The following is a 120,250-nucleotide window of genomic DNA, read 5'->3' on the forward strand; positions in this document are numbered from 1 at the left end:
CCTCACCTCACAGAGGTTCTCTGATCACTCAGTGCAAAAGAGCTCCCCCTTACCTTAAATGCTGCTTTGTTCTCTTTGTGGCACATTTCACTACCTAAAATTATTTGTCTATTTTTTTTACGATTGATCTCCTTCCAAGAGACCTGAGACCTTCTGCTTTTTTTCACTGGTGTGTCCCTACCAGAACCCAGAACACGGCAGATACTCCACAAGTATCTGCTGAATTTATGGATGATTTTGAACACTGTGAAATATATCTCATTTAGTAAAATTATGATGGGCACAAATTATGCAGGGCCCCGCATTGTCTAAACGTCATTGGTGTGTATGCCAATGAACACTGCCATTTTAATTAAACTTATCTCCTAGAAAGTCCTGGGTTATGGAATGAAAATGACATAAAGCTCAGTGAGACAACGTTCCTGCATTCTGGAGGGTATGACGGAGGAGAGAGGCTATCTCAAATATCTAAAGCACCAGGCAAAAGGGAGAAAACAACAGTGCTTTATAATGTCGGTGTAAACAAGGTGCTGTGCGAACACCGAGGTGGGGTGGGGAGAAATTGATTCTGAAGGGCAGATCAGCAAAGACTTCCCTGAGGAGTGAGCATTAGAGCTGAATCAGGACAATGGGAGGATGTGGGCAGGCTGAGATGAGGTGGAGGGTTACCACAGGCTGACGGAGCATCAGAAATGAGTGGAAGAGCATCAGGGAAGGAAGGCTGTGTTGGGCAACTAGCGTGGCGAGTCTGCTGCGGCTGGAGTGCCACCTGAAGCCCAAGGGAGTACCGGGGGATATAGGGGGGTAGGACAGCCTGGGGTCAGCTCGGAGACAGCTTCAAGTCCACTTTGGGGGAGTTTGCATTCTATTCTGTAGACAAGAGAAAGCGTTTGTAGGTTTACAGCAAGGACGCGCTCACTGTGGTCCTTGCTAAAGATCAAGCTTCCTGGAGGAGGGAGAGGCTGGAAACGGAAGAGTCTGGGTAAGGGGGATGGGGAGCTGAGCTGGAGGGCTATCAGGCAGGACGAGATGCCAGGGTGCTCAGCTGAAATTACGATGAGAGCTGGCACGTACTCAATGAGGTGACAGCGGACAGCATCCAGGTGAAGTCTGAGGAAGGTGATGTCATTAACCGAAAGAGCACACACGGGTTTCAGAAATATTCTGTCTGCTTAATAGAGTTTTGATTAATAGGATGCCAGATAACAAAATTTAAGATATTCTTATTATCTCCACAAGAATTCCACTGTAAGGGATTCAGAAAATGGACAAACCTTCAAAGAGTCCAATTAAGAAAACTCCAACAGAAATTCTTCTTCATCTCTAATATCCTTTGTTTCTAAAATTGCACATTCCAGTCCAGTCATGAGACCACAGGTCAATCATGGCTCATGTGCACATTAATCACGCCGGGAATGTACAAGTTCAAATTATTAATGCTTCAGGGTACCTGCCAGGCCTATTCATGCGACTCCTCATTACCTTCCAACAGACTCCAGAACGATCTGAGGTAAGAGCTTGCTTAACTGACCTGATTAGGAGGGTCAGACAAGAAAGGTGGCAATGAGTAAGGAAAAACTAATCATTTAGCGAGACAAACAGCACTGGTAAAACCTTCGTAGACTACCAGCCATTAATGGTATTACCCAGGAACCACTCCCTCCCTTCCTGGCTCCCGACATCAATAAGCGCAGAAAAATCACAGCAAACACATTTCCCGGAAAACCGCAAGAAATTTCCATGAACGCTAGGCCAGAGGGGAGAGAAAGAGGATACACGGTTTTCCTTCAACCAGCTCCCACATTTTTACAGACTTTACGGCTTCTGTTTTATTAATTAATTTCCATCTGATTCCTTCCAGGGCTGGGCACTCAGACCAGCGTTTATAATCGCAATAGCTTTAAGGCTTCCAAAACGTGGCTTTGTTCAGTAATTGCTTTCCTCTGGGGAGGGTTGGGGAGGGGGTAGTACCATCTCACCTGAGCAGTCGTTTTAGCAGACATAGGTTAAAGTTGAGTATATGATCAAGAAAAAGGAACCTTAATTACAAACAGGAAAAAATGAAATTTAAAATCTGCCTGACCTCTTGATAATACTAAGATAAAGTGAGGGCAATAAAGTTGACATCTCACAGGGAAGTTCTGAGAAGAAAGTCATAAAAATGAGGAGGAGTACTTTAGATTTACAAAGACCTAATTAAATGCTAAGGATCAATAATAAGAACCTTAGATTATGCACAGTTCCTTCATCCCACGAGTTCAAGATGACGATGCTACGACCTCCCTGGTATTATAATGTAATATACAAATCCAGGTGCCCCTAGAGTATGGAACAGAGAGGAGAATTGAAGACTGCTGTCATAAAAACAAAAATTTACTGTATGTACTTTAAGGAAAAGACAAATATCTCTAGGTAGTTTAACCTATGATAGCATTATTTTCTTATTTAAAGATTGGCTCTGAGCTAACATTGTTGCCAATCTTCTTTTTTGTTTTTTTTCCTTTTTTCTTCTTCTCTCCAAAGCCCCTCAGTACACAGTTGGATATTCTAGCTGTAGGTCCTTCTGGTTCTGCTATGTGGGACAGCTCGATGAATGGTATTAGGTCTGCACCCAGGACCCAAACTGGCAAAACCCTGGGCTGCTGAAGCAGAGCACACGAACTTAACTGCTTGGGCACGGGGCCGGCCCCTGACGGTGTGTTTTAAATCACTGCCCCAAGTACTGACTAGAGGCAAAAGGTAGCTGTGTTCTGACCGGATGGACATTGAGGCTAGAGGGCTGAGAAATGGTGTTGTTCAAATTCCACGCGTGATCTGAAAACTATTTGTGTTTAACAAAGAGCAGTCAAAGTAATAAAGATGAAGTGGTTAGAGATGATAAAGAGAGGAACTCTGATACAGGTAAAAGGGATGCAAGGTGTAAAGCCAAACACATTTCTGAAGAAAATTAACTATGGGCATAGCATCAAGTGGGAAGTTGACATACTCAAACATAGAGGCCTTTGCACACACTCTTCTGAATATAATCAAGGTGCCAGTGATACCGACCCTGATATCAGTTTCCCCACATTAAACCCAGCATATATGAGGTTAAAACCAAAACACTCATTCCCTGCTTACTCTCTGGCTTCCTAGCTCCAGAATCCACTATCCTCCATGGAGACAGACACCGCCAAGGGACAAGCACCTGGATTATCTTCTCCCCGCGAAGAGATATAGGCTGGTGGGAAAGCTGCTGACCAGCAAGGTCATAGGCTCCCTCCTCTCTGCAAGTGTCTCAAGGCCAAAGACAGGCTGGTGGGAAAGCTCCGACCAGCAGGGCCATACGCTCCCCTGCCCCCACCTAAAACCCCAAATAAAAACCCTTCCTTTTAGCTTTTCAAGGAGTTTGGGATTTGAGCATTAGCTGCCCTCTCTCCTTGCTCAGCGCTGTGCAAAAATAAAATTCCTACTTTCTTCCTCCACACCCGGTGTCAGAGACTGGCTTGCTGCACAACGAGTGAGCGAACTCACTTCAGGTTCGGTAAAGCCAGGGCAGCTAATGCTCATCAGCTCAGGTGTATCAAATCTGGTCCAGCTGTTCACTCAAACTCCTTCTACCCACATATTTGTTGCACAAAAGATCCTCACAATTCTTCATGATGCTTATGACAAAAGTAATTAAATAATTTTATAATTGCCTTTCCCATCTGCTTCCCAAACTACACTCCATATGAGCAGAGGCCGTTTCCCCAGGAGTATCTGCAGGGCCAAGGAGTATCTGGCAGATCGTGGACTCAATAAACATAAAGGGAATGAGCACTCTGCAACCTCTTCAAACGCCCCTTTCTGCCGTGTTGGCAAGGAGCACCACACTCGTGCTTCCTCTCCTCTCCAGGCCGGCGTGTCTGCCACTTCAACCCTGCAAAGCAGCATCAGCTGCCATTTATTAAGCACTTACTGTGTGCCAGGCATTGCGCTAGGCCCTTTCCATGAATTATTCTCCCTGATGCTCCTAACGACTCTCCGAGACGATACTTACTATTAGCACAGCTAGTGAATGGTAGAGCAGAGATGTGTACCCACTGGAACCCAGGTCTGTCTGACTCCCCAGCTTATGTCTCAACCACAACAGGCACCCGGGGCTGTGCAGAGTCCATCACCTGGAGCAGCAACCCTATGGTGACCTGAGTCCTATGGGGGCTTTCAGAGCTAACATATTCTGCAACCTCCTAGGGCCCCTCCAATTACTGGAGGGCCACGGAGGAGGTGCCCCCTCTCCTCCCACGAGGCAGGGGTAGCAAGGATGCAAGATTAAGCTTCCTAGGTTAGAAATAAGAAAATGTGGGTCCTGGACGTGCTACTCTCACCAATTCCTTGTGCCCTTCTGGGCAAGTCTCTGAACCTCTCTGATCCTGTTTCCTCCTCACTAATATGAAAATAACAACTATGGCTACATTTATGATTTAATATGGGCTAAGTGCTCTAAAGGCTTTAAAGGTTTACCACTGAAGCCTCAGGACGATCTTCTGGGGTAGTTATTATTAGCCTCAGCTTTTCAGATATGAGAAAAAAGGCTCAGAGATGAAGAAACTTGCCCATGTATATATCCAAAGTAAATAAAGTCACTGTCTCAAAAATATGTCTATCTGTGCCCCCACATTCATTGCAGCATTAGTCACAATAGCCAAGGCATGAAAACAACCTAAGTGTTCATTAACGGATTAATGGATAAAGAATATGTGGCATACAGTACCTATACAATGGAATATTCCTCAGCCATAAAAAAGGAAATCCTGCCATTTTTGACAAAATGAACAGAACTTGTGGGTATTATGCTAAGTGAAATAAGTCACACAGAGAAAGACAAATATTATATGATCTCACTTATATGTAGAATCTAAAAAAAGCTGAACTCATAGAAACAGAAGGGTGGTTACCAGGGGCTGGGAGGTGGGGGAAATGAGATGTTGGTCAAAGGACACAAATTTCCAGTTATAAGACAGAATCATTTCTGGGAATCTAATACACAGCACGGTGACTACAGTTAACAATAACCTTGACAGTTGCTAAAAGAAAAAATCTTTAAAGTTCTCATCACACACAAAAGTTCTAATTATGTGAGGTAGGGAGATGTTAACTAAACTTCCTGTGGGTATGTCACATATATACGGACATCACATCATCATCGTACACCTTAAAATTACATGTTATAATGCCAATTATATCTCAATAAAGCTGGAAGAAAAAAATTGAAAAGAAAAAAGAAAAAGAAGAAAGAGACTGGCTCCTGGCTCCTGCAGGTCGTGAGTGGCTGCTCAGCACCCAGGGCTCGAAGCCAGGTCTGCAGGACCCGCCAGCTGGGTTGGGACAATGCAGGTTGTTGACTTACCACTTTGACAATTTCCGTCACAACTGGAACTTCTGGTACCATTACTCACCCATTATGTTTTATTTAAATCTACCCACCATTTTACAAGAACCACGTTCATTTTAAGTGCCAACCTTACCTTGCCACCTTAAATGGGAAACCAGAATCATTTGTCACAGACAAGGTAACCTTCCCAAAAGGTGGGGTGGTGACAAGAGATATGGGTCAGTCTAACGAGTTACAGGTGCCTGTCGAAAGCTGTGAGCTTGGGGCCTGCTGTCTTTTAATAAAGAGAAAAAGGGAATCAGAGGCCAGGCAGCGTTTGAGGCTTTCGCGACATTCTGGGAAGCCACGCCGAGCCCGGCTCCTTGGAATCCGAAAGAAGTGAACAGGGGAGGATGTCCCCGCCACCCGCGCAGGGGACCACCGGCCGCTGGGCTCGTCCCACCGCGGCGGCCACCCCCGCAGCTGCACTGGGCTCGCCCTCGGCCGCCCCCGACGAGTGATCGCGGCAGCCAGCCAAGCCCGGGTCCCCGCAGGGGGTCTCCCCTCCTATCCCGGGCAAACTCACGGCGACGGCGACGGCGGCGGCCGGCTCAGACCTCAGCACCCCGCCCCGCCCCGCCCCGCCCCCGCTCGGCGCCCGAGTTCTCGGACCGGCCTCCCCAACATCTGGGCCTCCCCAGCATCTGGGCCTCTCTAGGAAGCCCGGAGGTCTAGGCATGTCTATGATGTGCAGGTTCCTCGTCCACCCTCACCTGTGCTGAGGCGGAAGGTTCATTCTCCCCCACGTGCTCGCCCCATGTGTTTCAGCTTCGCGAGTGACCTTTCGGGGTCTACTCCCACTGCTATTCCCAGATATTGGTCTATCTGCCATTAGACTTCCACCTCTGCCTTTGCGTACTCCCCGTGCTGGGCACAGACAGTGCCTCATAAATAGGAGGGGCTCAGCTCCATCAGTGTTGCCTGAATGGATGGATGGATGGATGGATGGATGGGTGGGTGGGTGGATGGATGGATAGATGGATGATGAATGGATGATGGATGGATAGATGGATGGATAATGGATGCATGGATAATGGATGAGGCTCCATCAGACTCCTGAATATTCACTCTCCATGTATTTTTTAAAGTCTCTATTTATCTCTGAGTTTCCACGTTTATGTGTGTCCATATGTCTTCCTGTGCCCCTGATTTTCCCTACTTTTTTTCAGTTCCACTCCTGGTCACTGAGCAGGCAAGAATGCCAAGACTAACCCTTTGTTGCTGAAGGAACCAAGGACTTAAAAGCCATATAGAAAAGAAGGTTGGCATCCTCATTCAAAGGTCTCCCTGAGAGGCCCATCTTTTGTCTCCTCATCAGGAGTCTGATTCTCTGGGAAGTCGCAGACTCTGTGTACACACACACACACACACGAATGGATCCCTGGCTGGGGAGGATTTCATTTTGGTGGCTCAAGGTTGGAGATTTTGACTTCATATGCTGCTCTTGCCGCATTCAGACTCAAAGAGGTTTGTATGGAGTGTGCCATTTACTGCTAAGTTTTCACTCAGAGCAGTCACCAGCACACCTCAAACCCTGGGATATACAAATTAATGAAGGCCAGGTGAAGAAAGCTAAGTCCTCAGCATTGGCCGCTCTGAACTTGTCTGCCTGTGACCTCAGCTGTGACCCACCCTTAAGTCTTAGGAAACTGAGATATGGTTGTATCAAGTGGTCTTAAGAAACAGCTTTGCTCTGGCTGCACAAAGATTAGAAAAGAGGAAAGAGGAAGGCTAGTGAGGGATCTGGGACACCAGCGACATGCTCTTGAGACCAGTAGCCAAGGAAGAAGAGAGCCCTCTGAAGATGTAGTACAGAGCACGCATTTCCTTTGGGGTATTTCAAGGTCCTCTGAGGGATGCCCAGATTTACTGCATGTTGATAGCACATAAGAAGAAGTGTGGCCAATTTAAATGTTACTATTCTTATGTCACCAAGGACTCTTTCAAAAATCTAAGCACTTATGTTTTAAAGGAAAATTACAAACTTTATAATTACTTCCTTATTTTTCACTGCAGTTTAGTGAGTGGCTGTTGTAAAGGTCTGAAGAAGAAATCTAAGATAAAATTGACCCAAGAAAGAAACTGACCTCAGTGTGAGTTTTGTATCAATGCTTGTTTAGTTCCTCCTGCCCCAATAATATATCCGGACAGCGGGTACATTTCAGAAAAGTCAATTTGCAGTAATAATTCCTCACAGGTGTGCAACACCTTATACTTTACAAAGCACTTGCACACCTGTTAGCTCATCAGATTCTCGCAGAAATTGTATCCGTTAAGGTTCTTTGGGTTTCAAGTAGTAGAGAGTAGCTCTAGCTAATTTAAGTGAAAAAAGAGCAATTTTTAGAAACTCGGAAAGAGTTGAACAATTTTTATCTATTCATGGTAAGCAGTGCTAGCTTCTATAATAGATAAACCCTGAAATCTCGGTGGTTTAGTGCAGTAAAAGCCTGTGTCTCACTCTCCTCACAGTCCGGTCCAGTCTCCAGGGAAGGGGAGAGTGGCTCTCCTCCTCATCACGCAGGCACCCCGCCTTCTTTCATTCATTGTGCCATCATCTTCAACCTTTGGCCTCCGAGGTTCCTGCAGAAAGGGAAGCAAGAGCTTGGTTTTCCCCAACACGCCTATTTAAACGAGGTCTCCTGCAACCCTTGAAATTCTCCAAGCCCTACCCAGTGCTTTGCCCATCTGAAATCTGAAAAAATCGCCCATCTTGTATATTACTACAGTGAAAGCTTCATGAGGGCAGAGACCTGCTTTATTGACTGGTGTGTCTCCACTGCCTGTACTAGGGTCTGGCATAGAGAGAATTGAAAAAGAATTGCTGAATGAATAAGTGAGGAAACATCACATCTCTGGTTGTCTCTGTTCAAAACCAGATTAGCAGGTGAGACTTTCTTCTGGCCCAGGTTGGATCAGAAGTCACCTCTACTATAGTCAGGGATGGCAAGTGGGTACAGGAACAACTATTAATGGCCCCCTGCTATAAACTGGGACAGTTTTCTAGAGACAGGAAATCATTGTGAGCCTGGAAGACGCTCTAAAGCCTTGTTACCCAGAAGGGTGGAGTGGCAACATCAACATCACCTGGGAGCTTATTAGAAATGCAAATCTCGGTCCCATGCCAAACCTAACAAGAATCTGCAAAACTCTTGCAAAATTTTAGCAAAATTTGGAATTCCCCAGGGGATTCCTATGCACAGCAAAGGCTGAGAGATACGGTCCTAGAAGGTGTTTACCACTACAACTCTCTGGAGTGGGGAAGACTCCTTGTAGTAGTCCCATGCTACACCTGGAAGGCAAGTGAGGTTAAGTGACTCAGCCAAGGTCACAGAACTATGAAACTGACAGAGTTGGGGCTAAAAGCCAAGGCTTCTGACTGGAGATCTCTCCTTACTCCATGCTTGTCCCACTGTGCTGCTTTATCTCCTGGATGACCCTATTGTCTTCCACAAATGAAAAAAAAAAATTAAAAGGGAGAAATCAATAGAAAAAAATAGTTACATTTAAATGGTGGTTAATGGTCTTAAGAGTTGATTTGTTTTAGAAAAGGAAACAAGCGTTATCACTTGCAGTGCATTTAATAAAATGTTCTTCCCCATTACATATTAAAGAACTCACCAAGTAACAAAATGAATGTTTATATTTCATTTATTCAGCAATTAAGCATCTTAATATTCTTTTATAAGCATTTATAGCACTGATTCAGAATCACCAAGCATCCTATTTGGGTCAATGGTTTTTCTTTTTCCTTTTAAAAATCTTTGAAATACCTCATTATTATTATCCATGCCTCTCTCAGTATGGATCAAACTAAGTGTTAAATAGTGCTGATTAAAACTACATGTTATTTTGAGTGTCTTGTCCAAGGGCTCTCTGTTTAGGGCTCCAGCATTTGGAGCTTTCTTAGAAGGACACGAAGGACCCCCTGAAATAGTAAAGCTTGCCTCTGCCACTTTTGTTCTTTACTGTTACTGCTGCCTTCTGTTCTTCACTGTTTTCAGAGATAGGAGAGTGTGAATACCAAGTATGTTAATCAGGCCTCTTTGGGCTGCAAATCATAGAAATCCATCCCAATAGAGGTAAACCAAAGGCAGGAATGATTGGCTTTTATAACCGGAAGCTCAAAAGGTAGATCTAGCTTCAAGACCTCAAACATCATCAGATGTTTGTCTCCCCATCTCTCAGCTCACCTTCCTTCTGTTTGGCTGGCTCTTCTCCTTTGGTGACTAGAATTCAATGGCAGCCGAAGCTGCCAATGGCTGCTGTAACAAATTACAAACTCGGAGGCTTAAAACCACACACAGTTTTTCTCTTAGAGTTCTGGAGGCTACAAATCTGAGATCAATTTCCTTGGGCTAAATTCAAGGTGTTGGCAGGTCTGGTTCCTTCTGGAGGCTTAGAGGAGAATTTGTTTCCTTGTCTTTTGCGGTTTATGGAGCCATATTCTCTGCATTCCTTGGCTCATGGCCTCTTCCTCCATCTTCAAAGTCAGTAACATAGCACCTTCCAGTCTCTCTTTGCGTCTTTTGTTGTCACGTGGCCTTCTCTCTCTTCTGTAGTTTAATCTTCCTTTGTGTCCCTCTTATAATGATACTTGTAATTACATTTAGAGCTCACCCAGATAATCCAGGATTATCTGTCTATTTCAAGATCCTTAACTTGTGATTACATCTGCAAAGTCTCTTTTGACAGGGAAGGTACAATTCACATGTCCCAGAGAGATGATATGGATACCTTTGGGGGCCATTATTCAGCCTCCCAAAGATGGGTTTCAGTCCCACTCAACCACCGAACAGAGAAAGATTATTACAGAACATGTCAGATGTGGTTTCCCAAAAAAGATGGGATTCTTGGCACATAACTAAAGAATATGCCACCCCAACCAAAGCTGCTTCTTTTGAACCCCCTTCAGGAAGTGAAGAACAAACTCCATCAATACTTCCTTTTTGTATGTGGGGCGTCCTCTTAGATGGGGGTGATGTAACTCAGAGTAGGATTTGCAAGGAATTCCGGTGGTTGGATTCTGCGAGATAACCACCATGTCCCAGTGTGAGTTTCCCCAGAAGCAGACCTGAGGCAAGGATTCAAGTGCAAGTGGTTTATTTGGGAAGTGACCCAGGATATGCCAGTAGGGGAGTGAGGAATTGACACAGGAGAGGGAAGGAAGCCAGCTATCATCAGGATAGCTGGAGCTTAATCCTTCTGGGAAATTCTAGACCCCAGTGTAAAAACCTTTCTCAGAGTTATCCCACCTTGTGGGGAGGCAGCTCACTGTTTACTTACTAACAGCCATCGGTTACTGGTTGAGGGTATGTTATGGTATTGGTGTGTGGTTGTGTTTATTCCCCATCACTTCCAGTCTTCTCATGACAGAGCACAAAGTCATTCAGGTGCCAGCATTTGGAAGTTGGGTGGGCAGGCACCGATGTGGTAGGGGTGGGAGGATGGCAGTGGGACATTAGTAGTATCTGATACACACCAGAATCCTGTAAAGTTGTACCTTTTAGGGTGCTGTATATTGGCATTGTCATCCAGTGTGTCTCTTACCCCAGTGGTTTCCTTGGGCACAGCTCCTGAAGTGTCTATTGAGGAAGTGGCATGTGCCATGAGTCCTAAAGAATGAGTAGAGGGGCTGGCCCGGTGGAACAGAAGTTAAGTTTGCACATTCTGCTTCGGTGGCCCAGTGTTCGCTGGTTTGGATCCCGGGTGCGGACATGGCACCACTTGTGAAGCCATGCTATGGTAGGCATCCCACATATAAAGTAGAGGAAGATGGGCACAGATGTTAGCTCAGGGCCAGTCTTCCTTGGCAAAGAAGAGGAGGATTGGCAAGAGATGTTAGCTCAGGGCTAATCTTCCTCAAAAAACCAAAAATGAACGAACAAACGAAAAAAGAATGAGTATGAGTTTGCCCAAGGAGAAGAGAAGAAAGGGACATTTTGGTAGAAGAAGTAATGGGCAAAAGCGTAGAGTCGGGTTTGAGTGTCTTGGGTTTGGGGAGTGAAGAGGTGCTAGCTGTGTCTGTGCTGGGAGGAGAAAGGAGATCCTGTTCTGTATGCTGCTCAGATCAGTTAACCTGAAGGGGAAGACCTTGACCATGTGTTGGCACTGCAGGCTGTAGCAAGAGGGAAGAAGTCATGGACTTTACAGTCAGAGCAAGGGAAATTTGAACCCTGGCTCTGCAAAGAGGCATTCAGAAATGATGAAATAGAATGATGCCTGCGTCCCCCACAGATGCCCACTGGGCGGTGTTAGTTGCTCTTGTTATAGATCGGGTTCAATATTACACGTGTGAAACTTGTACAGGAATGTTCACAGCAGCATTATTCCTAATAGCTCCAAAGAAGAAACAGCCCGAATGTCCATTAATGGATGAATGGATAAATAAAATGTGATACCTCCGTACAAATGGAATACTACTCAGCCATAAAAAGCAGCAAAGTACTGATACGCGCTACAACATGGATGAACCTAGAAAACATTATGTTCATGTTTTTATTACCCAGTTTCAGAAGCCACTCACAAGACAACTCATATTACATGATTTCATTTATATGAAATGTCCAGAGTAGGCAAACCCATAGAGACAGAAAGCAGATTGATGGTTGTCAGCAGCTGAGGGGTTTGGGGTGAAACGGAGATAATAGGTTCAGGGTTTCTTTTTGGGGTGATGAAATGTGGGGATGGTTGTACAACTCTGTGAATACGAAACACCATTGGTTTGCATACTTTAAATGGGTGAGTTGCATGATATGTAAATTGTAGCTCAATAAAACTGTTATGACAAGAGATTACAGCTACAATAATGTCACTCTCATTGCAATTTCAACATTGCTTGAGTGGGAAAGGATAGGATGGCCTGTCACCCTGAGCATGCCCATGGCTGTGTGTCACAGATGGCAAAATCGATATGGGTAAAAGTTTAGGGGCCGGTGCCTTAGAAAAACAAGCTTAATTCTCTTGCTCCATCATCTCAATATGACGGTTTTGCCCCTGGGACTCTCCTCTCACCTTCTTCTTTCTCACGGCAAGGAGAAAAAGGTACAAATGAGGAGGGAGAGTGAGATTGGAATAATAAGTGTGTTTTCAATTATCTGCAGTGAAAATTGGGAGTCGACTTGTATTAATTTTTGTGACCAAATTACTTCATTTTGCCTCTCCTCTAGCTGCAAGGGTAATTTTATGCTGGGATTACTTTAGTCGTTCTAATTATGCATGCATCAATATTTAGTGGGTGTTTACCTAATCCACAGCAGACCCAGATGTTTTCCTCCCTCAGAGGCCATGGCGCCACAGTATAACACGACTAGGTGTGCACGGTGCGGAGATGAAGCTCCTTTTATGTCTCCGTCCTTGTTTGAAAGGAATTTTCAGGTGGCGTTTCTTGAAAAGCAATGTGCGTGCTATTCAGATGCTTCTACGAAACTAAAGGCGGTACTGGGCGTGCTATGAGCTCATTATATGATACTAAATTCAATTCTTGCACAGATGTTTCATTAGGGATTCAGTTATGTAAGATGAATTTAAATTTGCTTAGATTGTCCTTTTTGCAAAGACCCTTTCCTTTCTAGGTTTCAACTCTGAACCCTGAGCTGATGACTCCAAATGTATATGAATTTGCCACTGGGCTGTATTTATGGGGATGGTCTAAGTATCTTAACCTAATGTTCAGAAGTGGGTTCCTTATCTCCAGCAATACCTGGCATTGGCCATACCATTTTGACACCCCCCTTCTTTTCCTTCATTCTCATATTAGTTTAATTTTGCCTTGCAAATTCTCTTGGACTCATTCTCTCTTTTTTCATTCCTTCTGCTTCCATTCTGTTTTCCTGATGGCTTCCTAACTAGAAGAACACCCCAGAGTGTCAGCAAGTGAGTTTTGGCAGTCTGCAAGGTTTGATCCCCTCTTAGACAGTCCTTCTTGAGGCTAGACCCCAGTACTGACTTCTTCCATTCCCAGGGTCCAAAGACACCTCCCCCTAGTACCCCTCCCCCAGGTCCTGTGGGATGAGATGAAGCTGAGAGAGAGCGTTGGGTAAGAGAGTAGGACATGAAATGGCACAATGCAGGGGAGAGTGTGGGAGACCAAAGGCACAACATGGACCACAGGGTCTTAGGAATGTGGAAGGAGAGAGAAACAAAATACCAGGAGAAAGGTTTCCTTCCTATCGGTGGCATGGCCCTGTGGAATGGCTGTTCCTCTTTCACTCGGAGGCATCTTGTTTAACTAGTTGTACTCAGAATTGAGTAAATCAAAATAGTGTTAATTTCAGTACAAATACAGTATTGTGAATGCAATATTTCTGCTAAAATACTTTAATCTTATCATGTGTCTTACATATACTTTAAAACAACTTTGTAACTGAAGATTTACTTCATTCAATGTATGGAAAATATTCATCATGTAATTGGCCAAACCATTCCACATTATCAAATCAATCAGCCAGATCAGAGTTTTTGAATTCTTTCTGAGTCATACGCCCCAAGTGATGTTTAATGATCAGCAGTTAGGAAAAATATGACTTCATAGTTCAGTTTAAACAAATACAACAGTATCTTCATGACAACGATTTCATTTCTGGTAGACAGGTAGATCAATCGATTGTGGTGTTTGTTGTTGTTGCCACGAGTTTGTTACTTAGATTATTTTCACAGGAAAATTTAAAGCATGCGAAGGGGAAGAAAGTGGGGGTAGGTGCATCGAGCAGGAGACCTTTCAGCAAGGAATTATAGGAGGCCAGGGAATTAGACAAGAGGACGAGAGTGTACCAGGCAGAGGGAAAAGCCAGAGCAAGGCTCCAAGCCAGGAGTGTGCCCTGAGTGTGTGAGGAACAGCAAGGCAGCCCTTGTGACTAGCATGGGGTAAATGTGGGGCTAGCATTCAGAGATGTGTTCCAAGAGCTACGGATGCCAGATTTCTAGCCTTGGAGCCATTTAAGGATTTTGGCTTTTGCTCTGGGTAAGATGGGGAGACTTTGCCAGCAAGGTTTTTGGCAGATGAGTGATGTGATAGGGTTTAGGTTACAAGAATATTTCTCCAGTGCTAGGTTAAGAATGGACCATAGGGACACAAGGTGGACTCAGAGGGACCCGTTAGGAGGCTGTTGCTGCAATTCAGGCAGGAGGTTAACAGCAGTGAAGTGGTCAGGTAGTGGATATATCCTGAAGGTACGGCCAAAAAGATTTCTTGTTGGATTGGATGTGAGTTGAGTCAAAAAGTAGAGTCAAGGGGAGTCCAATGCTTGTACGCTGTGCTACTAGAAGAATGAAGTTGCCTTTGCTAAGATGCAGAAGGCTTTGAAGTAAGTTTAGAATATATACTTTGGGGAGTAGAAGTTAGAATGACCTGTGAACTGGCAGGATGGAGGGAGAAGTGGGAGTCAATGGGACAATAAGGGGAGAAGGAAGAGGAAGGGGCTAAAAAGATAGTGAGAGAAGCTCAAGGAAACATCTGTGAGGTTGGGGACACTACAGTGGTGGTGGTGGAAGATGAAGGACCTTGTTATCAGCTAGAGTTCCCTTTACCGTCATAAGCACTTTGGTGATTGTGTCAGTTTTCCAGGGCTGCAGAGCAAAGCATTACTAACTTAGTGGCTTAAACAACAAAAATGTATTCTCTCTCAGTTCTGGAGGCCAGAAGTCTGAAATTAGGGTGTCTGCAGGGCCAGGCTCTTTCTAAAGTCTCCAGGGGAGGATCTTTCTTTGCTTATTCCACTTCTGGTGACTCTAGGACTTCCGCGGCCATGACACCATAACCACAATGTCTGCCTCCGTCTTCACATGGACTTCATCCCTGTCTCCCACTGTCTTCTTCTCCTCTGTCTCTTATAAGGATTCCTGTCATTGGATTTAGGGTCCATCCTAATCCAGGATGATCTCCTCTAGAGACCCTTAAGTTAATTATATCTGCAAAGACCCTTTTTTGCTCCAAATAGTATCACATTCACAGGTTCAAGGTGTAAGGACATGAACACATCTTAGTGGGGCCACTATTCACCCTACTACAGTGATGTAAATACTTCATCCAGCTCTCCCACTCCAACTCTCAACCCCTTAAGGTACGGGGAACTTCAATAAAGTTGACTTTACTGCTATCAATTTTGTTTGGCAAACAGAAAAGAGAGGTTGAGTTACACATTGAATCCAGAATGGGAGAGAGAAGTGGTGACCGACAAGAGGCAGATGGAACTGTGAGAAAGAATGCCCCGATGATCTTGAAGAAATCTTGGCCAGACTTTGAGGTCCCCATTCCACCGGCTTCAGAATTTGAACCAATCTTATCTGGATTTCAAAGTTTAGGAAGTTCCAGCTGATATCTGGGTTATAAGGACATAAAATATGATCACACTATATATTCTACTTTGTAACCTGCTCTCTTTGCTCAAAAAATATTGCAAACACTTTCACAAGTCATTAAATATTCTTCAACAACATGATTTTTAATGGCTGTATAGCAGTCCATCAAATGAAAGTACTGTAATTTATATAACAAATCCTTTATGGTAGGCCATTTAGGATGTTTCTGCATTTTATGTGTGATAAATAACACTGAAATGAACAACTTTTTCTATAAATCATTGTGCACATCTTTGATTATTTCCAAATGGGCTCATTTTAAATAACCACGAACAATTTTGTGATAGCAATTTCTGCTCATTGTTTTCTTTATGAACTAAAACTTTTCCTTCAGGCACAAAAAAATGGAAAAGAAGTTCCTGGAACATCTGGCTTATGGCGTAATTTACTTTTGATATTCATCTGTGCTCCCAAATTTTGAAATGTCTTCTTTGTAATAGACTCGGCCTAGACTTTATATCCCTTCTGGAGATACAGATGCTCACGTGTTTCCTTCTGTGAGCCTTCAGCCTGGGAGTCATGACTGCAGGAGGGAAGCCATGCCAAATTGTGCGTTGGTTGCCTGCAGCTCTTCGTTGTCAATGTGTAAGTTCCGAGAAGAAGGGACAGAAATGGAAAGAATTGCATTGCAGGAGTTTTTGTTGAACCCCGAAAGATTCTTATGAAAATGGCTGCCCTTGAAAACTCTGCTATGCCAGGACATTTACATAGCTTATCTTTATAATCAGCATGAGTTACGAATTATTGTCCCACTATTAGTGAGCAGACTGTGGCTCAGAGCAGAGAGGGCAGTTCGCACAGTCAAGTAAGCAGCTGAGTTGGATCTCTACCCAAGGTTTGTCTAACTCAAATCCACCACGTTGTGTGTTAGTCAGGGTCCCATGTTTTTGAATTTTGAACACTGGTAAGATTTCAGACCAAAATTTGGGGAGACATGTAGTCTTGCTAACTTAATTTTTCTAAGTAAGGGCATCAAAACAGAAACAAAACTGTGATAACCTATCACCATCATTTCATACATGAACAGATATTTTAAGGCCAAAAAGAGAGGAAGGCTATACTATCCAAAGACAATCTTTTAAGTTAAACAGATTCAATCTTAAGAAAATTCAGTATCTTTTCCTTATTGGTGACCATCATCTCACCATGGACTGGTGATAAATGTGGCACTCATTCTAGACCACATTTGAGAATTTCTTCAGAGGTCTTGTTGTCATTATTGCCTTGATGGGATGGCTGCTTTGGCCTGGAGGACTGACATGGAAGGAGATGCACAGCCTTCTTTCTGCTGCAGGGAAGAGGTGGCAAGCATTCAGCCCATGAGAATAGGGCAGCAGGCCGTCACTCCCCTCTGTTCAGGGCAGAATTCTCACACTCTGGTCCTTCCCAAGAGTGTGGAAAGTAAGTGGAGACAGGGGATGTAGACTAATTTCAAGAAATTTCAGAGGCAGAATAAGAAGAGAGGGAGAAATATTTGGAAGCATGGGCAGAGAGATTTTTATACGTGCTGATTCCTCTATGTATTCATGAGAGGTAGAGCTATGTAGATGGTGAACCCTTGCCAGTATCCAAGTGGATAAATCAATACAACTCAGGGATCTTTCTAACTGGCCCTTCACTAGTATTACTGTTCTGATACACAGTGTGTGGGAGGCAAGGACAATGGATTCATGAATACTCTTTACTCCCTCACTCACACTTGAGCCCCTCGAGGAGGGGCCTGTATCTCCAATTATTGACATTGAATGGACATTTAGTAAATAATTGATGAACCATGAAGCGGACTAAAAGCCAATTATTAGGTCAATCTGTTACTGTTTAATTCCAGTAGATTACCCTCATCCCACCCTTATTGCTTCATTCTTGGATTTATGGTCATAAGTGGCGCATGAAGGCAAAGTTGGCTTGAGTATGATGTCCACAAATAGAAATGTCATAGCAAAGGTAAAGAAAACACAGGTCAGGATGGCCTTCTGACTCGCGAGTACGGTTGAGGCTCCTGAGGTCAATCATTATTGAACGAGAACTCTGGACCTGACATTGCACTAAACACTTGACCAGCATTGAGCTCACATGATCCTCCTAAGAATACAATGAAGGAAATATTTTAAACATTATCTGCAGTTTACAGACTACAGAACTCAAGGAGCTGCTTAGTGGCTGGCATTGAAAGCTGTAATGGAGCAGGGATGGAACATGTCAGCCTTCCACATACACAATGCACACACATATGTACATCCACACACATACACAGAGACACCCCATCCCCACCCCCACCTTGTACACATATACCCACACACTTATACAATGCACATACACATAATCACACACCTACACACTTATACATAACATGCATGCACACACTTACTCACACATGTACACATAGTCTTACAGACACACCTACATAGGCATACACACGTGTACATGCACACATATACACATACCCCCATACACACATACACAGACACACACACACAGCGAGAGCCCTGGTTATACACCAAATTCTGATGCTCAGTGTCTGTATGACTCTAGTCAAGTGTTGTCCCCTCCCTCTTCCTCAGGTTCCTCACTGTAAGTTTAGACTAAATCAATGATCATCTGGTCACATATCCTGGAGCCCTAGGGTCCTGTGGCACTGCCTTGGGATTGTCTCGGGCATGGTGGAAAAGCCCAGCATAAGGGCTTCCCACAGCTCACCTCAGCTTCAACCAGGACAGCTAAACTTTCCTTTGTTTCACCAGTTGCTATTCGACTTAATTATTTCATTTGTGCAAAATGGTCCATGGCTTAAAAAGTTTGGAAACAAGCAGACTGCAGAGTCCCAGGAGAGAGGGTCAGCCAGAGAAAGCTCTCTAGGGGCAGGCAGGGCCAAGGGGTCTCAGTGAGCAGCCATGGTGAGCAATCAGTGCTCTTGTATTCCTTGTACAGCTCCCTTGCTCCCCGCCCCCACCTCCCAGCCTTTGGTAAAATGTCTGTTATAAACAAGAGCCTTGTTGTACTGGTGCTGTGGGAGATTGTGGGACAGGGTAGTTAAGGGAAGTGCAGCCTGTCCCAACTCACCCCTCTGATAGGGTCAACACAGTGCTGGCTCTGTTGTGTGAAGAAAAGGCTCTGAGCTCAGAGTCCGACATAGGAGACTGGGGGACTTGCTGGGGTCCAAAGGAACTGAATTGCTGGTAGGAGCCAGACCTCCCTGGGCCTCCTGGGAGCAGGAAATGCTTCATGAAAAAGGTAAGTCCCCCTAAACCCTCAGAGATTCTTCGTGATGCATTAGGACTCCAGCCTTATGAGAGAGAAGGAAGGTCCCAGAAAGCCAAGGACTTTGGAATATTCAGGTTATATATCTGTGTGTATATAAAGCCAAACATAACATCAGGGTTGCAAAGGAATATTTAAATCTTTTTTATTGAGATTAAAAACCTCCTTGGCAGGAAGAAAACTACCTTTCTTAAGTTAAACATACTTATTGAACTTAAAGAAAGGTGTGTGTCTGTGTGTGATTTTGTGTGTGCATGTGTGTGACTTTTCCATTATTGAGGCTATTATTGCCCCTTGTTGTGGTCAGTGCTGAGAGACAGGCCCGAGAACAAGAGCAGAGGTAAAAATATCTGGATTTAGCATGCCACTTCTTGTCCACAGAATCCATAACTTGCTCCCTACATTTTGTGAGCATGAAATTCTATTGTCTTAAGAGCAGGGACCCTCACATTCTCATGCCTCACATTTTGGTTCCCAAATGGCAATGCATTGCCTGCTGCTAGTTGGTGACAAAGTTTTTACTGCTCTGGGGTGATACCTGAAAAATGGGGACAACATAGAGAATTTCCAGATAAAATATAAAATGTATCTCCCCAAAGACATCAAAATGCTGAAAGTAAACAACTGCCAACTAGAAATTCTATACCCAGTGAAAATATCCTTCAAAAATGGAGAAATGAAGACATTTTAAGAAAAACAAAAACTGAGAGATTTCATCACCAGCACCCACACTGAAGGAAATACTAAAGAAAAATTATCAGGGGCGAGTGTGGAGCTATAGGAAAGAATAAGAACCCACAAAAGGGTAACTAATTTGTGGAAAAGTCTAACTGAACGTTGACTGTATAAAAAATATAATAACGTTCTTGTGGGATTGGACATAGCCAGATAATAAAAATTTATGACAACAACAGCATATAAGTCAGGAAGGGGGAAATGGTGTTAAAGTGTTCAAAGCTTCTGCATTATGTAGGAAGGGAGCAAAAATACCAAGTCCTGGTGGGCTTTGATAAGCCTCATAACTATTAAAAGAATTATAAAGAGGGTATAACTGTCAAGGTAATGAGGGAGGAGGGTGGAAGACAGAATAACAAAAAATAGTTAATTAAAAAAAGTCAAGAAAGTAGAAGAAAAGTAACATAGAATAAAAAGGACTAGTACAAGGTAAACAGTAAAGTGATGGACTTAAACTAAATGCTACTATAAATATTAATTTATATTGTATCAATGCGTCAATACTTACATTAAATGTAAATGTACTAAATTGTTTGATTAAAAGACAAAGACTATTATACTGGATAAAAAACGTACCCTAATATGTGATACTCTGAAGAGATATATCTGAAATGTAAGAATACGGCAAAATTGAAACTAAAGGGATGGAAGAGGCCTAATTGATTTGCATAGAATAGTGGAACCAACACAGAACATATATTGTTTTTAAGCACATGTGAACATTTATAGAAATCGGCTTCATGATGGACCGCAGAGTAAGACTCAAAGGACTGACATCTCACATTATATATTTTTCAAGGAGAGTATAATTAAACTAGAAAGTGCAATAAAAATATCACTAAAATTTCCCGTATGTTTGGAAATTACAAAATACACTTCTAAATAACCTGTGGAAAGAAGAAGAATGGAAATTATAAAATATTTTTCATGGAACAATAAGGAAAATAGTAATATCAAACATAGGAGGTGTAGCTCAGACATACTTAGAAAATATTCTGTAGCCTTAAAATGCATATAGTTTAAAAAGAAAAAAGGCCTAAAGAATCATACATCTAAAGAAGTTAGCAAAACGGAGAAGAAACTTGATAAGGCACTTCACAAAGAGGATACCACATGGCCAATAAATATATGAAAAGGTGCTTAAAATTAGTAGTCATCAGAGAAATGAAATTTAAAACTCAATTAGATCCTACTACAAATCTATCAGAATACCTAAAATTGAGAAGCCTGACCAAACCAAACTTGGGGTAGGATGTGGAACAACCGGAACTCTCATACTCTGCTTTGAATTGGTGCAATCATTTTGAAAAAAATTGGTGCTAAATTTGAATTTATGCATAAGCTTTGGATCCCAGGATTCCACTCCATTGAATGTACCCAAGCGCAATGGATACACAGATCCATCAAGCAACGTTTATAAGAATGTTTCTAGTGGCACCATTCATGACAGCTAGCAAAGTGAAAACCCCAATTTTCCATTAATATAATGGAGAAATAAATAGTGGCATGTTTATGCAATGGAGTGTTCTACAGCAGAGCTTGGCAAACTGTTTACATAAAGAACAAGATAGTAAATATTTTAGGCTTTGTAGGTCTTATGATCTCTTTCGCAGCTACTCAGCTTTGCCATTGTAGCAGGAAAGCAGTCACAGAAAAAAGTAAATGAGCATGGCTGGGTTCCAGTAAAACTTTACTTACAAAAAAACATGTAATAGGTCAGATTTGTTCTAAAGGGTTTAATTTGCCAACCTCTGCTTTCTAGAATGAAAATTAATCACCCACACAATATGCGTGAATCTATAGTGCCGTGACAAAGCTGAATGTTAATTATTGTATGATTCCATTTATATAAAGTTCAAAGAAAACCTGGGTTTTTTTTTTTATACCTGGGGTACAACACTAAATTATAGTGTTAAAAGTCAGGATAGTGGTTACTTTTGTGGAAGATAGAAAGGACAATGATTGAGAAGGGGCATGAGAGAGGTTTTGGGGGGTTACTAGCGATGTTCTTCTTGACTAAGGGGTGTTATAATTTGTTTTCATTTGTTGGGATATATATATATATATATAATTATATGCTATACACTACATATTATATTTTTATATAATTCTATATTATATAACAAAGTATACTTATATATATTATGGTATATGTATCTATCTGCTATACTATATATGTATATGTATAAATAAAACCATACTATGTTCATAATTTTCTGTAAATCTATTCTAAAGTAAAAAGATTATTTAAGTAGATATATTGATAGATATAGCTACATTATCATTCATTATATGTAAAGAAATAAATATGATATTTGTATATAAATATAAAATATATAACATTTATTATAAAGTTCTTACTACGTATTATATTTATATGTTATGTATTTAAATAAACTTTTTATTTTAGAATAGTTTCAGATTTACAGAAAAGTTGTGAGGATAATATGGGGTTCCTGTACTCACACCCACTTTGCCCTACTGTCAACATCTTCCATTACTGTGGGCCATTTGTCACAACTAATGAGCCAATATCGATACATTGTTATTAACTAAAGTCCATACTTAATTCAAATTCCTTAGTTTTTGCCTGATGTCCTCATTCTGTTTCTGTTCCAGGATCCCATGCAAAATTCCACATTATGCTTACTCCTCGTGTCTCCTTAGGTTCCTCTTGGCTGTGACCGTTTCTCAGAAGTCCCTTGTTTTTGATGACCTTAACAGTTTTGAGGAACACTGGTCAGGTGTTTTGTAGAATGTTCTGCATCAATAAAGGTACCATTTTTATCACATGACTTATCACTGTTGACGTTGACCTTGATCACCTGGTTGAGGTCAAGTTTGTTGGGTTTCTCCACTGTGGAGTTACTCTGTTTCCCTGTTTCCATGCTGTGTTCTCTGGAAGGAGGTCCCTATGTGCAGCCCATACTCCTTAAGTATGATTTATGTTTTCTTTCTTTGAGCAGGTATATCTACATTAATTATTTGGAATTTTTCTGCATGGGAGATTTGTCTCTTCTCCATTTATTTATTTATTCAATCATTTATTTATATCAGTATGGACTCGTGGATATTTACTTACATTTATATTTTGGACAATTTCTCCACATGTATTATATTTTACAGCAAAAAAAATTTTAATGACAAGGAAACTCCTAAAAAGTTAGAATTTTATTCGTGGCAAACACAATGGGAGTCAATCACAGGGCACTACTGTCAAAAGAGCACATGAGTCTTTGGATATATGAGTAAAAATATAGCTCCAGGGATAGGGGAGGTGATAATCTTGCTCTAATCTGTGCTGTTTGCGTTGTACTGAAAATATTGTGCCTTGCTCTGGGTCAACCTTTGAGAGGGGAAGTAAGTAATTGTCTCTCATTCTAAGAAAGGCCAGGCTGCCAGGGGTCTTTGAAATCCCATACAACAAATGAGATCTGACCTGTTTGGAATTAATGATAACTGTGGAGTTTAGACATCTTCACCCCACAACGTTTCAATGACAGAAAAAAGACTTGACCCAACTGCAACTTCTGGTTGTTTTCTCCTGGTCTTTTTCCCTCCTACTGTATGAAATAGAGAATCATAATTACAATTGCAATTCAACACTTAAAACACTAGTTATTTCCCAAACACTTGAAAATTATAACAAAACTTGCGTTACCAGCAAGACTACCCTGATGTTTGTGAGATGATCTGTTATGACCTGTACCACCCTGTTCACATCGTGAAGTTTGGGTCACCATGACATCAATACAATGTCATTCTCTGCTTGGTGAATCACACCATTACCAAGCTACGTTCACCAAAACAACGTGTTCTTCAGTGATTGCAACAACGTCATCTGTGAAGTGTTTGAACTCTTAAAAACGGGGCTGCTTTGGGCACTTAGCGCCGGACAAACCATATCCTACTGTATATGAGGGGCAACTGAGAAAACTGAGGACCACCAGCCTTGAGAAGGTGAGCAATGATAGCAGTCTTCAAATACCTGAAACAAACAGGAATTAAGTCGGTCTGTGTGACTCTGGGAAAGGAAAGACAAATGCCACGATCACGCTCTGTCTCGAGGAGAAATTTCTAGTGCCTCAAGATGTCTTAAACTGGGAAGTCAGCTTCAAAGGCTTTGCAATGCCTTTTATCAGAGGTGTTCTGGCAGTAGACAAGATGACCACGTGGTGGGGATGTTACAGAGAGAATCTCTGTTTTAGATGGGAAGTTACTTCTTCAAATTCCCTTCTGCATTCAAGAGCCACTGATTCTAAGAAAACATACAGACTAGGATTTTCAGCATTTTTTTTTTTTTTTGCCCAGGTTAGGAAATCTTCCCTTTTGGGTAAGGTATCTTGTCTTCAGAAGGTGACTTCAAAAAGGCACCCCCACTAGGGCTGGCCCGGTCATGTAGTGGTTACATTCCCATGATCTGCTTCGGTAGCCCCAGGGTTCACAGGTTCGGATCCCCAGTGCAGACGTGTGCACTGCTCAAGCTGTGCTGTGGCAGCATCCCACATACAAAATAGAGGAGGATAGGCACTGATGTTAGCTCAGCGACAATCTTCCTCAAGCAAAAAGAGGAAGATTAGCAACAGATGTTAGCTCAGGGCCAATCTGCCTCAAAACAAACAAACAAACAAACAAAAGACACCTCCGCTATTCGAAGGAAGCAGTGCATCGACCCACTGGCGTCATTAGCAGGCATGAGCTAATCCAATTGGCTTCTTCCCCTTGGAAAGCTAGAGCAAGCTTCCCAGAAATGGGACTCTAGCCAAACAAGGATGGTCTCAAGCATTGCTCTAGGACAAGATAATGGGGACAAAAAGGTGACAGAGTTTAGCTCAGTCAGATGGAGGAAGTCCTCTTTCAGAGGCAGAGCAGCCCTCAGATGGCTTGGGATCCTGAAGTCCTCAGTTGGAAGGAGGACATTTAGGGCTCATAGGGGTTTGAGCTGGTTCTCACTAATTCTGCAACTCCATCTCTGTGTTCCAAATTGGTAGAAAGCCTTCCTCTCCACCATCATCCACCCCGACTAGTCATTGCTCCCATGGCAGCTACTCCGGAGAGCTCCCCAAGGTCAAGGACTGGGTCCCTATTATCCACTGCTGAATTGCCCCGTGGCTAGTGCAGCGCTTACCACATGGCTGGCTCTCAATAAATACTTGCTCCTTCCTGTATTCATTCAACAGGTATTAGTTAAGTACACGCAACATGCCAACACTCGGTGGGGCATTTGGTGCACAGCAAATTTAAAAAAAAGGAAAAAACAACCACCAAAAAACCAAAAAGCAGATGAGGTTTTTGCCCTTGTGAAGTTCATGGTCTGGCAGGGGAGACAGAAAAATCTTAAACATGAACAAATTGAGTACAGAATTATGGATTGGGCAAAGTGCAGTGAAGGGAGTGAAGAGAGTGTGAAGATAGAAGGTATTCTGGGTGGGGGGTGAGGAGGTGACATTTAAGCAGACGGCTGAAGGACAGTGAAGGGAAGAGCCGTGTGACGAGCTGAACGAAGAAATAACTAAGAGACGGGGAGGCTGGCAATATCCTCTCCTCTGCTGAGGAGAGGAGGGCCAAGAGGCAGTGAGTGCTCCCAACGACGAGAAAACTGGCTGTCATCCTGTCAGTGCCAGGCACAGAGTGAGAATTTTATCATTCACTTAAAACACACACACACACACAATGGGGAGCTGGGCTCCATTTCCTCAGAGGAGGAAACCGAGTTCCAGGAAGGGTAGGTAACTTGCTCAGTGTCTCACAGCTATTAAGCGGCAGAGCCAGGATTTGAACTCAGTTCCATGAGGCTTAAAAGCTCACGTTCTTAATATTATGCATCCTCTTCTCTGCCAGAGGACAAGGAGCGTCCTTACCTAGACTTCCACGTCATGGCACTTTTTGCCCCCTCCGTGGGAGCCCCAGGACTGAGCAGCTGGGAAGCACCCGGGCTGCCACCCGGAGATCTGCTTCATCTCTGGCGGGCATGCACCAGTCAGGGAACCCATGTGGATGTTTGGCTCCAGCCCCACTGTGGGAGCCGCTGACCAAGTGCCAAGGCCCCCACTGAAGAGCTGTAACCAGTCCTGCACCCTCACCTAGAAAGCCCTCTGACACTCCTCCCAAGCTAGCTTGACTGACTCCTCCCGGCTGGTGAGGCCACAAGGCCCGTGAGGGGTACCCGCAGCCGGGACGGGTGTGAGCAGGGCTGACAGGAAGGAATGGCGTTTGTAGAGGGAGGGAGATCTCAGATCTAGCCAAATCACATTCCAGATTCTTACCTCTCAGCTTCCTGGCCTGGAGACGAAAATACCACCCCACCTTAGGGGTCCGCGCAGCCGGGAGGGCAGGCAAGAGGTGCCACTGCCCTACTGAGACCCCCCCACGATGGCTTTACTGTCACCTCTTTCAGTCCCCCAGCACACTATGGTCCACAAGTCACTGCTTCCGCCCAGTCTCTCTTGGGTCTTGAGACAGCCGTGTACCCAAGTGGGCTCCCTTTACAGTTGGACTGGCTGGGGGCGATTCACCGAAGGCTCATGGGTGGCCAGAACCAGTTTCCCAGACTCCCTTTCCCAAACCCTACCTTCTTATGGGACAGGCTGCTGCGACGTCCCTCCGAAGTCCTGCCTTCCCCATACATATTGTCTGATCGGAGCCCTCTCCCCTTCTCCTCCCTGCCCCTCAGCATGTGCCAACTTCAACCATCTTTTGGGACAAGTGTATATGCCACGGGGCACTGTACGTTACTTCTCTAGTTCTTATGCTCTTGCTTAAAAAACATGACTTGCCAGCATTTATGAGGCTGCTTCTGGTGTGCCAGGCAGGAGGTGCTAAGTGCTTCACGTCGATATTTTTCCCATTTTTACAGCTGAGGAGAAGTGGTCTGGGGGATAGAATGACACCCCCCCAAGACTGCCTAGCTAGTGAGTAACAGAGCTCAGATGAGTCTGGAGTGCAGGTAATCTGATCTCAGAGGCAGATCTTTTCTTGCCTCTCCAGATAGGCCAACGCCCAGCCTTTATCAGAATTCTGTGTCCCTCCCAGCCACGTGCCTGGTACATGCAAGGCACACCATCCGCCCAGGTGGGACAGAGCCCTCTTGGGGATCTCATCATTGTTGCCGGTGGTCAGTAAGGTGTTGAGGATCCAGAGTGCTGGCTTTTGAGCCAAGAAGTTGTGGAGGTGGGTCGGGATTCACTACTCTCATGTACGCAACTTAGCCTCTCCCAGCCTCAGTTGTCCTTTCTGTAAACTGAGTGTAATAATACCCACCTTGAAATGCTTTGTAGGGTTCAAATGGGGCTTGAGTAGGGCAGGGCTAATATATAATGTACCGATTGTCTTTTATTTTTTGCCTACAGCAGGCAGTAGAGTAGAGCAGCTAAGAGCACAAAACTCTGAAACAAGGCGGCTTGACTCCATTTCTGTGTGGTCTTGGGTAAGTCTCTTAACCTCTCTGTGCCTCAGTGTCCTCACCTGTAAAATCGTGACACTAACAACACCTACTTTGTAAGGACATTGTATGCAAAGAGACTGAGCATATTGACTGTGGAGTGCCAGTGTCTGGAGCAGAGCTTGGCAGAGAATGGGGTCTCAATAAAGAGAATGAACAAACAAATAGTTGAACACGATCTCTGGCACAAATAGGTCCCAACAGATATGGGCCATTATTGGTTGCATTATCATTGTTATCTCTCCCTGGCATATCTCCCCTCCCTCTGGCAAGACCCAAGCACTTTGCATCTGCCAAGGATCTCTTCCTCTTGTCCTATATTCTCTCTCCATCCAACCCTTCGCCTGCCTCCGCTGGGAGATGGCGGGAGTCCTGCGGACAGGAACAAAAACCAGTCATGCCTTCTCCTTCCAGAATTGATCTTCCAAACCTCACTGATTGCCTGGATTTACACACACACACACATCTCTGAGTCAGAAGGACTCAGACAGACACACCACAGGCTCCTAAATGGGACCAGTGTTTTCCTATGGGTTTAAGGGTTTGTTATTTGCTGTTCAGATTGAGTTCTGTCAATTATTACCCAACTGGTTGTCCCTCCAGAGTCATTAAAAAAATAATGGGTTCGTGTTTGCTGCGGGTGAGTATGCATATGTGTTGTACGTGCAGGGGGCGTGGGGGGAGCAATGGACTAGGAAGTGTGCTGGGACTTACATTAACCTGCACACGGGTCTGAACTACCCCCCAGGAAATGTGTGCCTGCATAAGTATGCTTAATCCACGCTCATTCAAAGTGTGCCGGGGCTGTTATCTCCGCCTCCCTTCTTGCCTGTCCCTTCATATAACCCCGGCTGCCTCCAGCCGGTCTTTGCCCATTTGACTTGCTGGCCCTGAGCACACAAAGGTGCAGCGACTCTCTGAGAATGAGTCTTTTCTGCTCTGAGACAGTGGGGCTCTGCCTGGCTGTCACCGTAGTGCTGGGAGGAGCAGTTCTTTGCAAACTGAAGAGCCCAGGGCAGGAGGGGAGAAAGGTGGTCTGCTTGGTGGGCCTGTGGGGAGGGGCTTGCCTGCTCAGCCTGTCCCTCTTCTGGGGCTTGCTTCTCTTCTCCCTGTCATGTTGCCTCATGTATGCTTACTTATCCGGCCAAGAGCTGTTACCTGTGGATCAAAAGGCGGTGCTGATCACAGGTAAGTGGACAGACTGCGACCCTCACTCAGGGCAGCACCTGGCACTTGCTCTGCCTTAGCAGGACTTTTTCAAATTAGGCTTAAAAATGAAATCCTTGGCAGAGAGCAAATGCAAGCAGACCTGCAAGTGTCTTTCACTGCACCGTTTTGGTTTGCTTTCTTCAGGAGGTGCACCTGACGGGACTGGTGGCGGGAGAGACCGGGAAGGTAAAGAGCATCTAAGCCACAGTTTTGTTAATTTCCCAGGATAAATAGGAATCGGCAAAGCTGTGCCATTTTGTGCGTTTCGTTTTACCCAGGAAAGTCCCATAGATTTCTTTAGGCTTAAACGGAATTTTGTTCTGAGATTAATGTTTGACGGCGTTCTAGACTTGGGCTCTTACTCCCTAGATGTGCAAGAAACCTTACAAAGCCAGGTTCTCCTTGTATTTTGCTGTGTTTTTTAAATATTGAAGGTGGAAATTGTGTAATTTGCCCGGGGTTCTGTCAAGAATCTTTGGTCTTCAAATCTGTCATTAGCCTGCCGATGTTTCTTAATTGGATCAAGAAACAGTTGCTTGTTAGCTCAGCTGCCTGCTTTTTTCCTCTTTTGTGTTTTTTTTTCCACTGCAGGTGTGAGGCCAAATTAAATTCCTGCGTGTTGTAAAACTGGTTGGTTTGGCTGCAAAGTTTGAACTTGGATAGGGCTCTAATTAGGATTATCCAGCCTTATCCCAACCCAGAAAATTCTGCCAAGATAAGAACATTAGTTCCAGAATCATTTGCAGGGAGGTCATCACGCCCCACCCCAGCCTGAGGCCACCATCCACTGGGGTGAAAGCAAACAGGGGGCGCGGATGGAAGTGAATCAGAGGTTCTCTCAATTCCCTGAGAAGTGGTCTCTAAAGCGACTTGTCTACTTTTCCTTTTCCTTTATCCTGATAAAGAAATTCTCTAAGACAAAATGCAAGTAGGCACTTGTTGGAATTTTGAAGTGCCGCGGGAAACAAGCTTCTTCAGCGAAAGCAAAACAAAACAAAACAAAGGTAGAAAACTCAGTTGATCGGTGGGATGTTTATCCACGTGAATGTCTGGTATGACCTGGAATCGTGCATCTAAAAGATTGGCTGGGTTTTCCACTTTTTTGCTAGAATTCTCTGGGTGGGCTGGGTGAGCATCTGTAAGAATAGTCTAAATCCTTCTGTTCTGTGTGCAGTAGCAAGTACTCACGGTCTTAAGAGCAAGGCCGGGTCGAATCTATTTTTTTGTACTTTTTCTCTTGTGTGCAAGAAGACAGAACAATTAAGCATGTTAAAATAATAATCGGGATGTCGTGGTTGACTCTAATGAAACGTGATCTCCCGGAGGGTCTGAAAGTTCCTGGGAGCACTTCAACTTCAGGGAGCAGCACTCCTAAGGCTAATAAATAAGAATACTAAACCCTAGGATAGACTCAGGCAAACTTCAAGGTAATTGGGAAAACAGGAATCCTTTCTTGCTTGTTTATCTTGTCAGTTTTCTTTATCCTCTGTGTTTGAAGATGTAGGCATGCAGAAAGGCACAAAATACACACTTCAGTCAGTTAGCCCACACCAGCCATTGAAATGTCCTGACTTGTGTGCAGTGGCATGGAAGATGACTGATTCAATTAGGCAACTCATGCCGCGACTGATCCCTCAGTAAAATGCTTACCAATCAGCCAGCTTAGAATTAAGAAAGGAAGCACATACATTTAAGGGTGACTGAAATGTTCCTTTGAGGTTCTTTGTCATCTTCAGGAGGAACGCCCCAGGTGTAATACAATTCTGCACAAAGTTTCAAGACCTTTATACTCAATGGAGAAATTTAAAATGAATCCATTTAGTTAGATGAGAACTCACAAAAAAATAAGTCACTGTGACTTGGAATAACTTTGTTTTAGGTTGGCATGTGTCATAAATTGGGACACATTTTAATGTGGGGGAGGGGCAGGGAGAAATGTGGTGGTATACATTAAAAGCCATAAATATTATTCCTTTATCGGATGATTCAAGATTTGGAAACGTCTCTTAAGCAAATAATCTGAAATATGGAAAAAAGGTAGACAGAACAAAATGGCGTATTCACAGAGCTGTTCAGGATAATCTTATTTAAAATTGTGAAATATCAAAAGCAATTAAAATGGTGACAAATTATAGTGTAACAATGGGGAACCATTAAAAATGACAACCACAGGCCTGTGTGACAACATGGATAACTGGGCTAGAGGAGAATATGCAGGAGACCTGAGTGTTTGAATAAGGCTCCAACCACACCACAGGAATAGGAGAAACACTGGAAGGAAACAGTTTTCGAATGGTTGAGTTAGAGTGATGGGTTTGTTTTTCCCCTAGAATTCCTCTAGTGTGGTTATATTACTTATATAGTAAAAACATTTTATTTTTATTTATTTATTTTGAGGAAGATTAGCCCTGAGCTAACTGCTGCCAATCCTCCTCTTTTTGCTGAGGAAGACTGGCTCTGAGCTAACATCTGTGCCCATCCTCTACTTTATATGTGGGACGCCTGCCACAGCATGGCCTGCAAGGTGCCAAGTCTGCACCTGGGATCCAAACCAGTGAACCCTGGGCCTCCGAAGCGGAATGTGCACACCCAACTGCTGCACCACCGGGCCAGCTCCATAGAAACATTTTAAAAAGAGATCACATTAATAGGATAAAGCCCATTTTGGTGCCTAGTTGATTATAGGCCCGGGTGTAGGACAATTACTAGGACAAGTTAAAAAAACACCTTTTTCTCTTTGAGTCCCTTATTTCATTTTGCCAAGATAGTCAAGGGTCTTTTGTCTCAGAGATATATAATTGTAGTAAGAAGAAGGAATAAGCAAGCCTAGAGTGTTTGAGATACAGCGGCCATCCAGTTTTTAAAATGACTATAAAATTAGTGAAGAGCAGGCCCATGTGATTGCAACAGCGTCTCAAGCACAATATCGTGGAAAAAATGTTGAAGTGTGAGATGCTTGGGTTTGCATTCTGCGTTTGCATTGCCTTGGGCTGGGTTCTCTGGAGGCTGAGCTTGAGACGAGGATCTGTGCCAAAGGGATTTCTTAGGAAGGTTTCCAGGGAACACTGTTCTGGAGTAGGGAAGATGGGCAGGGAAGGGGAGGAGGCCAAGCAGGTGTGCAGCATCAGGGAAGTCTGCTGAGAGTCACGTTGGCTTACTCACCCGGGGAAAGATCTGGAGGCAGTGGGGGTCACACGTGAGAGCTGTCTCCATTGCGGGCCAGCGATCTGTAGCCCTTATACCTGTACACCTGTCAATCATTAGTGAAGGGCTGTTCCCCCCCTGCAGTGGTGGGGAGGAGAGGAAGCTTAAACTCCAGGCCCTTTTGGCTCTCTGTGCCACTGGTAAAGTGATCACTGGCATCCTGGGGAAGCCCTCGGACAAAGTCACAGGTGCTGGCTGCTGGAAGTGAAGCGCACTTTGGATTAGCGTGCACGAAAATGGCCGATGGATCCGGGAGGTACCTTATCTGCTACATACCTCTTACTAGCTGTGTGGTCTTTGGTACCCAGTTTTGTGCTTTTGAACTTCTGTTTCCTCCTGTGTAAACTGGAAATGATAATACACACACACACACACACACACACACACACACACTCCTATAGATGGAATTAGTGGAGGAGAGAAAGAGAGAGGGAGATGTAGAGTGAGTGGGAGTTGGGGGGGTGATTTTGTGTATTGGGGTGATACGGGGAAAAGTTGAGGAGTGAAGTTAGGGAGAACAAAAGGAGAATAAAAAGAAAAGAGGAAAAGACTGACAAAAAAGTGGAGAGAAGAAACATTCACTTATTCATTCAACAACTACTGATTGAGGACCCGGTATGTGCCATGTACGGTCCAGAAACAATGGGAGAAGAAAATTAAAGACCGTGCAATTGTTATGCTGTCAAGGGATGGGATCAAAGTTCCTAGTTTTCCTTGATCTTGGACCCACATTCACTGGGGTTCCTTCTTCCTCATCCCAGTTTGTGCATTGTCCTTCTCAGCCTACCCTTTGAACTTGGTAAAAGATGCAAAGGTAACTATGATTTTCTATCCTCAGGCCTTTCCTCCTGGCTCCTCCAGTCTTTCTTACCCACCTAGAGGGTTAACTACTGATTTGGCATCTGCTGTGTGCAGGACACACACTTGGAGCGCTTCACTGTCCAACAGGAGAGATGTGGCCATACGTAACCATAGGCATGGGACGAGGTAAAGAGGGTACCTCCAGGAGGATTCCCAAAGAGCCGTGGAGCCCATGAGTGGGCACAGCTCCTATGTGGGGGGCTAGGGAAAGCTTGACAAAGGAGGGACCTTGTTAGGAATTTAAAAGTAGCTTGCTAGAGGGAAAATAAGGTCTTCCAGGCTAATTGGTTAAGCAGCTACTACACACAAAGCTGGCAGTCATTAAAACTTGTGGAATTGGATAATTTTCAATTGGAATTTTCAAAACTAGGTACAATGGAGGATGGATCAGGGAAGGCAAGAGGGATCTGTTTTATGTGGAGGTCTTCATTTTATGCTTCAAATGATGGGTCCAATGTGATGGGTGACCCCTTCTGGGACTTATTAAATAGTTCAATTAAAGTTCTAAAATTGAATACTGTTGGCATCACCTTGGGATTTGGGCTCCTTTTGATTTGATGTTAGATTATGGAAACGGACAAACATTGACAGTGGACTATGAGACTAAGAGAAATAACATCTTCATGCTCAGAGCTTTACATACCTTTTATATTTTATTCTTACAACTCTAATAACTTACATCTTGTAAACGAGGAACGATGTGTCCAAAGTCACTGAGCTACTAAGTAGCAGAGATGAGACTAAACCCAGATCAGATCCATCTGTCACCTGAAGCCATGCTCCCAACCACTGTCATTATCAGTGCTATAGCCACAGTTACTAGTAGCCTGTAAAGATTCCCAGCATATAAAACATGTCCACTCAATCGGCAAGTAAATATTTGACATCTATTATGTGCACAAGGCTCTGCTTGATACAGAACTTGGCAACTGATTGGGTACAAGAGATGCAGATCAGAGAAGATAAAATCGAGGTACCATGGACAGGGATAGGGACGTTTGAAAAGGGTGATGAAGCCATAGGGTAAGTTTGACTTCAGGTTTGAGTTGAGGGCAGTGAGAGGACAGTGCAGGTGGAAAGTCATTGGCATTTGGAAATATAGAACTGGACCTTGGTTAGGTTTGAAGAAGGAGACTGGAGAAACACAACAGAGTGATGGTTAATGGAGCAACGGAAGAGGTCTTTCAAGTATATAGTCGTGTGTCGCTTAACGACAGGGATACGTTCTGAGAAACGCTACTACACACCTAGGCTATATGGTACTCATCTTGTGGGACCACCATCGTATATGTGGCCCATCATTGACCGAAACATCCTTATGTGGCATGGGACTGTGTAGTAAGGAATTGATATAATCCTCAGTGAACCTATAATCCAGTTACTCCATCAGATTTTTTTTTTTGTATAAGCATGTATCCTCATTCCTCATTCAGTTTAAGCTTTACCTTAGCCTTCTACAGAGAAGCATAAAAAGATGTTGTTAACCCAGGTGATTCTGTAAAAGTTTGAATGGTGGTTTTATTAGGCATTCTAGATGGGGTGCTCTGGTTGGGGGAAATTCTCATGGAATGAAAGTCTCCCCAAATATCTTGCAAGCTGTTTGAAGGCAGGGACTAGGTCTCTTTTGTGACCATGTAACCCCTTCTCAATCTCTGAGCATATTAGACCCAATACAATGTCACTGAGTGAATGGACCAAGTCAGTGAAATGTCCTCCCCCTTTTGTGGTCATTGGCTGGGCACAATGGAATTGTCCCAATCTGCCCACTTGCTTAGGTACTTATCTCTGCTGGTTCTTTTTGCTGGGGTCACCTGTATAGAAAGGGCAGAGTGACATGGCTGAGTTGTGGAGGCCCCAAACACATCATTGTGATGACTTGGTTTTAAGGGTGCTCCTACTTACCCAAGATGTGGCACAAACGGACATCCTCTGGCTCCCACCACGCTGCTGAAACTGCTCTCCCAAGGGTCACTGGTGCCCTCCTAGTCACCAGAGCTTGACTTCTCCTCGAGCACTGCTGACCATATTTTTCTTCTTGACATGGCCCCCTTTGCCTTTCAGGATACTTCACTTCTGCGCTCCTCCCTGAATTCTCTGTCCCTGACCCTCCAGGTTCTTCTTCCTACCCGCGCCCCTAGGGAGCCCTCTTGCCTCTGTCCTTAGTTCTCTTATCTTGCCACATCCTCTGCTGTGTAAGTCTCACCTGCTCCTGTGCTGTTAATGGTCTCTGTGTGAGGACTGGCAAACCAGTAGTTTAGTACACCCAAAACTCTTTTCACCTCCTGACTCATATTTCCAGGATTTTAGACTGAAACTTTCAACTCAGCGTGTTCTTAAATAAACGTATCACCTTCTCTCTTATCCTTTTCCTTTTCTTAACTTCTCTGGTTCCCACCTTTTCCCCAATTCTATCTATTCCACCTATTTCCCATCTCTGTTTCCACTGCTTTACGTCAGCCACTTTCTACAGATTCTTTTCTCTCCCTTTTTGATGATTTCTTCATAGATTCATCTTCCTCTGTCTACCTTCCTAAATGTCACCATTCTCTACACCTCACCCTCAAATTCCCGTGTTTTCCTTTAGGGTCTCTTTACACTCTCACATTCTCCTGTAGTACTCTTGTTTCCATGTGTATCTTCCCTTGCCACCATATTCTGGTGATGATTAATCTCTATGTCTTGCCCAGACTTGTGTCCTGTACTCTGGGCCACATATCCACTGCTTCCTGAATGTCCCAGGATCCACATGTCCCTGACTGCACTCATTAACGCTCCCCTAAATCCTGCCATTGCTCCAATAGTCTCTACTCTGTTGATGGCACTATCATCATCCACCCATCAGCCTGTCAGGGAATTCACAGTACATCTTTGATTCCTCCTATCAATCTGCCCAAATCAGAAACTTCAGAGTTCTCCTTAATTCTTTCTTCTCATTCTTAGCCAAACAGGGCAGCACGAGGTTGGTGATCAGGTAGTCAAAGGATGAGGATGCTAAAAGACCCCTAATTCTGGAAAGAGAAGAATGAGAGTGAGCATGATTGCAACAGAATCATGAGAATGGAGGAAATATGAGATGGAGGGAATCACTTCCTCAGAACCCTCCCACCCAACACCCACACCTTTCCCACTTAAAGTTTGAGAGAAGCTTCTAGAATAAGCCACAGGAAGTATGTGTTCAAACACAGATAGTAAACCAATAAGTCATCTTAGGGGAACATTGTCGTAGGAACAATGGTGTAGGGTTTGGGGTCCTGTTCCCCAGGCAGGGTCTGCCTTCAGTCTCTGCTGGCCTGCTCCACTCGTTATGAGTCAGTTGTGATGCTGGGGGGAAATAGTGGTGAAGGAGAAAGAACACCCCAGTCAGCTACTTTGGGCTTTACCCAAGTCAGAGATAAACTTCATTTCAACCAACTATCTCCCAATCTTGAACGCCCTTTTCAGAATCATCCATTGACTGGCGTTATTTGAATAAACCCAGTGATGGAAAGCTCACCACCTCTTCAAGGAAATACTTCCATTTTTATACAATGCTAATAGTTGTAAATATCTTCTAATAATGAGCCAAAATATGCCTCCCTGGAATATTCATCAAAGCACTTAGTTCTGCCCTTAGAAGTCACATAATCTAATTAAAGCACTCTTTTGCATGATAACCCTTGAAAAATGCGAAGAATGCATCATATCATAGCCAAATCTGCTTTGAACTACATCGTCTCATTCCTTTACCATTCTTCCCATGTCTTGGTTTCCAGAACTTTCACCATTATCCTCAGTCTCTTTTGGACCATTTCCAGTTTCTTGACATTCCTTTGAGACATTGACTCAGATTTAACATCATGTGCCACCTTGGTATGAGCACTACAGACCAGACTGGAACTAACGAGGTGAAATTAAATCAGAATAAATGCAAGTTCTTTCATTGGATGTTGTTGCTTTGTTTGGTGAGGTCAATCCATAATCCCCCTTTTTCCCCAGCTGAGTTCAGAACCAGTTGAGACAGACAGGGAAACAAGGCAGGTGGAGATCAGGACGTCAGCTTTATTCCTGATAGAAGCATTGGATTAAGTGTCTTCAAAGTGTAGTAATAACAGTGCACCCATTCAAGGCAGGGTTGAAAGTCTCAAGCCTTGCCCACAAGGTAGGTCTTGGATGGGGTAGCTGGGCTATCACAGCCCAATAGCACAGGCATTTTGCGGGCTAGGAGATTCCCAAGGAAGAGAGGAGAGCCTCCATGTGATGCTCTGAGCTCTTGAGTTGTCTCCTCCACTTCTCAGTCCTGATCATTTGCTCTGAATTGTCCTTTGGGTTCTTCTGTTAGAAAGAGAAGAGACCTTATGTTGGGTGAGACGTTCTTGTCCAGTTCCTTCCGTCCAACTCACCAGATACTTTGCTCCACCTTCCCAGGAGAGGAGAAAGCAGGAGAGAGAGGGGCCAGGAGTGTCACACTGATAATTATTCTTCCATATTAAAGGAAGCACAGGAAGTGAGGAAGAAGCGATCCCCCTAATCTTAGGTTCAGAAAACCAGCTCTCTGGATGGAAGATGCTGTCTCTAAACTGCAGCTTGTGTGCCAGAGGTCTAGGCAGATTTGACTGCAAACTTAAATGGGGTCAGTGGTGAGCTGTTTGCCCACAACTCTCTTCACACACACACACGCACACACACACGGCTTCACTCTTAAGATGCAAAATGTCTAAATGAAAGTGTTAGACCACTCACTAACTCTGGGCTCTTGAGCAAGCAGCTTCACCTCTCTGAGGCTAATTTTCCTCCTATGTAAAATGAAAATCATGATCGATACTTTTTCTCAGGATTAAACAAGATTATGAATATATATGTGCTGCATGGCATGTAGTAGGTGATTCATGAGATATAATGATTTTTACCTTTTCCTCATCTTGTCCAGTCTATTCATCCCCTTTGCAAAGAAGACAAAAGCAAAATTAGAGTTTGGTATTTCTGTCTCCATGCCATTCATGAATGCTGCGTCATCAGCCTCATTCAATGGTGCCTTTGTTCTTTCTCATTGATACCATCACTTGACTGGCAAGCTCTCTTTCTGTAGTTAACTTGTTTCTGCAGACCTCAGTCTAATCTAGCTTTTCACTTACAGATGCTTTTCTTACAGATGGGTAGGGCTTCTCCCATGTCAAGACCCTTGGTTCTATGCTGTGTCTACCCTTGTTTCTTGCCTCTTTAAGCCCTGACCTTATCTGAGGGTTTCTCATGCAACCACTCTAGTCTCTTGAGTTTTCTCCCATGATTCTTCTCAGTCTTGATCCTTTATGCTGAGTTGTCTTTTCAGTTCTTCTATTAGAGAGAGAGTCTTTTGAGGGCATTGGAACATGGAGACCTTTGCTCTGGGCAAAATGTTCAGCTGTTGTCTTTCCTCGTGAGTCTCCATCTCTGTATGAGACTCTCAGGCTGTGGAGGATAAGGGGTCCTGAGAGGGACGAGGATTTGTAATTGATTTGAGCTGTGCTGGAGCCATAGCTGCATGTTTTCACATTTCATGCTTTCAACAACCACTTGTCGATTGCCTACTGTGCACACTTGAGATACAGTGGGGAGCGAAGACAGACAAGGCCCTTGCCCTCAAGAAGCTTAATTCTAGTGAAGGAAGACATGAAACAAGCAAACCAATACATAGGTAAGATAATTTCAGTGCCGCGAGACTCTGATGGCATGGATGGTGGTTTCACGGTGTTCCTGAGAAGTACGTCAGAAACTGTCAGGCACTGTGATTAGCACTTTCCATGCCTAATTTTATTTAATCTTCACAAAGGCCTTATAAGATAATTTGTAAAAAATTATGAAAAGCTTTAAATATATGAAAAGTAGAGTGAAGAGGCCCACATGCCCAATATCCACATTCTAGAATAATAATGGTCATGATATCAATGAGATAATTTCTATTATTAATCCCATTCAAAGATGAAGAAATGGAGGCTTTCAAGAGTTTACATAACTAAGGTCACATAATGTGAAGTAAGTAAGTGTGGTACTAGAATTCAAATGCAGGCTATTCTATCTTTCTTTTAGGTCAAGGAGATGATATAAGCAGTGCAGACAGGAGATTGACATGTGTGCCTTCTCTGAGGGAAAGGGGCAATGACTGCCAAGTGTTTCAGATCTGCTAAGTGGCCCCCAAGCATCTTTGGCTTCCACATTCAGACCCAGGGTCCTACGGTAAAGTTGGCTTCCAGCAGTGGAAGGAGAGCTCTATCACCCATCAAGGCTCACCTTGGCATTTCAGAGAACCTCGGGGACTGAACAACTAGGGACTTCCCTGGGGTTTCTCTCCAATAGCAGAGCTGTTATGTCTCCAGTGAGAAGCCATCAGTGCCTTGTGCAAGATGCCTTCTCATTGTTCATGAAGCCCATCACTGTTTTCCAAATATTTCCAGCTGTGCTCTTGGCCACCTCTAGGTTATCACTTCAAAGCCTGCCCTGTGTACTGTTGAGTTTGGTGAAGTTTTGGGAGGAGCCAGAGAAGATACCATTTTCAAAGGAGGATTTTCAAAAGGAGCGCTATAGTTGATAGTGTGGAAAGGGGATTGCAATCCATTCATTCATTATTGCATGAATAATTCTTGAGCACCTCTGTGCCAGGTACTTGGAATACAGTGGCAAACAGCATGCGTGCATTCATTACATTTAATAAACTTATAGTGTAGTGAGGGAGATAGACAAGAAACCAGGACATTAAAAGGCAATGCAACATGTGAGAGTTCAGAGATGTGGGAAGTAGAGGGAGGAGGTAAGATCACCCAGAAGGCTGGGGCGGGGGCCGTGAGTTTGGAAAGCAAGCAGCTAACTGGGGGGACTTCATGATGGAAGAATGGGAGAACTTGCTGGCTCACTGGATCTTCGCAGAGAAGAAGAGGAGAGACCCACTAAATGCTGGACTTTCCCTACCGTAACCCTCATCAAAGCCCTTTGTAATCCCTCTTGACTGTCTGTTTTGCCAGATGGATTGTCAGCTCCATGAGGGTAGGCAACGTGTAAAGCATGGTGCCCACAACAGGCTCAAGGAATGAATGCATGAAGAAATGAATGTAGACAATTATTCTGAGGGTCTGAGAATGACTTTTACTGCTAAGAGAAACAACAGGTTTTGAGAGACTGAGGGGAAAGAACTGACTTTGAGAAGAAGATAATGCTTTTTGTCTGAGATGTCTTAAATTTGAGATGCCAAGTTTGTATCCAGGTGGAGGTCTCCAGATGAATTTGGAGAAGTGAGGCTAAATCCAAGAAAGAGCCCAAGATTGGAGATAAAATTAGGTTAGTCTTCCACATCGATAAGACAAATGAAGTTCTGGAAGCTAAAACAACATCTGAGCCAAGAATGTAGACAGAGATTAGGACAAGGAACTGGGCAGTGGAGTCCACTCAAATCTACAGGCAGGTAGATCTGGATGCTGTAGGATTCCAAGGAAGAGGAAAGTTCCAAGGAAGAGAGTTATAAATAACATCCAACACGGAGGACAGATTGAATGGGATGACAAGATGCCTCTGGATTCAGTGCCTTGGGGGTACTGATTAGAGAGAACTGTTTCAGTAAATGGAACAAGAAGGAGCCCCAATGCAGACAGTGTGGAGATGATGTTAGTGCAACTCTGAAGTTTTGAGAACCCTGGTGGAACAAAAAACGATCAAGATGAGAGATTAGCACTAGGAAATAGTGAGATTAAAAGAAGTTTTGGGGAGGGAGAAATTTTGGGGAGTGATTTTGGAGGCCCTAAAGAAAGGCCTCACTGAAGATGTTGACAGTGCCAAAAGAATTGTGGCAATTGATTAAGTAGGAGGTTATTATCCAAGAGATAAAGAAAAGGTAGAAGCCACTGAGTGTCTCAGCTGTCGTTCTAGTTGGTTTACAAGACTAATATGCCAAGCTATTGGTGAAAAAGGCAATTTACTTACATAGTGCATCTTCAATTGTTTGTGGTGCCGCTTATGGTTACAGTATAGTTAGGAGAATAAAATGAAATAAGGCATGCAAATGTTTAATACTGTGCCTGGCTGCATAGTACACAATCGATGAATACTACTGCAGGAAATTGGAGAAGACGAAAGACAATAAAGCAATCAGAGAAAACATCATGACAGAAATCATACTAGCCATTTTCTGGACAGAAACAGTCTCCACGTTGGCCTCTGAGCGCTCTGTCACTGCCAAGTTAAATTAGATCTCTCTTGTATATGACATTCTCATCACATTTCTCAACCTTTATGAGTATTTGTTCAATGTCTTCTTCCTACCATAGCACTGCTTCTTAATGGAGGCAGTCTTGCTTCCCAGGGGACGTTTTAGCAATGTCTGGGGATATTTTTGGTTGTCACAACTGAGGGGCATGAGAACGTACTACTGCCATCTGGGGGGTAGAAGCCAGGGATGCTGCTGAACATTCTACAATGCACAGGGCGGCCCCCACAACAAAGAATTACCTGATGTCACATGGCAATAGTGCTGAGGTTGAGACACCCTCTCCTACAGTGCGAGCTCCCCGGATCAGGGGCCATGTCGTTTTCGTTGGTCACGATATCCCCAAGTGCCAGGTACAAAGCAAGTCACATCATGGATGCCCAATGATAATAAAAGGAAATGGGGATTGAACTGGATTTTAAAGAATAGGCCAGGCCTGAATGTATTTTCATCTGCTTTGAGCACACAGTGGCAGAGGGTGCTGGGAGTTTGTTTTGAAAGAAAGTTCACAAAGGAGATTGCAAATACTCTATCCCCAAAAGGATGGAAGACGTGAAGCAGCCGTGGAGCTTCACCAGGAGACTGACATTGCTACAAACACGAGAGTCCCAGGACAAAAGGCCTGGAACTGCTGGCAACACAAGAACACCCAAGACTATGAACAATTGGTTGTTTTGACGGATAGAATTCAGCCACCCGCTGAAGCAGCAGAGAGAGAATTTTAAATAGACACAATCTAGAGAGTTCCTTTGATAAGGCAGAAAGATGAGGCTTCTGAGCCTGCTGTGGCTGCCATGCACACAGATAAGGTCTCCACCTTTGGGCAGTTCCTCGAGTCTGGCGGATATCAACCATCACTGTGCATTAGGATCTCCTGTGAGCCTTTTAAAGCACACTGATACTTGGGCGCCTGCTTCCAGAGCTCAGGTTTACCTGATCTAAGGCATGTGACCTGGGTGTTGACATTTCCTCAGAGCACCTCCATCCCAGGTGAAGCTAAAGCATAGCCCTTCGTTGAGCATGAACCACAGCTCAAAGCCGCATGTAAGCAATTCCTCTCTCCAGCACCCATACACCCAATTCCACTGGATGTCTCAGACTTTATGCATCTGAAACTGAGCTCTTGATTGAGCTCCTGGGCTCAGTCTTCTCCATCTTGGTGAACCACACTACCTGGCACCCTGTGGAGACCAGAATTCTGAGTCACCCTTAAGCTCTGTTCTCCTCCTTCTTCCCCCAGATCCAGTTCATTCCCAGTGCCATACTGCTGCTTTCAGGGTGTGTCCTGATACACCCACCGCTCTCCTGCGCCACCTCTGCTCTAGGCAAAGCTGTCGTCATTTCCTCCTGGGCTGCTCCCAGCCTCTGGGATTTCACTCTTGCCCCTCCAACTCATTCTTTGTAGAGTAGCCGGAGCGTCCCTCTCTGCTTTTCCTCGCAGCACAGGCTTTGGCTGTGAATCAGGTGCAGAAGTCAGCAGAAGGAGCCCACGGATCAGTGAGTTAGTGACTTGGATCACAGAGAAAAGAAGCAAAGTCAAATAGAATTAAGAGTCGGGGAGATGTGGAAGAGGCACACAGTCCAAACAGGCTAAGATGGACACAGTCCTTGAGCAGAGTCTATGGAGGAGGTAAGAGGTCATTGACATCACCACCATTTTTCATTCTCCTGAGTTAAAATACAATGACAGAGATTGCAAACTAAGACAACAAATACCGCATGACCAATGATAAATTTAGCAGACTGGGAAAAGTTCATAAGGCCAGCTGTGGACTCTGAGTTCCCCACTAGCCTGGAGGCCCCTTGAGGGCAGGGAGTGGGTCCATCTCAGTCACCATTTTAGCACGAGCACCCAGCCCAGTGTGGGGCAGAGAGAAGCTGAGTTAATGAATGGGGGGACACTTTGGTTGGGGCTGTCTTCTAAAGATGTTCTGTATCAATTCTGAAACTGTGCACTTGACCTGTGTGCTTGTCCCTGGAGAAGAAGCTTCGTCTCGGGTTGCTGCTGGGGAACTAGCACAGGGCTAGACAGAGGGAGGGCCCGAGGGGCAGGGTATTCCCTTTGCCTTATGCAAGGAAGTTTTAACCTAGAACACATAATCGTAGGTAGAAGTGCACGGTTATGCTTAATTGAGCAGATGTTCCTGATGATCAAAGTGACTGAGATATCACGGAGTCACCGTGCCCCATTGAGTCAAGATATCATCTGCTTGAGTCCATGTTCTACACACTGTCAGAGGTCCATCCATGCTCTCCACAAGAGGTTCACAAATTCCCAAGCTTGTCTTTCTCCACGTCTTCTCTGGCTCTGATTTCTGATGAAGGTGACCTCTTGTTCTTCTCCCTGTTTTCAGCCAAAACATATAAGAGTTCCTTTTCCTTAATTACTCACCCTCAACCCACCCACACACATGCACACACAAAGAAAGTCACACACACAGATCAGCTGACAGAAGTAAGCTTTCCGGAAAATTCAGGGGTCTTCTGTTATAGCAGACACTGTAGATATTAGATTGCCTTATTCTTTTTTATATCTTTCTTTTTATTGAGCTACAATTCACATACCATGAAATTCACCCTTTAAAGTATACAATTCAGTGGTTTTTAGTATATTCGTAAGATTATACAACTGTCACTACTATCTAATTCCAAATTATCATCACCCCGAAAAGAAACCCGTAACCACGAGCAGACTGCTCTATTCTTAAAATATGACTTAGTCATTTCTACCAACTTGACTTCCAAACCTCCTGACATGTTGCTTCCCATCCCCACTCCTGTCTCATCTCTTTGGAGCGTCACTCTTTCTCTTTCCTCGTTAGTGTCTTTAGTGGGAAAGGAATAGTACACGGCAGTGTTGCCCAATAGAAGCATAATGTGAGCTGTGTAATTAATTAAAAGTTTTCTAGTAGTCACATTTAAAAAAAGTATAAAAGAAACAGGTAAAATTAATTTTAGTACTATATTTTATTTAAAGCAGTATATCCAAAATATTATCCTTTCAACATGTAATCAGTGTCAAAGTTATTAACGAGGTATTTTTCATTGTACTAAATTTTAGATGATTTGTTTGTGTTACTTCCTGAGAGAAGTCTTCTTTGACCTGCCTCCTCAAGGCAGGTCCCTCCCTTTCACCTGAATTACTCATCACAGCATTCATTTTAGTTCCTTTGTAGCACTTACCACAATTCATAACTTTCTTTTCTTTTTTCTTTTCTTTATTTTTTGCTGAGGAAGATTCACCCTGGGCTCACATCTGCTGCCAATCTTCCTCTTTTTTTTTTTGGTATGTGAGCCTCCACCACAGCATGGCCACTGACAGACGAGTGGTGTAGGTCCATGCCTGGGAACCAAACCTGGGCTGCTGAGGCAGAGTGTGCAGAACTTAACCACTAGGCCACTGGGGCTGGACCATAATTTTCTTTTTTATATCATGCACGTACTGTCCGTATCCCACACTGGACTGTAAACTTTGTGAGAACAGTTCTACGGACTGAATTGTGTTTCCCCCAAAATTCATATGTTGAAGCTGTAACCCCCAATATGATGGTATGTGGAGATGGGGCCTCTGGGGAGGGATTAGGTTTAGATGAGTCATGAGGGTCGAGCACCCATGATGGGATCAACGTCCTTATAGGAAGAGACACCAGAGCTCTCTCTCTCTCTCCCTCTCTCTGCCATGTGAGGATACAGTGAGAAGGCCTGCAGTGAGCTCTCCTCCTGCAGGCCAGGAAGATGGCTCTCACCAGAACTCAACCTTACCAGCGTCCTGATCTCTGATTGGACTCCAGAACTTTGGGAGAATGGATTTCTGTGGCTTAAGCCATCCAGTCTGTGGCATTTTGTTATGGCAGCCTGAACTGACTGATACAGATGGGGATCACATCTATCTTCCTCACCAGTGTGTCCCAAGTGCCTAGCACAGTGCCTGGCACATAGTATCAACTCGAGAAAAACTTGGCAAATGAAGGAATTCATAAATAGATATGGATGTCAAAAATTAGCAAGGTGTAGCAATCAGTACTTGGACGGCTCACCTAGAATATTATCCACTGGGAGCATTTCTTTCTGAGGATTGTCACCAGACTTGGAGATTGTCCTCCAAGGAATGGACTACAAAACATGGATTTGCTTGTAGCCATGGTTCAGGCAACTAATGCTGAAACTCACTTCTTTTGTCTGTGAAATGAAAGTAAACAAATTGACCCTAGGCACAGTTTACTCCTTCAACACATATAGAGTGTCTATTCCAGCACTGTCCTAGGTGCTGCAGATTCAACAGGGAGCAAAGCAAGGTTGTTGCCCTCACGGAGTTTGCATTCTATTGGGGGAGACAATTATTTAGAAATTAATGGACCAATATGTAATGTAATGTCAGATAGCGGTAGGAAGAACGAAGAAAATTATGGAGATATTTTAGGTAAGGTGTTTAGCACAGAGTCTCAGATATAATAAGTGCTCAATAAATGGTAGCCTTTTATTTCACTTTTATTATTCAAATTATGATTTACGGCACAGTATCTAAAGTGATCCTTTTAAAATCCAAGTCAGTTCATGTCACTCCTTTGTTCAAAACTTTCTAATGACATCTCATCATGCGTAGAATAAAAACCATAGTCTTCACCATGGTTTAAAGCAGGGTTTCTCAACCTTGGCGCTGTTGACACTGGGCTGGATACCTCCTTGTTGTGGGGCTGCCCTGTGCATTGTAGGATATGAAGCATCTTCATTTGAGTCTATGCGCTAGATGCCGGTGGCACCACCCAACTGTGACAACCAAAAATATCCCCAGATATTGTTAGATGTCCCCTGGGGGGCAAAATCACCCCAGTTGAGAACCATTGGCTTAAAGGCCCCACAAGAAGCAGCCCAGAACTACTGTCTTGATCTACCGCCTATCATTCTCTTCCTCACTTACTCTATTCTCATCAAAATGACCTGGTTCTTCCTCAAACAATCATGTCCTTGACTGAGAGCCTTTGCACCTGCTCTTCCCTGTGCCTGGTGCAGCCTTCCCTGGGAGACCTGTTCAGCTGGTCCCTGCTCAGAGATGCCTTCCTTGATCTCCATACAGAGCATGGCATCCTCCTCCCCAGTCACTGCTCTGCTTCATAGCACTCATCACCACTTGACACCATATGCATTTGTTTGTTTCTTTATTGAATGTATCCTATCTCCCTCTACAATGTAAGCTCCACAGGACAAGGACATGGGTGGTCTCATGTACTGCTGTACCCCCATGATCTAGAAGAGTGCATAGCACATAGCCGGTGCTTAAGAAATATCTGTTGAAAGAATGAACTAATGAATAAATGTATGAGTATTAGAAGACAGGCAGGAACACACAGGATGGAAAAAGCAGGACACGTGAGAGATGATGAAGAAACCAGCCTGACAGTAATAAAAGATAGGTCCTGAGGTTGTGCTTGGTTGGGTGTGAATAAATTATGGAAATCCAGGCAGGGCACTTCACCCATTACCTATCAGACAAGTGGGAGCCGGAATAGATTCATGAGTAGGGGAGAAATGTGATAAGGATTAAGCAGAAATTAAAAACCTGAATCCAACTAGAAAACAATGCAATGAAAGCCTGGACCCAGCTAGAGAGTAACACAACGTTTTGTGTGTAAGCAGGGATGGCAAATAGCTTTCCTCTCCTGTGATATCTCTGGTTGGTTAAGAGTGTTTGGGCAAGTGGCTTCTAAGGAAGAGATGGAACAATGATTTGATTGTTTGATCGAGCCATGTTCATGGTGGCATTAGAAGGGTGTGATGGCAGGGGTGTCAAGGGTTTGCCATCCCTTTTGGAGGAACTAGGTCAATGGCAGTGATTGTTAATGAAACAGAAAATAGAGAATTTCTGTAAATCAGAGATCTCTTGGATTTCTGGGTGGTATTTTGGTCAAATTTGGCAGGTAGAATCTCACACCAGTATGTATTAGAAGCAGCCGAGTGAGTTTTTGGCTTTGTGTTGGCAAGAATAACACCCTGTCAGTCAGGAAACACTGTTCCTATGAAAAAGACCCCCAGAGACATTATTACAGCAGCTCTTTGTCGATAAAACTATAGATAATGATGGTGAGGAGGAACTAAGCCACCTTGGGATAATGGGACAATTGCGCTTCCTCTCTGGATATTTTCCATTCTTTGTGTTACGTTAATCTTAAGCAAATTTACTTTTTATGGAGTAGTGTGCTATTTTTTTATGTAATTGCTTAACATGTTTTTACAGGTACTACTTCACTTGTAAACTTTCTTGTGAAATATATGGTTGAAACCTTTTAAAAAAAATTCCACTAACCAAACCACATGAAAACATAGCAGAACGAATGAAAGAATCCAGCCTTAAAAAGGACTAATGTACGATTTCATTTATTCAAATTAAAGATCAGGCACAACTGATCTATGCAGTTAGAATTCAGGAAAGTGGTAACCTGTGGGGTGGGGCTGACTGGAAGAAGGCACGAAGGAGATTTCCGGTGAGCTGGTAATGTTCTGTTTCTTGATGTGGGTGCTCATTGCATGAGTGGGTTTACTCTGTAAAAATTCATCCAGATGTACACTATAAAAAGTAGATAAACACCTAAGGAAGTTTCTCTATAATGTACGTAGCAGATTGATAGCCTCAAAACTGTTATTGCCTTAAATAACTCCATCAGGTGAAATATACACTAGTCATTGATTTACAAAGATTGGCTATATTCAGATGGACCATGGTGAACAGGAAAAATAAAGCCCCAAAACCTGTGCTTTAGAATCTTATGATTCTAATCACATGTCTGCTCTTGTTAGTAAAGTGATGATGGCAACTTTGCGTTCTTTGAAGCTTCGATTCCTTATCCATAAAATGGGAATAAAAAGATATACTTTCACAGGAGCCAAATGAAAGAGCTCCAAATGACCAAAGCTGGAAGAATTTGAGCAATAAAATAAAGTAGTTTTGGATTATAACCCAAAATATAAAATTAATATCCATGAGTCCATAATGATATAAATAAATGATTGAATAAGTCAATAAATGAGGGAAAAGACACAAATCTCCCATGCAGAAGAACTCCAAATGATTTATGTAGATACTCCATTCTAAAGGAGGGGAAGATAACTCTTCACTCCTTAAGTGTGAGCTACGTGTAGAGACTTCCCTCCAAAGAGTACAGTATGCAAGCGGGAAAAAAAGTAACTTTATAACAGAGAAACCTGGCAACATTACTTCCTCCAAATGACCAAGGGTGACATCAACAGCTATAAATCATGTTGACAGTATGTACTCTTAATATGATGTGATAAAAATGGCCCTTTACCTCTGTCATCTCCTCCTCCAAACCATAACCCTGGTCTAATCATCAGAAAAGCCTCAAATTCCAATGGAGGGGCCTCCTACAATATACCTGAAAAATACTCTTTACAACCATCAGAGATGTCAAAAACAAGGAAAGGTCTGAGAAACTGTCACAGCCAAGAGGAGCCAAAGAAGACATGACAACTAAATGAAATGTGGGATTTTGGAACAAAGAGAGCACACTAAGCAAAAGTAAGAAAACCCGAATAAAGCTTGGAATTTAGTTAATAATGATGCAGCAATATCGGCTCATTAATTGTAGACAATGTAGCATACTAATGTAAGGTGTTACCAATAGGGGAAACTGTATGCGGGTTAGATGGGAGCTTTCTATACTGTCTTCCCAATGTTTTTGTAAATCTAAAATTGTCCTAAAAAATTAAAATCTATTTGTTAAAAAAGATCCACTATACTTTGAGATCTTGGGCACGAAATGAGGTAACATATATAAACACAAGGCTCTCAAACTTTTGGAACCTAGCTCCTTCAGATGGGCAAAATTCATTAGGGCCCACCTAGTCTTCCCTTTCCCACACCAGCTTCGTGGTAGGTCCCATGCCCTAGCGGCAGTGTATATTTTCATGGCCACTAGAGCTCAGTAGATTGCTGAATTAGAGTCATCTGTGTACTCTAGTTTCATCTGTGAATAGAAAATTTGAGAAATTTAGTAAGGTGCATGTAAAAAAATGAATGGATGAATGTGGTCAGTAAAAAAGGATCTGAATTTTGGGGCATCTCTTTGTGGCCCATCAGTGCACCATTGGTTATACATTTAGAATTTAATTTGTTTAAAAAGTGTTATTGAGGGATAAGCCCCGTGGCTGAGTGGTTAAGTTCGCTCACTCTGCTTCGGCGGCCCAGGGTTTCGTGCGCTCGGATCCTGGGCACGGACATGGCACTGCTCATCAGGCCATGCTGAGATGGCATTCCACATAGCACAACCAGAGGCACTCACAACTAGAATATACAACTATGTACTGAGGGGCTTTGGGGAGAAGAAGAAGGAAAAAAAAAAGAAGGTTGGCAACAGATGTTAGCTCAGGTGCCAATCTTTAAAAAAAGAAAATTATTGAACACTTATTATATGTCAAGCACTGTGACAGCATAAGGATACAGGAGCAAATACAGCCTCTGTGCATAAATAATCACTTTATATTCTCCTAGGGGAATAAGAAGAAAGAAATTCAATCAGCAAGTATAATAATTTTTGAATTGAAGACAACAACCAAAAAGCTGAGATAAAGAATAGTGGGATGTGAGATTGGGGATGGGGAATGGTGCAATTTGGAGCCTCTGGGAAGGAGACTCTGAGGCAGAGCTGAGCATGCAAGGGGTGCCCTGGGATGCACACCTATGAAAGGGAGAGAAGGAAGCAGGACGGCCAAGCCCACAGGGAGCCGTAGAACTGAATGGCCCCTCTGATTTCTCCCTAGTTGGGCTGAAATGGCCAGGATTTGTGCTCCTGCGTCGATCAATCCTTGGATGTGGATCACATTTGGGAGGGTGGCTCTCTGTAGCTGAGACAATCCTTGGACGAGCTGACTTCTGAAGGATGTCTGCTGCCAGCACTCCTGGCATCTAGGGTGAGTCCTTCTTTGAAGGCAGTCTGGGCGGTACACCACAGGGCGTCCACCCTGGGAGGTAGAGGACATCTACCTTAAACACAATGGTCACGAAGGTCTCTCTCAGGTGGTGACATTTCAGCCAAGGCGGGGAGTATGGGAATGAGCTAGCACATCAAAGAAAAGATGAGAAAGTATTATACGTGCAGAAGTCCTGAGGAGGGAAAAAATTTAGTACTGATCCCTCTGATATGAGCTACTTGGCACATTCTCGGAACCAAGTTAACATTCCTTTTGCTTCCTGAGGTGCATCTTTTCCAGCTTCCGTGTAACTGACTCCATGTTTCCTCAAGCTGCTGTGCATTTCCAGTGGTGTGCCGGAGTCGGCTTGTTAGAGGCTCCAGAGAGTCAACTGTTAGGTATTCAGGAGTCTTGGAAGCTGGTTGTTAAACCCCTGGCAGCTTAAAAGTTGTCTGATTCAGCTCAGGTTGCTATAACGAAACACCATAAACCGGTCACCTTATAAACCACAGAAACGTATTTCTCACAGTTCTGATGCCAGCATGGACCGGCTCTGGTGGGAACATTCTTCCAGTCTGCCGTCTGCCGACTTCTCCTGTATCCTCGCACGGCAGGAAGAGAGGAAGCTAGCTTTATGGCCCCTTATGAGAGCACGAATCCCATTCACGAGGCTCCACTCTCATGACCTAATCACCTTGCCTACTGCTATCCCTTTGGGACTAGGGTTTCAACACATGAATTTAGAGGGTTGACGTTGCTTCTAGGTCTTTTCAGGGGACAGAACTAGGAAATACGTGATGTTTAGAAAGAGGAAAATAAATCGTGAATTCATATTGACACTTTTAATTCAAATTTAAGATGACAGAACTTTTACTTAAATTTTAGACTTGTAATCTTGGCTCCTAGTGACATTGACATAATACTTCATTTGCTTTGTTCTCTCTATATGACAGCTCAAAATAATAATAATTACAATAACAATAATATTACCACTAATAATAAGGCTAATGAATGTAGTTTAAAATTTTTGTCAGTCTTCACGGTTTTGGCTAATAAATGCAGAAGAAATGACAGAAGTAGAAAAATCATTATTTTTAAATCTTGAATGAAGAATGAATGGGAGCAACAATCATTAATGTCATTAATGTAGGCTAAAGTTCAGGTGCAAGGTTGATGGGGAACTTCATATTGACAGTTGGGTTGACAGCCCCTGAAAACACCATCAAGCAGCGTCACTAAAAGTGGGACAACAATCATCTTTGCATCTCCTGCCGTAGTGCAACGTGGGCACCCAGCACCACCTACGAGCCGTCTTGAAAAAGAAAAAAAGAGACAACCTAAATCTAATTAAGCTTCTAGACCTAACTTTACCAGAAGTATACAGGACAGAGGAGCAAGCTGAACGGCAGCACAAGAAAGCAATTCACCAAATTCAGGATGGGGGATATTGTAAGAGACAAATGCCTCAGTTTCTTCAACAAACAAATGGCATGGAAAATGGGGAGAATAGAGGTTTACAGAACCCATGAGGCTTAAGAGACTTGGAAACCCAATGTGCTGTGTGAATCTTGTTTGTATCCTGAGTCAAACCAACTGTAAGAAGACATTTTTGAAAAAAGCAGGGAAAGTTCAATACGTCCTGGGTATGAGAGGACACTAAAGAAGAATGGCTAATTTGATCAGGTTTATAATGACAATATAGTTATGGTTAAAAAGCCCTTGTCTGTTAGTGGTGTACACTGACATATTTACAGATTTACGGACAACATGATATTAAGTGTGCAATTTGCTGTAAAATACAAGAACAAGAGAAAAAGTGCGTGGGGACGAAATAGATGAAACAAAATGTTGCTACTTCTAGTGGGAAGATGGGCATATGGTCCATTATACAATTCTCTGTTCTTTTGTAGGAAATGGTCTCTAAAAAATTAAAATGGTAAGGAATGGTGAAAGGGATGTGAACGAGTGCTCCAGGCAGGGCGTCCGATGTGGTCAAAGATGTGGGCAAGGAGGCATCAAGGAAATTCCAAGTATGGTTGTGTGTGGCATTTAGGATGCAAGTGGAAGACAGTGGGAGATAAAGCTGGAAATGCAGATTAGAATCAGATCATACAGTCTTTGATGCCAAACTTAGAACTTGAATTTGAGTCTACAGTCAGTGGAAGCCACTGAGGCTGTGAGGAGAGGAAAGGTAAGCTCAGAGACACGCTTGGGATGCAGAATTGTGCCCTGTGGGCTACAGAGAGGGCAGGGCAGGGGCAGGCAGACCACAGGAGAGGGAACCGTGAGTCCAGCAAAACAGTATAGTGTAAGAGGACAAGAGAGGTGACGAAATGGGGCCTGGGCTATGATACTTGGCATCTAATAGGCTGGTCTTTAGTCTTTCGGCGAATATTTACTGAGCAGCTACAACACGCCCCGCACTGTTTCAGGCATGGGCGACAGGACAACGAACTAGATAACCCAGGAGTCACTGTCCTGGTAAAGATGACCTGGTTGCTTCTCTTTCCTGCCCGTGGAGTGTTTTTTTTTGTTTTCCAATGGAGTGTTCACTCAAGGAGGGACCTTGAGTTCTCTGTAAACATGAACTGTAGTTCCTCAAACTTTGCTGTTTATAACATTGATCATTCTCCCTTGTAATGATTTACCTAACTTCTGTCTGTTCCGCAGACTAGGTTTTCTCAACCTCAGCACTATTGCTATTTGGGGCCAGAAAATTCTCTGTGGTGGCGGCTGCCCTTTGCGTGTAGGGCGTTGAGCAGCATCCCTGGCCTCTGCCCACTGGATGCCAATAGCACTCTCAGAGTTGTGACAACAAAAATTTCTTCAGGGGCCGGCCCCATGGCCGAGAGGTTAAGTTCGTGCGCTCCACTTCGCCAACCCGGGGTTTTGCTGGTTCAGATCCTGGGCGCCGACATGCCACCACTCATCAGGCCATGCTCAGGCAGCATCCCATATGCCACAACCAGAGGCACTCGCAACTGGAATATACAACTAAGTACCGGGGGGCTTTGGGGAGAAGAAGAAGGGAAAAAAAAAAAAAAAAGATTGGCAACATTTGTTAGCTCAGGTGCCAATCTTTAAAAAAAAATAATTTCTCCAAACATTGCCAAATGTCCCCGGGCATGGGGGTGGCAAAGTCACCCCTGGTTGAGATCCCTGCCTTCGATCAGTGTTTCTCCATCCTGGCTGCACATTGGAATCACTTGCAGAGCTTTAGAAACTGTTGCCAATACTGGACCCCAACACAGACCAACTAAATAAGACTCTCAGGGGCTGGGGCCTGGACATTAACATTTTTTAGAGCATCCCAGGGATTCTAGTGGGATTCAGGATCGAGAACCTCTGTCCTAGATGGTAAGCTCTGTGAAGACAAGGAGAAGACTGTCTCTTTTTTATGGTGGTATTGCTAGGACCTAACACAATGATCCCTGAATGAATAAGTAGTGAATGAATGAATGAAGGCGTGAAGGCGCAGAGAGACAGGAAGAGTGTCAGAAGTTAAAAGTAGCTTTAGGGAGAGCCAGAATCATCTTTTTTTTTTTTTTTTATGGTCATGGATACCAGCTGTTGGCTAGATTCTTCCCGTTTTCTTTCTTTTTGTGGAGGTGGGCATTTAATAGATTTAAAAAAGAGGAGGGGCTGGCCCCTTGGCATAGTGGTTATGTTTGGCACATTCCACTTCACTGGCCTGGGTTTGCAGGTTTAGATCATGGGTGTGGACCTACACCACTCCTCAGTCATGCTGTGACAGTGACCCACATACAAGATAGAGGAAGATTGGTACAGATGTTAGCTCAGGGCTAATCTCCTCAAGCAAAAGAAAAAAGAGGAAGATTGGCGGCAGATGTTAGCTCAGGGTGAATCTTCCTCAGCAAAAAAAAAAAAGAAAAAAAGAACAAAAGGATTCCCTGGGTCTCTGCAAAGACACCCTTGGAGGAAATGGGGCTGGGAGGTCTTGGCTGAGGCCCCTAAGTACCACTCCTGAGAGGGAGTTTTTCCATCCTTGTCTGGCTACTTAACTTGCCTCTTTATAATGGCTTCTGTTCTTGGCTGGGGATTTCTGAAATTCTGGTCCTCTCAGATGACCACACATCATCCCCATCAGCATCAATTTCAAGGATGTCAGTATCAAGAGTCATGTCCAGTGTTTCTAAACTGGTACTCCCTCAACAGATGTAACATGAAATTTTGAACAAATATAGTGTCAATTTCTGCGGCACCTGAGAATGTATATCATCAACTTGGTGGCAATCTGACGGCAGGCTGAGCTGAGTTGAACTGTCTTTTTTTTATCACAAGATACAGAAAAGCAGATATGGAGATAGATGTCAAAATCTTAGGATGGAAAGCATGGGTACTGCATGGACGTGGGGGACTGGGAGAGAAGACTTTGGTTCTGGGTGACTGGAAGGCTGTTGACACCATTTAGGAGAATAAGGAATTTCAGAAGGTGAAGCAACTGGGGGTCATTGGTGAAGAATTCTGTTTGACTTTGGGATGGCAGCAGGTGAAGGTCAGGAGAAGCATCAGGACTGGACTGGGGTCTGGGAATCCAGCCGCTTACTCAAACCCAGCGCCACTTTGATGGGTTGCTTATTTTGCAGCAAGGCTAGGAGCTGTTTCCTTGTGCACCACTGAGAACAGATCCATCGCATTTTCCCTTCTGGAAGAGCAGCTGTAACCAGTTTGCACTGTTGCAAGCATGATGAGAGTCCGTCCTCTTTGAAGGGAGCTGGCACCCGTGATGGGGACCCCTCTCTGGAACAGAGCTCCCATCGTTGGTCCCCACTTTGCGTGTTACGCCCCCACCCAGGTGCTCGAGGAGACGAGGAATCATAGCAGTAGAAGAACACGCTGTAGAAAGAACAAATCTGGGTTGGAGAGCCGACTCTAGCACATTCCAGTTGTATAGCCTTGAATGAGTATTTAGTCCTCAGCATTTCAGTTGCCCATCTTAACACGGGAATAACAATAATATGGGAGAATTAGTCATAAAGGTTATATCCCAGGAAAAATATGTTTATTTCCACTAAAAAAATTGACCTGACAGATCTAGCTGTTTCCCATGGCCTCACCACCCGACAGTTATTATCCTTAAGAGTCCACTGGCAAGGGAGGTGGGGTGTTGGTGGTACAATTGTCAAGTCTTTGCTCTTCCTGGATTAGGAGCTGAGCCTGTAGGGCCCTTGGGGAAGTCTTAAGTGCACTAGAGTTTTATTTTATTTATCGACCATTTTGTTATACCTTCATCTATTTTATAGAGAACAGGCAGTGTCAACGTGAGGGTGGCGATGACGGATTGCTTAAGTCTTAAACAAGAGAGGGAAAGTCCTTTCCTACTTAGTTTTTCACAGGTTTCCAGATAGACAGCTCTTGACTCCATGACTTTTGTAAGTGGGACAAAGTATATCAGGGGTCTCTGGTTCTAAAGGGGTGGGGGAGGTCACGTTAGTGAGGAATGCTGGCCGTAGAAATGCGCATGCATACTATGGAGCAGGGAGCCTTGTTCTAACCAAGAATCTGGCCCATGAAGGGGGCAGACATTGGGATCCTCAGCTTCAGCTCTTGGGTTCCTTGTAGGAATGCAGGCCTGGAGTTAGCCCCTCTCCTGGTTAAGGAAGAGAAGCTGTTGACCTGGATTTTAAGGTGAAATTGCCGGATTCTAAGTGTTGGTTTAAACGATTACAAAACACACTGTGTGGGCCAAGCAAAATGCATATTTAGACCATGTTCCTGTATTGATCCATAGTAGGTCCTCAATTTGTGTTTGTATCTTCCGCTACTAGAAATGAAGTTCCAGGAGCCGGCCCCATGGCTGAGTGGTGAAGCTCGTGTGCTCTGCTTCTGTGGCCCAGGGTTTTGTGGGTTTGGATCCTGGGCACGGACATGGCACCGCCCATCAGGCTATGCTGAGGCAACGTCCCACATGCCATAACCAGAAGGACCTACAGCTACAATATACAACTATGTACTGGGGGGCTTTGGGGAGAAGAATTAAAAAAACAAAAGAAGAAGATTGGCAACAGATGTTAGCTCAGGTGCCGATCTTTAGGAAAAAAAAGAAAGAAATGAAATTCCACTGAGAAAGGGCCACCCCTGAGAAGCTCTGCTCTAGGCTGCTCTTGGTGGAAGGCATCGTTGGCAGAGGGGGAGTGGGAGAGATGAGACCACTGGCAGAAAGCAGAGCGTGGTCCTTGGCTGATTCAGCACTATGCTTAGAAAAGCTGTGATGACCTTCTACGACAGGAACTGAACTGAAAATCCTTTTGGTTCCAGGAACTAGAAGAAGCCAATGAAAGGGGTAGCATGGATTAAAAAAAAAAGTTTCCTTTTACATAACAAACACCTAGATAACAACTGCCCTTTGCCCGGCCCTGTTCTAATTACTTTAATATATTAAATTATTTAATCCTTCTAACAACCCTATGAGGCAAGTCCTGGTATCACCACCCCCACCATAGATGAGGAAATTGAAGCACAGAGAGGTCAAGTGACTGTCGAAAGTCACACAGCTGGTAAGTGGCAGAGTCAGAATTTGAGCCCAGGTATCCTGGCTCCAGAATCTAGGCTCTCACCATTTCTCTCTCCTGCATTTTAATAGGGAGAATTTTATCTAGTAATGAAAGATGATGGTTTATGGGTTTGAAGACTATGTAGAAATATGTAAAACTGGTTTATATAACATTAATTTAAAAATTAGTTCTCAAATTATATGTGTGCTATATAACTGTAATTGCTAAAGAACAGTCTATAGAAAAAAAAAGACTAGAAGAAAAAAACACCAAAATTATAAAAGTTGTGCTAGATTGGTGAGATTACACATAATTTCTTCTTTTATTAATCTCATTGTTGATTTTAAAGTTTCATTACTTATATGAGGTTTTAATAATGACTAGAAATCATTTATAGGCTTGCAACCTCTTCCCCCTTCATCCCTCTTTCTGAATGTAGCTCCCAAGGGACCCAGCTTGTGTCCAAGAGCACATGCAGTCTCCTCTTCACAGTGTGGGTGTGTTCCATTCAAGGGACCCAGCCCTAAAGAACTCCTGAACTGGAATTATTCACAATTGGCCTAATTTAGGACTTGACCCAGTATGCAATGGGCTTTCTGTTCACCAGCTAACACGGTGCCCCCATGTGGCAATAGCATAAATCCACTTACAACTAGCCCGCCAGCTTTGAAAGGACTACACAATTTTTAATTAACTCTTTGAATAAAGTGATTCACATTGTTTCCATTTTGCACATAAATTGATACTTTATTAATGTTTTTAGAATGAATCACGATTTCAAAGTTTCTCTAATCTTGCACAAATGGGACTCTGCTTCTCATTGCTTGCTCCAAGTAGATGGATTTCCAGGCCATTGGAAAGAATGATCTCAAGGGTATGCTCCAAGGCTGAAAACCAGCTCTGGCATCTCCCTCACCCTCTATTGGGGTAGGGATCCAACTCAACGAACGTTTGTTGAGCACTTACTTTGAGTCAGGTACCCTCAACATGAGCGGCATAGGACTCTGTCTCTGTTCTTAAGGCATTCACATTCCAGTCTCCTCTTAACTGCCCTCTGAATGTTTTTTATTGACCACCTACTATATGCTAAGCCCTGTGCTCTGGAAGAATTAACTATTTTATACCCCAGATGTTTATACCCCGAGCCCTGCCTGGGTTCCAGCCTGCCTCTGCCATGTCCCAGCTGAACGACTTAACCCTTCTGTGTCTCAGTTTCTTCCTCTGTAAAGCGATGATAGTAAAATGACTTGCCTCCCAGGGTGGTTGAGGGGGTTCAATGAATTAATATGCATGAGGTTGGCTGAACTTGGTAAGCATTCAATTTGTATGACTAGGTATGTTTATTTTCAGCGGTTACAATTGGGTTACTCTTATGAAGCACTTTGCCTTTTCACAAAGGCCCCAGCCTTGTCTTTGGGTTTCTGGAGTGCACAAGGGTTGTCTTATCTCTACAGGGAGTGGCTCCCCAGCCACATACCTTCCCAAGGCCCTGTGAACTCTGTACACGCTCACAGCTTTAAAAAACCAGGGCTAGCACAGCCGGATCTCTAACACTCTACATCAGAAATGATTTCTGAGTTAGAGCCATAATACTGATGACAGCCACATACAACGCGCGGGGCCTTGCGCAAAACATTCTCTGTCTCGTTGACATCCAAGGTCAGCCTAGGAGGGAGGTCCTGTTATAACCCCACTTACCAAATGAGGAAGTGGAGGCACCACAGGGCCCATTTTACAGTTGAAGAAGCTGAGGCACACAGAGGTTAAATAATCTGACCAGGGTTGCACAGGTAGGGAGGGTGGGGCCAGGTTTACGCCCAGGCCCCTATGCTACCGTTCCTTGTAGGTAAGGACAAACAGAGGGCCTCCCATGAACTATGGCTTTGCTAATCCACTTGCAAATAAAAAACAAATCCAGATTTAGTAAGGAGATACTTTGTTCAAAAACATTATTGCAAGAGCCAGGAGGACTATTGCAGTAAGGGGAACACTGACCACAGGTGTGCAGATAGCTCAAGAGTTAGGCAAAAGAGAATTTTACTTTTACAGCAGGGAGTAAGCAAGTCTAGGAAGAATCAGATGAGAGGAACTGGGCTGGGCCAGAAGTGGTGTAATCGGACTGGAGAGGAGAGAATGCCTCTCCCTGAGGCCAGCCTGTTTTCAGGAGGGGCTGTCTGCTGGCTCGGGCTGAGGATGGGCAGGACTGGGGGAAGAGACTAACTATACTCAAGTCTGGTTAACAAGCGTCTTGTTCCAATGACTCATCGGGATAAGCAGTTCAGCTAATCATTTGTGAAGCAAAGAATGGGAATTTGGAGGGCCTGGGTCTGGCTTTGTCCTAGGTAAACAAGGGGCGCATCCGTGAGTTCTATCAATGTCATACGGGGAAGGCAACTTGCTTGCAGTAAGCTGTTTACCAAAACAGGCAGAGTAGGGGTATTTCTTAACGTTTGCTATTTTCCAGTATCACAGGCTCACCAAACTTCAATATCACTGCTCAATTTGTGGCTAGCATCTACTATATGCCAGGCTCTTCCTAGGAACTTTCTGAAGAAAGTCAGATTCTGTATTCACGAAGCTGGTCAAAGCCATGACCTTTGAAAATGTCTGCAAGATCATTGTCTACTCAGAGAAAATGGGATTGGGATCTAAGCGCCTCCTCCTTCTTTCATTTAGCATGTTTTCCACCTTCATTCGTGTTGTAACGTGTATTGGAACTTCACGCCTTCTATTGCTAAATCCTATTTCATTGTGTGGATAGACCACATTTTGCTTATCCATTCACCAATTGATGGACCTTTAGGTGGGAACCTTTTCTCACCTTCCTTCCTAGATGTGGCTGAGCGCTTATTTGCTGCATGGAGCCGAGGGCCATAGCCTTCATCTCTGCACCATAGAACGATTGTCTCCATGCAGGGGGAACATCCTGGTTGCCATCCTGGTATGACACAAACCTATCAGGGGAACTGGGAGCCTTAAAATCCATGGCCCCAGTATGTCCAGCTGTGACAGCCAAGGAGCCTAGGGTGTGGTGCCTCATGTGGGAGGGGCCCTCCATGAGCACCTGGCCTGACCCAACTGAGTATGTATAACCTGGCTCCAATCTGGTTCTAAGTTAGTTATTTTCAGGTTAATTAATAACCTTCCTTGCTCATCCATAAGAGGATCATTCTGGGTTTGGCTTCCCCGTACCTCCTTTTTCTGCCTACACCAAGGAGAAGGTGGATGGTCCAGGATGACGAAGAGTGATGGACTTGGATTTAGGCTCTGGCAAAAGGTCCAGGTCCATCCCTACTATCCCTATGATCTTGGCCTCTCTTGTTTTCAGTTTCCTCATCTGTAAAATGGGAATGGTAATCTCAACTGTAGACATTTGGAAAATAATTTTACAGAACAGATTTGGCCACCGGTGACATTTGGGGGGTTCCAGGGAGAGGTCGCACACATTGTACCCACTATTTGGTGAACTTGCTACTGTCCAGGATCTGGCCTTACCACTGTAGACCCAGAAGTTGGATTTGTCCAGTGGCAGGTCCATTTCTACAGGGAAAATCCACATTTGCTGGGCTCACAGAACTGTTATTATTATAGATTATTATATGTTAGGACCAGAATTCTAATGTGTTAATTTACACCAAGGCAGAGATCTGTCACATGGCCCAGATACTTGTGTCTGCCTCAGTGGGTATCTTTTCCTCCTCTGGCCAGGCCTGGTCAGGAAACCAGGCATATGCCAGGGGCTGTTTCCTGGGCACAGATGCACATGGACATATAGGAAAGAAGGAGATGGAGCAAGAGTTGAATGCAATCAATGATGGTATCAGACGCCTTCACTTCATAACAGGGATGTCAGAGGGACGCCAGAGCCCACATCTTTTGCTAAGGCCGCTGCTCTCTCTCAGGCAGCGTTTGCAGACACCAGCCACGTTGGCCTTTCTTTGCATCTTTCTCTACACTTACAGGGCTGGTGAATCTCCATTCTAATTGGCATGACCTTTCAAAGAAGAGAAATTACACAAGAAAAATAAGTCCTTTCTTGTAGCAAAAGTGGAAAACATTAGAAGATAAGGTCCCCTCCATTCTGCCTCTCCTGAAAGTAACTGCTATGCCTGTTTTGGGGTCTCTTCTTTCAAATCTTTCTTTCACATTTCCAAGCACGGGTAGGTGTAGATTCAGATCCCTCCCCTTTTTTTGGAGTGTAAATTGGATTCTATGTAATAAGTGCTATACTGTAACTTATTTTATTTCACTTAAAGTCTCTTGGAGCAATATCCATGTCAATTGATATAGCTCTCCCCGTCTTTTAAAATTGCTTGTCATATTCCATCATATGTACCATAATTTATGTAACCATTCTCGGATTCATGGACATTTAGGTTAATTCCTTCTTTTACTCTTATATACAGTGCTGTAAAGAACATCATTTATGTATTTCTGAAAACGGTCATGTGCCACATAATGACGTTTTGGTCAATGACAGACTGCATATCTGATGGTGGTCCCATAGAATTGGGACCATATAGCCTAGGTGTGTAGCAGGCTATACCATCTAGGTTGGTGGAAGTACGCTCTATGATGTTCGCATGATGGTGAAATCACCTAATGACCCATTTCTCAGAGTGTATCCCCATCGTTGAGTGATGCATGACTGCATATGTGAGTTTTTTCTCTAGGACAGATACTGAGAATTTTGGGTCAAAGGATATGCACATTTAAAATGGATGTAGGTTTTAGTGCTTCACATTTATCAGCAGTGTATGTGAATGCCTGTTTCTCTGTCCTTTTCCCTTCTGATGGTGATCATCCTCTCTTTGGGGTATTAAAAAAACAAAATTCAACTGAGTAAATTTGAAGATCTAACTGACTTTATTTAATGATTCCTGAATCAGGCAGCACCCTGTCTTAGAAGATAGAAAGGAGCTCCAAAGACCTGCAGAAAAGAAAGGGCTGTTATAGGCAGAAAGGGTGCGGAAAAAGGAAGTTTATTAGCAAAGAGTGGATTGTTTCAGGAAAGGTCACCCTCCTATGGGGGTGGAAAGGATCTACAGGCGGATTACCTCCTAGCGCTGACGGGGTAATTGCAGATCAACTCGTTAAATGCTGCATTCCTGGGAGACACTGAAACTGCAATTAGGGTTGATATTAGGTCTTGGTTTGCTGATGTGGGGCTTAGCACAAGCGACTCCATTTTGGGCCTGTCATTTCTTTTTTTTTTAATAGGAGACAGTAACACTTCTGGTCAGATTCTTGGCAAATCTGGTTAGCTTGGAAGTCAGACATCTTTTCTGATTGCTTACATATTGATCCTTGAGCTGATTAACACTGTGCTCTCTGATTTCCTGTATTTTCTGATTTTTAGGGGGATGCCTGACTATAGCCCCCAACTGCTGCCAAGAGAGATCCCTTAAGATTTACAGGAGAGACCACATGACATAGCCAATGTGAAAATGATTTCTCATCTTTAGAGCTGTAGAGATGTGTTAACTGCTACACACTTATTCTGGTATGGCTCAGAGGGCGATTTTATGTTCATGTTGTCCTCATCAGAATTTCAGATATTATCTTTTGTACTTGTGGGGGTAAAACAATTTTTCCAGGGTCCATAATATTCTCAAGAATGGGTTGTGTAAACTCCCATCTCAAATTCTGAGAGGGCTGACACATTTTACATATTATATTATCCTCTATTTTCACAAAGCATTACACTTAGGGCTTTCTATTTGGTTTTGTTGCAGGTTTCTTTCTAGGGTTGATGTCTATTCAATGGCTTGGGAGACGGCCATGGCTAGGGAAAAAGTTTTGAGGAGGTGAGAAGTGCAGGTGGCTATGAGCCTTCATCTTTCATGGTCCAGAAGGATCTGGCTCCTGGGGGCAGCCTCTGTTATCACCCTGTGTCTGCTTTGAAGTGGGACATTTTGTTACATCTCTAAAAAGCAAAAGCAACTCCAAAGTATTAGTTTGTAATGAATATTTTATGGAGTGAAGAAGGTTACAGCAAATACAGCAGAGATTAATAAAAAAGTTTCCATTAGATGTCTTAGTTTGCCCTCCTAAGTTCTTTGGCCTCCAGCCACTCCGGGACCATCCCCCCATCACAGTTTCTCCTTCCACTTATGCCCCCATCCCAAATTCTACCTCACTTCCCTTTCTTTTTTTTAATGCAGAGAAAGTTATCTGTTTTGGTTTCTCTGCCCATTTTCCCACTTAGCAAATAAAGAAAATTCTCCTGCCACTTTGGTCTGAGTCCACTTTGTATTATCTTGACCCCTTGCAGGTAGCGATTCTGGGATTGGCCATGCTTTGTCTAAGCATCTGGATGAGCTGGGCTTCACAGTATTTGCCGGAGTTCTGGATGCAAAGGGATCAGGAGCGGAGGAATTACGAAGAAGCTGCTCCAAGCGCCTGTCTGTGCTCCAGTTGGACATCACTGACCCGCAGCAGATCAAAGACGCCTACAGCAAAGTCCTGGAGAAGGTGCAGAACAAAGGTACCGCCTTCAGTTACCCTTGCCCTCGATTGCTGTCCACCCCCCTTGCAAATGCCCCACTCCGGTTCCACCCTCCACCCACTGCCCTCTAACCCATTCTGGCTGCCAGCTGCACGTCAAGACTCGTGTACTGAGTACCTGAGACATGCTGGGCCTCTCGTAGACAGGAAGACTTTAGCAATGAGTCATCTGTCTTCACAGAACTTACAGAATTCATCTCATTCCCTCCGACATCTGCTCAGTCACTCTCCCATTAATTACCGCCCCCATCCCCTCCTCACATCTTTCCCCCTACCAACATGAACATGTGTTAGACTTTAAAAATATAACTTTGTAATCACTGCCCTCCCTCAGCCGCTGCCCTTTCTCTTCTGTTTGCTTCATGGCCGAGCTCTTTGGAACTCTATCACCCTCTGTTTTTAATTCTCATCAGGCCTCCCTAACAGGTCTGGCCATGCTAATTGGTATTATCCTAAACACCAAGCTCTTAACTTCTCTGCAGTGTTTAAACATGTCGATCACCTCCTCTGCCTCGGCGTTGGGGTCTTCAGCCCCCTCTTGACTTCCTAGTTCTCCAATCAATCTTTTTGCTTCTCCTGTATGAGCCTCTTCCTCTGTCCTCTGCATAAATGTGAATGTTACTGAGGGCTCCATCCCCCAAATGTCCACTCCAACTTTCCTGGGCTATACTCTTCTCTCCCTACACCAGGAATTTTCACCAGGACGGCTACATAATGCGGGGGGCCCAATGCAAAATGAAAATTACATGGGGTCGCTTATTTTAACAATGATTAAGACTTTGCAATGGTGCCAGCAGAGAATTAAACCAAGCATGAGACCCTTCAGAAGCACCGGGTCCCGTGTGACTGCACAGGTTGCACACCCATGATACCCACTCATCCTGGGCACCACTCCCCCAACCAATTAAATCAGTATCTACATACAGTAACTCAGCTAATCCTTCAACAAGGAGGCTGATGCTGTTGCTCTCTTTTTACTGGGAGTGTCATCTGTAAGGAAGATCCTTTTTGAGGGTCCCAGATAGCAGTATATTTTAAAGCTCCCCAGGGGATGCCAGTGCTATGCCAGAGTTGAGAAACACTGAGATTTAAGCCAGTAACTTCCAAATCTGTATCACCAACCTAGCCCTCTTCTCAACATCCAGACCTGTATGTATATAGAATTGTCTGCCAGACATCCCACCTCAATGTCAAAAACTGACCTCATTATCATTTCCCCTGCTGCCAGGCTGCAAATCAGTTTTCCCTCCTGCATCCATGGCTCAGACACTGGCACTGCTTCCTAACCAGTTATTCAAGTCAGCAACCTGGGGGTCACTTAGACCCCTACCTTGCCCTTGATCCCTGCACCCTATTGGTCCTGAGTCCTGTCACTTCTACCTTAGACAGTTATCATCCCAGCCCCTTCCTACCATCTCCAGGCAGCGGTGGCCACATCTCTTACCTGGGCTACCACAATGGCCTCCTTGCAACCTGGGTTTCCTTCCCCATTGCTTTCCAAGGGGAGAGTAATGTTTTCAATGTGCACGTCTCACAATGTCATCTGACTCCTAAAAACTCTTTGATATACAGAGCCCCCACGTCTTGGCTTCCTCCCATGAGCCGGGCTTATGGTAGGTATTTTGCTTTGTTTCATTGAATGGCTCAGTGGCTCTCTACCTGCCACCAAATAAAATCCAAATGCCTTAACAAGGATTAGAAGGCCTTTCAAGATAATGGCCCCTGCTACGCCCTTGGTCTGCAATACCTGCAGGTCCACTCAGTAAAATCCGAATGGTTTCCATAATAGAAGGTGCTGGTTCACATCTTTGCACATCCAGCTTCCTCTTACCAAAATTTCCCTCTTGGCTCCACTCCTTTTCTCTAAGACTCTTGCCTTTGTCCACCTGTGGACTCTACTCCCATAGGAGACCTGGCTCAAATATAGCATCTCTTGTATGATCAACCTGATAATCCAGGTGGCATTATTCACTTCCTCTTCCGGAACTCCCTCATTACACCTTGCACACGCCCATATTACTGCATTATTTTAAGTATCTGTCCATCTCCCACTCCTCACCACTAAGTTCCTTGAGAACAAAAACCATGTTTCCATCATGATTCTTTCAGGTGCAAGTGACACAACCCAATTCAAAATTGCTAAAGCATAAAAGAAATGTATTTACTTATATAATTGAAAAGACTGGTTAGCTTTAGGCATGTCTAAATCCAGGCACTCAAGCAATGTCGTTAGGACCCAGTCTTTATTTACGTATTTTTTTTTGGTGAGGAAGATTGGCCCTGAGCTAACATCTGTTGCCCATCTTCCTTTATTTTGTATGTGGGATGTCACCACAGCATGGCTTGATGAATGGGGTATAGGTCCACGCCCAGGAGCCAAACCCACATACCCTGGGGGGCTGAAGTGGAGCATGCGAACTTAACCACCACACCACCTGCTGGCCCTTGGAGGCCTCAGGCACTTCCTGCTTACATCCTCTTTAAAGCTGACACTCCCAGCAAAAACAGAGTAATGCTACCTGCTCCATTTGGTAGTTAAAGAGTAGTTATACAGAGAACACCTCGAAGAACCCCTGGCATGAGGCAAGCGTTCAGTACAGACTCCTATTTTCCATTCATTCAACGTTAAGCACAGTCCCCGGCATATAGTAAATCCTTAATAAACATCTGATAAATAGGATGAGGGAAACATAGATGGTTGGTTATTGGGAATTAATTTTTAGCAAGTTTAGCAATGTGTGGTCATTTTCGAGAAAGACAGTTTTCGTGGGCTGATCTTTTGCTATCTGATAGGGTTGAGCTTGTCCCTCTTATAAGCTTGACTTTACCATGTCTTATTCAAGGAGATATTCAATACAGACCCCTGTAGTGAGGCCTGGAGGGGCACTATCGACTATATTGAAGGGTAAAGCAGTGGGTTCTAGATATGGAAATACCACACTAATGTCTAGGGAGAAAGGAGGGTGTCAAGGGCAGTTTCCAGGGTGTCAGTCCCTGCTGTTTTGGGGCCCTGCCTTCTGGAGAGAAGTCCTCTTCTGGGACAGGATTTCTAATACCGCTTCTGCCTGCTCTCCTCACGGTCTCTTTCAACTTCAGCCTCTCAAGTCAGAGAGAATGTGGAGCTGTGGGACAGGGCAGTTTGAAGTCACCAGGAAGGATATTTGCTAAAGAATCGTCTAGGGCCAGTAGAGAAACCAGAAAACCTCAGCTGCTGTCAGAAGGCCAGCAACTGTGCTGTGTTCCCACACAGCATATTATTAAATTAGTATTAATGTATTAATTAATGTTAATTATTTAAAAACTATTAAGGCCTATAGGTATAACGTGCTATTGGTCAGCTTGGAATTCTGTGACAGGAGTTGGCAAATTCTGGCTTTCCCTGTTTTTTTTTTTTAACATTTTATTTTGAAATAATTGTAGATTCACAGGAAGTTGCAAAAGAATGTAGAGAGATCCTGTGCACTCTTCGCCAAGCTTTCCTCAATGGCAGCATCTTGCATAACTGTGGTACAAGATCGAAACCAGGAAAGTGGCATTAGTATAATCCACAGGCTTTATTTAGGTTCCGTTAGCTATACTTGCATACGTGTGTGTGTGTGTGTTGCTCTGCAATTTTCTAACAAGTGTAGCTTTGTGCAAAAATCACCACAATCAAGATACAGAACTGTTCCATCACCACCAGGCTCTCTCATGCTGTCTTTTTAGAGCCATAGTCTCAGCCCATGACAATCACTATTCGGTTCTCTCTCTCTTTAACTTTGTCATTTAAAGAATATTAGGTAGATCTGCCACCTATTTTTGTACAGCCTGTGAGCTAAGGATGGTTTTTACAGTTTTAAATGGTTAAAAGAAATCAGAAGACTATTTTTTGACATATGAAAATTATGTGAAATTCAAATGTCGGTGTCCATAAATCAAGTTTTATTGGAGCACAGCCACTCCCACTGATTTACAGATAGTCTGTGGCTGTTCTCACACTATAATGACAGAGTTGAGACAGTACGACCTGCAATGCTAGGAAATTTACTCTCTGGCCTTTTATAGAAAACGTGTGCCGGCCCCTGTTCTAGGGCATTCTCAAGCTGCCATCTCCATGTTCACTGGTCAAGGTGTGCATCAGGCTGAGTGAATTATAACCATCATTGGAAGGTGCTAGTGGAGGCATCTTCTCCAGCCATCACCATCCTCATAATAGCTGTTGAGTTCTTACTGCATGCCAGGCATCATCTCATTTAAGGCTCGCAATCATTATTGTGTGTAAATGTCGGACCACCAACTCAGGTATGCAAGAAATGTAGCTTTATTTTCTGTAACTCAACTCAATTTCTATTTTGAGCCATCTTTCTGTCCTATGGCAAAAACCATGTCAGTCATTTTGAGCTTCACTTCATTTCCCCGGGGTAGCATCTAAATTCCTGGGGATGGGACGTTTTTGCCTTCGATCATCAATGCTTCGTGCTGCCCCTGCTGAGATGTCCGATGCTCTGTGGGGTCCTTGTGCAGGTTAGCTGCTGCCTACCTCCTTGATGCCATCAGAAAGACGTTGTTAGGGCTGATGCCTCCTGCCATTTCCCTGCCTCTGCTAGCACTGAGACTCATTCTGTTCCTGGACATACTACAGGTTCTCACACCTGAGGGTGCCTCAGGATCTCCCGGAGGGCACGTTCTATCACAGATGCTGAGCTTCACTAACAATTTCTGATCACAGTTTCTGGCTCCGCAGGTCTGAGGTGGGGTTCCAGAATTTGCATTTCTAACAAGTTCCCAGTTGACGCTGATGCTGCTGTTTCTGGACCACACCTTGAGAATCACTGTCCTAAATCATGCTGAGGCTTGGGGAACTCAGAGAATCTGTTTCCGGTCTGTCTAGCTAAACACACTTTAGATCCTGTCACCTCTGTTTCTCCCAGGTAAAGAGGACCCAGGTTACTAACCTCTGTTCCAGATCCTCCTCCCCCAAAACATCTGGAGTTTTGTAGTACCTCTTTCCTCCCATTTAGGGTACTGGTTCCCAAGCTTGGTTGTACATTCAATCACCCGGGGAATGTTAAAAACCACTAATGCCAAGGTCCCCTCTCTCCCCTACCCTCAGTTTCTGGTTTAATTGGCTGGAATGTGGCCTGGGCATTGGGGCTTTTAAAGAGCCCCCCAGGTGATCGTAATGTGCAGTCCAGGTTGAATACCACCACGTGTGGACTGTGGTTCTCCAAGAGTGATCCAGACCTGCAGCCTCAGCATCTCCTGGGAACTTGTTAGAAATGCAGATTCTCAGGTCCCCCCCCCGGCCCCCCCCCCCCCCCTCCGCAAACAGATTCTCTGCAGGTAGGGCCCACCCACCTGTGTTAGAACAAGCCCTCCTGGTGATTCAGTCAAGAGGGTCAGGCTAAGTGGGGAAGAAAATAGGGCTCAGGGACTCTGCAGTTTCCTTAGCTCTTGGCACTGCTGCCCTTGTCTTCCTGTTTCCCTGGACTAGGGAAACTTTTCTAGTCTAGGGAAAAGGGAAGACAGGCTCCTATATCATCCTGCGTTGTCCTAAAGATGTTATACTGTCTCTACAGAAACATGAGGTAGATTCTTATTACCTCCCCTTGCTGTCATACCTCCCCAGATAGAGCAAATACCTAGCTTCTTGGATATAGGAGACGGCTTTGAGGCAAAAGAAAACACCTCCAAAAAACCATTGCTTAACATTTCACACATTTACTCTCCACACAACTCCCCAAGGTGGTTGGTTTTAGGTTATTCAAGGAGACTGAGGCCCGAGAGTTTACGTGATCAGTCTAGATCTTAAATCTCCAAGGAGCCCTTCTGACTCCAGAGCTTGCAGTGTTAAAAATCCTCCTGCTCTCCACTCTCGCCTATCCTCAAGGCTGTTCCTTTCTGTTCTCAGGACTGTGGGCTGTGGTCAACAATGCTGGGATCATTTGCTTCCCAGCCGAGGGGGAGCTCATCCCCATGACCCACTACAAACGATGCATGGCTGTGAACTTCTTTGGGGCAGTGGAAGTCACGAAGGCATTTTTGCCTCTTCTTAGGAGATCCAAAGGGAGGCTCGTGAGCATCAGCAGCATGGCAGGTGAGTTAACTTTTCTCCAAGAGGCCGTGCAGTGCCCATCGTGCAAGACATGGCTCGCTGCGTTCTTTGTGGGATGAACAAGAAAGCAGGACACGCTCATGCAGCGCTGGGTCAGGATTAGTCACATTGTATGTTTACTTTTGATCTTAACACAATCAAACCTTTCTCTCCTTTCAAATCCTTTCAGGTACAAACTCTTATCTACTTTCTAAAGCATGTGTTCATTACTGGGGATTTGGGGATTCATACCTTCACAATGTGACTGCCAACGCACAAGCTTCCCAGATTTGGACGGGAAATCCCACATACAGTTAATGTCAACATTGCAAGTAACCTGTTTTCAGTTTTCCCTAAGTTCAGCACACTGTGTTTTTCTCTGCAAGATGAGTAGGCACATATCTTCATTCTGTTGGAACTGTCAGAGTCTCATGTCTCGGTTGGCTGCCTACCAGTGTTTTCCACACAATCCTTCGCATCGTTTTACAATCTCAAGGATATTGGGTCAGGGTGTGACATTTGATGACTCATCTCTCTCCATTTCAAAGAAGAGAGAGTCTTCATTCAATTGAGTCAAGGGTTTAACAATCTCCCTTCCTGTAAACAATGCCCACCTATGTGATATCACATCCTTTCTTCTAGGACAGACATTTTCAAATTGGGGCTCCTCAGAGCTTTACTCAGCTTTGGGTAGCGTCCATTGGGTTGTCTTTTGGGACACTGCATGGGTGAGAGGGAAGCCAAAGTGGTGGGCTCTGGCCTCCAAGATCCTGCCTTTAAATAGAGGAATATAACTCTTCACTGTTTGACAATTGGTTCCAGGTAACACTTTTTTTTTTTTAAATAAAGGGTCCAACTACTTATTTTTGTTGTTGTTGTTGTTTGTTTCTTTGTTTTTTGGGGAGAGGTTCTTTGTATTTCCTAGACAATTATTTTCGTCCATCATATTCCCTTTCCCGGCCTTGACTCAGTGACTTCCTTGAATTTAACTGCTATGTGAGTGTGTCATTAGAGTCGTTGATTGGCTGAGGAAGAAGAAAGAAGGCGGGGAAAAAAGGGAGGGAGGAGGAGGAGATGGGAAGAGAGAAGTCTAAGGTGATTAAGAGCAATGAGTATTATATTTTAACTTATATGGTATCCTGAAGTATTTCCAATTTCTTGCTACCTTGCTGAAGCAAACAAATTCTGAGAAAACGCATTTGCAATATTTCACCCTTATCTTTCTTCTGAGAGTAGCCTTTCCATATTTTCCCTCTGTGGAAGCCTCACCTTTCTCAGTTCCCTGGCAGAGTCTGGTACTTCTGGAAAAGCCTCACATGCTCCTTGCCTCACTCATTCAACAAATATTTACTGAAATGACTGACTGCTGTCTTCTCCTTGACACGCTGACAAGGAGTTTTTTCTCTTTTCTTTCTTTGTTCTCAACTTTGAGTAGCTCATTCATTTATACGGTTTTACTTTCCTTATCACTAATATGCCTACTGTCCGCTGTAGGCCCAGTGTCTGGCATGTATTAGAAGCTCAATTAATAAATGAAGAAATGCAAATGTGCAAATGGCTGAAAAATGGATGAATGAATGGGTAAGCGAAGAATTGACAATACAGAGGATGCCCATTCATACTTCTTCATCTTGGCCTCTACAGCTTTTTCCAAGCCAAGATTTTGTACTCTCTTGTCATGTATTTCCACTGGGGGGAAACCGTGAGTGTTAAAATAAATCACACATCTCACTCCTATTCCCACCCCTGGATGTGCAAATTCTTCACATCCAGCCTTACTATTTCCATTTCATTATCTTACCATCATCAGTAAGTCAACACATCTGAAACCAAACTTATTATCAGCAACTCAAAGCTTGCTCTCCTGACTTCTTTCTCTTCTTGTCCTGGTCCTTTGAGTTTCAGAGCTTTGAGCTTTCTTAGGTTTGTTTCTCTCTGTGCCTGGCTCTCCTTTCTCCCACCTGGTCAGTCACCTAGACATGGGGAGTCTTCCTTCATCACATGCAGCTTGGAATCCTTATGTCCCAGAGAAACTCTAGAAACAAGTTCATTTATAGGATTCAGAAACACCCAAGGTATTTTATGAAGTTGTTAAAGCAGTAGCCAGAAATCAGAACAGATGGGAAGCACATGCACTTGACAGGGCAAGTGTTTGTAAGAAGACAGGAACAAAACTCTTATATGATGCTTATAGTTTCCCTCATTGATGAGGAGTAGAGGAATTCAGCAGAAAACAAAATGAGGAAATCTCTAACACTTGCTGATGAGAGTTTGGCAAAACATTGGAAAAGATTTTGAGCAGAGGATAAGAAGCTAGACTGTAATACAAGGATCAGAAAACTCAACGCATGTGTAAAAGACAATACATAATCAATCAATCCACAGAAATTAACATCCAACATGATGCCAACTTGATGATGTGTCTCTTGGCAAAGTTAACATAATAACAGTTTTGGAAAACGTGCTTATCTGGGAGTTCATCTCTGGTATTTTTTTCATTTTGAAGCAGGGGGCATGGAGAGAGAGACAAGGCAGTTAGTCACTAAGAAGTGTTCTCCAAAAGGAGCTCGTGGTTGCCTTGACCCATCAAGTTGTCTTGAGCCAGACACCTCTGCCACCCTCTGCATGACAAGAATTTCAGTGGTGTTGATTTATCATGAAAGTTTGCATCAGCCAGCAGAAGCTGAGCTGGAATCAATAACTCTGTTTCAGTTCTCCATTGCTGCATAGCAAATATCCCCAGAGAAAGTGTCTCAGCGTGCTGTGAGTAGGCAGCTGGTCTGGCAGACAGAATAGTGGTCCCCCAAATACATGCATGTTCTAACCCCTGGACCCTGAAATATGTGACCTTACCTGACAAAAGGGACTCTGCAGATGTGATCGAGTCAAGGATCTTGAGATGCAGAGATTATCCTGGACTATCTAGGTGGTCTGAGGCGATTACACACGTCTTTACAAGAGGGAGGCAGGAGGGTCAGAGTCAAAGAAAGATTGGACGATAGAGGAAGGGGCCATGAACCAAGGAATGCAGGTGTCTTCTAGAAGCTGGAAAAGTCAGGGAAACTGATTCTGCCTTAGAGATTCCAGAAGGAATACAGCCCTGCTGATACCATGATTTTAGCCCAGCTAGAGCTCTGACCTTCAAAACTATAAGATAATAAATTTATATTGTTTAAGCCACACGGTGGTGGTAAATTGTCATAGCAGCAATAGAAAAGTAATACACCTGGGTTGACCTGAATATTGGGTCAAATGCCTCTGGGCCCATCTCAGTTTCTTTAAAGGTCAATGGATGATGTATCTACCCTTCTTTCCTGCCTCCTTCCCCCCCCCCCCCCCCCCCCCCCCCAAAAAAAACCAACTTTGGGGGCTGGCCTCCCCTTCTAATACCCAATCTTAGCTCTCTATATCAAGGCTCACTCTGCCCCAGGCCTTGGTCCAAGCACTCCTGGAGGACATCTTTTGGTAGTTTTAGCTACCAGACAGATATTCTTCTTAGTGAGACATCAATTCTGTTTTATTTTTTTTTAATTTCAACTATATTTGGCCAATGTGTTCAATTCCAGTATTATGGTAGAAATGCCTGAGAAACTGTCGACATTTGATTCAGCTCGAGCAACACGGCACCAATTCCTGCTGCAGTGACGAGTGCATGTTTTTCAGTCCCAATTGGGCTCTTTCTATGGGTCAAACATAATTATCTCTGATTAACAACTTATCACATGTGCCTAATTTCCTAGTTCAAACATTTTCCTTTTCTGCAAACTCTAACACCCATTCCTTCCACCCTTACGCTTTTATGCTTCCCTTATGCTTCCACCCTATGTGCACAGCCTTTTCTCCTCATCCTTCACACCATGTTGAATCAACACTTAGCACTTGACTACACGCCCGAAAAGCAAAGCCGACTTCAGAAAGCACAGATTTTATTAAGGACTTTGTGCAAAGATAGAAGAGAGGGTTATATCCCCAAAGACCCAATTTAATGAAAATCCCTTTTAGATGCTTCTTTTCTCCTTCCAAAAGTCTTCAGTTGCCAGCTACCTCTCCTCTGGGCAGCTGCCACTCCTTCTCCCCCTCCTAACTGGCTCCAAAATCTTTCCTCATTCATCTTTTTAAGGTTCATCCATGTTGTGGCATGTATCAGAACTCCATTCCTTTTTAAAGCTGAATCAAATTCCACTGTATGGATATACCACGTTGTTTATCCATTCATCAGTGGATGGACATTGGGTTGTTTCCACTTTTTGGCTATTATGAATAATACTGCTATGAACATTCATGTACAAGTTTTTGTGTGCACACTGTAAATTCTATGTAAGAGTTAGCTATAACTATCACTTCCTGTGTCCTTGGGTAAGTCATGTAAGCTCTCTGCACTTTGGTTTTTTCATCTTCTAAAATAGAGTTGATGAAGATAATAATAGAACCTACATCCCAGGACAGTTGTGACCACTAAGTACATTTAGAGCTGATGTTCAAATACTCAGAGCAGTGCTTGGAATATCGTAGACATCTAATAAGTATTAGCAATTATTATGAAGCATCCCTTATGCTTCAGGCATTTGTTGGATGCTATCAGATATATGATCCCGATAATCCTGCAGAGTAAGTATTAGTATTCTCATTTTGTAGTCATGAAAACCAAGGTTCAGAAGAGTTATATGACTGGTCCTTCAGTTAGAACTGGAATTTAAACTTTTGTTCCATGTTCTGACTAACCAAGCTACTGCCTCCACCACTGATTGAGCTGGACGGTGTGTTACCTCCATGTCAACCACAAGCCAAGAGCCTCAGGGGCTCTTCCCAAAGGTATCACCTCCACCATTTTCCTCTTCCTACTAGCCCCACTGCCAGCTGCTTGCTTCGGCCTCACCTCTGTTCCCAGGGAATAGGGTCAATATAATCCACATCTAAATCCACTGCTATGGATGGGAAGTTCCAGGATTGGGGCACAGGAGAAACACCACTTCCTTAAATTCTTCTCTAGGAGATGCACGAAGAGTCAACCACATTGTAAATATACCCTTCCCTTCCACCTCTCCCATCCCTAAAGAAAGGAACAAGAAACAAAAAAGAGTGAGAGAGACGTCATATAACTATACAGATAGAATCAGGTTTCAAAAAGGAGAGGAAGCCAGACAAGTGGAGTGGAAGTAAACTGCCTGGGTTTTGATCCTATCTTTACTACTGACAATTGAATGATTTAGGATAAAGCCCTGAACCTGTGAGTTGCAGCTTCCTCATTTAAAATGGGGATAATAATAATTGCTTCTTCTTAGGGCCGTGATAAGATGAGATGAAATGGCACAGGTTTAAGCAGTAGCCTCACACCTGGAAGGAATAGGCCAAATAGAGACCCAAAAGCTTGCTTCACCACCCCTGATTGTGACACTGAGTTACCTCCTATCCTGCTGTTCCCTGTGTTCACAGTCTAGCCTCTGGGCAGATTACCCCAACAGATCGTTACTTCCAGATTTGACCACACCTTCTCTGGGAGAATTTTATCCTCTGTAATCATGTCTATCATCCTTCCCACAAAAATAGAATAGCTCTTTAATCCAAATCCTGGCAAGGAAGTTGGATAAATATTTAATCAAGGATTTGCAGAATGGGGTGGCACCTCTTTGACTGTACAAAGGCCAGTTGAAAAATCTTTACGTTTGAGAGGTCTAAAAGCCTTTTCTGACCAGTTTTCCTTTTAAGTGATTACAGAATAAACCCCTGTGTACAGTTGCCAGCTGTGCTTGAATAAGAACAGTTGAAAACAAACCTTATGAAGCAACTCAGGCCTCAGGCATTTGGAGCAAATTGGGGTTTGAATCCTGCTCTTCTATTAGCAGCTGGGCCATCTGGGGCCGCCCACCTCACTTGTCTGTGTGTCCATTTTACTGTTTGCCAATGATAGGGTGACACAACACCTGAGTCTAGGGCAGCATTTCCTGACCTCAGCACTACTGACATTTCAGGGGAGGCTAATTCTTTCCGTGAGAGACTGTCCAACGCATTGTAGGATGTTTATCAGTATCTGTGTTCTCAACCCACTGATGTGAGTAGAGCCCACGCCCCCGTGCTGACAAATCTTCAGACATTGCCACATGTCCACTGGGGCAGGGGTGGGGTGGGGGGCACAAATCATCCCCAGTTGAGAACCTCTGGTCTGGGCTGTGGATTTAAATGCATTGTGGATTCTGAGTGTTTAGCACAGTTATTGGTACATGGAAAGCATCCTAGGCAAAAGGACCTCTCTACTGAGATAAAATAGTTGCCCACCACATTGAGCTGTTTAAAAGGCATTAAAATTACTTTACACCAAAGTAAGTGGCATCAGAGATTCGTACAAGTCTACAAATTACAGTATCCAGCGGAGTTCATGGTTCCACCCTTGAGCCTGGCTGACTTAGTCCAGAGAAGCTCACGGTGGGATCATTCCTGAACATTTTCTTGCCAAGCTGGCTGCCTTAAGGAAATCGTCTGGCAAATCATTCAGCCAGTCCTTGCACCACTCCGTGCTGTGCGAGGAAGCCAAAGCTGAGATTTGCTTCCCTAAAACTCTCACACAGTAGCCAGAACTAGTGCAGGCAAGGGGAAGAGGGTAGAGCAAGACTGAGTGAATGTCTCTGTGCTGAGTTTTGTATCAGATGCTTATGCGCCTAGCGTCATTTAATTCTAATGTCTGCAGGATGCAGATATTAATCCCTTTTCTAGATTGAGCACACTCTAGCCCAGGATCACACAGCTGGTAAGCGATGGAGTCAGGGCTGGTTCTGAGTTCCTCTCACTTTACTAGACTATTAAATAAGAACATACCAGGCAAACTGGAACAAAAAAACACAGACCCTAACTCTAGCATGTTTAACTGGTGATTAGGAAGTGTTAGCAATTTACGGCTGTCCCCTAAACAGCGCTTCTCAAACACTAACGTGTGTAGTGATTACCTGGGGATCTGGTTAAAATGCAGAATTAGACTGAGTTGGTCTGAGGGGAGCCTGGGATTCTGCATTCCTATAACCAGTTCCTAAGTGGATGCTACCAGTCCCTGGACAGCTTTTTCATGCTCCAGATGCATTAGAATCACCAGAAAGGCTGCTTACAAACCACTGCAGGAAATCAAATCTACAATGAGATAACATTTCATACCCGCTACGATGGCTATCATCAAAAAAACAGAAAATAACACTTGGTGGGAAGGGTGTGGAGAAATTGGAACTCTCCGGAATTGCTGATGGGAACGTCAAATGGTGGGGCCTCTGTGGAAAACATTTGACGGTTCCTCAATAAGGTAAACACAGAGTTACCATGTGACCCAGCAACTCCATTCCCAAGTGTGTACTCAAGGGAGCAGAAAACAGTGTTCAAACAAAAGCTTGTACCTGGATGTTTATTGCATTATTCTTCATAATCGCCAGAGGTGGAAACAGCCCGAACGTTCATCAACTGATGAACTGACAAACAAAATATGGGCTATCCGTACAATGGAATATTATTAATCCATAAGAAGGAGGGAAGCACTGATACTTGCTACAGGGTGGAGGAAGCTTGGAAACATTGTGGTAAGTGACAGAAGCCAGACACAAAAGGCCACATACTGCATCCCTCACCAGTTCTTCAATGCCCCGATAGATAAGCCTTCTATTTTGGAAGTCAGGTTTTCCCTGATGAAATGGAAATAAACTTACCAAGTTCCTGGCAACCTTTTGCCTTGCTGCCTTTAGGCAACAGGATTTTAACCTGAATGGAACAAACATAAAAATTCGAGAATCTAACTGGACAGGCTGTGAAGGGGTGCGTAAGGTCAGAAGACCTGAGACCCTGTGGCTCTTGGTCAGCCAGCCTGGGACACCTCCACTTTTTTCATCTCATCAGGGATCTTAGATACTAATATAAAACATTAATAGTAAGGTTGGATCTATGATGTTGAACCCTGCAGAACTGCTATTTTGTAGGTCAAAAATTGTCTAATACTGGCAATTTCACAGGGTTCAATATAATACAAAAGGCAAATGTGTCTTAAATGGTTGGTCCAAAGCATGTTTTCTATTTAGATTGGTAATGTGGGAAACGATAAATTCTCACCACCTGTCATATCATCCATAAGGCAGTACATCACCACGAAAGCACAGATGCAGAAATATGTGACCAAAACCTAATGTAACAGTTTAGGATTTAGTATTCAAAAGAAACACTTGGATTTTTTTCAAATACAGATTCTGATTCAGTAGGTCTAGGGTCGGTCCTATAATCCACGTAATAAACAAGTATCCTGAAGCAATTGTACTTACTATTCTAAGAAACACTGAACATAGGGAGCCTTTTGGGCTATTGAGATATTATTGCAAAAACTTTGAGTAGCACTAAAGGAGCTAATAGGGAGCACTCATATGGAGCTTTCTTTGTGCCAGGCACTATTTTAATATACTAATTCATTTAAATTTCACAACAACTCTGTGATGCACGTACTATCATTATTCTTAATCTACAGATTAAAAGACAGAGGCGTATAACAAAAAATGACTTTCCTACTTTTAATTGATTTTCCTAATCAACGGCAGAGCTGAGATTTGAGCAGAGGCTGTGTTGGCTCCAAAATCCAGCTCTTCACTGCTACTGTCTGCTAACCTGCCTTCGAGCTGGCCAAGCTTACCCCATCTACAGAACCCACTGGGATGTGAGAACAGGCCCAGCCCACAAACTGGGTTGTGACTTTGAACAAGTTGCTTTAACTTCTTTGTCTTTCTCACCAGTAAAGGAAATGTGTTGGATTTCATGAAACTCAAAGTCACTTAAATAAGAATCAGCTGGTCATCTGTGGCAAGACAGGAACCAGAGTTGGCTATTTGATGCCAGGTGCTGTATTTAAATTTCGTCAGTTGAGCCTTGGAAGCCTTCCTTTTAAGTGACAGGGCTGAACCTCAAACTAGTTTAAACAAAAAGGGGAAAAAGAATTTGTTAACTCACCAACTGACTGGAACCAAGTTTTAAGATGGGATCATCTTCACTCTCCCCCGCCGCCACTCCAACTTCCCTCCTTAACACCCATCTCCAACACCACTCTCCCCTTTTCGCTCCTCTGCTTTCCTTTGCTTACCTTCTTCTATGTGGTAGCAAAATGGCCCCTGGGAGTTCCCATATTTCACCGTTATCACACTTAAGTAGCCAGGAATAAATAATAAAGCTGTCTCCCTTCCACCATCTGTATCAGGACTCTGGCTCAGCATAGGCCACACGCCCAACCCCAACCCAATCTCCACCTCTGGGGGTGGGGTGGGTATTATGACTGGCCAGTCTACCTCTCTTAATGAGAAGGACAAAACCATTGACTGACGGCCTTCCTACCAAGACAGGTGGTAAGGGTGAATATTTCCCATAATGGGAATTATGTGAGCCAGACAAAAGCTTGAATAATGATGTAAGAATAATGATGATAACTGCCATTAACTAGTCTAGGTATCTCTATGCTCTTTCCCCCTATCCCGTTTTACTGAGATATAATTAACATATAACATTGTATTAGTTTAAGGTATACAACATAATGATTTGATATGTGACTATATTGTGAAATGATACTACAATAGGTTAGTCAACATCTATCATCTCTACAGTTACAATTTTTTGTGTGTGATAAGAACTTATAAGATTTACTCTCTTAGCAATTTTCAAATTTTCAAATATGCAATACAATGTTGTTAACTATAGTCACTATGCTATATATTACATCCCCCGAACTTATTTACGTTATAGCTGGAAATTTGTCCCTTTTGACCACCACCCATTTTGCCAGCCCCCCAACTCCCTCCTCTGGTAACGACCAATCTGTTCTTTGTATCTATGAGTTTGGTTATTTTAGATTCGAAATATAAGTGAGGTCATACAGTATTTGTCTTTCTCTGTCCGACTTATTTCACTTAGCCTAATGTCCTCAAGGCCCTCAAGGGCCATCTGTGTTGTCACAAGTAGCAAGCAGGACTTCCTTCTTTTTTATGAATGAATAATATTCCATTGTATAAAAAATATACCACATTTCTTTATCCATTCATTGGTCAATTGTCACTTAGGTTGTTTCTGGGTCTTGGTGCCTATAAATCGTGCTGCAATGAACATGGACGGTGCAGATACTATGCTCTTTTTTTAATTGAAATTTTTACTGAGATCATTGTTGATTTACCTAAAGATGTAAGGAAGAATAAGAGAGATCTTGTGTACCTTTTACCCAGTTTCCTCCAATGATAAGATTTTGTGAAACCAGAGTACAATATTATAACTAGCCTACAGCTAATGTTATAATCTACCAGTTTTGTTCAAATTTCCAGTTTTACTTGTACTTGTGTATGTATTTGGTTCCATACATTTTATCATCTCATTTTCTTTTTAACTGCATTGTATGGCTTTCAGATTGTGGTTAGATAGTTGAATTCAAAGCATGGTTTCATTATGTGGCTGGAAATGGCCAATGTCTCTACTCAGACTGCCCTTTAAGAAATCAGATCTTGTCATTGCAGTCATATTTTCCCTGTGTGGGAAATGAGCTCAATGTTTTACGGGGGGTTCAGGAAGAGGTTGCTGAAAGCTTGTTTAGAAACAAGGGTTTGTCTGACCCACTACGGACTGTAAAGTTTTGGCATAAGCATCCCTTAATAAATAAAGTCCTTAATGAGTGTTAGATGTGGGAATGAGGCATATTTTGTGGTCTCAAATGCTTATGCTGAAAACTTTAACCTTTGGATAGAGGTAAGACACAGGCAAGAGAACTTAGGGGTAGAAAGATGTCCTTCCATGGATGAAGCATGCCCAACTAGAAGAATAAAAGAGATTTTGGCAGGCAAAAGAAATCATTTGGAAAAATATGAAGTCAAGAGAACAAAGACAAGCACGTGTGCAAAACTAGACCCATGTTTGGTTTGGTGAGAATCACTGAAGGCTGGGAAAGCTGGTGGAACCGGGATGCATGGAAAGGTAAGACCAAGGCGCACTGGAGGTCCTCTTCCCAGCCCTAGATAGTTGTGAAAATGTTTTGGGGGTTTTAGACAAAGCAAAATACCCATGAAATCTTCTCTGGCATTTGCTGAAATGTCTGTGGTCTCTTGAAGCCAGGTGGTAAGCTTCTTATTTTTTTTTAATTAAAAAAATTGATATATAATTGACATACAAAAGACTGCTTATATTTAAAGTACACAATTCAATAAATTTGGACATATGTATGTACCCAGGAAACCAGCACGACAATCAAGATAGTGAACATGGCTATTATCCCCCAAAACTTCCTATTCCCCTTTCTATTCCCTCCCCTGCCCCCACAGCATGTAACTGCGGATCTGTTTCTTTCACTATAGATTTGTTTGTTTTCTAGAATTTTAAATAAATGCCATCATACAGCACATACTCTTTTTTGTCTGGCTCTTTCATTCACCCTAGTTATTTTGATACTCTTTCATGCCATTGCACGCATCAAGTTCATTCCTGTGAATGGTTGAGTTGCATTTCATCGTATGGCTGTATCACCGTTCGTTTATCCATTCACCTAGTGGATGCTTCTTTGACCAGGGAAATCTTTGCCAAAGCTGGGAGCCCTAATGTCATGGGTCCAGTCATCCTGGGTTCCCCATGAGGTCCCCTGGGTGCTGTGCACCCTCACTATCTTCACCCCTTCACAATCTCAGTGTCTTCCAGTTAAAGAACACCAGGAACACATCCGTCTTCATTTCCTAGGGTCATTGTAACAAATTACGAGGGCTTAAAACAACAAGAATTTATTCTGTCACAGTTCTGTAGGCCAGAAGTCTGAAACCAAGGTGTTGGCAGGGCCACCTCCCTCTGAAGGCTCTAAGGGAGAGTTCCTCCTTGACTCTTCCAGGTTCTGGTGGCTCCAGGTGTTCCTTGGCTTGTGGGAGCATCGCTTCAATCTCTGCCTCCATCTTCACATGGTCTACTCTCCTGTTTCTGTGTGTGTCTTCTCCTTTTCTGTTTCTTACAAGGACACTCATGATTGGATTCAGGGCCCATCCTAATCTAGGATGGTCTCATCTTGAGGTCTGTACCTTAATTACAACTGTAAAGGTTGTATTCCAAATAAGGTCATTCTACTTTTCTGGCTTCTATTGCTTCTGACTTCCATAGCTCCTCCTTCCCTGCTGGGCCAACGATGGACCCAGTGTATGGCTCAATTTCTCCAAGGTTCTAAGATGAGTGTGATGTAGGTGGAATAAAGAGCATCTGCCCCAGCCCTACCCAGCCCTCCTAGAATAAGTCCTTTCTTACACCCTCTTCCAGAGATGCCTCACAGTTCCCCATGGTGTGTGTTACTCCTTGTTGCAACAAGTATTAAACCCAATTTGTTTAACTACATGTACTGTAACGGGTTGAACAGCGACCCCTACACAAAAAGATATGTCTACCCAGAACCTTAGAATGCAGTTCAGCCTAAACAGGGGCAGATGCTCTTTATCCTGCCTCACTCACATTTAGCTTGGATGCTGGGAGAGATTGAGCCTTACACTCGGCTTGTCATTGGACTAACTGTGATGGAGCAGCCATGGAAGGCAGAAGCAAAGGAAGCCAGACCATGCTTGTGACGAAGAAAACATGCTCACCTGGGCACAGAGGTCCCTTCTCTGCCTTAGTCACCACTGCTACCAGTTCCTGGCATGCAGTCAGCGCTGTTTAAATACTCAGGAGATGAACAGATGAAAACATCTGACTTGATATTTTTTTTCTCCCATTATTCCTATAGCAGGGGTCCCACTGGAAAAGCTGGCAGCTTATGGGTCATCCAAGGCGGCTCTGACCATGTTTTCGGCAGTCATGAGACGAGAACTTTCCAAATGGGGAATTAAAGTCTCTGTCATCCAGCCCGGAGGCTTCCAAACAAGTAGGTATTTGAACCCAAGAGCCTGCAATGTTCGTCCTTGAAGGGATGCTGAAGCTCCTTTGTTCTGACAGAGCTCAAACTGAACCCCCCCGTCGTCAACCAAAGAGGTGTTGGGATGAGTGGCCTCTTTTAAGAATAGAGGGGCAAGGGCGAGGTTCTTCACTGTATGGTTGTTGCCCTGCATCATTCCACAAAGGAGTTAGGGTTTTTTTCATCAAAGGTTAATTTTTTTCTATTTGCTATACACACACACACACACACACACACATATATTTTTTTTTCCACATTTCTTACCTGGAGATTATCTGCCTTTTGCCTTTATCTCCTGGTGTTTGTTCAACTTGCAGGTCTTACCTGGTCAAAATGGGGGAAAAATTCATAAATGAAAAGATGTTTATTTTAGAAGGTGACGTTATTGATTTAAACGTATTTGCAAGGGATCTGCGAGTTGGGAACGATGGAGAGAACTAAATTTGGCATTCCCCAGAGTTCTTAGTCTGTTTACCTACCTGGGGATGTGAGTGATGCAGATGTGTTTTCTTCCTGACTTTGCTTTCTCCTTTTTCTCCCATAAACATCAGCACAAACTTTGCCTGCTCTGAGAGGGTAAGAGAATTTCTTCTCTGTCTTTGTGGCTAATACGGATAACACTTTCTTTTTATTTGGGGTCAGGCTGGGCATTGCTGGCTGTGGAGTCAATTAGTACCTGTTCTTGTGGCACGAACATCATTCTATTGGCAGTGACGGTAACCAAATGTGAGGCACTGTCTTCTTCACTGTGAGCCCGAAAAGCTCAAAATGAAATGGGCTTCCCCAAGGCAAGACCTGAACCTCTCCCTCAAATGAAGCTTGGGAGCCCTCCAGAGAGATGTGTTTTTGGAGTTGGGAGGATCATCTCTCCCTCTGGGTATCAAACTTGGTATTTTCTTCCCTGTTCTATTTATTTGCTTTTGTCTTAGGTGACTTGCTCTAACTTCTCTCTTTTTCCATTTTTCTTTATCTTCTCTAGGATGTTGAGAAGAATAATAAAATAATTGCTTGGCTTTTGAGGTCTTTGGAGGAAGCCTTTTCTCCCCATTTTAGTTTCCTTTTGGTGCTGTAATAAATTACTACAAATTTATTCTCCGACTGTTCTGGAGGTCAGAAGTCCCAAATGAGTCTTATGGGGCTAAAGGTGTTGGCGGGACAGTGTTCCTTCTGGAGGCTTCAGGGGGGAGAATCTGTTTCCTGGTCTTTTCTAGCTTTGAGAGACCAGCTGCATTCCATGGCTCCTGACCCCTTCCTCCACCTTCAAAGGGCATCACTCCAACCTCTGTTCCATTGTCCCATCTCCTTCTTCTCAAGATCCTTAACGTAAACATATCTGCAAATTTTCCCTTACCGCGGAAGGTAACATATTCACAAGTCTGGGGAGCAAGACATGGACATCTTGGGAAGGGGCATTATTCAGCCTGCCACGCCCTTCAACATTATACTACGTAAATTTTTTGTAAACCTCATCTTGTTTCTTTCCACTTACGGGTGCACAGATCATTCCATCCCTAACTGGCAGTGACTGTGAAATTCTTCTTTTTAAAAAGTTTTCATTATTTTTTTTCAGGTGTACATTGTAATATATTTCGAATTCTGTGTAGATTACATCGTGTTCACCACCCAAAGACTGATTACCATCCATCACCACACACATGTGCCAATTCACCCCTTTCCTCCCCTCCCTCCCACCTTCCCCTCTGGTAACCACCGATCCAATCTCTGTCTCTATGTGATTGTTTGTTGTTGTTTTTGTCTTCCACCTATGAGTGAGATCATACAGTATTTGACTTTCTCCCTCTGACTTATTTCACTTAGCAAAATACCCACAAGGTCCATCCATGTTGTCACAAATGGCCGATTTCATCATTTCTTATGAATGAGTAGTATCCCATTATCTATGTATGCCACATCTTCTTTATCCATTCGTCCCTTGATGGGCACCTAGGTTGCTTCCAAGTCTTGGCTATTGTGAATAATGCTGCAATGAACATAGGGGTGCATGTATCTTTATGTATTTGTGTTTTCAAGTTCTTTGGATAAATACCCAGCAGTGGAATAGCTGGATCATAAGGTAGATCTATTCTTAATTTTCTGAGGAAACTTCATACTGTTTTCCATAGTGACTGCACCAGTTTGCACTCCCACCAGAAGTTTAGGAGGGTCCCCTTCTCTCCACATCCCCTCCAACACTTGTTGTTTCCTGTCTTGTTAATTATAGCCATTCTGATGGGAGTGAGGTGATATCTCACTGTAGTTTGGATTTGCATTTCCCTGATAGTTAATGATGTTGAGTATCTTTTCATGTGCCTGTTGGCCATCTGTATGTCTTCTTTGGAGAAATCTCTGTTCAGATCTTTTGCCCATTTTTTAATTGGGTTGTTGGTTTTTTTGTTGTTGAGATGTATGAGTTCTTTGTATATTTTGGATATTAACCCCTTATCTGATATATGATTTGCAAATATCTTCTCCCAGTTGTTAGGTTGTCTTTTCGTTTTGTTGATGGTTTTCTTTGCTGTGCAGAAGCATTTTAGTTTGATTTAATCCCATTTGTTTACTTTTTCTATTGTTTCCCTTGCCTGGTCAGACATGGTATTTGAAAAAATGTTGCTAAGACCGATGTCAAAGAGCGTACTGCCTATGTTTTCTTCTCTAAGTTTCATGGTTTCAAGTCTGACATTCAAATTTTTAATCCATTTTGAGTTGATTTTTGTTCATGGTGTAAGATAATGGTCTACTTTCCTTCTTTTGCATGTGGCTGTCCAGTTTTCCTGACACCATTTATTGAAGAGACTCTCCTTTGTCCACTGTATGTTCTTGGCTCCCTTGTTGAATATTAGCTGTCCATAAATGTGTGGGTTTATTTCTGGGCTCTCAATTGTGTTCCATTGATCTGTGTGTCTGTTTTTGTGCCAGTACCATGCTGTTTTGGTTCCTATGGCTTTGTAGTATATTTTGAAATCAGGGAGTGTGATACCTCCAGCTTTGTTCTTTTTTCTCAGGAATTCTTTGGCTTTCTGGGTCTTTTGTTGTTCCATATAAATTTTAGGGTTCTTTGTTCTATTTCTGTGAAAAATGTTGTTGGAACCTTGATAAGGATTGCATTGAATCTGTAGATTGCTTTAGGAAGTATGGGCATTTTAACTATGTTAATTCTTCCAATCCAAGAGCATGGAATATTTTTCCACTTCTTGGTGTTTTCTTCACTTTCTTTCAACAATGTTTTATAGTTTTCAGTGTGCAGATATTTCACTTCTTTGGTTAAGTTTATTCCTACGTATTTTATTCTTTTTCTTGCATTGTAAATGGGATTGTATTCTTAATTTCTCTTTCTGCTACTTCGTTGTTTGTGTAGGAGTCAACTTTTGATGTAATGTGTTTTTCAAACACCACCTCCTCTCCTCTCCTCTGAAGAATATGACCCACCTCCCTTATACCCCCCGAGGTGATGGCCATTCTCTCTCTCCTCCCTGAATTTTTGAACTCTGGGCAGGTGCAGACTACCCCCACGGCTCAGTCCTTAGTTCTGGGCCATCGAACATTTAATTGATGATTTAAGTGAAGACGTGAAAAAGCATGTCTAATAAAAGACCACAAACTGGGAGGAACTGCTAACACATTAAATAACAAAATCCTAGAGGTTTGAAGGTTAACCCAAACTCACAAGATAAAAATCTAAAAAGAAAAACTGAACTTTTTCTTGAAACATTTGGCAGTGGGGATCTCAGAGTTGTCCAGGAGGAGTGCACCTTGGTGCAACAGCTATTCTGGGAGGTAGACCAAGAGAGAGCCTGGGCCATCCAGGTTGAGAGGCTAGACCAGGGCGATAGCAATGGAGGGAAGATGAGGTCCTGAGAGGGGCTTCCAACTTGGGGACTCCTCCCTGGACAGGGAGGAGAATTGAGGGGATTGAGGGAGAAGGTGGGTAGGTCAAAGATGATGCCAAATGTGACAGACTGAGAGACTGGGATAGAAGGTGTGACACAGAAAGAAGAAAGCCAGCCGATGGGTGGTATAAGTGGAAAGGATGAATTTGCTTTTGAAAATGGCAGGAGAATTGAGGGTTTGGTGACACAGCCAAAGAAAACTTCCAACACACAGATGTAAGACTCCATTTGGACTAGAGAGCTACCCTGTGGTTAAGATACAGTTTCGAGGATTCATCGAAATTGTTATAGATAGCTTTATGAGGGAACTGTTCTTATCAGGCACTAGCTACCTTCCATACATTCTTTCTTGATGCTGTTGATCTTATTTTTTTTTAACTGAGAAATAGATCATATGCACACATAGTTTAACAAATTATTATAAAAACTCATGTGCTTAACATCACATCAAAAAATAAAACATTGCCAGCACCCAGAAGCCCCCATGTAATCCTCTTCTCTTATAGCCCTCTCCCACTCCCAAAACATAACCACTCTCTTACTTTGTGTAACAATTGTGTATTTGCTTTTCTTTATGGTGTTACATCCTTACATGCACCCCTAAACAAGAGAGTTTGGCTTTACTGGTTTTTGAACCTTACCTTGAATGGAATCAATGTGTATGTATTCTTTTGCATCTGGTTTCTTTCATGCGACATTATGTTTTCACAATTCATCCATTTGGTGTGGATTCATTTTCAGTGCTGTCTAGTATTTTGTGAACATGCCACGATTGTTCTACTGTTGATGGGATATTTGGGTCGCTTTGGACAATTATGAACAATTTAGCTATGGACCTTCTGGCACAGGTACTATGGTGTGTGTGTATGTGATAATTCCTATGATACATAGCCAGGAGTGGAATGAGTGGATCATAGAGCTTATCTTCAACTTTACTGGATAATACCAAGCTATTTTCTAAAATATTGTTCCAATTTATGCGCACACCCTTTCCATGTAGGTCTTAATCTGCACCACAGCCCTTGAGGGATAGGTTTAATTGAGATCATTCACCAGGTAAGGACACTTGGGTGGGGTAGGTGATATATACCCCAGTGTGAGTGTCGGGCACACCATGACAGCAAGGAATTTGAAACCACACCTCTAAGTGCAGTGCCCAATTCTTTCTTTTATACCAGGCTGCCCTCAGTTTAAAGCTGATATTTGATGGGCTCTCTGAAGGCAAGAGATTAGACAGTGGAGGGCTGAGAACTCAAGTCTGGAGAGGGACGCTTGAAATGGGGGACAAGGAAAGGAATCTTCGGGGACACAAAGAGCTTCTAAATACATTCAAGGAGACATAGTTGACTTTTTAGTGCCCTGCAATAAAAATAGCTAAACAGACTGTATGCTTAGCAGATTTTAAGGACTTTACATGCGCCATCTCACTTAAACCTTGCCTATGAGTTAGGCAAGATATTCCCATCTCCGAGGGAGAAAATGAGGCTCAGAGAAGTTAAGGAATTTCCCAATCTACAGAGCTGATATGAGTCAGACATAGGATTTGGATCCAGGCCATCTTAATTTCGTTGTGTGTAGCCCCAAAGTGGCAGGGGATGGGTGAGTGGGCGTCAAAAGTAGTAGATGAAGGTTGACGTAAGGCTGGTGGCTTTATCACCAATAAAGAGAGCTTTGGGGACTCTGGACAGGGCACCCACAGGAGTACGTAGAAAGTTCATGAGGTCTTTAAAAGAGGGAGGAAGTGAAGAGGAAAAGGAATGGCCCAGCCTGTGAAAGCAGAGACTGGGGGAGACGTGGCTGGAGGAACAATAGTTCATGCCAACTTGTATTTCAAGACCTGGAAGCCTCCAGAGTAATCGTCAGGGTAATCATTGCACCTTCATGAAAAGACTTGAGCAACTGAAACTCTGTTTGCATTCCATGAGTATAATTGGGTTTCTCTGGCTTACATTTCACTGCGAGGCTCCCCCACAGTCCTGATATCCAGGAGTCACCCCAGCTTGCAAACAAAGGCTCATCCCCACAGCACCCCTGAACATCACACACTTTGCAGGAGGGAGTGTGGGTGCTGCAGCCTTTCTGGAAAGTAATCTGGCAGCAGCTGTTACAATTCAAGATGAATGTGACTTTTGACCAGGCAGCCACACTTTGGGGACTGTAGGCTGCAGAAGTAAATGCTGAAATACAACAGGATATTGGTGCAAGGCTGGTTTGGGCAGCATCACCTGAAATGGTAAACCTAGGAACAGCTAGAAAGTCATTCGATAGAGGGAAGGTTGACTAAAACCTGTTCAGTGGGAAATTCTGCTGCTCTGGCTTGAATCTATAGCCATTGACCAGGAGGCAAGCCTGTCACTTATTACTAAGCAAAAAACCAAACAAAAACCAAGAAGAAGAAAAAGAAAAAAAGGGCATTTCTGAAAAATATATATAGTATGGTCCTTTTTGGGTTTTGTTTGTTCCTGGTAAAATAAAATTAAACCAAAGCCTTCTATGTGTATATATGTTCGTATGAACAGGAGGACACAGAAATGCGAAAGGACACACAAGACTGTTACTTCCCTCAGAAGAGATTACTTTTAAAAACATAGACATCTCTTTATTATGGACTTTATACGATGAGCAAGCTTTGCTACTATATTTTAAAGTAAATATATATTATTAAACTTTATATAATAAGCAAGCATTACTTCTATATTAAAAATATATTTATATATATGTATATTTGTTTTTGGTGAGGAAGACTGTCCCTGAGCTAACATCTGTGCCAATCCTCCTCTATTTTCTATGTGGCACACTGCCACAGCATGGCTTGATGAGCAGTGTATAGGTCCGTACCTGGGCTCCGAACCTGCGGACCTCAGGCTGTCAAAGTGGAGTGCATGAACTCAACCACGACACCACGGGGCCGGCCCCTATATTTATATATTCAGTCATATATAACTTATATATTAAATTTTAAATGTATATTTACATTATATTTAATATCTGTTGTCTAAAATTAAATTACATTATATGTATTAAATAGATAAATGATATTTAACATTATATATTTAATTTTACACATAGAAGCAGGCATTATTTCTATATTTTAAAGTTATTTGTCTATACGTATATGTGTCTGTATGTACATACGTATTTCATACATAACATATTGTATACATTATATTTTATATTGTATATAATAGTCGTGAAAAGACATTTTCTAGAACGTTTGTGGCAGCGCTATTTGTAAGAGCCCCGAGTGAAAACAACGCAAATGTCCATTACAATATATTGGATAAATAATTTATGGCATATTTACACAACGGAAAACGCTGCAGCAATGAGAATGACCACACAATACATGGATGGATCTCTTAAAGTCAAGTCCGATTCCATTTATATAATGTCCAAGGCCAGGGGAAACTACTCTGTTCTGTCAGTCGGGACAGTGGCTCCTGGAAAGGGGGCTGGAGGGGGCGGGGACGCTTGCAGACTGGTCCTGTCCTTTTCTTGATCCAATTGCGGGTTCCATGAGCTATTTAGTTTGTGAAAACTCAGTCATCTGTGCACTTTTCTGTATGTATGTTTAAAAATATATAATAAATACCATTCTAAAGCACATATTTTAAAAGGCGTCTGGGAACGCCTGTCAGCGGCAGCCATCACAAGGGCCTGCCTCCCTATTAAGGGTCAGACACGCCTATTCTGGTCATTCCAGCCTCTGAGCCTCCCTTTCCTCTTGCGTCCCAGATATCACAGGCACGAGTGAAATGCAGGACAAGCTGGAGAAGAACCTCTTGGACCACCTCACCCCGGACGTGCAGGAAGACTACGGCCAGGACTATATCCTCGCAGAACGGAATTTTCTCAGTGTATTGAACATGAAGTCTCATCCAGATGTCTCCCCGGTGCTCCGGGACATCCGGCACGCCATCTCCGCTAAAAGCCCCTTCGCCTTTTACGCACCGGGGAAGGAGTCTTATCTGTTCCTCTGTTTTGTTTCCTTTGTCCCTACTTGCATATTTGATCTTTTTCTCAAGAACGATGGACAGAGCATGCCCAGAGCTCTAAGGATGCCTAACTGGAAGAATAAGGCCATGTAGACAAATAAGCGCCAAGTGTTATAGACGAGGGAAACCCGAGCTTCCCATTAAAGTTGTGGTTTCTACCTTCACTCTCTGTGAACTCTGTTGGTTGAGTAGCACTTAGTGGTGAGAAGGCTGGTGGGTGTAAGCGATCACCGTGGAGAGTGTTGAGTGCCTTCTCTGCACTGGATATGTTTCATATATTCTCTCATCTAGTTCTCATTAGAGAGCTGAGGTAGGTATCTTCACCCCTTCTAAATAGCTAAGGGAATTAACGATCAGAGAGGTTAAGTTCCTAGTTCATTGTCACACAGCTAGCAAAAGGCAGGGCTGGGATTGAAATCCAGATTGGACTCCACTGCCTGCCAGGAGAGGAGGAAGAGAAAGAGAGATAAAGAGAAAAAAGAGAGAGGGAAGGGAGAAAAGGAGGAGGAAATGGCAAGGACCACAGTCAAGCAGAGTCTGTCTCATTGTGCCTTGATATCCCGCTGTGACTACCGCATCCAAGGTATTGGATCGTCATACATAATCAGTGCTCTGTGTACCTCCTCCAGGGTCCCTGGAAATGCTAGGATGAGGTCTTCCATCTCAAGTACCCCAGAGGCCTCTTGGCAGACCAAGGGCATGTGACTGACTGGCTAGTTTGGCATCCATAGTAACCATCCCTGTTGCCTCCATCTGAGCATCCGAGGATGGAAAAGCCAGTGTTGTTATCGGGAGAAGCCCTGGTGATGGGAACGATGTCAGGTATTGAAAGAGATGTGGCCAGATTCACCTGGAGGAGGGAAAAGAGGAGGAGCTGATGAACAGAGTGGGAATAAAAGGAACCAGAAAAAATCCCAGCTTGACACAAGGGAAGCAGAGATCCAGACACCTGGCTCGCTGCAAACCTCTCTTTGTCCCATTTCCTTTCTAGAACGTGCAGCTTCTTTTTCTATTCTCCAACCTCGTGGAGATTTGGGAAAGGTAGAAAAACTGACAGTGGCCTACAGTTCCCCCCACACTCACAAATAATAGATAACAATATCGTGAGATAAATAGTTATGAAATTATTCATATGATCCATTTTTAATGGCTGGTCATGCCGACTTCCCAGGGGTTCTCCACCATCGCTTTAGGGGCAGAACAGAAAGAAAAGAAAAAAAATCAAGGTTTAAGTGTTGATTTCCAAAATAGGTACTTTTTGGAGATAAGAGTTATCAAGATCAAACTTCCATTTGCGTGATTCAGACGCTGTTGAAACAGCCAAGGGTTTGTACCTGCCTGCAGTTCGGAGTCTGGAAGCGGACTGAGGATTGTGTGTTTCACTGTGAGTCAGTGGTTCTCAAGGTGTGGTCCTTGGACCTGCACATCAGTATCACCTGAGAACGTATGAGAAATGCAGATTCTCAGGAGCCAACCCAATCCTATTTCAGGTTCCCACGGCTGCTGTAACAAATTACAAAAGACCTAGCAGCTTAAAACAACGTACGTTTATTATTTTACAGTTCTGGAGGTCAGAATTCTGAAATGGGTCTTACAGGGCTAAAATCAAGTTGTCAGCAGAGCTGTGTTCCTTCTGGAGGCCCTGGGGGGGAATCCATTTCTTGCCTTTTCCAGCTTCCAAAGGCCTCCTGCATTCGTTTGCTTGTGGCTGTATCACTCTAACCTCTGCTTCCATTGTTTCATCTCCTTCTCTGACTCTGACCCTCCCTTTTATATGGCCCGTGTGATGACATCGGGCCCATACAGATGATCCAGGATAATCTCCCCATCTCAAGATTCTTAAATTAATCACTTCTGCAAATTCGCTTTTGCCATGCGACGTCACCTATTCACAGGTTCCAGGGGTTCCTGTGCCATTATCATTATTAGGGACCATTCTTCTACTGACCACGCCTACTGAATCAGACACTCTGGGGGCGAGCCCAGCAACTCGTGTCATAATGAGCCCTCCAGCTGATACACCCCCAAGTTTGAGAACCACTGCTCGAAACTGTAGAGTAAGCAGGTTACATGCTATGTGGTCAGGCCACAGAAGGAGGAGGAAAGCTCTTCAAGGACAGTGGGAGAGAGCTGGAGACATCAGGTTGAGACCTGAGTGTGGGGCCTACTTTCTGCTCTGCAGCCCCTTAGGGGTTGAAAACTCTGTGAGGCACGGGGAGAAGGTGCTGAACAGAGACAGATGAGCCTGAGGATTCCAGATCAGAGAAGCTCCTACTGGTTTTCCGCAGGAGTGCGTCCACACTAACTTGGGGTTACCTCGGAGGGAAAGAGACCCCAGGTGACCTATTTAGCTGGAGAAGGGCTGACAGCCTCTCACCACCACTCCCGTCATGATGCCCTTGGGTTTGGGTGGGAGTAGAGAGGTCTGGAAAAGTTGCGGAGGCTCCCAGAGAGAGTAGGGAAAAGAGCTGGGAATGAAGACCCACAGCATCTTCAGGGTGGGTGGGGGGATGCCGTAGCAGAGGCCACTGGGTGGGCACCCTGGAGCTGGGGGCTGAAGTGAGGAGGAGAAATCCAACTGCAAGCCAGTCAAGACGAGACAACGCTGCTTCCTCAGTGCTGGGGAAACACACCAGGCCCTAGGAACCTAGATTCTGAGGAAAAGGGCAAGGAAAAGAGAAGCAGAAGGGGAGAGAATCTTGAATTCCACCACACATTCACCTGGAAGACCCAGTTTTAAACCAGAGGAGACTAAATTAACTGGAAGTATTAATAAGCGTTCAAATATATTTCATTTTTAGCATAGTACCTATAGTTTCTCAGAAAACAAAAGAGACAAGTATTAAATACAAAATACCTCCAAGCCCTGACTATGTGTACATTGTAATTGATGTCCCTTGTTTACTGTAAGAAACCAGTAAGAGCCAATGCAGAGGGAAGCCCCCCACACATCCACGATTCGTCTTGGGGGAAGGCATGATGAACACGTGATCCAACAACAGGACTCCTGGCGAAATATATTTCATCTTCCCCAGTCCTGCTCTTCTGCTCAAGGACAGGCTGCAAGGTTCATTTAACCTAGCCACGCATCACATTGCAAATCGCATACAAAACCCAGCCCACTCCTCTTTGTCTCTTCTCTTTCTGTGTTTTCTCAATGCTGGCAGCAGGAAGTAGGCCATCCAAACAACAGACCCCGGATAATGGGGAAAAATTAGGAAAAGCATCCAGTGAAAATATGATTTCTTTTATTACATAGGGAGCCAATAAAGGCCTACAAGTAAACTTTATGATATTATTCGAATGGAACATTAAACTTCATCAGTTTCATTATCCTGGTGGTAAAGACCATGTCTTGGACTGCCATTTTGGATGGTGGAATTCTGAGGAAGAGTAATTCCATGCAAACAGTTCTGATGGGGTAGTGGTGCTTCTTTGTCCAGTAAAAGTCCTCGGGCCAGCTCACACATAGTGGTCCATTCAGAGGCCTAGGACCCCTGACACCTGTTCTGGAGTGTTCAAAATAAAGTATTTCTCTACTAATTTGTCTTGTAAGCCAAAATTTCCCTCCGGGATCTCTGGTGTAGAGGCGGCCATGGCAGGACCAGATGGCCATTTCTGAGTCCAAGCTTGATAGCCAGCTCAGAATTTCATGTCAAGAAATAAGAAGCAAAAGGAAAGAAGAGAGATTGGAAACTAATTGGAAGGTTCAAGACAGGGAGACACCAATACATCTGCGGTCTGAAGTTGCTTACTTTTTTGCGTGCCCAGCATTCCTTTTTGGGGGGATTTTAGTGAGACTGTCATTCAAGGGACTCCCACCTCCACATCATAGGGGTTGGTGTGTGGCCCAGGTGGGCCAATCAGCCTATACCCTTGGCTCCAGTGATAGGTTCAGGAGTGGGCACATGACCCAAGAAGAGCCAATCATGGCTCCCAATGTGGGAGAATTACTAATGGGCACTGGGAGAAAAGGGGTATCCTTTTCTGCTATAATGTCCATGCTAAACTGAAGCTTCTAGAGCCCACCAAGAGGACAGTCTGGTAGAGAATGAAGCCAGGATAGAGAAAAATGGAGCAGAATGATGAAGCAAAATCAAAATCTGATGACATAGTTTGAACCCCTTGATCTAGCTATACCTGCAGATCTGCCATCTGGATTGATTTCCAAGTTGTGCGAGCCAATACATTTCCTTTAAACTCTTTTGAGTTGGGTTTCTATCTTTTGCAACAGAATCAATTTCTGACCAAGGCACATTCTATGGAAGGCCTCAGTGAAGAATGAGGAATAAAATAATGCTTGGCAGAGAAAATAGGTAATGCTACAACGTCCTGGGGGAGAAAGAAAGAGATGAGACTAAAGAAAAAAAGAGAGGGGGTTAGGGTGGGTGATGTTACTATTCAGTGGTCCTCTGCCATAGAAAAGCAATATTTCTGTTAAAATTTCTTTTAGGGTTTTATCCCCAAAGTCTGTGAGCGTGGTCCTTCTGGAACAAGGTGACACAAAATCCTTGCTGAGCCCCGTGGTGGAAACAAAGATTTCAGCTGCTCGCTGGCAGTCCTAGACTATTGGAATCATGCTTGGTTAGGATCCCAGTGTAAGGTACACCACGCCTAGCGTGATAAGACATCCTGTCCTGCATTATCACAAAACTTATTTACCATATGGCAAAATGTGAAGATGACTGAAGTGAGAATCCCAGCTCACCATGGGAAACAAGAAGATCAACAAATAAGATCAAGGCTTTTGTCCTGAAGTATTTGTTCTTCTTAGGTTGTTTTATTCGTGTGAGAGTGTTCCCACACCAGGTAATTGCCTCAGGAATTTTACCACAGAGATTATTTTGTTTAGCTTGACTTTCTGTTCTTCCTCCTATTCTGGTAATAGGTAATTATTCACTACTGGGTGTAATGTAAGCTTGCTCTTTGGCATTGCCCTGTGCTCTCTCCTGACTATCCAGGATGAGCTAATTCCATAGAGAGAAGGTCCTAACGTGAAAAATGCTGTTCTCTGCTCTGGGTACGGTTTTTAGGTAAGACTTACATATTTTCACGAGAAATTTTCATTGATGAACACAAAGCTCACACTTTCATCTTGAATACCCGTGGTAAGTAGCAAAACAGGACTGAAAAATTGGAAGAGGGCTAGGCCAGTACGCGGCATTGCCATTGTAATGCTGGATTTTAGGGGCAGTGGGCGCTGTTCAGCACCTATTTACCTTCCTATTTGGAAGTCCTTTGCCAGGTGGGAGATCTCGGTGGAAGCAATGCTTGCTCTCCAACTAGAGAAGCCAGAGAACTAAATCCTGCCTCGCCCAGCATCTGAGCCTCTAGGACTTGGGCATCGTGAACAAACACGTGAGCTTCCCAGGATACGGAGAGTGAAGGATATGAACAGTGGTGGTGGCAGGCTTGCACAAGGGATAGTTGTTGTGCTCCCTCCTTCTTGGCCCTTTGGAGATACTTGGTCTCATCGATGCAAGTTTTCATGCCTGGTCTTCCAGCCTTGCCTTGATTATGTGAATCATCTCTCTCTATATTTATTTATATTCAAATCACTCCCATTTTGTTAAAAGACAGTCCAAACTCCGTTTCTGTTATTTACAACCACAAGCATTCTAATTGATATCCTCCTCTTGCTCATCACCACAATGTTTCCAAAGGCCCCCCTCCCAACATACAGCCCTTGTCTTTGTGGGTCCTCAGGGTGAATGGCTCCAAGAAGGCAGCAGCCTCTACCAAGATGGATGGCGTGCCCATTTCCCTGTGTGCACCAAACCGGTAGCCCTCTCCTCTTGCTCTGTCTAGGATTCTGCCCCACCTGTAGGGATGCAGTAGGATGGGGCCCCAGCCAGGACCTGGATTCCCATCTCTTCTTTTTGGTTTCTACTGAGAAACATCTTCACAACCCCAAGTCCCGAAGCAGCCGCCCCAGACAGAGAGCTTCCGGCTAAAATGTAAGGGGCAAGACTAAGGCTTGACCTGGGTGGGTTGGGAGAGATGAAAGGGAAAGGGGTGGCTGGGGGAGACCTTTCCAGGGAGGCTTATGAAAAGGACTTGGGGGCCTCTGCTATTCTCTCCCTGCTTTCAGGTCAAAGGACCACTCTCCCCTCCCCCTGCACAGTGATTTGTTTTTGTTTTGTGTTTTGAATTCTGGTTAATATTGCTCCAAACATGTCACCTTCTTGGTGGCAGAACAGCAAGGTGGTATGGTATGGGCATTTTGGAGATTCATAGTGTCATGGATGGAATGTGTCCCCCCCCCCCCCCCCCCCCCCATGGTTCATATGTTGAAATCCTAACCCCCAATGTGATGTTTTAGGAGGTAGAGACTTTGGGAGGTAAATAGTTCAGGAAAGTGGAGCCCTTGTGATGGGATTGGTGCCCTTATAAGAAGAGAAAGGAGAGAACTCGCTTTTTTCTCTCCACCTTGTGAGGATATATGGCCATCTGCAAACCAGGAAGCAGGCCCTCTCCAGACACGTGGTCTGCCGGCACCTTGACCTTGGCCTTCCCAGACTCCAGAACGGTGAGAAATGGACGCTTGCTGTTTAAGTCCCCCAGTCTATGGTAATTTGTCAGAACAGCCAGAACAGACTAAGACACAAAGATTTGGGTTCAAATCTGCTGTTCAACAGCTGGGTGACCTTAAGCAAGCTGTTTAACTTCTCTGTATCTTAGGGTATTTTTTCTTTTGACTCTAAAAACAGAGGCAGTGGTAACGCTAATCTCATACGGTTATTGTGATGACTAAATAGGATAATAATGCAGAGTTTAGCCTGTGCCTGGCATCTAATAAGGGCCCGTAAACATAGGAGTAATAGTAGCTGTTCTTTTCTTCTTTCTATATGAACACATTTGCTGTAGAGACAAGGCCACCTTGCCGTGTCCTTTCTAGGTTGAGGTCGGATGGTGGGAAGGCCAGCGTGGCTCTGAATCTCTGCAGCCAGGGCTTTAGGAACACCGTGATCCAAATGGGGGATTTCCCTGCCAGCGGGCGAATGCTCCTCCCTCCCATACAAAGTAGTCTTTCACGGATGATGAAACTCACACCTCCCACTCTTCCTGATAAGAATCTCTATTGCCCTGTTTTTTTAAGTTAACAATCCCATTTATATCTTCCGATGTGCCAGGAACTCTGCTGAGCAATTTACTGCGATTAACCAATTCAATCCTTACAACAACCCCATGACGCTGGTACTATTATCATCTCCATTTTTGGGTAAGAAACCAGGCTTAGAAAGTTAACTTGCCCAAAGTCACATGGCTGGTATGTAGTAGGACTGAGTTTAAAAAAAAATTGTGGTAAAACTTACCATTTGAACCGTTTTTACCTGTACAGTTTAGTGGCATTGAGTACATTCACAATGTTGTGCAACCATCACCACGATCCATTTCAAGAAGTTTTTCATCATCCCAAGAGTTGAGGTTTTGATGCTGAGTTTGTTCAACTTCTAATTTGTGAAAGGAGCTATTGTGTGGTGGTGAGGAGCAGAAATTCTCCCAGTGTTTAAATCTCAGTGCTGCCACTGATGAGTCATGAGCTCATGGGGACGTTACTTGTGCCTCCGCATCTTCCTCTATAAATGGGGAGGATGATAATTAATGGTGCCTATGTCATAGAGTGGTTAGAATATGAAATAACTTAATCTATATTAAATACTTAGAACTTACTTGGTAAATAGTAGGCACCCAATAAGCATTAGTTATTATTACTCCATACTACTAACAATAGGGTGCTATAGTAATAATGGGAGCGGAGCTGGAACATGAGAGCGTTAGGAAAGAAGTTGCAACGCTGAGAGAGCTTTGGACTACATAAAGTTTTATTCAAGCTGACTTCTTAAAGCTGGGCTTGTGGTGATATATCACTTCCTTACACACATTGATGGAGATTCAGTAGGTCACTAAAATCTCTGATGTTGAAAGGCATGTGATCTCTCTCATCACTAGATAACTGGGTAGCCCAAGCAGGCCGCTGATATCACATATGTACATCTCTACCTATCAAGCTGGCTCCCTGGCAGATGGAGAAGCTGGGATGAGCTGCAGAATGCAAGCCTGTAGAGGCAACATCCTCAAATCCCTCTTGTCCTCTGGACTCCAGGCCAGGAACGCAAGACTCATGATTCCGCTCCGCCTGCCTCCTCCTTTCACGGTGTCATGGAAGAATTTTCGGAAGATGTTAAAATCCCGTACAAATACACAATGAGCATGCATCAAAGTTTTATTTAACTCCTTTATGAGAGAACCAGCAGGATGGCAAAGCTGGCCTCAGACAGGATATGAGAAACTGATATATAAAATACAGTGCTCTTATAATAAAAGGATGCTAGAATTAGATTGCTAAGTTAGATACAAAACTACAAAGCTGGCTAATGTTCTACAGAGCAATACACTCATAATCTTTGGGTCTATATTCTTTGCTGATCAGAAATCATCTGCATCTCTACTGGACAAAGACGATTTGCACCCTATAAGTTTTCTCCAAATTAATATCTACTCTTACAGACCTGGGTCCCTAGGCAATATATAAGTTGTAAGTCAAGGGAAGTCACATTTCCTTAGAGAGTTGGGTGGTCCTGAGGTGGGCTCTGGCATGATACTAAAAAGACCATAGGTATCTTTTTGCCTTATTCCCGAGTTTTGGGCGATTTTTTCATAACAATAACCACGGTACAGATTGCTCAGCAATCAGAAATTCTTTTCCGCCAAGCCTAGAAAAGGCCTCAGACACTTTTTCTGCACTGAGCTCCACATAGCCGCTACTAGTTGATGAGAACTGATGCAAGAGAGGAAACTGATTTGCCATCCAGCCCTTGGTGTTGACGGTGGCTTGGTTTAGAAGTTCTGGACAGCTTCTCCCACGGCAGGCTGATACTGTTCCAACGATTCAGTCAGAGCTCTGGCTTAGCCATGAGGAAAGACCTAAAGAAACATTCTCTCTCGCTGCAGGAAGGTGAGAGGTCAAAGAAGGTGGGAGGTCAAGGGAAGCTATTTTTTTTCCATTCTGGATGATATTCACTTGCTCTTCCTAAGTCTGGATTTCATAGACAAGCTACATGACTTCAGAGCCCTTGGTCTCACACTGATGATGGGTTGTTTTGATTGTATTACGTGTAGAGAGTTGTGTGTTAAATGGGTGAGGACCTTGGAAGGGGCTGGGTGACTTGTTCTTAGTTACATTGGGTGCTGTTAACGACCTTAAAGAGTGGTCCACCCATCCAGTAAATGGACCTGTTGTAATCCGAGAAATGGGAAGATTATGACCCAGGAGGAGAGGCAATTATCCTTCATTCATTCCAAGGCATCCATTGGCGCCTATTATGTGTCAAGCTGTATCGAAGTCCACTGGAAGCTGTTGGAGAGTCTCTGCCCTAAAAGGATCATGAGACCTCTGGTACTACTCTGTAACAAGTTTCCTAAGTGAGCTATACAAATGCCTACGTGCCTCTTCCAGTAAAGGCACGTCCATCTGCAGTAAGACAAAAGACTTAAGCAATGTCAGTGTTCTTTGTTGAAATGTTCTTGTAATTGTGCAGTGTTTAAATTGTCAACAAAATTTCCTGCTTGAAAATTACACTTGACTTTTACATTTCTATGCAAAGTTGGGAAAAAGTTGATCAATGTTTCAAGTAAAGTAAAGGAACACTAATTCAGTGTCATCACTGGTCTTTCATTTCTGTCCAAAGTGAAATGATAAGAGGGGACAGAACGTTCTCCTCTTAGGACAGCTGTGAATGGCCAGTTGGAGAAAAGCCTAAGCAAAGCACAGGGCAGCAGAGCCTAGAAGCTGAGCGCGTAGCGCCTGGCATTGTGATTTGTAGGCAAAAAGTGGAACATGTGACCCCTCTCTATGTCTTGGTGTTTTGTAACTTCTGCTTCCTTGTTTCTTAAGAGGGAAATTCTTGCCTTGTTGAGAGGTGGGAGACAATCCCACTTTGGAAGACGATGAAGCAAGAGTGGTGAGTGAGACGCTGTGGGAGGTGGGAGTGGGTCCAAAATAAAGAAGACAGTGCCTGCCCTTCCAGAACTCACTGTGTAGTAGCCAAGAATATACCAAGACTTCCTTCAGACTCCTGAAGTGGGTCTCCACACAGACCTTCAAAAGGAGAGATACACACCATTGCAAATACTAGTCAGAAGTAAGTCAGATTAGCTGTATGGTGCCAACGTAGACTCTAAGGGCATTTCGTATATTACACATCCTGTACACCCCAACCGGAGCCCGCATGTTTCTGTTCTGTGACTCTTGGCCACTCCGCCTTCTTTGACCTGCCCTAGGGATCCAAATGCCACACCAGATCATGGACGTCCTCTTTGCCTACCCAGCCCACACTGTTAAAAGGAGGGAGTCCTGCTTCAACCCCAAACCTTATGTTTTCTCTCACCCACAGCGTTACTGACTCCTTCTCCCACGCAGCAGGTTTTTCCTGAGCTCCCACCTTGTGCCAGATATGGTGCAAGGCACTGGGGCACATCTGGAAACAAGAGAGGTGGCTTCCTGTTCTCCTGGGAATTGACAGAATGAATGGGAAGACAAGCATGCAGCAACTGAATAAATAAATAGTTTGATGTAAACGCGCGATCAGGGCTGTTAAGTTTGAGTGTCCTTGGAACTGTCTTCGCCCATCACAATGGGTGTCTGATTTTAGCTGTTTCACCAGGGCTCCGACCACCAAACCACCCACCTGGCTCTTGTGAAAAGAAGCCAATGAAGGATGAAACCCTTGACAACAGGCCCCAGGAGGTGTAAGAAGGATGGCAGCTCTCCCCTGAACAACTGCTTGACCTTCCAGGGGACGCAAGTCCACTTTAACTCAGATGTCTGTTGCTCCTAGACTCTTAAGAAGTAACTCTAATCCCCAACCAACACCTGCAAGGGACACATGGTTCTGCCTGGGCCTGTTCATAAAGTCAGCCTCAATGTAGGGACTCAGCACCCGGGTCTGCAGGCCCTGAGTCACAAGAAGGAGCCTGTGTTCTGGTCTGAGGTGACAAGCTGCAGTTTGATCTGGGAATTGGTTTTGAAACATCTGGGCGCAGGCCAGGTGACAGAGGCCCAAGAGGGAGTGGGGGCATCTCTGCCAAAGCTGAGTGGATGGATGGAATTTGCCGGGCACGGGCTGTTGCTGATTTTACATCATTTAGCTCACTGCACCTCAGATAGTGGGCCTCACTGAAAACTGCTCATACCTTTAGGCTGACTTTTTTCGGACCTACTCAGGAAGCCTATAAAACAGGGCTACCTTGCCCTGGCCTTTTAGGGACCTGAGCACTCTGAATGCTGCAGGACTCCTGAATCCAGCCAAAGCCAGCTTCCCTTCCTCTCTTGCCCAGGCTTAAGTTTCAGGGTACATGCCAGCTTCTATGCCAACTTTTACAAATTAGTAAACAATTTTACTAGACAGACACAGTCCCAAGGATGAATGGCTTGGGAAGGGGACTGCAGGCTGGATTTCAGGCCCCTCTTACTGCCTTTGTAGGGTATATTGGGAAATGCACAACCCGTGCAACTGCACGAGTCAGCCTTGCCAAGCTCTAAGATCTCCAAGGACAGTTTCTGTCAACCCCTCCTTACAATGCATCCTACAAAGCCTGACTTAGCATCAGACCACGGGGATGACCAAGTAGCAACTGGAGGAGAAAAGGTAGTTACCTTTGATTCTACCTCCCTGCCCCTTCTGTTCTAGGGGCATCAGAAATGATTTGGGATCCTGAGCAGCAATTTATTAAGTGCTAAATAAGGACACCGACTCTGATAGGACACCCAGAAAGCAGGGCAAGTTTGAAGTCTGAAAGTCCAAACTAAAAAGTGGGAGTGGTTACCGTTACTTCTTACCTTGCTATCCTCAATATGTTGCAGCAGGCAGCCAGGCAAGCATTTCTACTGGAAGAAAACAGTGAGACTGGGATTGGAAGGCAAGGAGATGATGGTGGAGCAAGGAGCTAGAGGTGGTTGGAAGGAATGGGGCAAACATCTAGGGAAGGAGCTCAACAAGGAAAGAGGAGTGCGTGAGCGTGGGGGGGAGGCTGGCTGTAGAGGGGGATGGGGAATCTTGGCTGGATAACTCTTTACCTTTTTGAGGTTGAAGTCAGTACAGTCCAGAATCCTGAAGGTGCTGACGGTCTAGAGGGGTTGTGGAGAACCTGTCTGAGGAGACAACAGTTAGGCTGAGAACAAAGGTTGGGGAGGAATTAGACATAATCGTCTAATAGACATTTTAAAAGTTGAGTATTGTTTTATGTACAATAAACACCCTCACCCCTCCCACCCCGCACACAACTTAAGGATATGGCTCAATGAGTTTTGAGACATGAATATACTGTGTAGCTCCCCCTGGTGGGCGTGGGGATCCAGGTTCACTTTTTTCCATACAGATATCCATTTGTTCCTGTACCATTTGTTGAAAAGACTTCACCTTCTCCACTGAATTGCTGTGATGCCTTTGTAAAAAACTTACTGACCATATAGTTAGGGGTCGATTTCTGGACTCTCTTCTATTCCATTGGTCTATTTGTCTATCCAATGCCAAGGCCACATGTTTTTTGTTTATTTCTTTTTTTCTCTTTTTCTTTCTTTTATTGGATAAGTTTTCTTTGACCTCCTGTTTTTAACTTGACCGTATTCTATTTCAATTCCTTTGATGGTTACTAAAAATTTTAACATGTCTACTTAATGTTGTATCTTTAAAAATAATATGTACATAAATTTGCATTTTTAGTCTCCTCTTGAATAAGATGAGGACCTTACCACAATTTAACTTCCTTCAAAATGCTCCCTTCCCATCTTGCATGTTATTTTTTTCTGGTGTTATTTTTTAAACCAGATAATTGACTATTTACAATCAATGCATAAGTAAATTTTCTAAATAATTACACAATTTGTAATCAATGCATATTTAAATTTTCCAATCAATTTTTGCTAAGCTCTCTCCTCACTAATTCTTCTTGCATGGCACAACTTTGTCTTTATTTTCCTAAATCTGTTCTTTTATTTTTTTATTTTTTTTTGCTGAGGAAGATTCGCCCTCAGCTAACATCTGTGCCAGTCTTCCTCTATTTTGTATGTGAGTCACCACCACAGCATGACCACTGACAAGTGTTGTAGGTCCACCTGGGAACCAGACCCAGGCTGTAGAAGCAATGCTTGCCAAACTTAACTGCTAGGCCACAGGGTGGGCCCCTAAGTCCATTCTTTAATACTTCTTTCAGGGATGCTCTGTGAAGAGTAATAGCTCTTGACCTCTGGGTTTGTGAAAAGAAATTTCAACCCAGAATTCTATACTCAAATGAACTGTCATCAAGAGTGATTCCATTTCTAAACATCAGTTCAAGGTCTAGCTTCCAAAGGATTTATCTTGTCTAGATCCTCGCATGAACCACATGGGTTTTTGACTTTATTTTTTTTTAGAGTAGTTTTAGGTTCACAGCAATGTTGAGGGGAAAGTACAGAGATTTCCCATGTACCCCTAATCCCCACACATGCATCGCCACCCCCACTATCAACATCCCTCACCCAGCATACATTTGTTACAACTGACGAACCTACATTGACACATCATCATCACCCAAAGTCCACAGTTTGCCTGAGGGGTCATTCTTGGCATTCTACATTCTATAGGTTTGGACAAATGTATAATATGTATCCATCATTGTGGTACCATACACAGAGAGTTTTTACTGCTCTAAAAATCCCCTGTCCTCCATCTATTCATCCCTCTTCCCTCTCCTCTTAACCCCTGGAAACCACTGATCTTTTTACCGTCTCCATAGTTCTGCCTTTTCCAGAATGTCATATAGTTGGGATCGTATAATATATAGCCTTTTCAGATTGACTTCTCTCTCTTTAATATGCATTTAAGTTTCCTCCATGTCTTTTCATGGCTTGACAGCTCATTTCTTTTTAGTGCTGAATAGTATTCCATTGTCTGGACGTACCTCAGTTTATTTATCTGTTCATCTGCTGAAGGACATCTTGCTTGCTTCCAAGTTTTGGCGATTATGAATAAAGCTGCTGTAAACATCCGTGTGCAGGTTTTTATGTGGACATAAGTTTTCAGCTCCTTTGGGTAAATACTGAGGAGTGTGATTGCTGGATCATATGGTAAGAGTATGTTAAATTTTGTAAGAAACTGCCAAACTTCCAAAGTGGTGGCACTATTTTGCGTTCCCAGGCCACACAGTTTTGATTCCTGCGTAAGTAATAATGCTGTGACTAAGACGCCCTGGTGGCCACTGGAATGTTTCATTTCTTGTTTTTAGGTTTGGCTATATGTTTTTAAACTTGGGGAGTAGTCTGCATCTGTTTAATTCCCCGTCTCGAGCAGACATGTGTAGTCAGGAAAAGAACTACTCATGCAGAGAAAACAGCATGAGCATAAACCCTTCTTGATGAAAGTTTTGGAGAGAAGGACTGTGATTGCAGTGTCGTAAGGGAGAGAGACTCATAAGGTGAGATGCAAAGACAGGTCCAGGTCGCATAGGACCGGGGTAAGGAGTTTGGAATTTATTCCCAGTGGAATGGAAAACCATAGAAACATTTTAAGGAGAGAAGGGACATGATCAATTTCCAGATTTAAAAAGTAATTTGGCATTTATTGCTGGCTTTCCTGTTCTCTTTACTTATCCAGCTTCTGAGAGCTCCTGATTTTACTTTCATATACATATGTCTGTTTCCACAGCCTCCAAGCATTTACATTTTGAGAAGGCCTTCCACAATATAAATTAAAGCTTCCAACATTAGTCTGTAGAAAAGAAGGAATCGTGTCAAAGACCCGGCTTAACCCTGGATATAAATAGCATGACTCATAGGAAGCAAAAATGTAATTTACATTAGATTTGGCCAAGTTATTATTAAAATATATGGAGTAATTAAAATATATCAAGCAATTATTCAACAAATGCATTGCAAGAAAACAAGAGGGATGGAGTAGGGAACCTATAGATTAAAAGAGACTTAAAAGAAATATCAACCAGTCAGAGTGTAGAGACCTTATTTGGATCGCGATTTAAACAAACTCTAAAAACAAAGACATTTGTTAGATAATTGGCAAGTTGAACACTGATTGGATATTCTACGATATCAAGAAATTGTTAATTACTTTACATATGATAATAGTTATTTTAAAAGCCATTACCTTTTAGGCATATACACTAAAACATTTTCAGATGAAATGGTACGACGTTTGAGATTTGATTCAAAATAATATAGAGTGGGGTAAGTGGGTGGAAATATAGATGTATCGAGATGACTATAAATAGATAATTGTCGAAGCTGGAAAGTAGGTACATGGAAATTTATGATACTATTCTGTCTACTTTTGTATAGGTTTGAAATTTTCCTCAATAAAGATCTTTGAAAGAAATGAAAAGCAATTTGCAGTTTTTAAACATTCAGTAAGAAAACATGAATTTAATCAATACAGACTTTCCAGATAAAAATGTCTGTGATCCTTCCCTTTTCCAATGATTCTTTTCTTGATTATATGTATTAACTATCCATCCACCCATCCATCCATCCATGCTTTTATCTATCTATCTATCAATCTATCTATCTATCTATCTATCCATCCATTCACCTATCAATCATCTGTCTGTCTGTCTGCCTGCCCATCTGTCTAGCCTTACATTATCAATAACAATTGTTCAAATGTTTGGTTCAGAGTTGCTATCTTAATTTGAGCTCCCCAGAAGCATACCCTGAGATGAGGATTCGAGTATAAGCAGTTAATTTTCGAGGTCCAGGAAAACGTGGAGGGGAGTGAGGAGAAAGGAAAGCAGCCAATAAGCTGCCTTATCAAGCAAGTCAGCACTGAGGGTAACTGGAGCTAAATTCCTGGGAAAATTCTCTGATATAGTGTTACACACACACTTCTGAACAGTCCTCCTGAGTGGTGATGGGGTGTTTTGATACCAGCTCTGATCAGTGATTGGTTGAGGGCTGCTCCCAGGAGAAGTTAAGTCTCTGGCTCTTGCAGTGTGTTGTGCCCAGGCAGAACGCTATCCCACGAACTTGGGAAAAGGCTTTGGCACAGAGGTGTGGATCTTGGCAGATGGAGATGGAGCACACTGAATGGTCAGACCTAGGGGAGAAGGGCAGGGCTCCAACAGCATCTGTTATAGTCTTCCCCTTACATAACACAGACCTATTTGTGCTCCACATTAATTCCCTCCATCCTGTCACTGCTTCTTCAAGGTGGTGGCCAGTCACAATGTGAAAAATAAAAACTTATAATAGGAGGATTAGTGAGACAAATTACAGTCTCCACTGCTGAAGTTAGGTCTGATATTACAATGAATATTTATTATTTCCCTCCTTTACCACCTATTCTAGATTCCCCTCTCATTTGGCAGCACTTCCGGTGATCTAGGTTGCTTGTCCAGTGAGGTAACTTAGAGCTTCAGCTCTGGAAACAGGGAGTCTGGTTACCATGACCTCGTTAGGTGGTGGTTCATGCAAATTCCCATTTATTGTTCTCCCTGGATGTGGAGGTACCATGAGGAGCCCCAGTACCTGGAGTACCATACACCCTGCTCTCTTCCTCCACTATTTAGCATGGGATGTTCTCATGTTCTCATGGGATAATCCATGTGTGTTACTCCTGCTGGTATAATACTTCTTTCCTTTGCCTTCCGGTCCACAGGTGTGATGAGCCCGAAAAAATCGGCAGCTGTAAGTTTAGTTTTAGTGGAACCCTTACTGCGACCCCTGGTGGAAGTGTTCCCCCTGGGAACCAGACCTTCTAGCCCAGTAAAGCCTAAAGCTGAAGGACAGGAAGCACAAATTCTCCAAGCAGGTCATTGGAAGCGGTGGCGTGAAGGACCTCTCCTCTCCTTCTTTGACCCCTCCATTCCTGGATCTCTGATATTGGTTAGGTTCCCTAGAAGCCAAACCTGAGACAGGGGTTCCTGTGCAAACGATTTCTTGAGGGAGTGCTCTCAAGAGAATCCTGTAGGGGAGCGAGGAACCAGGATAGGGTGGGGAGAGAAGCTAGACAAAGATGGGTTTAGTAAGAATAAGTGGATCGATTCTGCAGGTTCAGAGCGTCTGAGGTAACTGCATTCCTTCCTGTCTTTAATTTTCCGATTATTCTTTAGCAAGAAAATATAGAGTGAGCTAGGCTGAGTTAGTTTCTTCGAACTAAGAGTGATTTAGCACAAATCAGAAGTTCTGAATGAAGACTGTACCAATTCTAACACTTTAAGTTGTAAATCAGCAGGTTCTCAAGTGCATGCATCCAGATGTCCCCACCCCACGCCCTCCTTATCAGGGCCCGACTTTGACCTAGGAGATTCACTGAGGTGGGGAGTTAAGCCTATTTACGTCATTCTCACAGTCAGGTCCTGGGCCCAATTTCCAGCACAACCTGCTATTCTTTTCAAAACAAAATCTATAGGATCTTGAAGCAGCCTAGTTGAAGTAGTTAAGATCAGGAATCCTGGGGTCAAAATATGTGAACTCATTTTCCAGTTCTGCTTCTCTCCCAGCTGTTTATTGCTGGATAAGAAACTGCCCAAACCTTCGAGCATACAAGAGTAAGATTGCAGTATTTCTCATGATCCTGTGGGTCAGATATTCAGATAGAGCATAGAAGGAGGGAGACTTCTGTTCCTCTTGATGGCTCCCTCTTCCCTTTCTTGCTTGTCTTTTTTCTTATTTATTTCTTTTATTCCCCCTTTCCTCCCTTCTTCCTTCCTTCCTTCCTCCCTTCTCTTCCCTTTCTTTATTCTTCTGTTTATTCTTCAGCAAGAAAGTAGAGAATTAGGCTACATTAGATTCTTTGAATTAAGAGTAATTTAGAATAAATTTGAATTTCTGTATGAAGATAGTACTAATTCTAACCGTTTAAATTTTAAATCAGTATGCTTCCAACCTACATAATTCACACTCAAGAGAAAGCTTTTCTTTGCTTTATAATTATTATTTCCTTTTGTATTTGAAATCACTGGAATCTACTTAAAGGTTTTTGTTTTGTTTTGTTTTGTTTTTTAAATCTCTAGATCTCTGACTATGTGTGAGGAGGAGTAAGTCAGGAAGACTTCAGGTTTTCCTCAATTTTACTCTCCAGTTGTTCTTTTTCAAACTTGGAAATTATCCAATATCTGATCTGAAAGTTGCTGTCTGCCAGTCGATGGGTGCTGGGGCGTGTTTTCAAGCCCTCTCCCATCTCCACTGTTAACATCTCAGGTGTCTCAACCTCTACCACCAGGATAGATTTCAGCCTCATTTTTAACCAATTAGGTTTCTGATTTCAGTGCTGGAGACCCTCCCATGCCAATGTCACATTGGCAAGGGATGATGGAAGCAACTTCAACCTTGTAAATTTGGCAATTTGGGATGGTAATTTCTAAAAAAACCTAGATGTCAGTTTCCCTAGAATCAAGGAGAAGAAGCCACACTCCACTGATGGACTCCTCTCTGGATGCCAGCCACAGAGATATTGCAGTCCTTGGCAGGAATCGTGTAGCAACCAATCCAACACTCTGGGATGAGTCCCTTTCCCTGAAATTTCTTTCTGAAAAGACTTATTCTCTGCTTTATCCCTCATTGCTGCTATGTCCTGGCTACTTCAGAAGAAAGGTTTCTAAGATTGAAAATAAAGCAAGGATATCCACTCTCACCACTTCCATTTAACACTGAACTGGAAGTCCTAACAAGTGCCATAAGGCAAGAAACAAAAAAAAGGCATACAGACTGGAAATGTATACATAAAATTACCTATTCACAGACAACATGACGATGTTCATAGAAAATTCCCAATAATCTCCAACAATAACAACAAAAGCAACCCACAAGAACTATTAAGTGAATTTAGCAAAATCACAGACCCAATATTGTTAAGATGTCAGTTCACCAAATTGACCTACAGATCCAATGCAATCTCAAAGAAATTCACAAAAGGCTTTGTAGAAATTGACAAGTTGACTCTGGAACTTACGGATAATTATAAAGGACCCAGAATAGCCAAAAAAATTTGAAAAGGAAGAATAAAGTTGGATTAATATACTGATGGATTTAAAGATTTCATATAAAGCTGCTAATATTAGTGTAAGAATAGACACATGGATAAATGGAACAGAACAGAGAATCTAGAAATAAGCCACATTAATATAGACAGTGCCAAGGATATTCAGTAGGGCAGAGGATAATCTTTTAACAAATGGTGCTGGAGGAATCGGACATCTGTATAAAAAAAAAGAATCTCTGCCCTTTGCTTATACCATAAACACAAATAAAAGCAAAATGAATTATAGACATAGACATAACAGTTAAAACTATACACTTTTAAGGAGAAAATCTTCATAACCTTGAGGTAGGCAAAGCTAAGACACAAAACACACCATCAAAGGAAAATCTAATAAATTGGGTTTCATCAAATTAAAACCTTCCGCTCTTTGAAAGACAGCACTGAGATTATGAAAAATAAAACCTAGAAAAATATATTGGAAATACATGTCTGACAAAGGACTTGTATCCAAAATATTTAAAGAATACTTGCTACTCTACAAGAAGACAGACCATCAGATTTTAAAAATGGGCAAGATAGTTGAACAGACTGCACAATGGAGGACATGAACGCATGAGGAGATGTTGAATGGTACTGTTCACCTGGGAAATAAAAATTATAAGGTACCACTATACACCCATTGGAATAGCTCATAGCAAAAACACTGACAATATCAGGTCCTGATGAGGATGAGGAGCAAATGTAACTCTCCTATGTTGAATATGGGAGTGTAAAACGGCATACTCTGGAAAAGTTTGTTTCTTATAAAAAGAAGCACACACTGTAAGATCCCACAATTGCACTTCTAGGTATTAATCCAGGATAAATGAAAATATATTTCACAAACGCTTATACACAAATGTTTATAACATTTTTATTCATGATAGAATAAAACTGGAGACAGTCACAAGACCCTTAACACATGAAAGGATAAAACAAATTTTGGTGTGGTCATAGGATGGAATATTAATGAGCAATAAAAAGAATCACACTGCTGAAACATGCAACAACTTGAATACACATCAAAACATTACGCTAAGAAAAAGAAACTGAGCACAAAAAATACATACCGTAAGATTCTATTCATATGAAATTTTAGAACAGGTAAAACTATTAGAAGGTGACAGAAGCAGATCAACGGTTGCCGAAGATAGGAGGTCAGGAATTGACTACAGAGAGGCAGGAGGGAACTTCTTGGGTGGATGGAAACATTCTACGTCTCGATTGTGGTAATGGTCATCCCAGGTGAACACATTTGTTAAAAATGGCTGCAGGGGATCAAGTGGCACAAACTTGCATTTATAAAATAAAGAAGTCATGGGGATGTAACGTTCAGCATGGTGACTATAGTCAATAACATTGTATTGCACATTTGAAGTTGCTAAGAGAGTTTTCATCAGAAGAAAGAAAAATGTTTGTAACTTTGTATGGTGATAGATGGTAACTAGGCTTACTGGGGTGATCATTTCTTAATGTATACAAATATTGAATCATTATGTTGTATACCTGAAACTAATATAATGTTATGTCAATTATACTTCAATTAAAAAACTTATCAAACCATAGACTTAAAATGGGTGCATCTTATCGTATGTAAATTATATCTCAATGCTGATTAAAAGCAACAATTCATTTTACTAGTTGACAAGATAAAAGAAACCTATAAAGTGAAGATTTGGTGCTGACCTTTGAAGAGTTACTTTTAACATCTTCAGCTTGAAGCTCATCTCTTCCCTGGCCCCTTCTCAGGGAAGTTCAGTGAAGAAAGAGCTCTCTTTTTTTCCTCCTCCCTTTCTAGCCTTTTTAAGAATGAAAGTATTCTTGATCAAGGAAATGAAAAATGAGTTTATATTCAATTTTTTTATATTCAGAGTTGGTTTAACATGAATTAGAATTTTTGGAATAAGACAGTATTAATTCTAACATTTTTAAGTATTAAAGCCAATAAGCTTCCAACATGCATAATTCACATTCATGAGAGAGTTTTTCTTAGCTTATGAATTACTACTTCCTCTCACCTTTGAAATCACCAGGATCTATTTAGTAGCTTTCTTGTTTTTGTAATCTTTTTATCTATGAGGAGAATTCAGCTCAGGGAGATTCAGGCATTTCTTAGTTTTGCTCTTTTGCTCCCACGCACAAACATTGAAAGACCAAATTTCTTTTTTTTTAAAAATATTTTTTGTGAGGAAGATTGGCCCTGAGCTAACATCTGTTGCCAATCTTCCTCCCTTTTTTTCTCCCCAGAGCACCCAGTGCATAGTTATATATCCTAGTTGTTTGTCTTTCTGGTTCTTCTATGTGGGACTCTGCCTCAGCATGGCTTGACGACCGGTGCTAGGTCCGTGCCCAGGATCCAAACCAGCAAACTCTGGGCTGCCAAAGTGGAGCACATGAACTTAACCACCACGTCAGGCTGGCCTCCCCAAATTTCTGATTTGAAAATTGCTGACTGCCAATCCCTCTGCCATCACCCCAGCTGTCGCTGCCTCAACATGAAGATGGATGGTTTTTCAGCCTCACTTTTTTTTACCAGTGAGGCCTCTAATGACCCAGTGATTTCCCCCTTGATTCCTGCTGGAGTACCTTCTGCCACTTTTTCCAGAGATGATAGAAGCAACCACAGAATTGTACATTTGGCCATTTTGGATTATAATTTCTCAAAATCTAGATGCCAATTTTCCCAGAATCAAGGAGATAGAGGCCATACTTCTTCTCCTGAAATCAGCTACAACGTTACCACGGCACACTGTGTGAGGATGGGCCAGCCAGCAACCTAACATTCTGGGATTATTTTCTTCCCTTGAAAATTCTCTCCAGCAATATCTGCACTGTGGTTTATCCCATATAGCTGATTTATCCCGGCAATTTAAGGAAGACATTTTTTTCCCCTCCAAACCTTGTCATCCAATTTACAGGGCCGGCGGTTCACTGGGATTCATACAAAGCTTCTCAAACTCACTAGTAGTCAGAGAAATGCAAATGAAAGTAACATTGAAATGCCACACCTTGCACACCTAAGATTGACAAACGTTTCATTTTTATTTATTTTTGTTTGTTTTATATTTATACGTTTATTTTTTTATTGCGGTAACATTGATTTATAACATCATATAAATTTCACGTGTACATCATCATATTTTGATCCTGTATAGATTACATTGTGTTCACCACCCAAAGACTGATTACCATCCATCACCACACACATGAGCCTGATCACTCCTTTTGCCCTCCTCCCTCCCCGCTTCCTCTCTGGTAACCACCAATCCAATCTCTGTCTCTATGTGATTGTTTGTTGTTGTTTTTATCTTTTACTTATGAGTGAGATCATACAGTATTTGACTTTCTCCCTCTGACTTATTTTGCTTAGTGTAATACCCTCAAGGTCCATCCATGTTTGATACTGACCCTAATATCAGTTTCCCCACATTAAACCTGGCATATATGGGGTTAAAACCAAAACGCTCTTTCCCTGCTTACTCTCTGGCTTCCTGGCTCCAGAATCCACTATCCTCCATGGAGACAGACACCGTCAAGGACAAGCACCTGGATTATCTCCTCCCTGAGAAGAGATACAGGCTGGTGGGAAAGCTCCTGACCAGCAAGGTCACAGGCTTCCTCCTCTATGCAAGTGTCTCAAGGCCAAAGACAGGCTGGTGGGAAAGCTCCGACCAGCAAGGCCATATGCTCTCCCCCCGACCTAAAACCCCAAATAAAAACCCTTTCTTTTAGCTTCGCAGGGAGTTTGGGATTTCAGCGTTAGCTGCCCTCTCTCCTTGCTCGGCACTGTGCAAAAATAAAATTCCTGCTTTCTTCCACCACACCTGGTGTCAGAGATTGGCTTGCTGCGCAACGGGTGAGCGAACTCACTTTGGGTTCGGTAACATGTTGTCACAAATGGCCGGATTTCATCGTTTCTTATGGCTGAGTAGCATTCCATTGTGTATATATATGACATCTTCTTTATCCATTCGTCCCTTGCTGGGTGCCTAGGTTGCTACCAAATCTTGGCTATTATGAATAATGCTGCAATGAACATAAGGGTGCATGTATCTTTATGCATTCGTGTTTTCATGTTCTTTGGAGGTATACCCAGCAGTGTAATAGCTGGATCGTATGGTAGTTCTAATCTTAATTTATTGAAGAATTTCGCTACTGTTTTCCATAGCGGCTGCACCAGTTTACACTCCCACCAGTGATGTATGAGAGTTCCCCTCTCTCCACCTCCTTTCCAACACTTTTTGCTTCCTGCCTTGTTAATTATAGCCATTCTGATTGGAGTGAGGTGATAGCTCATTGTAGTTTTGATTTGCCTTTCCCTGATAGTTAATGATGTTGAACATCCTTTCATGTGCCTGTTGGCCATCCGTATATCTTCTTTGGAGAAATATCTGTTCATATCTTTTGCCCATTTTTTAATTGTGTTGTTAATTCTTTTTTGTTGTTGAGATGTATGAATTTTTATGTATTTTGGATATTAACCTCTTATCAGATATATGAGTTACAAATATCTTCTCTCAATTGTTAGGTTGTTTTTTTGTTTTGTTGATGATTTCCTTTGCTGTGCAGCTTTTTAGTTTGATGTAATCCCATTTGTTTATTTTTTCTATTGTTTCCCTTGTCTGGTCAGACACGGTACTTGAAAATGTGCTGCTGGGACCAATGTTGAAGAGCCTACTGCCTATGTTTTCTTCTAGAAGTTTCATGGTTTCATGTCTTACATTCAAGTCTTTAATCTATTTTGAGTTAATTTTTGTGTATGGTGTAAGATAATGGTCTACTTTCATTCTTTTGCATGTGGCTGTGCAATTTTCCCAACACCATTTGTTGAAGAGACTTTCCTTTCTCCATTGTATGTTCTTGGCTCCCTTGTCAAAAATTAGCTGTCTGTAGATGTGTGGATTTATTTCTGGGCTTTCAGTTCTGTTCCATTGATCTGTGTGTCTGTTTTTGTGCCAGTACCATGCTGTTTTGGTTCCTATGGCTTTGTTGTATATTTTGAAATCAGGGAGTGTGATACCTCCAACTTTGTTCTTTTTTCTCAGGGTTCCTTTGGCTATTTGGGGTCTTTCGTTGTTCCATAGGATTCTTTGTTCTATTTCTGTGAAGAATGTCATTGGGATTCTGATTGGGATTGCACTGAGTCTATAGATTGCTTTAGGTAGCATGGACATTTAAACTATGTTAATTCTTCCAATCCAAGAGCATGGAATATCTTTTCATTTGTTTGTGTCTTCTTCAATTTCTCTCAACAATGTTTTATAGTTTTTAGCATGGAAATCTTTTGCCTCTTTGGTTAAGTTTGTTCCCAGGTATTTTATTATTTTTGTTGCAATTGTAAATGGGATTGTATTCTTAATTTCTCTTTCTTATACTTTCGTTGTTAGTGTACAGAAACACAACTGATTTTTGTATGTTGATTTTGTATCCTGCAACTTTACCATATTCATTTATTATTTCTAAAAGTTTTTTGGTGGATTCTTTTTTTTTTTTTTTTAAAGTGACCTTCATTTAGTCACATAAACTAATGATTTATTAGGATGGTTGTGGTTTGAAGATTTTTTATTTTTTTCCCTTTTTCTCCCCAAAGCCCCCCAGTACAGCGTTGTATATTCTTCGTTGTGGGTCCTTCTAGTTGTGGCATGTGGGACGCTGCCTCAGCATGGTCTGATGAGCAGTGCCATGTCCGCGCCCAGGATTCGAACCAACGAAACACTGGGCCGCCTGCAGCGGAGCGTGCGAACTTAACCACTCGGCCACGGGGCCAGCCCCTTTTGGTGGATTCTTTAGGGTTTTCTATATATAGTCATGACAAACATTTTAAAGTTGATGTTTCATTATATGTTACTGCATAACAAACCATCCCAAAGTTAATGACAATGCCCTTAAGATTCTTGGAATCTCTCTTATATGGGGAAGAGGATCTAAGAGACATGCCCTTAAATCTTTCCGGCATCTCAAAATCAGAAAATGGTCTTACAGCTGCATCTTTGACTTTGAGGATTTACCTCAAAATTTACCCTGAGACCAAATTTTATTGACAACACACCAGGTTTGGTTTTTGCATTTTCTTACTTTGAGAACCTTTTGCTTGCTAGAAAGACCACCCTGGGTCCTCAAATTTTCTCTAAATTCTGCTATAAAACTAAACAGTTCCTTCTGGAGTTCATCTCCCTATCTTGTATTTTACCATAGACAGCTGGAAGAAGCCATCTGTCCCTTTTAACACTCTACCTGGGAATTTCCTCAGCTAGCTCTTACCAGATGCGGTGGGCACTGGAGTTCATTTCTGGGAAGAAGCAGCCTCAGATGCCTTGCGCCATCCACTTGATGGAAGAGAGTAGAATCTGGTACCTGGATTAAACCAGAAGGGTCATAATTCTAACGTCCTGGGGAAAATACTGAAATTCTGCTCCATTACCCTCGAGCCTTGAACGACCGAAGACTTTGAGTTTGAGAGTATATGCCTGCAGACAGAATTATCTTGCAAAACAGTGAAGTATGCAAAATCTTTGGGGAGTCTAATATTTATAAAATTAATTCACAGAAGAGAGTTACTAAAAACATTTACGTGAGGTTAGGTAAATAGCAAAAACATTTTTCATTCAATTCACTATTATCTATTAAACGCCTACTTTCACAAAGCCCTGCGTGAGGAACGTGGGGCTGGAACCAGACAAAGAAGAGTGAGGCCTAATCCCTGCTTTCAAATTGGATAATATTTCAGAGAATATGACCTAAACGAATACGTGATGACATATGGTTATCTTCCAAGTGAGCACTCATCAAATAATTGCTTTTCCAATTTTTTTCTTACCATAGATTCTCACGGACAATCATTGTTAATATAGTTTCACTAATATTGAGAATACTCTATTTAGGAAATTAACCACTTGTGTCGAAAGCTAATTGTTAATGCAAATTTAACCCATATCATCTGGAAAAAAGTAAATTTACAAAAAAGGAAATATTAAAAACAATGCCAGTTTGTAAAACACAATTCTGAAAGATTCTGTTTGGAACAAATGAGGGTCTTATGGTGCTAGGTTATTTTATGCCTGTTTCCCAATTCGATTCTTCTGCTTTCCCCTACAGGGCGACATAACAGAAAGAGCATGGGCTTTGAGGTTAGCATATCTGGGTTCAAATTCTTGCTCTATCACTTAAATGCTGTGTAACATTGGGTAAGTCACTGAATGTCTCTGGACTTCAATTTCTTCGTGGGTAAAATGGAGACAATAAATTGTATCCCCAGCCCATAATTCAGTCCCCGGCTGAGTGTCAGAACTCAACATTTGTTAAACAAACAAATGAGTAATACCAGAAATATTCCTCCCACACGGCTGACATTTAATGACAGATCTTTGCTTGCCTGTCGCAGTGGTTACTCTTTCGGGGAAGATTCATCAGAACAGCTGCTACCACCTTGCTTTATTTTCATCATCAATGAAATTACGATTATCTGTTAAATTGAATTTTATGTCCACTAGCCAATGGTATTCAGTTTTCCTCCCAAAGATCTGGGACAGCAAAGGTTTCAATTGCCTGATTTGGTGGCCTTGTCTCTGCGTCACTAACTGCTTCCAGCACAGGCAGCTCCGCTAATGGCTTTCTTCTTCCATTTTCTTATCATAGAGGAAAATGACAAAGTCCCACCATCATCAGCTCCCTTCTTGATTAAATACCTGCTGGGTCACTGCTGGTCAAGTGTGGGTTTGTGCTTCACACTCCTGAGGTAGCTCCGGTTTTCTGTTACTGTGGACTCCAGAATCTGCTCTATGCTCTGAACTGCACACTTGTTCTTTATTATTCTCCATTTTTGGGTTGTTGCCATCCCGATGAGGTTAAATACGAATCTGAGGTGGGAGTAGAGAAGTGTGAGATTCAAGGAGAGAATCCATTTGGCATGGATGTTGTATGGGGTGAAGTCACCACCAGGGACAACGATCAGGGCAGAGATCAGAGAGGGGGACAGGAGTGTGAGAGCCTGCCGCGAGTGGAAGAAGCAGGGAGAGAAGTCACAGTCTGCCAGTATTTGTCAGTTTGTCATCTTGATTATCTGAATGGTCTTGTTTGATCCTGTTGTAATTTTGCAACAACACAGAGTTGCCCCAGCTACTCATGGGCGGTCAGGGTTTCCTCCCATCCAGAGAATGCTGATGGAAGAGATGTTAGCAAGAGATACCATCGGAATTAGATGTGCGTTAAGGAGAACAGGGCGACTTTGTACAAACGAGCCTTGGAACTCCTACTTTATAATGAGTATCTGAAACCCTGTGCATCTTTTTTCTGGGGCAAGTGAAAACACAGGGCCATATGGAAAACAAGAAAAATACGTTGGAAGGAAACTCTAGGATATAAAATTGAGCTGTTGGTTTGGAAAGTGGTATCCTCTCTGTGCAAATGATTTCTTTGTCCAAACAGAGCTAAACAGGGTCCATGTACGGGTTAATGACTTTCATAAAGGGAAAACCCCCCAGTTCTCCCCTTCTTATGTAGGGAAACACCCAATTCTTCCCTACTATGTATCTCCTTTACCTTCACAGAGAATACTTCACTTCTGATCACCAAATGTGGGAGGGTTTTCCCACACCACCAAGCAATTCTTGGACACCAGCAAAGTGTCCAAGAAGTCAACTAAATTCTGACACTGTTTACCTAGAGATAGCATCAGATTCCACAGGTTAAGGGCTCAGTCCTACAAAGACTACCCCCCTCACCTCCAAACCCACACATTTCAGAAACCAGTTGCAAGTCCAGATTACCACCTGTGCTTCTGACCAACCGGCTATATATCAGAGTTTCCAAGGACAACCTCCTCGGACTTCAGACGCCAGTCACAAGTCCAGGCTATTACCTGATTTTCTGACCGACTGGCAATAAATCAGAGGTTCCCTTGACTCCTTTCTCAGTTTTGATTTGTCTGCTAGAGCAGCTCACAGAATGTAAGGAAACACGTTTTGCAGCTTATTAAAGGATATGATAAAGGATACAGATGATCACCTAGATGGAAGAGATGCATAGGGCAAGGTACGTGGGCAAGGGCGCACAGCTTCCATGCTCTGTCCGGGCACGCCACTCTCCCAGCACCTCCACGTGTCCACCAGCCTGGAAGCTCTCCGAGTCTCATATTTTTGGGATTTTATGGAGGCCTCATCACGTAGGCATGCTTGGTCATTAAATCCATCTTCAACCCTTCTCCCTCCTCAGGAGAATGGGAGTTGGGGCTGAAAATTCTAAGCTTCTATTCATGGCTTGGTCTTTCTGGTGAGCAGCCCTCATTCAGGAGCCATCCCGGAACCCACTGAAAGTCACCTCATTAGAACAAAGACACTTCTATCACCCAGGTAATTACAAGGCTTTCAGGAGTGTCAGCAACAGAGGTCAAAGGCCAATATTAGGACAAGAGATGCTCCTCGTGTTCTTATCACTTAGGAAAGTACAAGAGTTTTAGGAGTTCAGTGCCACGAACTTGGGACAGAGACCAATATATATTTTCTATTATTTCACAACTTTCATAATGATTAAAATTAGGGCCAGCCCCATGGCCTAGTGGTGAAGTGTATGCAGCGCACTCTGCTTCAGCAGCCTGGGTTTGGTTCCCACCCGTCAGTGGCCATGCTGTGGCAACGACCCACATACAAAATAGAGGAAGATTGGCACAGATGATAGCACAGGGCGAATTTTCCTCAGCAAAAAGATAAAAAATAAAATTAAAATTAGAACTTGCTGTGTAGTGAGAAGCTTATAGCTCTGTAGGAACGTACAGAGCCACCAAATATTTTATTAAATTGCTTATGTAAGGATATTCCTGCAGGGGGAAGGCAGGTCAGACTACAGAGTTTCCTTAAGAAGCTGCCAACACACCTTGGACTCAAATGATAAGGCTCCTGCACATTCTCTGAGGCCAGGATTGGGAAAATTGCAGAGTGTTTCAGCAGGCAAGTGGGGAAACTGATGTCTTCATATAACATACATTCAAAAGTGGAAGTTCTCTAGGGGTTTTTCTGAAACTACTATTAGAGCTATAACTTCTCTCCCTCCCTAAATAGCCCACTTTAAAAAGTTCATCAGCCAAGGTGAATGTCAGTGAATGAATGGTTGTGTATCTGTGAATGAAATGATGATTATCTGTTAAATTGAATTTTATACCCGTTAGCCAATATTCAGTTTTCCTCCTCAGGATCTGGGATGGCAAAGGTTTTAATTGCCTGATTTGGTGGCCTTGTCTCTGTGTCACTAACTGCTGAAGTGTCTGCCTCCAGCACAGGTAGCTGCACTAATGGCTGGAGCCACAAACATCTCTGATCCCACTGGTGGCATCTTCTTAACCTGAATGCACATTTCCACAGAGACGTGATCAAATAGCTGCATTTTATAGTATGATTAGAAAGAAACTTGAGCACTGAGTATGCAAACGGACAATGGCCAGATCATATACAAGAATAGGACTTCTGACCCATAACCAGCATCAACCTGCCCAAGAAACCAACCCTTTCACTCCAATAAACAAGTTGGGAAGCTAGCCTGCCATGTCAGACTTTCAGGAAGCCAGAGGTTATCTCTAGTGACAATCCAGGAAACTGAACAGTAACTTCTGTAACAATGGGCCCCAAATGGTCAGGACTTAATAAAGCTTCCCTAATTTTTGTCCCCAATTCCAACTTAGGACCAACCACAGAAGGTCAAACATGTACCCCCAACCAAGCCCATAGGATATTGGCCACCTATGCCTTCCCCAGGACAAAGCCCCCCATCAAGCCGTACCTGAAGCCATCCTTTCTTCCACTCTGAAGCTTTCCCTGCCTCTGCCTGCCTTTGAGTCTTTGCCAAAACACAAGTGATGGTGGCTGACTCCCTTGCTATGTAGCCACTACAGAATAAACAGTCCTGTCTCCTCCTTTGGTTGGTCTTTATTTCCACAGCAATGTGGTTTAAACCAGCTTTGCAGGCCCATTAGTTTCCGAATCATCCAACCATCATTCATTCATTCATTTATCCATTCATTGAAGAAACATATAAAAGCTTTAACATGAGCCACATTTCCTTGCCAGGTGCAGGGGAAAATGAAAAAACACACGATATAGTCCCTACCCTCGAGGATGGTAGCTTGACAACTAAGGAGAATAACGTGAATGACCCAGCAACCAAGCTGATGGGCATTAGTGTGCTGGGGTAGCATCTTCCAAAAGGTGATATGCTAACTACTGGTGACATGGGATAACTTCCAGGAAATTATAAATGGCTGAACATTTTTACTTTAATAGTTGTAAACTTGAATGCAGATTAGAAAAAGATGCATTTTAAGTCCACCAAATCCATGATTTCACACATATTACTGCTTTACAGGGAGTCTGTATCAGTCAAAATTTAGTCAGGAGATAAAAGCCACCCTTACTTTAACAGGGGAAATTCAATATAAAGAATTGTTAATTGGGCATTAAAGGCAATTACAGAAGGGCAAAAAGGGAATACTCAAGGTATCATGCAGGAAGCTGCCACTCTTAAGGAAGAGGTTAAAATTGTTCAATTCTAGAAACCCGGAGGGGCCCTGGAGGGCTGAAACTCAAGACCTCTGGCGAGAAGTTGCTGCTTAGTTAAAACCAGTGTCTTCGAGCTGAGTGGGGGGCCTGTGGGCCAGGGTGCTAGGCAGACGTTTGAAGAGGGAGCCCCAAATGGTAGCAATGACTGTTACTGAACACCAGCCTCTGCTGGGGTGAAGAGGTGTTTCAGGGGTGACAAAGAAATAGGAAGCAGGCAGAAAGGACCAAACCCCTCCTT

The 120,250-nt window shown here is 43.2% G+C and overlaps 2 protein-coding genes and 1 long non-coding RNA gene across 7 annotated transcripts in view; 1 reads left to right on the top strand and 2 right to left on the bottom strand.

The window, feature by feature from the left end:
* Positions 1-5,958, bottom strand: part of SDR42E1 (short chain dehydrogenase/reductase family 42E, member 1) — a 9,233-nt gene extending 3,275 nt beyond the window's left edge. Inside the window, exon 1 of one of the 4 annotated variants that reach the window (XM_046682400.1) lies at positions 5,922-5,958. The gene's annotated coding sequence lies outside the window, so the exon portion shown is untranslated. Of the gene's footprint in view, positions 1,806-2,224; positions 2,473-5,489; positions 5,808-5,921 lie in introns of those variants that run through there. The other 3 variants (XM_046682402.1, XM_046682403.1, XM_046682401.1) reach the window with 3 other exon arrangements.
* A 22,043-nt stretch (positions 5,959-28,001) lies between these two features.
* HSD17B2 (hydroxysteroid 17-beta dehydrogenase 2) lies at positions 28,002-89,623 on the top strand. Of its 2 annotated transcripts, none has more exons than XM_046682215.1 (5): positions 28,002-28,373; positions 62,377-62,589; positions 68,500-68,685; positions 81,413-81,547; positions 89,200-89,623. In XM_046682215.1, exons 1-5 carry the CDS (start codon positions 28,109-28,111, stop codon positions 89,550-89,552), a joined length of 1,152 nt encoding a protein of 383 aa, XP_046538171.1. In that variant the 5' UTR covers positions 28,002-28,108; the 3' UTR covers positions 89,553-89,623. The 2 variants fall into 2 exon arrangements, with proteins under 2 accessions (XP_046538171.1, XP_046538170.1); XM_046682214.1 differs by having other exon boundaries at positions 28,003-28,373; positions 81,410-81,547.
* A 9,853-nt stretch (positions 89,624-99,476) lies between these two features.
* LOC124251077 (uncharacterized) lies at positions 99,477-101,617 on the bottom strand. Its single transcript, XR_006891672.1, has 4 exons — positions 101,539-101,617; positions 101,302-101,349; positions 99,851-99,971; positions 99,477-99,561 (listed from the first exon to the last, which is right to left on the bottom strand). It is a non-coding gene; the product is annotated as an uncharacterized LOC124251077 (long non-coding RNA).
* Between the last annotated feature and the right edge of the window lie 18,633 nt (positions 101,618-120,250).

The sequence above is a fragment of the Equus quagga genome, chromosome 13, assembly GCF_021613505.1.
Source record: "Equus quagga isolate Etosha38 chromosome 13, UCLA_HA_Equagga_1.0, whole genome shotgun sequence".
In the NCBI taxonomy this organism is placed as follows: domain Eukaryota; kingdom Metazoa; phylum Chordata; class Mammalia; order Perissodactyla; family Equidae; genus Equus; species Equus quagga.

Excerpts from the sequence above, each read along its gene's own strand:
- HSD17B2 (XM_046682214.1), top strand. The coding sequence starts at position 28,109 with ATGAGTCTTTTCTGCTCTGAGACAGTGGGGCTCTGCCTGGCTGTCACC. Across the intron at positions 68,686-81,409 it reads GAGCATCAGCAGCATGGCAG|CAGGGGTCCCACTGGAAAAG; the intron begins GTGAGTTAACTT and ends TTATTCCTATAG. Across the intron at positions 81,548-89,199 it reads GCCCGGAGGCTTCCAAACAA|ATATCACAGGCACGAGTGAA; the intron begins GTAGGTATTTGA and ends CTTGCGTCCCAG.